Source organism: Pseudoliparis swirei, chromosome 4 (assembly GCF_029220125.1).
Source record: "Pseudoliparis swirei isolate HS2019 ecotype Mariana Trench chromosome 4, NWPU_hadal_v1, whole genome shotgun sequence".
NCBI lineage: Eukaryota > Metazoa > Chordata > Actinopteri > Perciformes > Liparidae > Pseudoliparis > Pseudoliparis swirei.
In genome coordinates, this window is record NC_079391.1 from 14,006,886 (window position 1) to 14,151,064 (window position 144,179).

General features: G+C 41.8%; 1 protein-coding gene and 2 long non-coding RNA genes across 7 annotated transcripts in view; 2 read left to right on the plus strand and 1 right to left on the minus strand.

Moving 5' to 3' along the window:
* The first annotated feature begins 2,437 nt into the window (after nucleotides 1-2,437).
* Nucleotides 2,438-7,790, plus strand: LOC130193199 (uncharacterized). Of its 5 annotated transcripts, none has more exons than XR_008831524.1 (6): nucleotides 2,438-2,529; nucleotides 2,800-2,955; nucleotides 4,720-4,838; nucleotides 6,144-7,164; nucleotides 7,328-7,671; nucleotides 7,757-7,790. It is a non-coding gene; the product is annotated as an uncharacterized LOC130193199 (long non-coding RNA). The 5 variants fall into 5 exon arrangements; XR_008831523.1 differs by having other exon boundaries at nucleotides 6,144-6,262; nucleotides 7,098-7,671; XR_008831525.1 differs by having other exon boundaries at nucleotides 6,144-7,361; nucleotides 7,615-7,671; nucleotides 7,757-7,786.
* A 7,395-nt stretch (nucleotides 7,791-15,185) lies between these two features.
* tjp1a (tight junction protein 1a) lies at nucleotides 15,186-107,863 on the plus strand. The gene is made up of 24 exons (XM_056412732.1): nucleotides 15,186-15,516; nucleotides 27,797-28,010; nucleotides 80,218-80,274; nucleotides 81,316-81,440; nucleotides 81,549-81,651; nucleotides 81,772-82,099; nucleotides 82,294-82,400; nucleotides 83,169-83,337; nucleotides 83,507-83,633; nucleotides 86,758-86,949; nucleotides 94,773-94,881; nucleotides 95,436-95,646; nucleotides 96,554-96,654; nucleotides 96,765-97,115; nucleotides 97,960-98,208; nucleotides 99,356-100,261; nucleotides 100,421-100,503; nucleotides 100,666-100,842; nucleotides 100,989-101,095; nucleotides 101,303-101,547; nucleotides 102,816-102,970; nucleotides 103,060-103,280; nucleotides 103,873-104,016; nucleotides 106,226-107,863. Exons 1-24 carry the CDS (start codon nucleotides 15,425-15,427, stop codon nucleotides 106,318-106,320), a joined length of 4,668 nt encoding a protein of 1,555 aa, XP_056268707.1. The 5' UTR covers nucleotides 15,186-15,424; the 3' UTR covers nucleotides 106,321-107,863.
* A 34,998-nt stretch (nucleotides 107,864-142,861) lies between these two features.
* The window catches only part of LOC130193224 (uncharacterized), a 2,370-nt gene continuing 1,052 nt past the window's right edge, over nucleotides 142,862-144,179 (minus strand). The window contains exon 3 of the long non-coding RNA XR_008831529.1: nucleotides 142,862-144,137. This is a non-coding gene — a long non-coding RNA (uncharacterized LOC130193224). The remainder of the gene's footprint in view (nucleotides 144,138-144,179) is intronic.

The following is a 144,179-nucleotide window of genomic DNA, read 5'->3' on the forward strand; positions in this document are numbered from 1 at the left end:
TTGGACATGTTAACCATTGCTATGACTATAAAGATGATGAACTAGACTCCTGGTGTAGTTTTGTCAGGCAATTGTGTGTGAAGTTTAAAGGCACAGCCAGCTAAGGCCATTAAGGGGAATCTGTGGATGACGAATTGAAGTGAACCGATTAAAACCATGTTATGTTTGAGGATAGCAAAGTTGGAATTAAAGATGAGCGAACATGCTCCACAGTGAGCACTTTAATAGAAATAGTATATTATGTGAGAGACACACACATAATCTATGCTCACTCACAATGTGGGCTGATGGAGTTCCATTTGCAAGTCAGTGTCATCAAGTAGCAGTACATTTTATTTATTACCAGAGATTAAAGAGAAAATTGTCTGCTGAGAACCGTGCGTCACTCAGTCTCCACGGTCCTTCTGGCTGAAGACCACATCACTGCTGTGGTGACCTCACCATCCTCAGTCCCCTTCAGACCACTGCTCTGTGTGTGTGTGTGTGTGTGTGTGTGTGTGTGTGTGTGTGTAGGTGGATATGGTATGTCCGGACTTTACACCTGAATACACACCAGCGATAGCCGGACTTATTGGTATTAGCCGGACCATGCCGAGGTCCGGCTAAAACAAAGAGCTTAAACGTCTTAAAACTGTCTAACTAACATATCCCTCTCTTTTTCGTGCAAAGTCCATTTTAACCACCTGACCTAGTTTTTGTGTATCCCAGTGTGTAGAACAGCGACATCATCGGCGTGAGGATGCTGGTGCAGTTTGATACACATTTCGATACACACGGTGACAATTTCGCGCCCTTCCTTGTGATTGGCTGTTTTTTCCCGCGTGGGAGTGACGTCGGGGGGGGCGTGCCAACGTCAAGGACCAGGTGCGTGGACCTTTAAACAGACAGGCAGAGAGCATGCACCGATGAAGGATGAAGGATTAAACACCACCAGGTAAGCTTTTATATGTGTAAATATAAAACGGAGCTAGCTCCAGGTGATTCGGTTAAGACTGCAGTAGATGAGAACGTGTCATTTATATGTGTAAGTATAAAACGGAGCTAGCTCCAGGTGATTCGGTGCAGACTGGAGTAGATGAGAACGTGTCATTTATATGTGTAAGTATAAAACGGAGCTAGCTCCAGGTGATTCGGTGCAGACTGCAGTAGATGAGAACGTGTCATTTATATGTCTAAGTATAAAACGGAGCTAGCTCCAGGTGGTGAAGACTGAAGGAGATCAGTGTGAGGTGAGCTATGCTAGCAGGCCCTCTGGTTAAGGACAGTCGATTCACGTGGTGGTTTAGCTCGTGTTATCTCGTGCTTTATCATTGTCACGGCCTGTGTCGAGCCACATGGCGTGTTAGCTTGCTGCCGTTAGCGACCGTGCTAACCGCTAGCTTGCGAACGTGCTAACGCTAGCTAGCGCTCGTTTGCTAACGTTAGCTTGCTAGTGAACATACTATGTGGCTTGATACAAGGTAAAAGGTTGACGTTAGCATGCCATTGTAGCTTACATCACACATCTCCTCACCAGTCTTGACTGAATCACCTGCAGCTTGCTCCCTGAGCTGCTAGCACTAAGCTAATGTTGATGGTATGTTTACTCTGGGCCTGCAGAGAGGATGATTAGCAGTCCATGTAGACAGGTTTGGAAGAAACAAACAAAGCAAGGGGCTTACCTTACTTCTACAGTTAATCTTAGATAGTCTAAAGATATTCTTAATATGTAAATCTGTGAAGCAGTGTCAAATAAAAATGTGAATGGAGCAGTTATTCATTTTCTTATTTTATCCAAGTTTATTACTAGTTTAAATGGCTATAGAATATGTTCTGATCATGCATGTTCTATAAATGAAGATAATAATCCTGACAACCATCTTCTTTGGTCATTTCAGCAAGAGAATATGCACCGACGAAGACGCCTAAATCCAAAGGCTGATGCCAACTTTTACATTGATACTGGAGGGGACAAAGTGGGACTTGACATCAAATACATCAATGCCTTCAAAGGTAAGTTGAATGTTCTAATTTTGTAACCATGATTAAAGTAGGAATAAACTTAACAAACGTTTTTTCTCTGTGTGGAATAGGTCGTGGCATCTTCACCTCTGCTCTATTTGAAAAGGGAGACTTTCTGTTGGAATATAGAGGTGAATTAATAAGCCAGCAAGAATGTGAACGGAGACAGAGACTTCATCACGACTGCCTGAAGGTGTTCATGTTCGAGTTCCATTTTAATGGAAAACTATGGTGGTGCGTATTGTGTCAATGCTTCGTCTAATCCAAATTCAATGACACTTTGCCTTTATTTTATATATTTACTGTTATGAAACTGATATACTTTTGTTTTTGTAGTTTTGATGCAGCAAAAGAGGATGGGTCACTTGGAAGACTTGTGAACGATAATAATGTCAACCCCAATGCCAAGATGAAGTACCTAAACATACAAGGAAGCCCCATCTGTGTTTGTTTGCAACACGAGACATCAGTCAAGGAGAGGAGGTCACCTATAATTATGGTGACTCGGATTGGCCGTGGAGATGCAAGGTAGTCAAAATGTTACTTTTAAAGTTCTTTCTAAAGGAAATGCTTATACCATATGATATGTCACATCCATGAATAATGCTTAATGATGTCCAAGTAGCTTTGATTTTACATTAATTTACAATTATCTTTGACAGTATTAAAACGGTTATTGACATTGTTGGTTGATGAGGTGAAAAAAGAAATGTTGCTACCTACAAATATCAAAGTTTCTGCTGTATTGATTATTCAGTTTTGACCTGATCCCGTTGGATTGATGTTTATTGTTAATAGCTTCAGAAATCTGAAGGAAAGTCTTCGGACGGGGAGCACGGTGAAGGTCCATCTACATCCGAGCCTTCTCAGAGTACTCAAAAGGTGTCAACAAGTAAGAGGCAAGAAAAGAGATCTCCAGGTGCATCAACTAGTCTGCTCAAAAGATATGAAAAGGTAAGTCATATTTGTAGTTTTATGTTTTAAGCTACATATTACGGGTGTAAATTCCTCTTTATGCGTCAACATCTTTCTACACATAATTTATTTTTTTCTCACTGTGGCTGTCTGATTCTTCATAATTAAAAAACAGATTAATTTAGTTAATTTATCTTTTTTTGTATTCAATATTGTAAATAAATTGCAGAGATATATCAAATGGAGGGTTACATTTCCAAACTTTGCGTATACGGCCGTTGGGCTTTTTAATCCGGCCCGCCGAGTATTATACTTATTATAAGTTATGGTAAAGACCGCTGTAACGCTTCTCCATTCCCGACTTGAGTTTCCCGAAGCAAGATGATGGCATCAGACCAGCATTTATGTTTCTCAATGCTTATTTATTGCTCAGCGCTCTTTGAGGCTGTGTGTGTCACTCTCCTGGAGCAGAACACGGCAGATACACACGGTATCCTCCGACTTTACGTAAAGACCGCTGTAACGCCTTCTGCTGCAGAAGAGCGCACACACAAAGCTTAAAGGAGCGCTGAGCAATAAATAAGCATAAAGAAACATAGATGCTGCTCTGTTGCCGTCATTGTGTTTCGGGAACGGAGAAGTGTTACAGCACTGTGCCATGCTTTCTGCCGACGTATCAGGCTGCGATTCCAGCTTGCTCTCTGCTCACTTCCACCCCTCCCCTCACAGGCAAGCTCGCCAAATGTCTTACGATTGCCGTAATGTACCGCATACCACTGAAACGCTCCGCTTCTTAGCATTCCGAATCCTTTGGAATTACGTCGGAAAGTGTTAACTTTAATTTGAATTTGGCATGTCACTTTCTGTCGCCGGAGACATGGTTTGTACGACAAGAGTTTTAGAGTTGTAAAATTAACTGACAGCTGCATCCAGAGTATTGCTCCTCGGCATAAGGAACATCAGACCCATGTGACTGCACCGCCCTATTAGGCGATTGGCCTGGACCTCCACAATATTTTCTGTTCTTCATGTGGCCCTCTGGGAAAAATAATTGCCCTGTCCTGGTGTAGACCCTTAAATTACTCTTGTTGTAATCTGGCACTATAGATACAATTTCAGGGGGGCCACCCTGTTATAATGGTATGGAAACACTGGTTTGTGTTTGTCGGTCCCTCCCCCCTGAAGTTGTAAGCCTAGGGGTCAGAAACACGGTGTAAGATTGTATCCATATTCGACTGCTCAACCTCAGCAGCCCTCACAAAAACGCTGCTAGTATTTAGCCTTGTTTAGAGTGTAATCAAGTAATGCAAATGTATTACGTCTGTTGCGTTCAGGGGCAGCGGTGAGGAACGGACATCCCGGGGTCACAGGTTTATTACAGGAGATCATAACGTTGACAATTTAGTTTCTGCGTGTTGTCATTCTTTCAAAAGAGAATCACGATTTATCTCAGAATACATTTTTCTTTACCTCACTTACTACTAATGGGTGTCAGTGTTTCCCTTAGGTTTACAGCTTCAGGGGGGGGGGACCAGACCGACCGACACAAACACTTGAAACATTTTGGTGTTCATTTATTTTCATGACCACAACAAAGGGTGCACATTTTGTCACTGCAGTGGATTTTTCGGGCCTTTTCAAAGAAGGATTCCAGAGCCTCTTGATAAGGGCCCGAGCACTGACTTAGTCGGAGCGGAGGACCTCTCACGTTCATGATTCCCTGAGATGATCATCTATTACAACACTTGATGGTACAGTTCCACATCCTATTTACTGTCTCTTTCTACCCCTTTTCTGCTCCAGATGATAACAGTGAGCTGATTGAGTCTGCTCAGAGGGACGAAACTGACCAGCTTGAGACCTCTGTGGATGGCCTGAATCCAACATTCACACAACTTGGTCTCCTCAACTGGGTTGAAGAGGTAAGCAAGTCTAAACTTAAGTTTCATTACATTATGTGTGAACAAAACATTAAATCCTCTTCATGTGTGCGTCTGTGTGTGTATGTGTGTGTAGTCTCATCATATGGTTTGGATGGACAGGGTTATATGAGGACACTAGACATTCAGAATCAACCTTCTATAACTATTGTGTGTGTGTGTGACCACCTCATATGGTATATAGGGACAATGATATATGAGGACACGAGACAGTCAGAATTGACATTCTATAACTATGTGAACTACTCTAAACACTATTCTGCCTTTCATTTATCTCTGGAGTCAGATGACATTGAACAAACTCTATGGAATATCTTAAACCTCCATGAAGTTTGATAAATATCTTTACCTCGGGATCTTTTAAAACCCTTTTACATCTGTAATTATGACGGTCCACCCAGTCTCTTTTGTTCTTTTTTTAATCAAATGTGTCATAAGATTAATTTAGTTGTATCTTTTTTTTAAATTCAATATTAGTAACAAATAGAGATGTGTCAGATGTACATTTCCAAGCTTTGCAAAGAGAACCAACAGTAGAATCGGGCCTGTTCCTGATTCTTTTGTCAACAGTAGGATGGTTCTCATTCAAAATCTGCCGTTTTAAATCAAAATATGTCATCAACGTGAATCGTGTAGATCAGAGCGCATTCACTGCTCCGCTACCTGTGACACTGCCAGCACGCATTGACTGCAAGGGGGTGGACTGCCCAGTGCCCACACACACACACACACAAGGCAGCGATCACTCACAGCGAGTGATTGGAGACATGGCATCAAGTGCAGAGGCGCATTTGCTGGCCGTCCGTGGCTTTTTGGAAGTACTATGTCTAAATTGCAGACAGTGAAGGAAAGCCAACTTTTTTTGATTACTATTATAGATCAATTTACCAGTATCAAAATGTGTGGTATTGTATAAAATTCTGGTATCGTGGTATCGGTTATCATGATATTTATGGCAGGTATCGTAGTTATAATGTTGGTATTGTGACAACCCTAGCAAGAGGCAGAAAAGACTGTCGGGAAAAGGCTCATGGCTAAGCAGAGCAAATGAGTCCTTTAAGGACTTGCTCAGGACAAAAAAAGGATGTTGGTTCATAAATGACTTTAACCAGATTGTACATTTTGAAAATGTATATTTTTTATTATTATTAGGGCCCGAACACTGACTTAGTCGGAGCGGAGGACCTCTCACGTTCATGATTCCCTGAGATTATCATCTATTACAACACTTGATGGTACAGTTCCACATCCTATTTACTGTCTCTTTCTACCCCTTTTCTGCTCCAGATGATAACAGTGAGCTGATTGAGTCTGCTCTGAGGGACGAAACTGACCAGCTTGAGACCTCTGTGGATGGCCTGAATCCAACATTCACACAACTTGGTCTCCTCAACAGGGTTGAAGAGGTAAGCAAGTCTAAACTTAAGTTTCATTACATTATGTGTGAACAAAACATTAAATCCTCTTCATGTGTGCGTCTGTGTGTGTATGTGTGTGTAGTCTCCTCATATGGTTTGGATGGACAGGGTTATATGAGGACAAGAGACAATCAGAATCGACATTCTATAACTACTGTGTGTGTGTGTGTGTGTAACCACCTCATATGGTATATAGGGACAATGATATATGAGGACACTAGACATTCAGAATCAACCTTCTATAACTACTGTGTGTGTGTATGTGACCACCTCATATGGTATATAGGGACAATGATATATGAGGACACTAGACATTCAGAATCAACCTTCTATAACTACTGTGGGTGTGTGTGTAACCACCTCATATGGTATATAGGGACAATGATATATGAGGACACGAGACAGTCAGAATCAACCTTCTATAACTATTGTGTGTGTGTATGTGACCACCTCATATGGTATATAGGGACAATGATATATGAGGACACTAGACATTCAGAATCAACCTTCTATAACTACTGTGGGTGTGTGTGTAACCACCTCATATGGTATATAGGGACAATGATATATGAGGACACTAGACAGTCAGAATTGACATTCTATAACTGTGAACTACTCTAAACACTATTCTGCCTTTCATTCATCTCTGGAGTCAGATGACATTAAACAAACTCTATGGAATATCTTAAACCTCCATGAAGTTTGATAAATATCTTTACCTCGGGATCTTTTTAAAACCCTTTACATCTGTAATTATAACGGTCCACCCAGTCTCTTTTGGTCTTTTTTTAATCAAATGTCATAAAATCTTTTTTTGGACCAGTGTCAAGCATCACCTGGTGTGCACAACAATATCCTCCTTGGACAAGTATGTTCAATGTTTGGGACCTGTATCCTCCAAGTGGCGTGTCTATGAATGCAGAGATAAGATATTTCGTGGATTGGTACAAAGTGCGTCTTGGGGTATTAGGTCGGTATATTTGCTGTGTTCAAATGTACAAACCATTCTATAATGAAACACTTATGACAAATAATCCTTAATTCACAGCATAGGATGCTATATCAACTATTTCCAAAATTGTGAAGTGTAAGTATATCATTGAAATTACTTAAGTGTTTTATTTTTGCCTTATTGGTACTGACAAGATCTCTTATGGTTTAATGCTAGAGGTTCTTTTCCAATACACCAGCTGTTACACTTAAAAGTGTAAACATGGGCAACAATTATCTCTATAAAAGGGGACATTTTTGCATGTTCATGTATTCCAGATCTCTGTATTGCTCTGACAGGAACAACTGTGGTATTTAAACTTGTACTATATATTCAAAATGTCTTCCAGTTTGTTCTGGCATCAATCCTCAGAAGAGTTACAAATGATAACCAACACCCATCACAGGTGAGTGGAACACAGAACAGAGCACATGTGGTTTGTTGTTGGTCTTTAGCTGTCTATCATTTTAAATCCTTTGTTTTCTTACCAGTTTCTGGAGTGCATGTCCGATGAGGAATGCACACGGACTCGGAAACACAAGATGACGACGATGATGATTATGATGATGATGATTCCGATGCAAGCATCCCCATTACGCCTCATCAGTTGAAACCAGGACGGATTCAAGTGAAACCAGTACTACCTGACGCTGGAGCATCTCATGGGTCAGACACAAGCATCCCAGTCGTCAAAAGATCGCCCAACTCTTCAAATCACTTCCAATGCTGCTGAAACCTCGAGTTACCAACGACTCAACACAGGAAAATTGTGAAGTTGAACTTAACAGACAACAAGTAACCACAAACGATTACTGTTATGTTTATGGTAAACCACAAAGCAACACTATCTGTCTCTCACTGTCTTTATGTCTCTCTATCGATCTCTCTCTGTCTCTCTCTCCTCACTGTCTATGTCTCTCCATGTCTCTCTCTTTGTCCCTTCACTGTTTATGTCTCTCTCTGTCTCTCTTTGTGTCTCTCTCCTCACTGTTTATGTCTCTGTGTCTGTCTTTATATCTCTGTCTCCTTATTGTCTACGTCCCTCTGTGTCTGTCTATGTCCCTCTGTCTCCTCATTATCTATGTCTTTCTGTGTCTTTCTCTCCTGACTGTCTACGTCTCGATGTGTCTGTCTCTTGTCTTTATATCTGTCTCTTTATTGTCTACGTCCCTCTGTGTCTGTCTTTATGTCTCCCTCTGTCTCCTCATTGTCTATGTCTGTCTCTATGTATCTCTCTCTCTCTGTCTCCTCCATGGATATGTCTCTCTGTCTGTGATGTCTCTCTCTGTATCCTTACTTTCTATGCGTGTCTGTCTGTGTCTTTATGTCTCTCTCTGTCTCCAAATTGTTTATGTCCCTCTGTGTCTGTCTTTATGTCTCTCTCTCTGTCTCCTCACTGTCTCTGTCTCTCTGTCTTTATGTATGTCTCTCTGTCTCTCTATCTTTATGTATGTCTCTCTGTCTCCTCACTGTCTCTCTGTCTTTATGTATGTCTCTGTCTCCTCACTGTCTCTGTCTCTCTATCTTTATGTATGTCTCTCTGTCTCTCTGTCTTTATGTATGTCTCTCTGTCTCTCTATCTTTATGTATGTCTCTCTCTCTGTCTCCTCACTGTCTCTGTCTCTCTGTCTTTATGTATGTCTCTCTCTCTCTGTCTCCTCACTGTCTCTGTCGCTCTGTCTTTATGTATGTCTCTCTCTCTCTGTCTCCTCACTGTCTCTGTCTCTCTATCTTTATGTATGTCTCTCTCTGTCTCCTCACTGTCTCTGTCTCTCTATCTTTATGTATGTCTCTCTCTCTCTGTCTCCTCACTGTCTCTGTCTTTATGTATGTCTCTCTCTGTCTCCTCACTGTCTCTGTCTCTATCTTTATGTATGTCTCTCTCTGTCTCCTCACTGTCTATGTCTCTATCTTTATGTATGTCTCTCTCTGTCTCCTCACTGTCTATGTCTCTCTATCTTTATGTATGTCTCTCTCTGTCTCCTCACTGTATCTGTCTCTATCTTTATGTATGTCTCTCTCTCTGTCTCCTCACTGTATCTGTCTCTATCTTTATGTATGTCTATCTCTCTCCTCACTGTATCTGTCTCTATCTTTATGTATGTCTCTCTCTCTGTCTCCTCACTGTATCTGTCTCTATCTTTATGTATGTCTCTCTTTCTGTCTCCTCACTGTCTCTGTCTCTGTCTTTATGTATGTCTCTCTCTCTGTCTCCTCACTGTCTCTCTCTCTGTCTTTATGTATGTCTCTCTCTCTGTCTCCTCACTGTCTCTGTCTCTCTGTCTTTATGTATGTCTCTCTGTCTCTCCTCACTGTCTCTGTCTCTATCTTTATGTATCTCTCTCTGTCTCTCCACTGGCTATGTCTCTCTATCTTTATGTATGTCTCTGTCTCTCCACTGGCTATGTCTCTATCTTTATGTATGTCTCTCTCTGTCTCCTCACTGTCTCTCTGTCTTTATGTATGTCTCTCTCTGTCTCCTCACTGTCTCTCTGTCTTTATGTATGTCTCTCTCTGTCTCCTCACTGTCTCTCTGTCTTTATGTATGTCTCTCTCTGTCTCCTCACTGTCTCTCTGTCTTTATGTATGTCTCTCTCTGTCTCCTCACTGTCTCTGTCTCTATCTTTATGTATGTCTCTCTCTGTCTCCTCACTGTCTATGTCTCTATCTTTATGTATGTCTCTCTCTGTCTCCTCACTGTCTATGTCTCTCTATCTTTATGTATGTCTCTCTCTGTCTCCTCACTGTCTCTGTCTCTATCTTTATGTATGTCTCTCTCTGTCTCCTCACTGTCTGTCTCTCTATCTTTATGTATGTCTCTCTCTGTCTCCTCACTGTCTCTGTCTCTATCTTTATGTATGTCTCTCTCTGTCTCCTCACTGTCTATGTCTCTATCTTTATGTATGTCTCTCTCTGTCTCCTCACTGTCTATGTCTCTCTATCTTTATGTATGTCTCTCTCTGTCTCCTCACTGTCTCTGTCTTTATGTATGTCTCTCTCTGTCTCCTCACTGTCTCTGTCTCTCTATCTTTATGTATGTCTCTCTGTCTCCTCACTGTCTATGTCTCTATCTTTATGTATGTCTCTCTCTGTCTCCTCACTGTATCTGTCTCTATCTTTATGTATGTCTCTCTGTCTCCTCACTGTCTATGTCTCTATCTTTATGTATGTCTCTCTCTCTGTCTCCTCACTGTCTATGTCTCTCTATCTTTATGTATGTCTCTCTCTGTCTCCTCACTGTCTCTCTATCTTTATGTATGTCTCTCTCTCTGTCTCCTCACTGTCTCTGTCTTTATGTATGTCTCTCTCTCTGTCTCCTCACTGTCTATGTCTCTATCTTTATGTATGTCTCTCTCTGTCTCCTCACTGTCTATGTCTCTCTATCTTTATGTATGTCTCTCTCTGTCTCGTCACTGTATCTGTCTCTATCTTTATGTATGTCTCTCTCTCTGTCTCCTCACTGTCTATGTCTCTCTATCTTTATGTATCTCTCTCTCTGTCTCCTCACTGTCTATGTCTCTATCTTTATGTATGTCTCTCTCTGTCTCCTCACTTTCTCTATCTTTATGTATGTCTATCTCTCTCCTCACTGTCTCTGTCTCTATCTTTATGTATGTCTCTCTCTCTGTCTCCTCACTGTCTCTGTCTCTCTGTCTTTATGTATGTCTCTCTCTGTCTCCTCACTGTCTCTGTCTCTCTATCTTTATGTATGTCTCTCTCTGTCTCCTCACTGTCTATGTCTCTCTATCTTTATGTATGTCTCTCTCTCTGTCTCCTCACTGTCTATGTCTCTCTATCTTTATGTATATCTCTCTCTGTCTCCTCACTGTCTATGTCTCTCTATCTTTATGTATATCTCTCTCTGTCTCCTCACTGTCTCTCTATCTTTATGTCTCTCACTGTATCTGTCTCTCTATCTTTATGTCTCTCTCTCTCTGTCTCCTCACTGTCTCTGTCTCTCTGTCTTTATGTATGTCTCTCTCTCTGTCTCCTCACTGTCTATGTCTCTCTTTCTGTATGTATGTCTCTCTCTGTCTCCTCACTGTCTCTCTATCTTTATGTCTCTCTCTCACTGTATCTGTCTCTCTATCTTTATGTCTCTCTCTCTCTGTCTCCTCACTGTCTGTCTCTCTGTCTTTATGTATGTCTCTCTCTGTCTCCTCTCTGTCTCTCTATCTTTATGTATCTCTCTGTCTCCTCACTGTCTCTGTCTCTCTATCTTTATGTGTGTCTCTGTGTCTGTCTCTCTTTCTTTGTGTCTATGTGTGTCTCTATCACTGTCTTTGTGTCTCACTCTTTCTCGCTCTGTCATTCTCTTCGGTTGTTTCTATCTTTAAAAAGTATTGTTTACATCCCACTATAGGCTTGTTCCTCGATTGTTTGTATCTTAAAAAAGTATTGTTTACTAACCACTAAAGTCTGGATACATCAATAAACTAAATGATAAAGCGCCCCAGCTCTTTGTTGTGTTTTTCATGTTTAATGAAAGCCAGAGATTGAAGCCAGGGTGTTCAGTCACTGGCTGGTTCTCTCTGCGTAGATGGAGAGATGTATCCATCTATTTATCCACGTACTGGCTCACTCTGGAGGGGGGCAACGTGCATGCCTCCAATTTGGTCATCTAATAAGATTTATTTTGATATTAAATTGACTGTTCCAGTAATACTGTGTCTTGTCAGGTTAGTGTGTATTATGTTAATGAGGAGGCGGGGTTATTGTCCCTTTAAAGACCCAACAGTGTTTTTTTAGTCCTTATAAACCACACTTTTGTCAAAAAAGAAATGTCTGCCTATACCACCATATAAGTAGGTGGCTGTGTATGAAGTTGTGTGCTGTGTATCTCAAATCTAAAGTCAGCTGAATTTTTTTCAGATTTTTAAAAGTGTTTGAACCTAACTGCCAAAGCTGTGGGACCTCGGGAAAGGGTAGTCCATCTAAACCATAGCCGGGCCTGTATAGCGAAAAAGACTGGCTATGTCATGTATACCTGTATAGGTGTGTGTGTGTGTGTGTGTGTGTGTCTACTTAATCCTCTCTCCAACTCCAAAAACTGTAAATAAACAGAGGAAAGTGGGATAGGCTGTGTTGACATTTTTTTGGTGGATTTTATGTTGTCATGGCTGCCAATATCAAGCAGCGCTGAGAACAGCAGTTTCATACTGACCTTCACCACCAGCTGCTCTCCAGCTTGCCCCATCCAACAGGAGTTACCTGCCTAGATGCACTGGTTGTCTGACTTTTCTCTTGTGGTGTTATTCATTCCTGATGGAGTTTACGTCTAGATCTACTTTCCCGGTGCATGGGCCATCTCAAGTGGACTTTGGTTTATACACTGCAGGTCTCCCTTCCGTCATTCTGTTTATTAGCCCGAACAAATATGTAAATACAGGGACAGTGATGTGCTGTCTCTCGTCATGTTTCAGTTTCATAAAAAAAAGTGGGATACTCTCCAGCTTCACTGCCAACTTGTTTAAAGGTTCATGGTTCTGCCCAAGGGGTTTATATAGAAGGAGTCTGTGAACAGTCTTAATGGTGACATCATCTCCGAATCACTCTGCAGTCCTAAAGAAAACACTATTTTCCTCTTTGACAGAGGACATGTATATGAACAACCCTGCACACAGGGAGCTACTTTAAACTAGATCTCGTGCACAGTGTTGTCCTGGAGGGCTCACAAAAGACTAATGTTTACTGGGCATTTCAATTGGACACTGAATCAATCGCTAAATCGATTAGCATCTTTGGAGACAAAGCCCCTAGAAGGAGAGTAAAGTAATCTGAACCTTGGATTGCTCCGGGTTGACTGTAAGAGATGAAAAAGAGAACACCACACATCTTCATAGAGATCTTAAAACAATAACAACAGTTTACTCATCTTTAAATCCATCATAGTGTTGTTCAGTCTTGTTATTGAAAGCTAGCGGATAGTTTATTTGTACTTATTGAGCATATTTAAAAAAATACCACATCAAATTAACCTGATGAATGAATTGGATTGGTTTCACAGTTAGCGTTGTCCTTTGGGAGCAGTTTCTTAATAAGCTTTGCGTGGCTCAGTTTCACTGAGATCATGTTGACTCGTCTACTCGTTCAGTCAAAGCTGCAGAGCAGGACGGTGTGGCTACTTAAGGAGATTGAGATTGAAGCAACAAGGTCGATGGACAACACTGTTGTTCTCATTCAAGATATACATCTCGACCTATTGTGCCAAATGCTTGATTCACAAAGAAACAAATGTTGGGCACACATGGAAAGTGGACGAGATCAGGCGGCAGCGACACGGGAAGGTGACAAAAGGCTTCAGTCAAGTCGGGACAGTTTCCGGAAGCCTTCAACGAATCTACAGGAAGTCACAGGAGTATTATACTTATAGTTTGCCGTTTGTGTTCTTTGTCTGCATTGTAAAGCACTCTGTAATTGAGGCTTGTGTTGATAAGTGCTATCTAAATAGCATGTATTATTATCATCAACCACCACACAAGATATGTTTATTGACAGAAAAACCTTCATGACACAACATGAGACTAATAACCTGCAATCTAATGTTAAATTACACCGAAGAGTAGGATTTGGGCCAAAACTCACTGTTTGTTGTCAGACAACAGCCCGTTGTTTCCCATCATGATCTGGGTCTTGCAGTCAGTGAAGGGCAATGAAAAGATATGCCTCCGACTTGTGAGGTAAGCAAGTCGGATACAAATCTAACCAGCATGCATTGTGCGGCGATGGTTAGTGATCAAATTGGCAAAGTACTGATTCACCTCGAACCACTTTCTAAATAAATATATAACAAATATTTTTGGGGTGTCCATTGTTTTTTTATTTTGATAAAAGAAACCTATTTGGATGAGTCAAATGTTTGACAACAAGTCAGACATTTTACAGTGTAAAAATACATTTTACAGTGTAAAAATACATTTTAAGTCACTTCTTGTGGAAAAATTATGTAACAGTTCATTAAAAATCGAGTTATAATACATCATATACTATCTATACACATTGTATATGGCAAGAATGAAGTAAAACAAATCATGGTCCAACACATTAATGAAATGAAAGAGTCCACACCAGTGACTGATCTGCACAGAAAGGTGCCTTTATGTTATTTTATTACCATATAATTAAAAACAGGAAAGGTGCCTGTGCGATATGTACAAATTACAAACTTAACAAATATACAGTATAAATACATAAAAATAAACTACTAAACATAGAAATTGATCCCTGAAGTATAAAACAGGATAAAGCGACGCTTATTGTGTAGTTTGTGTTGTCGCTGTCCTTCAGGTTTCAGGTTTCATGTTGTCCAATCTTTAATGTTGTCTAAACCCAGATTTGGTGTTGAATTGATTCTGTTTTCTTTAGTGTGAACATTTCACCTTTGCTCAGAACTCCAGTTTCATCACATACATGTTTTTTAACAAGCCAAACTCATGTATTAGGTATTAGTTGTGTCTCATGGACACGGACATGTTTCTGAGAAGAATAGCATGCAATGTCCTCCAATTTAACCAATTCTGAGAAATTACTCGACAGGAGTAGGTTCCCGCTCTTAAGCCATTACATCGATGCCTCTCGTCATCCTCCTCCTCCTCTCCTCTTCCTCCTCCTCTGTCACCCCCCCCCCCCCCCATCCCCCCATCCTCGTTGAACACAGGCGCTCTCTCAATCCGACCTCGCAGACCTGTGCGTGCCACCGCCGCCGCTGCAACACATCTCTGACTCTGTTTGTCTCTTTATTTTGATTCTGTTTTAGTCCACAGAGACAAACCGGGGTAACAACAACAACAACAACAACAAAAGGAGAAAAAAAGTGGCCGCTACGGGGCGAGCCACAACAATGACCCGGTCCTGACTCAAATCGAATGGATTAGCCAATCTATTCTGAGCTCTAATGAGATTAGAGACATGGGTCGCGGCGCCGTGGTACCTTTCGTTGAGCTCCTCGGGGGACATGTTCCCCGTCAACAGTCCTCCAGACGTGGAAATGGCGTGTTTGATACTGAAGATGCCACGGACAATAACAGACACTTGAATGCACGCTCACCTGTGCCGCTTTTGTGGCGCGCGGATTCCTAGAAGTAGAAGTAGTAGTGGAAGTAGCAGCAGTAGCGGTAGTAGTAGTAGTAGAAGTGGTAGTGTCAGTAAAGGAGGACAACATGAAGTACCAGAAATATATCACGGTGATGCAGATGGCCATGGGAGTGACAGCCTCCAACAAAGACTGCCTCCCCACTAAGAGACAAATGTGGTGAGTATGGAGGTGGCGCGCGTGTGGATGGTGCGTATGTGTTTGTTGTGTGAACTGAGTGGCATGGTGTCTTGAGAAAATCGCTTTTTTTTATTTTGTAATGAGCCGTGTAGTTTTTGTTTACACGAGAAACTACCCCTTCCCCCTCTGTGTGTTTCGTGTAAATTAAAGCTGAGCAGCTGTTGGCGGAAGTCGGCTGACTCCACGTCTCTTTGCGTCCAACGACAGTTTCATGTCGATGGGGATGTCCACGCGCAGCGGGCATCGCGTCGGGGAGGAGAGGCTCGTGCAGTAGCCGTGCATGGGGCCGCGTTCGTGCGCGTGCCGTCTCTGTGCGTCTCGCTCGGTGGACTCTTGTTTGTTGTGATCCGGGTGAGTTTCACATGCAGCAGTCGGCGCGCGGACGGAGAAGGTGTATTTACAACAGCAACATAAAACAACGCTGCGCGCTCCGAGGGGGTTTTAGTTGCGCCTGCTCCCTCTCCCGGTTTCTCTTCCTCGGGCCTTTCTAGCAAGCGTTCATTTGAAGCTTCTGAGTGTCAATTTTGGGATTTGTATTCTCCCAGCAGGTCTCTGTTCTCACAACTATTTCTGTGAGCTGATCAAGGGGGGGGAAATGCCGGCTGGTTTCTCCTCTCCTATCTCTTATTCAGTAGCTTCATGCCGCCTGCATTTACATCACCATGTGGAGGAGTGATACTGAAGTAGTTTGCCATCATTGGATGCTCATGTGTCTGTATTTTCCATGCATGGATGTTTACACCTAGGGCAATTCATATCAAAGTATGTTGTTATTTACCTCATTATAACATTTTCTCCCAGCTGTATCCCCCAAATGTCGATACTTCATGGACTGTTAGTCTTTTGTAAACATCTGTTTCCATCAATTTCTCTTTGTCACTGTTTAATTGGGCTGCAACCAAGGATTGTTTTTATTGTCAATTAATCTGTTGATTATGTTCAAGCTAATCAATAAGTATCTTTGTCTATAAAATGGTCCAAATACTTTAAAAAATAGTAATGTTATGATCAAAAACATTTCATGTATCAAAATATTTCCAGAATCCATGGTGCAGCTTCAAAATGTTTGATTTGTTTTGATATTCCAACGATTAGGGTTTGATTAGGTCTGATTATTCGATTTGTCAATAAAAAAAGATAGTTGGCGACTGCATTGATTTTCGATTTTTAAACAGAAATGTGAAACATTCTCTGGTTCTTGCTCTTCCAGTGGGATGATGTGCTGCTTTTCTTTGTTTAATATTTTGGATTTTGTTGTACTGTTGATCAAACAAATCAGGACATTTGACATTTTTCACCGGTTCATCGAGAAATAACTGTCACATTTATCTGTCAGGAAAATAATTGGTCCTTACGGCCACTACAACAATATAAGACGTTTTATAAAGGGTGTTGGTATAATTGCCTTGTAAATCTCTTGAAAGAGTAGCTGTATCTCAAAATGTCAATATTGTAATTCATTATTTGTAAGGCAGTTAACTAACCAGTCATGTTGTGCATGTTATAAATCGATTGTTAATCAGGGAGAAAAAGCTTGATATTAATGTCTGTAACCTTATTTGACCTTTGACAACATGATCACAAGTTATAGTGTCGGAGTTACAGGTAAGTGTCTTCGTTTTGCTCATTCTTATTAGGACCTCAGTAATTGAATCCACAAACACCGCACAGCAGAGTCGTGTTCAGTCTAATTATGAGAGATATATAACACTTATATACCATGATATGTATAATGTAAAAATATATAATTATTTTTTACCATGTCATACTGTTATACCTCCATGAAATTCTCCCATCAGTTGCCAGCAGTTGCCAGCAGTTGCCAGCAGATGCCACTACTCAAAAAGTGCCACTACTAGTTAAAAAGTGCCACTACTAGTTAAAAGTGCCACCCACTAGTCAAAAGTGCCAGCAGAGACGAGGTCGTGTCAGGTCTCAGTCTCTCTCTTCATGATCATATATATATATATAGTGTCTTTTGTAGACACTTACTACAAATATGATATAGTGCTGTACACTGCTGTGTACATTATTGTTTTGCTTCTACCGCTTCACTTCGTAATATATGGTCGAGGGGCGCCTGTGATTGGCGGAGCAGAGGGAGGCGGGGTTAACCTGTCGGAAAAACGGAGCAGGCGGGAACCGTTGTTGCTGTTGTCTGACTTTCGCTGCACTAATTAATATATATATATATATAACATCCATCCTCCATTTTGTGATCATGAAAGTGATTTCTTCCGCTGTCCCTTTTTAACCAGTAGTGGCACTTTTTGACGCTGGCAACTGCTGGCAACTGATGGCAAGTGCCGCAAGTGTCACTGAGTGCCAGTGCTAAACGTATAACAGTATGACATGGTAAAAAATAATTATATATTTTTATTATTAAAGAAAGGCGGGTTATATATTACGAAGTGAACGTAGTAGCAAAACAATATTCTATTTTAAGTAAGTCTAAAAAAATTATCTCTATGCAGTCTGGCACTTGCCACTTGCAGAAGTGAGTGTGAGGTGCCAGTGAGGTGCCAGTGAGGTGCCAGTGAGTTGCCAGTGAGGTGCCAGTGAGGTGCCAGTGAGTTGCCAGTGAGGCACCGAGCGGCACTTGCCACTGAGGTGCCACTGAGTGCCAGCGTCGCTAGGGGGATCTCGCCCCTACTGCTAATTATAGGCTCTGATTATTCACACAGTGGGCCCATTCAGGTTTTCTTTTTCTTCTTCAATCCACATAGATAACATTAAGCACAATGGCATAATCCATCCAGATTGGCATTACTTTACAGTGACAAGACAAACACTGGTTTATTGTAATGATCTGGTGACTGTGGAGTTCCATCTATACATAGGAACAAGCCTGTAGTAACACACCTGACTGAATCAGAAGTCACAGTGGAAACGGTGTTCTCCTCTTAGCTCGCGACTGCTGTCAAATGTGTTGCGAAGGAGACCGCGGTCACTTGGTTTTGACACTCCTCCCTTAAGAGAGGCGCGGTGGTTTGTCTGGGGCCATCACATCATGGTGGGGGAAGGGGCACGGCCATTAAAACAGGATTACTGTATCGCCTCCGACAGCCACTTTAACGGAGGGAAGCTGAGCCAGCGTGTGCCTGCAGGGTTTCTTGCATGTCATGTCTGTCTTTATTCAGGGTGAAGTCGGAGCCTAGAGTCAGTAGGCTTGCATGCACACAAGTAACTCAATTACTGACTGCCCAGATTGAGGTAATACCCAACAATGTAACAAGATTTAAAATGGGACGAACCAAGTTTACATGAACCGTTTGATCTTTAAATTTAAATAGAGATGTGTGGCCACCATTGAGCTAATGGGAGTAGGGTTACAGAAGGTACATGATGGAAGGACCTTGTTTATTTCAGCTCTATGTATATTTGCAGAATAAAAACATCAAAAGGAACCAGACTGAGCAGTTTATACCTTTTATACATATTAGGATAAAAGGACAGGGTTAGAAGAGAGGCTGTTGAACATGAGCTCTAGTACACTGAGTTCATGCTGCTTGTTAAATTTAATTGGCTGCGAAAGTCAGTATATTATCTGCAACTAGTGGTTCTTCCAGCCATTGAGTGTAGAGTCAGGTTGAAGGAGATGATGCATGCATTAATGCTGATGATTTAGGACGTACTCAGCTACACTCAGGTCATGTTTTTATAGCAATAAAAACACAAAGGGAGTAGGAGTAGCTGTTTCTTTAACCAAACAAGGAGACAGAATGGAGACATCACTTATTATAGATGAGGAGGCGGTTGCGTGCCAGATGGGATAATGATCTTCCAAAAGACTTGAACTCCTTGATTCAAAATCTACTCGCATCCATCCATCATGTTTAACGAACAGTTTATTGCCTCCACGATGCAATAAAAACTTCACTGCATGAGGATGCATTTGAAATGTAACATGTTGGAGTATTTAGCCTTTAATTAATGGAGATTGATGCATGCCCAATGACAATTAGTGGTTTACAGTTATAAACGTGATCGCCACCTATGCCATATTTATATGCTCAATAAAGCTACAATGTGTGAAGTGCGTATCCGGTGGAAAAGCAACAATCGTTGTTATCTCGTGTATTTAGGGAGCTCATTCCCAGAGTAGTTCTGTTCTAATGTAGGAGTGTAGCAGTAAGTGTTTATTCCCATTGGGTGTAGTCATGTCAGAAATCAGGTATATATGATGTGCGACCTGTGCACAGCCGGGGCCTGAGCATGAGTCACATGGTGGTTATTCTATAATTTAAACAAAGTTTTTCAGATTGGTGCAATCCGGACAACATAAACGTCACTACCTATATATGTCTTTGATAGGCAGGCGTCAAATAAATCAGTCAGGCTCTCGTAAAAACATGCACTGTGTGGCTAAAATGTCCGTTACCCGGTGTATTGGAGACGCAGTGAATACGACTGTGCTGGCTGCAACGATCAGCAGCTATTGTGGGTCTTTTATTTATTGTTAATCCGCCACAGATTACTTGGTTAACGTATTTTGCTGGAATAATGTAAATATAATTTTATTCTGAATATAATTTCAATAAAAAAACAGTTCAGATGAAGCACTTAGTAAATACAAATAGAATACTCTAAAGTATATGACTCCATCACACTGCATGAAGCACATTGTTATTATACAAAACACAGTGGTCTGTAATAACCACAACACTGAAATTAGTTTAAGATGATGCATACATAATAATTAGCCTGGTGATGTGTCTTTATACTGGTCGCAGCTCTTCAGCGTGGGTGTATCGTCCTGTATTGTGTGCCAGATGTCTGCTCTGCTCCCAGGGACAGTCCACAGTGGCAGCCCTGCCTGGTGTTCTGAGTCCACCTGCTTAATGATGCATTAAGTCAGCGTCCCTCCTTCCCCCAACACACACACACACATGCAGTAGCTCCTCTGCACTCCAATTTGCCTGTCCACACGTCCTCCCTCCCAGCTCTTCAGAGGAACACACACATGCAACGACTCTTGTCCGACCCCCTCCACCCTTCCAGTTCAACCAATGGAGGCCCTGATGCGTAATCTTACACAAACTGACAATGCAGCGCATTAGTTACCTCAGCAGGAGCCCAAGTCCAGGATGGGCCTGTCATGATAATCAGTATTTATCTAAAAAACATGCAAAAAAAGTATTTTTCTCTTTTATTCTTAGTATATCGTTGTCTCGCTCTCCCTGAAGTAAAAACAAAAAGCCCTTTTCTAGCAGATTCATGAAGTCTGATGTTAAAAAGAGTCCTGACTTCGTGAGAGTATTGCGAAGGTGCACGCGCACGTGTTTGTGTTAGTGTTTTTGTATTCAGTGTTTCTGTCCATTAGGAACTCGCATGTTCTTACTTTAGCAGAACGGTTGTAATCTCCTCTCAGATGGTTTATACCACTAAAGGGAACAGATTACACAGGGTTTATTGACTCGTGGCTCTCTCCCTTACCCCCACCCGCTCTCTGTGCATCCCGTGGGTTCATGTGTTTGTTGGTGTGAATGTTTGTATCTGAGTGTGCGAGTGTGTCGGTTTATTTGTTTAGTTTTTCGGTTTGGGCCTTTAGTGGTACGATTGGAGAAATGTTGCACAAAGTACTTTTCGACTGCTAGCATTTTATATGTTATTGCTTATTTCCTGCCATATTGTTCTTAATGCATCTTTTGCATCGTGCAAATAGTATCGTTATTTGTTCATACTATAAGAATATAGCATAGGAGCAAGTGGCTACCATATGCACCCTATCACCCAGTCCGACACTAAAGTTAAGTAATATCTAGTTAATCAGTAAGTTATCTACAAGAAAAAAAAGTCAGTATGTCGATATTCCTCAGATTCAATAGACAGACTCTTGTACATGACGTCACAAAATGTATTTTCTGAAACGTATCTTAACAATATGATTAAACATGAACATGGTAGCCAGCATGATTAACAGACTTAAAACAACCATAGAGAGTATGTTCAAAGAATGGGATACAAATATAAGTTTGACATAGACCAAAACTATTGTATGGAGTCCGACTGCAGCTCTGACACAGTGCCGGTCTGGATTAATGTCATGTTGAGCCTAACTAATGGCTCCTTAAAGAGCGTGTTGGTGGCAGTGATGTTGCAGAGGCCTATCAGAGACTCATCGTCTCAAGTCAGACGGCGAGCAGCAACGACTTTTAGAATCTGTGAGTCACACGTTTCTGGCCTCTGGTGTCTTTCGACTGTCACGATGGCTCACAGGGGACAGACGAGAAGGAATCCATCACTGCTGTCCCACAAATAGAGAAGGACACAGCAGAGGAATCCACTTTTGTCTGACAAAGACCTCAATCCATTCTCTTCAAATCGTTCCTTCTGCTTGGCTGATGTATACCTGTCTGGCTGTGCCCACAGTAATATGTTGATGTTACATAATCAACGTGGTACAAGTACATGGTACAGGTACGTAGTACTCCTATGTAAACATGTACCAGCAAGAGAGAGTCATTACTGTGCCGACACCTCTTCCTGTGTTTGTTTATGTTTCTTTCAGGACTTCCCAGTCCTGGCAATGGACAGTTATCTGAAAGTGAAATGTATAAAACATGCTACTTGTGTCTGGTGCATGTGGTAAAGGTAATTCCGTATCTCAGGCTACTCTAAATGTTTATCCCAACTTGACTTCACAGCAGATCTCTCCTGCTCACACATTGACTTTTAATTTGCCAAAATGTGGAGTTTGTGTTTCTATTGCTGTGCACACATGGGAGGAGCCTTGCTTTTTGAAACCAGCCTTGGACCTGCCTGTTACCCGCCTCTCCACAGGGGTCAGACAGCACTCGGACATGAGCGGCGTCCCGCCTCGTTTGATACATGTCGATACGCCTAATCTGGTCTGCCCATCTGTCAGCCTGTCTGGCCTACACTCAAAAAAATGATTCAAGCCCTTCTTAGAGGTGACACATTTAAATATTGTTTGATACATTTAAATAAATCAATTACAAAAAAAAATATATATATATTATGAATAATTGTAAATAATGTAATAAATATTTCATTTATTTATTATTTTTTTATTACACACAAAAAACGATTCAACCTTTCTTCGAGGTGGACACATTTAATATTGTTTGATACATTTTAAAAATAAAATAAAAAAAAATAGATATTTATATTTAATGGTGAAAAATAAAATATGAATATATTCATTTATTTTATTTTTTTTTATTTATTTAGTGTGGTGTCAATCAAAAAAAATGTGTTTCATTTCACTGCACCTCACCTTTGCTTTTTGCTGGTTAAAGAAAAATTGAGGTGACTGACATGAAGAGGCGGCTGTGGCTGTGTGTTGGTGCCAGTCGCCTGCACTCCAGAGTCCGAGCCAGAGGTCCTCAAAGTCAGGCGGTCCTGTGGTCTTGTTTGCATATTTTGTTATTGTAGTTTAGTTAGTTTATGTTTTACATTTACAAATTAATTAAATTTATAAATTATAGTATATTTTTATTATTTTTATTGAGATTTTGATATAAATGAAACTTACTTTACATTTTATTTTTTATTGCACTGATGTTTGAAATTTTGTGCATATTTATTATAATTATTGGATGGAACAATTTAAACAATTTCATCCAATGAGTCATTTCTTTGAGTGTACTCAGACTCTTGATCTCGCCAGAGATTTTCAGTGGTGTCCTCGCTGCCCAGGTGGTTTTCAAAGAGCTTACAGACGCCAACTAGTAAATAAAAGCAGAATGATGCATGTTCATGTTCATGTGCAAGGCCATCACTTCCAGCTGAACAGTCAGGCATTATGAAGCAGTCAGGACGACCTCTGAGCCATACGCTGACAGTGTCCCTCTGTCCTTTGTCCCTTTGCATCATGGTCTTTTTCTTTTTGTCTTTCGGCCCTTTTCTTCCCTCTCTGCCTCTCAGCCTTATGATCCTGAATGCTTTGTTCACCCGTCTCCTTTCCTTCCTTATTCTTTGTCTTCGTGTTCTGACTTTATTTTTCCCACCTGTGCAATACAGGCCCTGAAGTTAGTGAGTGATTAAAACACAAACAAATGATGTGCATACAGGCACCAAAAAAGCTTCTTTGGACAGGTCCGAGAGTATAAATAGAAAGAGGAAAAGTCAGTAAAGCTATTTTGGATGCACCGCTGTTGCTCGATGAACTGGAAGAGATGTGCAAAGACAAACCCCCGGATCAAGAGGCATGTCAAATGTTAAAGTGCTCCGTTTAACATTTTGGTCCGAGCCCAGTCAATTGTTATGAGACGTAATATAAAAGCTGTTCGCACTCTTCTCGAGTTAGAGCCACCTGGGCAGAGGAGGACAGGAACTCTGTGATGGGATCTCTGTGTGTGTGTAAGTGTGTGTGTGTGTGTGTGTTTGTGTGTGTGTGCCTGAAAGTATTGCTGCTAAGGTAAAAGTGTCAACGTAGCGATGAGACACCTGATTTTGTCCGTGTAATCCTCACTTTGCAGAACCCATTGTTCTGCAAAGTGCTCTCCGTCTGAAGATCTGTCATAACATATGACCTCTGAGTTAACAGGAGGATGTACCCTGGAAGCCCCTCAACGTCTAGCCCGACCCCTTTCATACCCGTAGGGGAGCCTTGTTCAACTGGTCTCTACGAGCTCACAAAACGTTAACTATAACTGGCCATTCTGTACATTTTAAATCTGTTCAAGTGTAATTTTATACATACAAGAATAGGAAATATAAACATTAAGGTTAATCCATGCATTTTCCAAAATTAATCCTATTTTGGGGTTAAATGAGGTACGTAACCATATTAGTGTATTACAATGAACGGTGTTCGGCTAGCCCTGAGTTTGAATAAATGGCCCGGGGAGCTACTGCTGTGGACAGGGGCAGCAGCAAAATATTATTTGAGTGAAAAAAATCAATATCCGTTTTTGGTGTGTACAGTTTTGCTGTCAAAGGCAAAACTAAACTTTCTGACTTTTTAATGATGTTCTGATGTTGATGCAGCAAGTGGGCAAACTCTGGCGAATAGAGCGCGGATATTATATATTATTATAATATATTTAATTATGCTTTTATATCTAACAATATTTAAACTGAAGAGCACTTGTCAGCTAATTTATTAATCAATTAATCAATGAATGAGACTAGGCTCTCACATTTACACGTTGCTGGAATGAGATAAATTGTGAAGCATTTGCAAATTACCTCTTAAATCCAGGCAGGAAGGAGATTCCCTATTTTGGGCTGAAGTCTCATGTGATATTCATACACTTCACCTCTCACTGTAGTCAATGTCTAATTTTCCTTCTTATATATATTTTTGTGCTGCAAGATGTTTACACTAAAAGGTCACTTTGGGGACACACTGGGCGTTCCAGTTTGTGAGTTTCTCCACATTTCTCCAGAGGCAGTGACAAGTGAAAGAAACTTCTGTCTGCACAACCAGACTGTGTCTAATCCATTGGCTAGCATGGCTCAAAATATTTTCCCTAAAATCCTGCAGCATCACTGATGATAAATCATTCATACGCCAGCAGCCAGTGAGCAAGTGTATTGTTTGTTTCCTGATGTTTAAACTTAAACTCAGTGTTTCTCTTTCTATTCATTCGTACACGGCTCAACTTATATTTATAGTCTGTGTTGTATCTAAATTTAAAAAAAGAGGTGAGAGAAGGACAAAGGGCAGGAAATCAAAAAGTGTCATCTGATCAAGACGTGTCGAGAATAGCTCTCCGGGCAGCTGCCAAAAGTAGATGCACTTGTTTACAGTGCAGCTTTGCTGCTTTCAGATTGATTGCATCAGTTACTCTTTGCTTTGATCTTAAAAGAGTGTTACACATTATTTAACATCTTGTTATTTGAAAGTGTTCTTTAAATTATATCACATTTTTACTCCGTGTCAGGAACTTCCATAGCAAAATATGCAGTGAAAAGGAAACCTTGATGTCTCCAATCCTTGAGCCAAATGTTCCATGGTTCCCTTTCTCTCCGTTGTCCTGTTTCGCTTTTTATGATTGTTATCTGTGAGAATAAGATTACGTTGTAAAGTGGCCTCCTTGAATCACTCAGTTATACAGTCCATGTCAGCACTCTTCATTCTTAGAAACAGAGTTAAAACCCACAGAGCTCCATAAGCTGCTGCTGGATGAGTGTTTGGAATCTCCTTTGAAAAGCAACACTGGGATTAAAGTGATTCAGTTTGTGTTTGTGCTGTTAGTAAATACACACGTGTGTGGATACTGTGCACAGGTCATATAGAGGACAGGGAATGAATGGCATTCATTACAAATTAGGGACCATTAAGTATTCTTGGACTGTAACTGAGAGTTTGAGAATTTGAAACAACATGAAACTAGTAAGGTGCACTTAGTTGAGTGCAGATCTCACAATCTGCAACAGCCGCTGTTGGATTTTAGGATGTTATGAACCGGGGACTGGTTATGAGTGAGGACTAAGCAGGCAGTCAATTGAATAAAACGGGAAATAAAAGGTGTTTTTTTCAAATTCGAGCCCTTGAGAAGAGCCACTCTGATGTTAATCATGCCTATTCTAGCAAACAATGTGTCAGTGGACCCAATTGCCTGTGCACCTTTGGCTTCAAAGCAGCATCCATTATGTTAATATCTGAGTGTGGTTTTATGGACTTAACCAGATGTCACCGGCTGCTGCCTGACGTAAACAGTAAGTTGATCTGCCATTGTTGATACTTTGCCATACTGCTGTTGCTTGTTCGGGGTGCTTAAACCTATTTTATTACTCGTCAAAATACATGATTTTATGATAATAAAAGAGAGAAAAGAGTTAAGTAGTTGACACTCGCAGATGTTTAGAAATTGTTCTTGAAAGGAAATTAAAAAGATAAATTGATTCGTAAAAATATGTTCCCTCTTCATTTCCTGTTGATTGACCAACGCATTTATTGACAGCTGCTTTCAGCTCCAGCTGGTTACATTAAGTTCATTATTTATTGATGATTATGCTAAATCAGCATCCAGTTTATGTCTGTGTAGCCTAACTCTGAAATAGAGAATACAACCAGAATGTTCCAGGAGCTGTAGCATTCTTAACCTTAATATAGCCGTAAACTGTAAGCTATGTACAGTAAAGATATAGGGAAGCAATGTATAATTGAGCAGAGAAGGAAGTTACCCTTCCCCTGTCTGTGTTCAAGTTACACCATGCGTTAGCTCCCACCATCCGGTTCACTCTCAGATTAGCACTGTTAGCTCTGTCAGCACTTTTACAATCGTTTGCACTATTAGCGCTGTTAGCACTTCTAGCTGTGAGCACTGCTAGATGGGAGCACTGCATAGGCCTACTGTCACCACTGCAGACTGTCAGCACTGTTAGCTGTGAGCTCTGCCAGCTGTGAGAACTACTAGCTATGAGTACTAGCGACTAGCTGTGAGTCGCCAGCTATCCGTTGCCATGTTATTGATAGCCGATGAGAGGCACTCAAAATATTTCCAATTGCAGATATTGCACATGTAGCCGAAGTCATGAAGTCAAACATTTTAAGAATTACTGAGCGTTTTTTTTCTCAGCAATTCACTTTAAGTTACCTTGGACATTCCCTCTATTTGCTGCTGTGCACGTAAGTAGCAAAGCAGCTTCATCGGGGCTTAATAATAGATGACTAGTGGATGCTTTATACCTAATCTTCTTCTGCAAACTACCCGCTGACATTCAACCCAATTATTCACACATGCTGGAATGCAACTACAGCCAAAAGGGGAGCATGTCCTTTAATAAAGAAATCAAGAGAAAAGTTATGTCACTTAGATCCTCCAGGCATCTTTATGTTGTCCCTCAGATATGCAGCAGTGCCTGCAAGCAGTGCAGGTTGTTCTTTTGAAAAAACATGATCATTCATTGTGAATCATGTGGTATTTAATGAATGTGGTCATGTCAAGTTGTTGAACCCACAAGCTATACAACATCAGGAACATTCAAGAGTTGAGGCCAGACAGACGTCTCAGATGTGTCTGTAATGAAATACTGTTTGTACTGCTTGATTGGAAGGAAACGGGTGCATTCAAGTGGCACACAGCCCATTTACATTAACTTAAATCTTCATGAACTAATTTGTTTGGCCAATTTTGTTATGTCATTGTTATGGTTTTCTCAACCAGCTACCTTGTCTAACATCCAGCAGATACAGAGCAACATTAACATTCAATTGAAGACCACATGGCATTTTAGCAATGTGTGACTTCAGACAGGGAAAATATGTCTGAGGCAGTCAACGGCACTACATTTGCGTGCCTGCATCATTTCTAATGTTGTTTCTTTGTCTGTTATGTTGCAGGGTAACCCCCCAAGATGAAGAAACATCGCCCTCAGATGATCCCGGGTATTCAAATGATTCTACAAGTACTACCGGTGGCGCTGGTGCTATGGAAATGCCTGCCACCTTCACCCTCTCGTTGCCCATGAGCCAGGGTAAACCTTCCCTGCGTCGCATCAAAGGCCGCATTCACCGCAGCAAGAGCCTGGACAGCATGGATCTGCTCGACTCCAACGTAAGACTCACTCTCAACACCTCACATACACACAGAGGAGGATCAGGATAACACGGTTGATTATTTTCTCGCTTATTCAATGAATCCATAAATTTCAGAAGCTGGAACCAGCAATATTTGCCATTTGGTCTTAAAATAGGACTCATGATTATTTGATTATCAGAAAATATCTCTTAATGGACACAGAGTGTGGTGAAGAAATACTTCTTTTTATTGGACCCCCTCATTAAAAGAAATAGCTACAACAGGACAGAGAGAAGTATTTCTTTATTTCTTTGCTACTGTTACGACAAATTTCCCCTTGGGGATTAATAAAGTACATATCTATCTATCTTTATTCCTCCAGCAATAATATTTGATTGTCCTGCATTAAAAGATAAGCTGTGATGTTGACAAAAGTACAGCTCCTGTGATTTCAAAGGGAGAATGAATGTCTAAGTAGTCGAAAAACACATTGTTATTCTCCTGATAGTTTAATTCAGATTTAACATTTACAAAAGCTACAGCACTAATACGTGCACACTTAAACATATACGCACCTACACACACACACACACACACACACACACACACACACACACAGTGTAACCTTTGGTTATGTAATATATCTTTGATATTCAGATGAGCACAATTTTAACACATTCCATATGTCTCTCTCTATGACTGCTTTATTCTCGTAAAAAGTATTAATCTGATAAATGATTGGGTAAGCTGCTTGGACCTAAAAACCCTTCCTAACTCTGGGATTGCCATTGAGCTGAGAACTGCGTTTGACCCACCACCGCCACCGGTCAACTTATGCGTCCTAGTGCGTGTGTGTGCTTGTGTTCGTACCTGTGTTCGTGGTATTTGTGTGTGTTTGTGTGTGCGCTTGTGCGTGTTTCTGAGTGATGTGGTTTTTGGGAAAGCAACCAATGGTTTATGATGTAAAAGCATGCCAACCTGCTGCTAATGCATGCTTGGTGAGGCTATTTTTTTGTGGCATGGGAACACAGAGTGGACATACAGATAAATCTGTCTCCTGCTCCGCACTACTATATTTCTCTCTCTTTCCATACTACTTTATTTATGTCTTGACCCTGTGCAGATGGGATGTTTTCTCATCTGCCCCCATCCTTGCTCTTCATATTGATGTTGCACCCGTAACATGAACTCTTCAATAACACTTTGTTATTCTGTTTCGTAACATTTATTATACAAATTCCCAGTTAAAGCAAGTATACACTGTTTTCTTCAGCTGGCTAACCACACCTGCCCTTCACACACACCTCTCTTAAAGAGACAGCGCTCTCTTCCTAAGGGACAACAAGGACTTTCCTCCCTTCACAGTTAGAACACACAACACATGAATTACCCTAAACGCAAATAACACATGGACACCATTGAATTACATCAGTAAGATATATGAATTAATATTTCACGGTGCTACACCCTTCCCCACTAAAATAATACAATGTTAGCAGAACATTCCTTTCTTTGTGTCACAGATGTCGTAGCGAGAGAGGACCCAAATGCCGACAACTTCTTCAAAACCAATATTTAATTCAACACACACCTAGACAGGACGACAAACACGAAACAAACGGTACGAAGCCACACTGGGAATGATACGAACAGGGTTTAAATACACAGGCAAGGTGGAGGTGATTGGACAACGGGGAACGAGACAAGATTCAAGATTCAAGATTCAAGATTCAAGATTCAAGATGTTTTATTTGTCACATACACACACAGGGTGTGCAGTGAAATGAAAGTGGCAATGCTCAGCAGGAATGTGCAAGGGCAACAAGTACACACTATTTACAAATAAAAAACAACACAATATTTACAGTAAGTGTGTGTGTGTGTGTGTGTGTGTGCCTAAGAGGGGCAGTTGTGTGGGTCTATGTGGGGGTCCTGGTGAGGTCGGAGTTCACAATCCTGATGGCCTGAGGAAAGAAACTCCGTCTCAGTCTCTCTGTTCTTGCAGCGTGACTACGGAGGCGCCTGCCTGACCGCAGCAGCTGAAACAGTCTGTTGTTGGGGTGGTGAGGATCCTTCATGATCCTGCCGGCTCTGGTTCTGCACCTCCTGGTGTACAAGTCCTGCAGGGTGGGAGTGTAGTTCCAATAGTGCGCTCAGCCGAACGCACTACTCTCTGCAGAGCCTTCCTGTCCTGAGCGGAGCAGTTGCCAAACCAGGCTGTGATGCTTCCTGTCAGGACGCTCTCTACAGCTCCAGAGTAGAAGGACTGAAGGATCCTCTGGGAAACTTTAAATTTCCTCAGCTGCCTGAGGTGGTAGAGGCGCTGCCTTGCCTTTCTCACCAGAGTGTCTGTGTTTGTTGACCATGTCAGATCCTCGGTGATGTGGACTCCCAGGTATTTATACCGCTCACCCTCTCCACAGTAGTCCCGTTAATCCCCAGTGGTGAGTACGTCCTCTGTTGTTGTACCCTCCTAAAGTCCACAATCAGCTCCTTAGTTTTGGTGACATTCATGATGAGGCTGTTGTCCTGGCACCAGAGTGACAGATCAGCAACTTCCTCCAGGTAGGCCTTCTCGTCGTTGTCGGAGATCAGGCCCACCACCACTGTGTCATCCGCAAACTTGATGATGGTGTTGAGCTGAACCTGGCCACACAGTCATGTGTGTACAGGGAGTACAGTAGGGGCTGAGGACGCAACCCTGGGGGATCCTGTGTTCAGGGTGAGGGATTTGGAGGTGTCTGCCCACCCTGACCACCTGTGGCCTGGCGGTCAGGAAGTCCAGGATCCAAGCACACAGGGGTGTTCAGTCCCAGCTCAATCAGCTTGCCGGCCAGTCTGGAGGGACTATGGTGTTGAAAGCTGAACTATAATCAATGAACAGCAGTCTCACATAGCCCCCTCTGGCTGTCCAGATGAGAGAGTGTGGTGTGCAGTACCTGGGAGACAGCATCATCCGTGGATCTGTTTGGGCGATAAGCAAACTGCAGCGGGTCCATGGAGGAAGGGAGGAAGGCGCACATGTAGTCCTTTATCAGCCTCTCAGCATTTCATGACCACCGAGGTGAGGGCCACTGGTCGGTAGTCATTCATACATGCTGGAGAAGCATTCTTGGGCACAGGGACAATAGTGGATCTCTTGAAGCAGGCGGGGACCACGGACTCAGCCAGGAGAGGTTGAATATTGTGGTGAACACTGGAGCTAGCTGGTTAGCACAGGTCTTCAGTACTCGCCCAGATATGCCATCTGGACCTGCAGCTTTCCTGGTGTTCACCCTCAACAGAGCCCTCCTCACACTGTGCTCGGTCACAGAGAGTGTGTGTTCATCCCCAGCGGTAGAACTCACCTCGGCTACGCTAACGGTGTTGTTGTTAGCCGGCGAGCTAGCGCTGTTGTTGCTAGCCTCAAACCGTGCATAAAATGAGTTCAGATCGTCCGCTAGGGATGCGTCGGCACTCACCATTGCGCGGGGTCTGCTCTGGTAGTTTGTGATAGTCCGTAGCCCCTGCCATAGGCGCCTGGTGTCGCGCTGCTCCATCTGTGATTCCACTCTGTCTCGGTACCTCCTTTTGGCGTCCTTCACCGCCCTCCTCAGTCCATAGACCGCTGCCTTGTACTCGTCCATGTTGCCGGATACAAGACCGGAGTTATAGGCAGCATCGGGCGTTCATAGCTTCACGGATGGATCTATCAACCCACGGTTTTTGGTTAGAAAAGACCCTAACTTTTACCGTGGGGACGATGGTGTCCGTTAGCGTTGCTATGAGGCTCATTGCTACTTCCGCAAACTCGCTGACGTCACTGGAACTGGATTGGATCATGTCCCAGTCGACGATACGTAGAGCGTCCTGTAGCTCAGCCTCTGATTGGTCAGACCACCGCTTCACGTCCCTCGTCACTACCGCTTCCCGCGCGATCCTTTGTTTATACTCCGGAAGCAGAAAAATGGCGGCATGGTCTGATTTGCCGAACGGAGGGAGAGAGACAGCCTTGTAGCCTCTCTTGAATGGCGTATAGCAGTGGTCCAACGTTCTTTCCCCTCTGGTAGCACACGTAATGTGCTGGTGAAAGTTCGGCATGACTTTTTTTAGGTTTGCCTTGTTAAAGTCCCCAGCCACCACCACAGCCGCGTCGGGATACTTGTTCTGATGCCGACATAACACATCATGTAGGTCCGATAGTGCTACGTCGGTGTCCGCTTGTGGTGGAATGTAGACAGCTGTGGTGATGACCGAGCTGAACTCCCGGGGAAGGTAGAATGGACGGCATGAGATCGTCAGATGTTCCAGGTTCGCGAGCAGGAGCGAGAAAGAGTCTTAATGTTCTTGGGGTCACACCACATGTTGTTTGTCATGAAGCAAACCCCTCCACCCTTAGATTTACCAGACTCTTCCGTTCTGTCTGCACGGAAAACAGAGAAGGACTCGGTTGGGCATATGACTCGATCCGGCATCAGCCAAGTTTCCGTCAGACAAAAGATGTTACAATCCCGCATGTCCCGTTGGAATCTGATCCTTGCCCTAAAATCATCCATCTTATTTTCCAGAGACTGGACGTTAGCAAGAAGGATGCTGGGCAAAGGTGGACGGTGGGCTTGAACTCTCAGTCTGTTCCGAATTCCGCTCCGTTTCCCTCGATGTTTTCGTCGTCTCCCCGTAGTAGCGGCTCCACTGTTGTTGTTGTGGTTCGCTCGTACAATCTCTGCCGGCCACGCTGGATCGATGGAAAAAGTGGACAAAAACCCTTGTTTTGCGCAAAAGTTTATGTCCAAAAGTGTGCTGCGGTCGTATGTTGTTAGTGCCGATGTGTTTGTGGCAAAGAAAATATTAAAAATAAACACAAAAACTAAAAGAGCGCACAATCTCCGCGGAGCTGCCGCAGGTGGACACAATGAGGGCGGGGCCAGCAATCACACAGAAGGAAACAATCAGGGCCAGGGCAGACAATCACAGGGAGACAGACGACACAAGGACTTCAAAATATGACACAAAACGAGACAGAAACTCCGGGTCATGACACGTTGGTGTCATAAAACAACCAGATAACACTTTTGAACCTCAAGAGATAAGTACTGCCTGGTATACAGTTTCACAATCATACATATGTCAATAGCTACACATCTGATGACTATCCCAGCATGAGTACAGGATAAATAGGCAACTATTTATGTTCCTGTGGTTGTATTGTTTTAATCCATAGGTACATATGGCAATATCTACCATTCCAACATACTTAATGTACATTAACATTATACATGCTTTAACGTGTAGTGCTATTACTTACAGAATACCTTTTGTGTCGCCTTGTTACATTGTAACACCACCTTTTTCTGCAAATAACCTTGTGTTTTTTCAGTTTTCAAAAATGGATTTTTGAATAATGACTTGTGACTTGCTGCAACTGTATTACTTAACAGATATCATTTAAACCAATATGAATACTCAAATTAGCATTAGCTGTGTTTTTGATGAACTCAAACTCTTTCTAAACTAGATTTCCCTAACTCATTATCGGTAAGGATACATCTTGGTTAGCGTATCCTTGTAGAAGGTCCGAGTCTCTCAGGTTCATAGTCGTCCTCTGAAGAAACTGTATCCACTTTATCGACTTGGTGTTCTGGTTCTGGTACTTCCTCAGAATCCGAGTGTTGACTCATCTCCTGCTCCTGAGGCACTGACTCCTCACTTTGACCTCTGTCCTGGGTAGTGTCCTCTTGTGGCTCGCTGGAAATCTGCTAACTCTGACACCCAGCGATATCCCACAGTATTTAGTTTTACTGACTTCTTCACATACGTCAACAGATTATTTGTGCTGTACACGGTAAAGTGAGGAGCATGGAAGAGATAATCGCGGAATTGCTCAGTTGCAGCCCATTTGAGAGCTAAGAATTCCAACTTCCCGAAATGGAGTCTGTAGTTCTTTTCTGTGGGAGTCAGCATTCGTGATCCATATCCTATTACTCTCAATGTTCCTTCTTGACGCTGATACAAAACGGCTCCAAGCCCTTCCTCAGATGGATCAACATGTAGCACCAATGGCTTCTTAAGATCAGGAATACTGGAGGATCTGAGAGTGTGTCAACCAGTCTGTCCAACACCTGCTGATGGTCTGCTGTCCATTCCACTGCTTAAGATGGAGGCAGCTGGGGAGAACGACAACCTTAACCCTTCTTTATCCGTTTCTTCTCAGTCTTCGGGTGGGACAGCAGCTCATAAGGCGGCTTGGCAATCCTGGAAAAATCTGTAATGAATGACCTGTAGTAACCCAAGAAGCTAACCAGGGATCTCACCTCTCTGACTGTTTTTGGATTGTTCTTTTTAGAGCTTGAACAGCCTCTAGTTCGGTCGGATTCATTTGGTATCCCTCCTCTGAAATGACACTTCCCACATAGCAAACTTCCTTTTTAAGTCACATTTCTTTGCTCTGAGTTTGATTCCACAGTCGTTTTGCCTTTGCAGCACCTTCCTCACATTCTCAACACGTAGGTCAAAGTTCTTGCTAAACACCAAGACGTCACCAAGGTAAGGTACACATACCTCATCTCTCAGGTCTCCGAGGCAACCCTCCATGTACGGCTGGAAAGCAGCAGGAGCCTTTGTCAGTCCAAAGGGGATATGCATATGTAATTCTCTTCATTGATGAAGACCTGATGGTAGGCGTTTACCTTGATCAAGTACTGTGAACCATGAGTTTCCTCCAAGACTTTGGATGGGCTGTCGATCAGGGAATGTCTTTTCATTTAGCTGTCTGTAATCAACACAGAGTCTGATAGTAGAGTCCTTTTTTCTCACAATCACAATCGGTGGTGAGTAGGAAGAAATTGACTTTTGGCTCCATCCTCTGCTGAGGAGATCTTGAATATATTTTTTTACTTCCTCATACAGGGGACGTGGGATGGAATTTTATGTCCTTGTCACTGGGATGTCATCCTTAAAAATGTTCATCTGTAGATCAGGAATACATCTAGTGTCACAATCATCTCTTGCAAAGACTTTATCTCTTCCCTCAGCATCCGTCTCATTTGTGTTGCTGCTCTGATGTCAGGTGAGAAAGGTTGACAGGTGACTTAGATGTGGCTTTTTCCTCAGCTCCCTTTACAGCATCTACATCATGGGCAAGTGTTCACCAATAGCGGCACTAATATTTCACTATCCTTGTTCGCTCGTAGGCTGAACTCCACTTCCATTCATCCTTCATATGGTATATTTGTCCCATGTGCAGCGGAAAGATCCAATATTGCCTTATCAAAGAGCTTTTGTACTGGTTGAATCTCAGCACCTGGTAAGTGTGTCTTTTTCCAGTCCATGTCAACACTAGAAACTTGAGATCCTGTATCCCATAACACTGTAGTCTGAACTCCACCAAGATTACACTAGACAAGACGTTTGCGTCCAACTAACTTTGCTGTTCTTTCTTGTTTTCTTGTCAGTGAAGCCTGACTCGTTAGCATAGCAACCTTGTCCAACTTAACATCAGCCACTTCTATTTTACATGTGCTGGCAGTGGTATCTTTTCTTTTTGGACAGCCAATGGCCCTTCAACTTCAGTGTTCTCCTTTTGAACCATGGCCACTCTCACTGGGGGAGCTGGGGGACCGGGCTCAGAAGAGGGAGTCTCTGGAGGACCGGGTACAGGAGAACGGAGCTCTGGGGGTCAGGCGCAGAGACACGGGGAACCGGAGCCGGACGGGACGGCGACGGGAAATGAGGAACCGGAAGCGGGAAAGGCGGAATCGGAAGCAAGAAAGGGGTAGTAGCCGGAGCCGGCTACGGGACAGCTGGAAGCGGGACAGGGTGAGCCGGGAGCGTGGAAGCTGGACGGCGATTGAGCACAGGGATCTAGAACCAGCAAGGGCGGCAACGGATCACGGGGGACTGGGGCCGGCCAGGGTAGCAACAAGTCACTGGGAACTGAATTGAATGAAGCCAGGTTGTAGAATTGTAGGGAGATCATTACAGGTATAATGATGCTTCTCACATTTAACTTCACGTGTTACTTTGCATTTATATACTGTATATTCTCTTTATCATATTGATGGCCAACCCAGCAATGGTATTTTTGCTTATAAATAGACCTGCGCTTTTCTAGTCTTCCGACCACTCAAAGTGCTTGAACACTACATGACATCATTCACCCATTCACACCCATTCATACTCTAATGGAAGAAGCTAAGGTTCCACCTGCGCATAAGTAACTAACATTCACACACATTAGATTTTGGGGTTGAGTGTCTTGACCAAGGATACATCGACATGGGCACAGTTGCTTGTACTAGTGAGCTAAGACAAATTCAATTTCACATCTCAAATAAATGTGTTGCTTAATATTTCATCATCAATCTGCTGAAATCTGAATATGTTTTGCCTTATGTGCATTCCCTTCTTTGTACGTATGCAAACATTTAGTGGAATCCACAAATGATGGTGTTGCGCATGCTGGCTCGCTGTAATGGTTTACTGGGACACTTGAACCGAGCTGTCGTTAGTGTTATTAGTAGCACTTTTCCTACTAATTACAACACAACACGCCCGCTGTGAAAAGGCTCATTTACTCCCAAACAGCCAAGACAACAACAGTTGTCATTATGGCCTGTGAGTCAACAGTCACCAACACTTTCGCCTCTTTGATTATGTAAGTTATACATAAAATCACAGCTGTTACAGAGCAATTTTTTGCTAGATTCAACTAATTGTTTTGCCAAAGGTCAAAATAGGATGTAACTTTGGCATTTCAAACATCTATCTCAAAGCCTCTTCAGGAAACCTTACTTCCACAGACACTGATGTAAAAACAGCAGAAGGCTTCAGGCATCACTGTCAACTGAGGTAGAGAAAGAATCAGTATCATAGTGATGCTTCACAGTTTTGTCTTTTATTATTATTGTTATTATGCAAAATTCCATTCTTACAAACCAACAATAAATCTCAGAGCATATACAACATTATGTATTATATACATTATTCAGCTGAGGTCAAAGTTTGTATATGACCGCCGAGCCTCCTTTCCCATTCAGAGAATCGAACATGCAGACTGTAAAAAGCCATACGTATCCATTTCATCTCACTTTATGCGACAGCATCAGATGCTCGGAGCATTTTACACAAATACATTGGCTTCTTTTCTCTTACACTGCTGTGGACCATCACCAAATGTGCATACGTCTGAAGCATAAATAATAGATGCAAGGAATTATCTACTTCATAATGCAGTGTTCTCTTTCTTTTACTTGAAGCTATTTTTGTGTGATGAAAAAAACACAATGCTGTGAAGGCTGTGAATAAGAGAATCTGAAATCTGTGGGTAAACTGGAAGAACTCACCTGGGATTATCACTATCATTCAATACACACTGATGGCTCCTCTATTGGTCTTCTAATGCAACCTAACTGCCAATGTGTCCTTCACTGTGGGGGATGGATTCCTTACATCAGTGTCATTGTATGTGTTTGTGTGTTTGTGTGCATGTGTGTGTGTGTGTGTGCACATGCATGTGTGGGTGTTGCTTTTAAGTGTGACCTGCTATTCTTAGTCCTTGAGCTGAAAGTACACACTGTTTTGGTGAGATCAATGAGCAGCTCTGGTTTGCACCGTGGCTTTAATTTTCCACTTAGTCTGTCCAAATATGGCAAAGGGAATAGACACAAAGGTATCATGGGAGGGTAAGGGTTAGTCAATGACCATCATGTCATACACCCGATCACATATGATTTAACTTATGGAATTGTGTACCATGAAAGGTATCATTGCTGTAAGTAAAATGTATTTGCTCTTCATACTGTTTAAAAAAAGAATTCCGTTGTGCAATTTACTGACAAGCCTCCTATATGTTTATGGTTTCAAACAGGATTTGAGGTGACTAGCCAACCCCACCCAATAAATGATACCACGGTTGACATGTAGCGAGCAGAAACATATCTCAGAAGGTGGGTTTTGTGATTCCAGTTGGCAAAAACGTCCCTCCATTTCCAAAGGTTGTGGTTGAGGTCTAATTTATTGATTGCATCCTTACCCTCCCCCCTCCAGATCTAACAAGGTGGGAGAGGGAGGTGTGTGTGGAGCAGCCCTCGGCAGCTTTGTATCTCTCCACACCGACATATCGATCTGTATTAATTAACCGATTGCCACTTTTGAGCGTCCCTGTGGACAATGGTAACACAATGTGCACTACTTTATTGTGGTGAAGTGTTATTTTTGTGTTATAAATAAAGTTCGAAAGAACATGTACACATTTTGACTAAAACCACTTTTACACTTTCTTTGCTGCTGCCCAGCTGTAACACCTCAGTAAAGTCTTTACTATTGAATGTTTCTCTTGGTACATGTTCACTGAACCAGTGACAATGCAACTTTAGGGCACTTGTTGATTATAAGTTAAGACTGACATGTAGAAGATAATGCCATTTTTAAGTTGAGTATCATTTTCTACACCCAGCTTCCGGACTGTTTGAGTGCAGTGCACTTCGTACCCTGTGTATGTGTTGAGGCAGACCACTGAGCTCTCTGCTGGGCTGATGGGTGCAGACTACAGATGGAAAACACTCAAACAGACTGACAGTAGAAAAGAGAGATCACAAAACAGAGTGATGAATGTGAGGGGGGGAGTGGAGGTTACGACATGGGTGGCTGTGAGAGATGAGAGAATGGTTTGACAGCAGGGTGCAGGATGTTCCGATTAGATGAATATATTTCCTCTGGATAGACAGGAGGCTGCGCAGACACCTTGTAACTCATTTTCATTATCCCTTGTTCTCAAGGCACAACAGGGCAAAATTGCATTGCACATACAAGTTGTTTATCTTATCTGAGTTGAAACAGGCCACTGGAAATTGTCTGTTTATCTATGTGTGCCTGTTCTGTGCCTGCACCTCAGTGTGTGTGTGCGTGTGTGTGTGTGTGTGTGTGTGTCAGTCTGTCTGTCTATATGGGACAGGATGTGGTGTTACAGCAGCAACAGTGGCTATTTCTGAACAAAATATGTAATCCTCGGTAGCGTAAAGTTGATACAATCATCATAATTAGTGTGGGAAATTAAAACCACAGAGCAGCCAAAAGCCACTGAATTTTCAAATTCAATTAGTCCACCTGCTTCTTTGGAGAATAACAAGGCTTACATCCATATAAAAGTATGTGCGTGTATATGTGTATGTGTATGTATATACAGTATATGTATGTGTGTGTATGTATGTATATATATATATATATATATGTATGTATGTTTATAGCCCCACTTGTCCTATATTTATGTTTGCAGCCCTACTTGTTTCCTTTAAAGTCACATTACATCATAAGAAAGTGAGTGTGTAAATGCTCCTTGTGTCGACGAGAGGCTAAACCACTTTCAACAGTTAGAGGTCTTGGCTGCAGGATATTACTGTTCTGCTCTAATGGACAAACTCACACTCAGGCAAACATACTCACATCCAGGTGCGTTGAGGCGATGGATATAACTTGCCAATATGATGCAATGAAGAGAAATCTGCACATGAAATCGGCAGGTAACATCTGACTGGGACCACAGCTCTGCTCTGTCTTAACCGTCCCCTAGGGGCAGCACTAATACATGTATTATTGAACCTGATACACAAATCTAAAGACAAGCATTTTGTGTGTGACATACTGGATATGTATGTTTTCAGTAGTGCTTCAATAGTCATGTCAGTTCCAGTGCTGAACGGAATGAAAATCGGCATTAAAGTAACACAAATAAGCAAATGTCCCTAATAATGATGTGTATAATGGTGAGTATGAGTGTGCGCGTGTGTGTGATCTATTGGGGTGTTACATATATCAGTATGATGCATCATAATATTATGCTACATTTTAAAGAAATGAAGTACTGGGGCATTTATATCATTTGTATGGGACAAAAAATGTTAAGGCCATTCCTATCAGTAAAAATGAATGCTGCTTTTGGATCCACTCTAAAATGTAATCGGTTCTTCCTGAGCTGTAGTTGTATGTGTCGCTCTTTGGCGGAGGTAATAATAATAATGATAATACTAAATTGAGATACTCTGCTTTATACCCAAAAAAACTACCACGGCCATGGTTTACATTGCTGTTTACACTGTGTACTTTTCACTTGTCACTTTATATTACTTTTCCAGCTTATCCTGATTGATCACTTGCACCGGTCCATGCCTTCCATCCGGAAAACAGCAGATGAAGCCACTCATTAATTGCATTCACCATAAACTAGCAGAAAATCTATAGGCTGTAACTTTCAGGTTCCCTCTAGCTTTGCTTTTGATGGCAGTGATTCATTAGCTGTGTAAAGACACGCAGCCCTCTGCATGGTGACATGCTGCCGATCCTGCACGTTAGCTCTGTAATGTCAGGCAGGATCAATGTTGGGTCTATAGATGAAGCAATGATCTATGGCCTGTAAGAGAGAGAGCCGTCTCTTACACAGGGTCATATGGAACAGTTCACATGACATTCAATTAATCAATCACGCTGGCTTTGTCGGCTGTGTATGTGCGTGCTGTGTGTGCAATCTCAGCTGCAGGGGTACCCAGCTGCATACATTCATATTAGTATGTCGGGTGGTCTGCTGTCCTCTGTGTGATATCGATGGTTCACGTCAGAGTCTGCAGGTCAGCATTTCTCGAACAGGGACAGAAAAGGAAGGCAGAGAGGAGGCATGGAGGAGTTACTAGAGGGCACGAGCAGATAGGATGAGAGAAGAAACAACAAGGGGAGATGGAAGGACGGAAAATGAAAAGAGAGCAGAAAGATAGAGGGACTCATTTACGTGAAAGTAGCAGTATTGTGTATTTTAGCTCACAGGCCACCAGCTCAGCCCACCCATTCGCTGCTCTATAGTATTGATTTAATGCCCTTCAGCTGGTTAAAGATGACCTATTCTTCTCGCCTTCATGCTCTTTGTTTACGTGTTTGTTTACAGTATAATGATACTCATTTTTGCTTAACATCACTTTGGTAGCTGTCAATACTGAATAAATATCATGAAGCAGCGTTTAATTAACAGAGCAGTAGAATTAATTTTATTAATAAAATCATCCCAGCTGACATGACAGTGGCATATACTGTCGCCATGTGTTACACTCCCGCGATGTACAGGACCAACTTTATGCTTCAGCTCACGATTTACGGTGCCGTATGAGCTTTAGTTTATTCACAGCGTGTAATTCTCTTATTAGACATTTCATAGACAGTTTTAGTCCTCGTGACTGACATTGTTTCCTAAGTGACTTTCAGTCGTGTTTTGATGTCATATTATGCTTCAACATCAATCCCTGTTTTGGTCCCGGCTCCATTTCTAGCGCAGGTCTCAGTGTTGAAATTCTTCCACTGAATAAATTATCACACTTATAAGCGATTTTTATTTATCTGGTTTGTGCATTTTGACGTAAAAACCTTGTTGTGTCAGTTGTGAACATTATTAGTGTGAATATTATAGTCTTTGGCGCATGCATAAGTTGTGATGGCGTGGCTAATTTATGACATCGGCATTAATTTACCACATGGCCTCGTCGTAACGAGATGGGGTGGATTCTCAGCAGCTCAGAATTTAGGCCCGCTCCTCTATTTCCATGGCAACACAAGTACTTTACACTGGGATTGGGAGGTTAGCCTGACTCTCACATATAGGTTAAGGTAGTGTGAATCCCCGGGGGTGCTAGTGCTCTGATCGCTCTTTTAATGAAGTATCGATACTAAAAATATGCTAAATCACATAGTTTTTAACGTACGGGTACTTTGTTAGCATCGCTACACCGTGCAGCGTGACAGCAGCAAATGTAACGGACTAACATTCAAGCTAACCTAACTTCCCAAACGCTGTGGACATCTGAACGCTGATTGGCCGAGACGCGACACGTCCCATCAAAGATGTTTTATTGCGAAGAGCACCACTTCACATTTTCTCCGCGTCTCACTGCAATCTCAACGGCAGCGGGCCAGGTGAAAAAAATAATAAATCGGAACGCGTCTCTGGTATTGTTCAGGGGGCCGGTCCAAATGTGGAGGCGGGCCGAATTCGGCCCGCGGGCCGTAGTTTGGGGACCACTAGTCTAATTTTATCGTAACTTTTCAGGAGTCTTTATTCTCTCTATTATTGCTTGTATTAGATCTTATCATCAGTTTTTAGCCATTTTGTTATAGTTATATGTTAGTAATAACCAATATGTTGTTGTTGTTTTAATTCAACACAATCAAGATTATCAATGAATTTAGTGTTTAGCTTTATTATCAATGAAGAGAAAATTAATCAGAACACACAGAGGAACCATTAAGTTCATTTAAAATGTCAACCATTATTATTCACAATATGAAATAAATTGTTTTCAAGTCAAAGTCTGCAATCGACAATTAATGAAGGAGTAAAACCAGGACAATTACAGTATATCATCATTAATTGATAACACTTAATTTACTGTATATACACAAAAGGATATCGGCACACATATCTCAGGATCCACATAATTCAAGTTATTTTAAGATATCCCTTGCCTTTTCCACTATGTTCTACTTCTCTTGATGAATGGGATTTATTTTGTATTGACCAAGTGCATTTTTCAACTGTTTTTAATATCTCCACTATTTTTTTCATCACTCCTCATCTAATGAAGCATTAAAGTTGCCATATTACTATCAAAAGTCTTCGTCTTCAGCAGCTCATCAAGCAGCATCCCAGACTCCACTTCAGAGATTTAGCTGTCAGTATGTTGAGGAAATCTTTTATTCTGTCTGTGGCCGTCATCTCAGGCGGATAAGTCTTGAAATACGATGACATGTTCAACAGAATATACCTCCCACTCATATCAGTGGAAGTACAGACTAAAGTGTCACCATCGGCCCTGTGCTTTATTGCTTGTGCGCCTTACCCTCTTTCAACCATCAAGGTGTACGGAAAGATATCTCTCTCTCTCTCTCAAATGGGGAAAGAAAAAGGAAAACTGAGAACCCAAGAGGAAATGGGTTAATCAGAGCGGACGGGTGCATGGAGATATGTGTGTCTTTCTTTCTGTCTGTCCCTGCATGTGTGTGTCTGTGTCCGTCTTTGTGTGTGCGTGCCTCAGGAGGACGACTTGCCCGGAGACAGGGGGGCTCTCAGGATGGATTTGTCAGAAGCCGGGGGGAACGCTGTGCACCATTAGGATCAAGGTTGCTATTTCAGGATGCTACCTGCTGAGGGATGTACTCTGCTCCCACTTCTGATGGCCCCTCCGCCCAAGTCCTTTAAGCAAGGCAGAGATGGCCTGTTCTGAGTACCTCGGATGGGACCTATAGTTAAGAGACTGACCAGTTATTTTAGTACACATATTTATGTTTATGATATCAGTAACCACATATTTTCATGTTTACAAATTCTCTCCATCTCTAAACTTTAACAGTGAACTCCAAGACGTCTGATTATAACACTGAGCCCAAACACTCCACTGGGATGTCTGTGTTCTTGGTGGGGCAAGAAATAAACCACAGGGAGTGAAGCAACATCCTATTGTGCTAATGCTTATAATGACATGACAGAAAACTGTGTGTGTGTGAGTGTGAGTGTGAGAGAGGGAGAGAGAGGGAGAAATATGAGGCAAATGAGTCAGCATTCTTTGCCGATTGACATTCACAGCCCAGAGACACAAAGTGACCTTTGGGGTTAAAGGTCTCATGGAGCTGCACATTTCCTGCAGATGTATATGTGTATTTAATGGAATTTGTTGAATCATTGCTTTAGTTTATTAAAGTTTTTACTTACAGGAGATATATGCATTTATCCTAAATGCTTACATTACATATATTGTTTTTAATGTATCATTAGATACAGATGAACTGCCCTCTTAAAAGTGGAGAAATATTGTTCTCACAACAAACAAACTCTGCCTTCCGTCCCTCTCGCACTGCCTTTCTCTTCATACTTTCATAACGCCCTCTGTTGCTGATTTATTGGAGTCGTGTCGTGTGACTCATTTTCGCATTTACAGATATGCAGGATTGTGTATGAATGCCAAATCTTTTTTTCCATGCACACACAGAACAGACTGCAAGCGGGCCGTGGAGAGATATTTGCTGAATTTGAAAAAAGGGTACTGGATTGGATTTGCTGACTGCATCCATAAACGTGTTTCTGTAAAAATGATATGGCTGTACTGTGATCTCACACAGCAATGCCAGTTTTAATATTGACAATTTTAAACCTATTTCAGAGGTTGAAAATCAATTCATCTGCTATTTGTATTCGCTCAGAGACCCCCCCCCCCCCCCCTCCAGCCCCATGTCCACTTTATTCATAATTTTTCAAAATGATGCAGTGTGTTGAATTAGGGGAAGTTACACTTTAATACAATACTTGGTAACACTTTAAGTCCCCTTATTTAGCATTTATAAGCAAGATGCAATACAATACAATTTTGCAATACAGCACGCTAAAGTGGAATATTGATTAGACTACAATGGGCTCATTTGGGTTCATTCCTTTTTATGAATCAAAAAAAGGAATTGGCTTTGGGAAACTCCAGTATCTATCTGCCAGCTCTATTTATTGTTTTTTGTCGTAGTTTTTTTAAATATCTATGTTTTGAAGGAGTACAATAACGATGTACTCTTTCTCTAACATGACTGTGCAGTGCACCTTTGTGGCCACTAGTAGTGCTTTTGCTCCCCTGAATGGATTAAAAGAGGCTGAAGCTCCTCTCCGTGGAACTGTCTGAGCACAGAGTGCTGAGAGCTTTCATCCTGCAGAGGGCAGAGTGGTACCACTAATCCCAACAACCACGGACCTCCTGGCTATGGTCTCCATTTTAACTATCTGAATGAGAATGGATGCTTTTGCTCTTCAACATAAGTGGATATATTTCAAATGTTACACACACACGTCTCTCACTCTTACACACTTTTCATGGACTTGACATATATTTTAATTAATTTTCAAGCATTGTGTGTACTGATGTTCAAGTGTGGCGAGAGACAAAAACGTTGGATTGTAAAGACGAGTCAGAGAGATAAATGCAGACTTTTTTCAAAAGCAGGTGGACATGTTGATGCACATGTGAACATGTGGTCTTCATTTCTGCAGCCGCTGAATTTAAGATAATCATCGACATTAATTCCATATGCGGGCTAAATAGATATATTTCTCACTTAAAGTAAAACCTGTGACAGATCGTCTTTAGATGCCTGTGCTACTGTGGCTCTTCCTGTGACTCAATGGGCGAAGCCGATGCTAGAAAATGTAATTAACTGAAATCGACATTCCAGAAAGGCTCACGAGGGATCTCACTGCCAAGCAGAGTGGCAATACTGTGTAGCAACAGAGAGATGGGCACACATTATTCCACACTTTGGTGTTATATTGACCAATATAACAAGTATCGTATCTCCTGGCTGATGCGAAGAAGGATATTTAAACTGTATATAAACTGTACATATTAGCACCTTTTCTTGTTATTGTACATATTCCCACCTTTCTGTACACACTACCACCTTCTGTATAGTGTTTTCTTTTATATTTTATATTTCTTATTTCTTATTATAGTGTTATTTCTAAACTGTTGACTCTGAGAGCCCTGCACAAGATTCCCATTGTGTCTGGACTGTTGGTCTGGGAACAAATGTCAAAAAACCCTTGAAACCTTGAAACCGTGAAACCTTGAAACCGATATTGAACAGCTGCGGTTGGCTTGATTTTGAATGTCGTGGTCGGAGCCAAAACATCAGCATGACCCCTTGAAATGAAAGTGTCGAGAGATGTTTGTGCAGGGAGCGGCAGAAGACCGCGTGAACAACAAGGACAAAATGTTCCGAAGTTTAGTTCTTGTTGATGAAACAGAAAAAGGAGATATGAACTCCCCCGCACGGCTGCTGGATTTTACGAGGTGGTGTCGAGTCTTAGGGAGAGATGTTTCACTCAGGATAAGAGAAGGGCGCCATGAGGAGAGCAGCGGGGGATGACTGATCAGTCAGGTGATAGGGATTTTGTCATCCATGGGTCAGCGCCTTTTCTTGAAGCCTAAAAAAAACTCCAAGACAAAAACAATCCTCTCCTCCTTTCTATTCCTTTTCATTCTATCCTATTCTAATGTATTATAGCCTCACTGAATCTAGCCCTCGTGGTGCCACCCGTATTAAGCTGGCAGTTCAGTGGGGTTGCAAAGGTTAAAGGTGGTCTTTTATGTCTCGCTTCGACCGATGACCCCCTTTAGAGGAGTCCTGCTCAGCATAGAGTTCTGGCTTGTTTTCAGTGGAAGCTCCCTCGGAGCCTCAGTGCTGCTGCCAGCAGATTAACTGTCCTCATATCATCCCTAGTTCTTTCCCCTGCTTGTTTTCTTTTAATAAGGCGAGCCGGCCTCCGTAGACTTGAAGCAGGCTGACAGACAGACAAGGAGCCGAGCAGGTGGGCAGCAAACACAGGTAGAGATGGCGTGGTGGGAGACACACTGGGCAGAGAGGGAGACGTGTCAAGGTGCTGGAACAGGTCGAAGGGAGAAGTCGCTGCACTACAAACTCCCACTCTTCGGTGCAGTCCGAGCGGACGCGACAGCTCTGTGACGTTGTCGCTTTTGATCGCCTCTTCTCTGCGTGAGGAGCTGCATCCTTGTCAGCCAGTCACACTCGTGCAAGTGGACACTCACACATGCACACTGAGAGTCAGAGCGGGAAACATCACCTGTTCTTTGACTTCCTCAACGCCAAATCACAAATGAACATTTTTAAGACCTGGAAGAAATCGGTAGACCTGGTTACAGCAGTTTCAAAATCAAATGTGCGACCTTAAACGTCGTCGCTCATGTGATTCTCAAGGGAGGCAGCTGGACGTATTGGTGACAGCAACTCAGTCATCATATCAGTTTATCCCGAATTGTGACCCATAAATAAAGCAGCGACCAATGGAGAGAATTGATTTCCAGACGCGTTGAGGAGTTTTGGAGATTTATGCTCTGAGTCGGACTCTGCGGCAGTACCGTATATATATATAAATATATATATATATATCACTCTTTCTGATATGTTTTGCCCTTCATCTTTTTTTTCCAGCCCATCACTCTGCCTCTTTCTGTAACACCCAGCACAGAGCATTCCCTCTTTCTTTTTTCCTTTTTGTTTTAGATCATAACATCTGCCAAATCTCTTTTTTTTCCTCCCTTTGATCTTGTGTTGTGCTCTGCTCACCTGGCCTGCAGCAGCTTTATTTTTCTCTCCGCTCTTGATCTCCCTGTCTCTCTTTCTCACACACCATTTAGTTGTCCGAGGGGAATGGACTCTAACAGACTCGCTTCTGACTTTCTGGAATTTGCTCATTTTGCTGATTTTCTGTTTGAGCGGCTTCGGCCAGAGATCAGTCGTCTTAGAGGAGAGCTTCCTACTTCAGGTAATGCATCTTGAATCGTGGTAACAGTACTGTACATCATTAGAAAGATTATATCACAGAGAAGACATTCCTAAATACTAGTTAAAAGTGAAAGTTTCTCATGAAACCCAAACTTTATTTTTTGTCTCGCGAGTTCATTGTATTGCTGGCATTCTAAAAAATTAAATTCCTCTGAGCGTTCCTGATCTGCAAGAAGAAGACAAGAGATCCCTGTAATCCAACCCTCTGTTTTACTTGCATAGTTAATCCAACGACAAAGGTACACATGGATAGGTTTGCTCCGGATTTGCACATTGTATGGCAGATGTTCTCCCTGTGTGTGTATGTGTGTATGTGTGTGTGTCTGTGTGTGTGTGTGTGTGTGTGTGCGCTTGTGTGCATGTGTGCCGGTCCATGCTGCAGTGGGTATGCAGGTGCTTCAAGCACCAGCAGCCATAACAGACCCACATTTATTAATGTTGTTCATTTCCTCTCGTCTGTTCACCTCCAGTCGCCTGGCTGCTCGGCGCTCCAGTCCAACATTCCACACACTCCACTGGAATTAAGGGAGAGGCCTGCGGCAAGGCAGGGAAGGAGCTAAGGAATGTCTGTGTTATCACAGGGAGAGAGGATGGAGGGAGGTAGGGACAGGAGGTCAGGCCAGAGGGCCCCGCGTTGTTCGGCTGACTTTAGTCAGAAGTGCAGGAGTTGTAGGGGTTCCCCTCAAAGCTTTGATCACTTCTCACAGTTCTGCCCAAAGGATCATATTACCACAGAGGTGCACGCCTCCGGCCCAATCTGAACACATAGGGATCTAATTTTAGAACCGCCGCTTTTTAAATCAATATCTCCACTCCTATCAGTGGCAGTGTCATGTAGATTATCTCACGGCCGTCACAGATGTCACAGCAGGTTGGCTCTGCCCTCAGTTCACAGTGTGAGCTGCTGAGGATCACCACACATTCACTCACTGGCATGCTGCTCGTGCATGCGGAGGGACACATACACGGGCAAAAGCGTCCCTCTGGTTCAAGCGTATTTGGAGTCCGACCGCGTGCAAGCATATGCACGCATGTGTGGTGAGTGAACAAGAGCGACAGTTTGATAATGTTTGACAAGCACGGAGATGATCAAATGCCAATTTTTGGAAGACGAGCGTTAATCGGGGTGGTTTTGTGTTGCTGGTTTGATTTATTACAGTATTTGTTAGTGCTTGATGTTAATATGTTTAATTCATGATGGGCAGGTCTAAATGTTTGGTGCTCTGCAGAAAGATGAAAGGAGATGTTTTTTCAAGGTAGATATTTATTTATAAGGATATTTCTTTTTGGTTGATCATTCTCTGCCCTGAACACGTCTTACAAGAGGGTGGTCAGTGTTCTGTAGCTCGATAGTCTGAATTGTCATTGCGTGTGCTGACTGATTTGCATCATTTTAAAATCATTGTTACATGGTGTGGTGGGACGTGGTGATGGCAATAATTTAAGTATGGAAAAGAAATTGTAGAATTGCAACCCATAAAAAGTCACATTATCAACTGTCAATAATCCAAATAAAAAAATGAACCTCATGGATTCATGTTGGACTTGTTGGTGCATATGTACGTTTATACCTATAATGTGTTTTCTTTCTCACAGGCAGTTCAGTCCTATACAAATGCACACAGTTCACTGATTTCATGTGAACTTTTAATGAAGGGATTTCACAGTGAAATCCATTTAATCTTGTCCATACATAATTTGTATATTTAATTATTTTCTTCAAAGTCAATTACCATACCGTGTGCTAAATGTGGCTGGATTTATGTGTGGGTGAAAAATAATGACGTTATAGCTAAGTCAGGCCTATACCTGTGTTTCTAACGAGTGGTTCAGATACATTCTGGTTAAACTGCGGAGTGCTAGTGTGTCATATGGTCTGACCTTCCCTCGGGACTGCTGCTCTTGCACATTACACACTGACTAACAGCATGACACATAACTAATCACAGTCTTGTAGCTGCAGTCTGCACAATGTTCCCTCTGATACACTCTGTAATTAAAGATATGTTACATTAGTTGTATACATGGCAAGCAACAACTCCAGATGCTTATTTAGGTGATATTTAATATGTGTCCAAAAAAACAAAGCGGTCTTAAAATATGCATTGAAAGGTCAAGATGTATGTTCATATATATATCGAAAGGTCAAGAAGTATGTTCACGCTGTTTATTTTTTAGAACACGTTTTATTTTATTTTTTTAATCTAGTTTTTCCATTTGGTTTAAAAGAATATTTATTCAGTAAAGATTCTGACAACAACAAAAATATGGATGAACTAAATTAAAAACAAATGCAGCACATAACTAACAGTAGTACTTACATGTGTATTGTCTAACTAAATATTGTTAGAACATGAAAATAAATAAATTACTATTTTTATATTCATCACCAATCTTTTGCATACATTTATCTTGACATTCCCAGCAGCTTCTTGATCGCTGCTGTGTGTGCACAGCTGCAGTTAACCAGCTTCTCACTATGGTTGTTAACATGCTGCATTACCTGCAATCATATCTGAATATGGCAATCTTCATCAACTTTGTCCTACGTGGTTGACTTTGGCTCGGCTCAACAGAGTATATAACCTATCGTATAAATGACTGCCTGGACTGCGTGTTGTCACCATGAGAAGAACAGTTAGTGCAGCGTTCTCTTTACTGTGTTTCCTGGTGTTGCCCCAGCAGTGTCACATGGACAGACCAGTGGCACCAGTTGAACTGAGGGGGCCCCAGTTGATACACGAGCTGTAGGCAAACACAGGCAGATAACATCTCAACACAGCCCTCTGTTCCCAGTTGGTGGTGTGGCAAAGGCTAGTGCAACATATCCACTCAGCATTTACATTTTCTTCTCTGTTGTGTCAATATTATTTCTGTTATTATGCAGTTCATATAAATGTAAAGACGAGGACGAGAGATATGCAGAGGACATATAACTGACATTACTGCTGTGTCTGAAGTAGCACGGTCTTTGCCTCAGCCAACTGAGGACATCCTGTTTGCATTCATGTGTGATGCCACCATGATATGGTAATAACATGGGTGTCATTAAACAACCAACTTCAGTTTGCTTATTATTATGCCTCTGTCCTCTTGTGGATAGATTCATATTATAAAACCTCTAAATATTCTACAATTGTGTGGATTGAACTATATATATGGTAACCTCTTTTTTACTTCTCTCCAAATGCGTGGATTTAAGTATAGGGATGGTAAGAATACCTCTGCTAGGTCCTAGACAGAAGATCAAAAAAATTGAATAGGTTGAAAGTAAGTAGTTTTGAAATAGTTATGAGAGCTACAGTAGACCTATGAATCTGCTGTACAGTATAGATCCATACGAACGTATTGCTTCTATATCGATATCTGGATATACCAATTAGCTGCAATATCATAAAAAACTGTTTTAAATGTCAAATATCAACATCAGTATCGCCCTCAAAAGTCCAGTATCGGTCAGGCTGTGATATTCAGAATTAATTTGTATCATCTTATCTTCTCCATGCGGTCAGTAGGTAATTGTATTGTCCAAGTGTAGGTCATGAGGGGGGTTAACCTTCATACAGTCTATGGGGGAAACTCATTTGACCTCATACCATTGTTAGCACTTTTGATAAAGCTCTCTGTATTTCTTAATTTTGTCATTTGGAAGATAAACTCTTTGAATGAACTTAATGGCTGCAACGCTTATACTATGGTTCCAGTTCCTCAATTATAAGTTACAGTAAACTGCATTTCTCTGGGAATCATGATGTTGATCAAACAAAACAACATTCAAAGAGGGACACTGTAATTGTGAGTTTACTTTAGTTTTATTCCTGAGATTTTGTAGTCCTTAATGGAAAAGAACATTGTCAAATTAATCAGGAACAAAAGAAATCGTAACATTTTGGTACATACATTTCTCAACATACCTTTATTGCACCCTTTGTGGCAGTTTACAGCAAGCACATTGTTTACAAATCATAACCTTATGACCTCGGACTTTCCTTCCTCCATGACCCCTCAGTCACCCTTGTGTCCCAACCAACTTTAGAAATAAACCTACATCATTGCATCTCTATGCCCGGCATGCCGCAACGGTCTGCATGCGCACACTCAGTGTCTCCTCACGAATGAGCTCACAAGAACGGTCTATAAACTGTAGAATAGGGCACTATAAATCCCTGCCCACCGCCCAGCTCAGGCCCCACAGTGCCCACACTGAGAGAGCTGGCTCAGACTGGCTTTTAGGTCCGCTCCCTTTCTGCTGAGTTCATCAGGCTGGTCCTTTGAGCTGGGAGCCGGCCCACAGCCGTGTGGCCCTTTCTTTCTTTTCAGGCAACAAATGTGCTAAAACAGCACTCCGTAATCACTTGGCATTAGGAGCTGTTGTATTGGGAATTAGTGGTTAGAATTGACCAGTGGGACATTATAAAAAATAAGTCTGACAAGAGAACACCAAAGCTGATGAGTCTGGATCCTGGCACTGGACGGCTCTAGGATTAGCCAGCTAACACACTGGCTGGGGCTTCTGCAGGGTGGGGTCCCATCGCATCTCATCACCACCCGGCTTGAAGCAGCCCCCGTGGCTGCTGTGTCTCCATCTGCCTCTCTGGCTGGCTCTGGTTCCCATCCTCCACCGCTTCTCCGTCCTCTGTTCTACCGAAAAACACGACTTCACCTCCTCTTGTTGCGTCATGTTTTCATGGGAAGAGCATATGATGTCATACACTCAGGACAGGGTGGGTTAAGTTAAGTGGAGGGGTCTAATTCAGTGGCGTTCAGAGAGGTGTTCATGCAGTGAAACACATCTACCACGTGCATTTATCTACATATTTTTAACACAAATTCAACTGCGTACGCTTTGTCTATCTACTGGAACTCACCCTGACTAGATAAGTTGACATAATACACAACAAACTGTTCAGTTCTTATTTTCGCAATCCACTTGTATCACATTTAACTGTGCAACAATCTAACTGAGAATAGAGAGAGAGCACAGGAGGTGTTTTCACTGACTGACCCTTCTCTGAGGTCATCGCAGATATTTTCTGCCAATAACAGTTTCCAGCAATACATTTACCTCATTATCGCTGACTCATCAAAGCACATTTACTGCACAGGAACAAACTACTGCTTTTGCTTTTGGAGTTGATATAATGGAATTGTACAGAACTACTGTAGCTTAGGTCTGACACTTCTCAGCCTGAGCTCTTCAACCTCCCTGTTTCTGTGAAAGCAGCTTCATTCTGTTGGCATTTAGCGGTAACAGGCCGTACCATGGACGCGGGGGGGGGGGGTTGTAACATCTTTGTGATACAATATACTGTAGATTAGCTCATTCCTTCTTTTTGTTGACTCTTCTACTCTCTGCCCTTCTCTTTGCCGGCCTCTTCCTTTCATATTTACCTTTCTTTCTTCTCCTTTTCCTTCACCTTGTGCTTCACTTTCCCTTTCCTCTTTCTCCTCCTTTTCATATCCTCTTATCGACCTGAACATTTTAAATAACTTCTCCTCTCCTTTCTACCTCCTGTAATCCCTTCATCTCTTCCTTTCATCTGCTCTGCTCTTTTTTCTCCTCGTGATTTGTTATCATCCACTGTTTTTCTCTGTTCTTTCCTTTCTTTTATCGTCTGTTTTGCTCCTCTGTCAAATATCTGCACCATTTTCATCTCACCGTGCTGTGGAAGATGTAGACTGCTGACCTACTGTTATTTGTTTTGCTATTGATTTTTAAATCTACACCTTTGGGTTTTTAGACCTGCATCTAAACACGTCAGTCTGCCAAATATCTAAATATGTTTAATACAGGTCTGAGATTATGCTGTATACCCTTCCGTTTAAATGTGATCTGCATATTTTCAGTTATCTTAACCATAATTCCACACTGTTTGACAAAGAAAAACATTCATCAGATCATGGAAAATGAGTGAGTCTTCTATCTCTCCTACGTTATACTCTGTCTCTTCTCCTGTGATTACAAGGACAACATCAGCACAAATTGCTACAAAACCTCCTGCTCCTTTTTGGATAGAGGGAGCTTTGATTTGTAATACTGTTTGTCTTTATCATCAAGAGATTGATGTGTCACAAACAGCATTATACTAATAATCTGAGTGTAGCTTAATCTTTATTTGATACTGTGCAGAACAAGGTTGTGTGGGCGAAGCTACTGAGTTTTGGGACAAAGGTTATTGTGTTTTTCCTTAACATGAAATGTAGGTATGCTTAATTTATTCTCACTGTTTTTTCCTTCAATACTGAACGACTTACAGGTGCGGTAAGGTGCAGTAAGGTAACTCAGCAGGTTGGAGAGGAAACAATTTAGCTTATTTGCTCAATATTTCCATGCACCCACCTGTCACTTAATGACACCTTGGTGTAATTGGGTGATACAAATCACATGTAAGTGCAGCCTGGGTGCAAGTTATTTAACACATGGCTGCAACAACTACAGATTTTCCACTTTTCTTTACAGCTAGAAATCCCTTATTTCTTTATTCCATGGCACTTTTTTGCAATGATAACTGTTGTCTGTCTGTTTTTTGTTACCAATCTAATAAAGTGGACCATTATGAAAAAAAGGGTATCATGTTTTATGTGAAAGTTTATAGAACAGTCTCTACTGGCACAGCACAGAACACTGTAATATTATCTTTAGAAACAAGTAGGAATGGGAAGGGCCAAAATGCTGCTTGAAGTTACATTTATATTCCCTGCTTTGCTATAACAACAATGAAAGGAACAGGTATAATTGTATTTTCTGGTAAAAGACACACACTAACACTAGATAAGGCTAAGTGCCGAGTGGATGGTACTATGGGATTTATTTTTAATTTACTGGCTCATTCTGCAGCAAACAATGGGGTCGTCACGTGGATGGAAAGCATGATGTAATGGCTAGTTTTTCCTCACCAGGTTTACACAGTAGATTGACTGTCAGTGCGTGCAGCTCTCACACTACGCACACAAATAGAGATTTAACGTTCAGTGTTCAGCTTAGTTCAAAGCAACCAATGCAGGAAAATACTTCCTGCATTTGTTGCTTTAATGAGAAATAATCCCAGCAGTAGGAAAATGTTGTATTTTAAGTAGACCTGGTAGGGTGCTCTCTGTAACTCTCTGTGGGCCATTCCTTGTTAAGCTACTTGAGATCCTGCTGAGAAGCAGAGTGGAGTCAACCAGGTTCACTGCAGTCTTTATTCTCTGGCTAAAAAGGGCTCCGCAATCCTGGTCTGTTGAGGAGAGAACAGACAGGAGAGAGGCAGAGAGAGAGGACAGGAGAGATGTGTTTGGTTGGTTGATCACAGGCTGCCTCTTGGGTTGAATGTCTTTCGAAGATTCACTATCAGTGACTGTAAACCCCCGATGGTAAAATGAGTACTCCAAGAGCTTTTATCTTCATCAAGAGGATTCGGTGGAATTAAGTGAGCTCCAAATAACAGCACTTCAGACTTTTCTTGTACTCATTTCTGTGGCTCCTGAATTAGGGAAGAACAAAATTGACGTTAGCATTGAGATCAACATCAATAACAGCAAGCGACTTGTAACTGGATCAAATATATTTAAAAAATAAATATATATTTTCATTAAACATTTAGCAAAGCACCAAACCTGTATCGTGTGATATGCTCAAAATTAATAGCAAGGATACAAAATAATTTCTGGCGAGGCCTTAGACTTAGAGAATTGCTGATGACAGGTTTCATCGTTCATTGTGCTGTAAGCACATGCGTTTACAGCAGCACTGTGCAGACACTGAGTCTTGTTTTTCTAAACCTTTATTTTAATCCATCAATATGTTGACCATGCAGTGGTTATTGCTTTCATGAAGAGACTGCTCCACAGCTCACCTGCACAGGGCTGCCATAAACTGATGTGCTTGCTGAACGATGCAAGAGGGTGTGATTGATCTGACTGACTATTGAAGAGAAGGACTTGAGAGGAAGATCAGTTTTCTAAAAGGATTGAGTTATGATTATGAAGATATATGTGTAGACGGTGTACGTCTTTTGAAAACCCCTTTCTGCAGCAGTCAGATAATATGTTTTTTTACAGCTGATATAAAGTTGATATGGGGGTTGAAATGCACGTTAAAGACTTTGGACAGCATGGTATTGTCAGAATTTTTATTTTGTATCCTCTCTTTAATTGTCGTGTATTTAATATTGTTTCATGTTGTTGAAAATATATGGTTATGGGTATTGATTTACTGCTGTAATCGATAATACAGAAGGAAATAATTTCCCTGATTTTCTGGATGAGTAATTTGAGCATTGAACCATGTCCGAGGCTTATCACATCCAGAAACGAGATTTGTTTTTTTTGTTTAAGTCTGCACGAAAGACTTAACGATATTTACCTGGAAGGTAGGGGGGGGATTTGAGAGATGCCTGCTAATCCTGTCATATGATACTAATCTGGTCAGAAACAGTTGGCCTCTGAAGCAGAGGCGTTACATATGTATACAGATCATTAGCGGGTTAAACCTTTACTGAGCAGATTACTTTTTAATAAGTGAGAGTTTGTCAAAATGTAATCCAGGTTAAAATTATATCTACAGCATAAATCTGAAGATATACAGTATATATATTTTATTGTTAACACTTCCATTTAAAATACCAATACCAAGAAGTATTTTGTCCTCGTAAACAGTATTGTGTGACTAGGCAAAGCCTGACACAGACCCTTCTTCTGTGGCATAGAGCAAAATCACTGTTTAGTCTGGTTTGTTTTTAAAGTGAAATCATCACAGTTTAGACATTGTTAATCAAATAATGGCACCAAGTCAAATTTATGTCTTGAATAAGAGCACATGTTTTTTTTCATGGGGTAAGACAAAAAATATCTAATAACGCAAAGAAAATCTAAACAATAACTGTAAATTGTTTACCAATGCTTGCCAACTTATAAAATAAAAAAGATGGCTTCTTAATGTAGCCATAGCTTACGTGGTCTACCAAATGTGACATGTATTGAAGGAGAACTTCATGTCTCCAGAAGGTTTGTATTAGTACGTCGAAACAAAGAGGCTTTGTTGGCCCTGCAGGGCAGCCCTGAGTCAACAGGGCAAAAGTGGGATCACACAGACTCTCACAGACTCCTAATTCAGGACAGATGAAAATAGAAAAACAACATCTGCCTCAGAACTTTCACCAACTCAAAACCAATGGTTTATATCAAACCTCCCATATTCATCTTTATTCGTCATTATGCCATTTTCTTTTTGCTTACGTAAAAGCCTCTATGCGCATCAACAGCCAGATTTACTTTTTTCGGGTGTGCACATTGTTCGGTTTCACTCACATTAGCCTTTTCACTGCAGGAGAAAATGGGTTGAGTGAACCTTGTGATGCTTTCTAACCAAATGTAGGCCTGCGTGTTCGCCTTTGTTACCTTCGCATTGAAAATGCCGGAAGGTTATGTTTTGATCGGCGTGTATTTATTTATTTGTATGCGTGTTATTCGCAAAACTCAAAAAGTATTGAACCGAATCGCATGCAATTTGGTGGGATGATTGTTTATTATCCGGGGACCAGTTGATTAGATTTTGGAATCGATCGGGTGAAAGGTCAAGGGCAAAGGTCATGAACAGGTCAAAATCTTTCGCAGAACTCAAAAAGTATTGAACTGAATCGCATGAAATTTGGTGGGATGATTGTTTATTATCCGGGGACCAGTTGATTAGATTTTGGGATCGATCGGGTCAAAGGTCAAGGTCAAAGGTCATGAACAGGTCAAATCTTCTTGAATCACATGGAATTTGGTGGGATGATTGGTTATTATCCGGGGACCATTTGATTAGATTTTGGGATCAATCGGGTCAAAGGTCAAGGTCAAGGTCATGGAAAGGTCAACATCTTTTTTTTACCATAGCACGATACATTTTTGTCCAATTGGCATGCAACTAATGCCAAAATGTTCATAATTCAATGCCCAATCTTGTGATATGCGAAGGTATGCGCTCTACCGAGTGCCCGTTCTAGTTTTCCATGTGCCTGCTCTTTCATGAGCACACCTGAGCTTTGAAGCTGCCTGTGTGTCCTACTCTGTGTGTCTGTGTGTGTGTGTGTGTGTGTGTGGAGAGGGAAAGAGAGAGCAGGGATGCAAGCATATAGGACAAAGATAGCTTTGATCACATTTGAGTGCCACTAATGTCTTGCTCTTCACTGCTAGAACATCTGAGGTACCATCACAGGTGTGGAAGAGAGCGAAAAGCCGGCAGCGGAGAAAAAGCTTCCGTTCATTCTTTTTCAGATGGGATTTGCTAAATTTTGGTTATTGTTTATTCTTAGTTGACACCCGAGTGATCATGTTAAACATGCTACTGTCCACACTGATCGATCATGACAGGCATTTAAGGAGCTTTCGAATGAGCGAGCGACTTGCATCAATACTAGTATGTATCATCCTTTGGGCATGTTAAACATTGTTGTCTGTTTATGCATGTTTTTGGAGATTTGGTGAATCCTTGTGGTGAAAACTGTATGTCTAAGTCTTTTTCAAACATATTTTTAGAAATGAGTATGTGTTTCCCTTGTTGAAGTAGGGCTGCAGGTTTTAGAGTGGTTCATCTATCTTGATGCTTTTTTCGTGTGACCTGGCATTTCTGGAGGTCATCGTCTGCAACCCTCAAGACCTGTCTGCTACTCCTGACTGCCGGTACTTTAGCCTTGTAGGATTATATCTGCTGGTAATTAACCCCCTACACTGCCCAAAAAGCCCTCCTCCACAGTTGAGCGAGAAAGGCAGAGGAAGTAATCATTAGAGGAGCTAGATTTGGGGAATGTGATTGCTCAGTTTGTTTGGAAAAGATAGGGTGTGTCTCTATGTTTATATGCTCACAATCACATGTACTGTAACGCTGGACACTGACAACGTTATGACTGGAATGTCACAATGTGGGGTTTCTCCTGTGACCCACTTTTAATATTGCGTACATATTGTTTGCTGAAAATAGAGATACTGTGAAACAATAGACACTGAGATTGTTGCATCCTGTGGGTGGGGTCAGGTTTAGGAAGTCATGGGAACTTGGCTTTTGTGGTTCCATGTTAGTTAAATATCAGTCACAAAACTTTCTCAACAATTTCTTTGTGGTAAGAAATATTTTTAAATAAAAAAATCTCTTTTCACTTTATTGTTTAATTTTTTTAATCAACAAAACAACCCTTATAATTAGCAAGAAGGGACATAGTGTGGGTCACTTATTGTGCAACCAACTTAAAACAAATATTCTGCTCACATCTTCGGCTGTTTTGTTATGAAGGCACTGATGATTTGCACTGAATTTGACTATTACAACCCAGTGTGTGTTCCCCCCTCTGTCAAACTTTAGATTTTAAAGCTACTATAGTAGTGCTTTTGTAACATTCCAACCAACACAACATTGACCATCATCACAGTGAGAGTGAGCATTCAGCATCAGCAGGGATAGAGGCGTCGCTTCTCCTTGTTGTATCCCGGACTGTTTATTCCATGGGATAACAGGGCGGGCACTTTTTTAGCGGCGGTAAAAATAGATCAGCAACTGAAAGGAAACACAATAATGAGTAATAATATAAACTCCCTTGTATTTTTACAAACAAATAATTGTTATTCAGGGAGACATTTTAGGATCAATGCACAGTGCCCCCGTTTTTCCAAAGATGTGCACCCCTCCGTGCACGTAATGGTTCGCTCCGCCCAGACACGACACGGCGGTTGCTCACAGAGCCGAGAGCAGGGAGAGCTGTACTTAGCCTGCCATTGCTGCACACCGTCCGAGTGATGCCCACTCTTCACAACTTTTCATCCAGAGGTTAGCAACAAAACGTCAAAGCAAGGTGGTCTTATTTCCCTCTTTTTCCACCCGAGTGTCTTCCATGCCTCGATACCTGACCGGACTACCGTTAGCGTTTCAGGCAGCGACGAAAAGATAATGGACTTTGGACTTTCCACAGGGCTTTTCGTGACATGGTCCTCGTCGTCCTGGATAAAATAAAAATAACAACGTAGCCCGGCGTGGCGGCAGCTGGGCGAACATTCAACTGGAAGGGAAGGGAAGGGAAATACCGCTCTCTCCCCGAGTGATTATCAAAACAAAGGCACCGACAACTTTTAACCCGTCACTTTTGAAGCGGAATAAGAGTTTAAAATGTCCTCCAAAGCTTCAAATAAGGTGGGTGACCTGGCTGGATGAAACTCAAGTGTTAGCTTCGTGTTTTGTTCCAACATTATTCTGCTAGCTCATGTAACGTTAGCTAACGTGTGGGATAAATTGACAAGCTAACATCGGCTAAAAAGTGGTTAACTGTGCTGAAGTTGGGACGTACGACTGTAGACTGTTGTTGGTAGTGGTATAGTATGCTTGATGGCCGAGCTGTGTGTGTGTGTGTGTGTGTGTGTTTGGCTGAAACCTGACGTTACACCTAGTACCATAACTTAGCCTACAACCTGCCATGCTGTTTCTACTGTACGATACTATTTTCATAATAATCTGATTTAAACTGTACTACTGATGATAAACCAACGCTGAAAAGTCACCCAGCTGTATTTACATCAAGTCTTGCCCAGCTACCTGTTGATATCTAAAGTCCCAGTTTTGATGGACTATTATTAAAAATTGGAATCCTCAGAATCCAAAAACTAATTCAGAAATTCTGCAAAATATCCCCTTTTGACATTCCAGAGATCTTAGACTATAAAAGTTTGCCTTTATGAAAGTCCATTTTAAAAATCTTTTGGTTTTAGGTTATGTTTTGTTTGTTTGTTTCGTAGATTGTGGTTTTTTTTATGACTTAAGTAAAATGATAGTAGTCTGGGAGAAAGAGACACATGTTACCCAAAAGTGTAATCTTTACATTCTTATTGTTTGAGTGCTTAACTTGTAACTTCACTTTACCCTTTCACTCACTTATCAAATCATAGTCCCCGAGGCCCATTGTTGACCATCTCTTGCATATCATGTATGCACGTTGTTGTCTATCTATCAGTCCAAACAAATATATAGATATGTCAAGCCTCATATATTTTCTATAAACAATGAAGTATTCCTGCTAACTTATTTGTCACGTCAGTCTTGAACACACAACCATACACAACTTTAGGCTTTCATTACAAAGGGACATCTACCACTACATTTCCATACTTAAACTTAAACATTATGATTATCATTTTACATATACCATGTGATTGCAATGTCTTTCACAAAATACCCAAATTACATCAAAAATTTTAATAATTAAATTTAGTAATCAAGATGTTTTGGTAAATATTATTAAAGTAGGTCCATCCTCAAATTAGATCTGAACATTTTTACAATGTATTCAATAGTTACTCTCTATTTGTTTCAGTTTGACGAGTGTGGAATGTGCTGTGTTTGTCTAATAGAGTTGGTGATATTCAGGTTTGGTCGGTTGTTCCAGTGGGGCGAGACCAGCTGTCAGCTAGTGACGTTATCCTCTACTGTATCTGATGGCCTTGGTCACACCTTGACATTAAAACAACCTACTACTATACTACGCTTGCAGTTGGTATTGAGCCAGGATTTTCTTTTGCTCATCAGTAATTCCAGTGTTCCTTAAATTTGGTAAGATTCTCAATCGTGATTACAAAAGGTAAGATTTTGGACATTTGAGCATTGTTTACTTGCAATTAAAAGTGAAACCATAATATAGGTGATTCAGTCACAGAGAGGCTGATTAAGGGAGAGTAACCTGCAGACATGCTGGTCGTCAATGATTAAAAGATCCAGTAGCTGAGTTTTGTAGTTTTATTTGCAGGAAACAAACAAACAAACGCGTGTGCTGGATAACACACGTTCAAAATACTTTCTCAACAGTATACTAAGGCAGCAAATGCAGATAAATAGCAGTCAGCTAAATATAAGACTCCCCCTCTCAATCCCTCTCCTTCCATTCACAAAACTAAACTACTGAACAGCTGATATCCCCATTGCTATCCCCAACACCATGTGATTTAAATTACTGTAACCAAAAAAGTTGTACAAAATGACATGTAGGCTATACCTGGTTCCTACACAATAACTGGATTAGAGGGATGTGAATGCATTTCTTTGGGGCAACATGAGTAGATGTGATCAAAGGCTGAACAGATCAAAAAAGTTCTTAGTTTAGTCATATTGTTCTCGAAAAGAATGTATTGCTTTATCTTTTGTATATAGCTCAGCATTTTCTAAGTATAGGAAAGTTATTTTAGAATTCAACATATATTTTAATAAAGTTTCTTTCATTATGTATCTAAAAAGCAGAAACAAGATGTGAGGATTTGTTAACTAATGCTAACTTATTGTTAGAAATGGGCAATATTGTCTGCTTGTTGAATCATAACGTCAAAATAAATGTTTTTGTTGTTTTACCAAATGTTTTTGTAAAAAAATTATTCCAAGAAAATGTATCAAGAGTACAACAAAAAAACATTTTAAAATATATATATATTTAGTTAACAATCCATAATTACAGCACCAATGAGGTTGTTGTGGATATTTTGTTACATAAACAAATCCTGAAATATTGAAAGAATGTCCTTTAGCTTGACTTTATCTTTCCGTCTTGTCCAAACCTAAAAGCCTAGCAGAGCTGCGTCTCCTCTCACACAAGACGCAGTGACTTCCTTTCAGGGTCACTGCACTGATGAACTGACGAGGCAGACAGTAGTCACATTAGGCATCCAAAGCTACTGACTGACACAGACTTAGCTAAACTGTGTGGTAACAGGTTCCTTCATGCAATAGCAGAAATAATCTGTGAAACAAGAATGATTTGCCTTCTACTTTGTTGGCATTCCATTCATCACTCTGACCAACTATGAACTCCCACTTGTTGAGTTGTGGCAAACTGACATTACAATGGTATTAGTCACTTATCGTATAACTCCACAGTTAATGATCAACTGTAATAAAATGTTGCTGTGCTGTTTTTCACAAATGGAGTATCGTCATGGTATGTTGACTTTATGTCACATAGGCCAGTATTGGCAAAAGCTGAAATATAGCAGTCTGTCTCACCTAATCTTGGTTAAGTTGAAAGTGTTTTTATGTCATGACAAGTCAATCCTACACAATAACAGTTAATGTTAATTGCTGTTTAGAGGAGGATGTGTTCCAATGAGGACGGAAAAGGAAAGATCTTTCTGCTTGGTGCTAGACTTCCTGCTCTGGCACCAAGGAGGGGGGAAAAGAAAATGTTATCGAAGCTGTGAGAAGAGAGACGGAGAAGACGATCAGTTTGGTGCACTTTGAGGGCAAAATGAAGAGGCTAGATCTCTGAAGAATGTTGCTCTTCTAAACAGTTGTGTGCTCTAGTAAATAATTTGGTGGGATAGAGATAACAAATAAAATGTCACACCCGTAAAGCATGGAAAAAGAGATGGGGTCCTTGTTTCGCGACGGGTCTGGTGGGTGGCCTACAGGTTCTCCCAGTCGACAGTTGCTTTGAGAGTAGGGAGGTTCGTTCTTTTAAAGTGCCATCGTATCCCTGGGATTCATCAAGCAGAATCAGAACCAATCGTGGTACTGTCCCACCACTCCCCATGAAATGTCATGATATAAATCTTATGGGCAGTGTGAAAAGTGTTATTAATATAAAATGTCACAGGGTGTCTGGGTTGCAATTTCTCACACTAAGTAACCCAGGTGGAGGCTATCTCTTTGTAAAAGATGAAAGGGCTGCCAGTTTATTATATAATCAACCAGGGGTCTGTTGCTTCAGATGGACTCATTTTAAGGCGGTTGTAACCTATTTGGATCCTCACAGAAGTGCGTCATTTACTTTGTCAAAAACAAATGTTAAAGCACAAGTCCATGGACTATGAGAGACTTTAACTTACACAACACATGCAGAGTAAGCTTCATATAAGTATGATTGTGCCCAGATTCAATGTTGACCAATTTTTAAGGAGAAAACGTTGAGCTGTTATGATCATAATGAACTACTTGTTACTGGAGTATCACCTTCTGTTAGTCTGGATACAAACATTGAGAGAAAGCAGCTGTTAGTGTGCTTTCAATGCCAGGAGACTGGAGTGAGGCAGTTATCAAGGACATCTGACCTGCTTATCCTTTCATCCCTGGAGGGAAATCCAGGGCAGATACACACCGCAGGGAGAAAGAGAAGGAAAATGTCTTCTGAGGGAGGAGGTGATGTGAGGAGGAGTTATTGGAAGGGTGAAATGGAGAAAGGAAGGAGTGGGAGGGAGAGAGAGATGCACCGGCTATAATCTGAATCACATGTTAGATCTTAAAAAGTCTGCCTCCTTCTCCTACAATCATGGCATTATAGCTCTTGTGATTGTTCTTATTATAAAGCACATTCATGAATTACATTGTTTTTCTTTAATTCAAATGTAACAGGTGTGTACATTGCATTGCCCGGTAGAGGTCAAGAGTTTTGTGGACATGACTATCGGTAGTCTTGCAAAACAATCCACGCACATTATCTGTCTCTTTGTGGTTTGGCGTTATTCAAGACATTCTATGCAATAGATGATTAACAGTTCTCTGCTTTACTGAGACATCAACCTGAACCGCTCCTACACTCCAGCGCTCTACTTGCTCGGCTGTCGGTGGTCTCTGGCTGGTACTTTCTGGAATAACATGGGTGTGGTTCAGAATTTTTTTTTTACATTTCTCCTCCGCTTTCCACCTAAATATTTTTTTGAGGAAAGAAAATCACCCAAGAAGTGGAGCATGTCGTGAACTTATTATCAAAGATAGATTGGGGGTTTGGAAGTTTGTTGAGGCAGAGGTTCATGTACTTTTCATGTGTTGGATAGTTTTCTAGTCTGTGTTTCGAGAGTTGAATCTATCAGTAAAAACTGAGCTTCCCAGATATAGTGTGGCTGAGTGAGGCTAGTCCAGCAGGATGTTGCAGTAGAACCAAATATACATGGGAACGGACTGGTGTGCCCAGGAAGTCCATAACACCATTTTCAGTTGTGTGAGTGGCTTTATTCTGATATTGACCTGACAAAGTCTAAATATTATCCCATGGATCTCATTCAAGAAGACCAGCCAGACACTAGCTTCGCATTAACCTTTTGCTCACAGTTTTGTTTTTAGATTCCAACGGTAATTGGACCTGTGCTTGTGCAGCACTTCGCTCGTCTTCCGACCGGTCAAACACCACATGGCATCTTTCACCCATTCACACCAATGCATACACTTATGGGAAGGGATAAGGTTCCACCTGCCCATCAGGACTAACTCACATTCACACACACGTGTACACCGTAGACACAGCTGCGGGAGCAATTTTGGGGTTAAGTGTCTCGCCAAGGACACATCAACATGGGCTGGCGGAGCCGGGGATTAAACGGCCGGTCCTCTGATTAAAAGACGACCCCGCTCACCACTGACCCAAAGTCGCCCTGGAATGGACTGCTGGAATAAAACGATCCACCACCTCTCGATGATACTGTTGATTGAGATGGGTGGATGGAAACTCTAAGCCTGTGTCGGTCCCTTTCCTTATCAAACAGCCAGCCTATCACAGCTAGGACACTCCAAGCCAGGCCTGCTTCCTTTCTGAAAAGGCAGGTCTCTGCAGGGATTTATCATTCCCACTGCAGGCAGAGGGGATTTGACACGGGGTGTTGTGTGTGTGGGACAGAGAGTGAGAGAGTGTGTGAGAGGGAAGGCAGGGAGGTGCAAGAAAGAGTGCATGTAGCAGCCGTGGCTCAGCTGGTTTAGGAAAGAGAGAAAGAGGCTAGAACAAATGCATCTCAAGGCTTGTTGCCCTACATGCCCACACACACACACACACACACACACACACACACACACACACACACACACTGCTGTGTGTTCATTTGCTTATCTTTTGCAATGTTGGTGAAAACAGCAAAGTTCTTTCCTGGGAAACGGTGTTCTCACTGTGGGATACATTGTCCACTGCTTCAAATGATACAAGGCGTACTAATCAGTATCTGTGTACATTTCCCACATATCAGACACGGTCAAGGGCATTTGCTTCTCCTCGGGACCTTTTTTGCAATTTAATTCGAGGACATTGTTTTTCCTGCTTAATATAAATATTGTCCATATGCACATCCGTCTACCTCTCACCCTTAGGGGTCTGTTAGTTTCCACATTTTTAAACAATTTTAAAAAATGAAAAATAAGTTGTCAAAGGACTCAGCTGGCTTTGACGCAGCATACACACACGAGACGCTTACTTGGAAAATAGAGATTTGGCGTGGGGCACTGAATGTACTGACCACAAATGAGAAGGGTATCGAGCCCACCTCACTTCATGGCACTGGGAGACTATTTGGCCAGGAGGAGAGCGAGCAGCAGCTCTGCAGACGGACCGACCCAGCTGCAGCCACTGTTCTTATTTTCTGTCGGCAGTGTGAAGTTAGCATGAAAACATGGTGGACATATCAAGCTAACGTTAGTTATCTAACTAGCCAGCTGCTAAATGAGAAAGCAACAACCTAATCTACACACACCTGTCACGGCGTAGGAAAGCATATTGCTATCACCAGATAATCATTAGCGCTGATTTGCCAGAGTTTGTAATGTCCTGGTTCCTTTCCAGAACGCAAAGGACAGAACAGGTTTGTGCTGTGATTGTGATGCTACACAGTGCTCAGCGTAAAGACGATAGCTCCTGCGTGGAGAGGCCAGGCTGATTAGAGGGATGTTGACATTATTTTATTTCACGATTGTTCCAAATGTATGTCTCTCTCAGATATGCAAATGTAAGTCTAATGTATTTTTTTGGAGACATTTTTCCAACATGAAATGCAGGTTTTTTTTAAATTTTGTAATATATATATATATATATATTAACACCCACATTGATAATACTTTTTAAATTCCAGAAGTATAATCAATAAATATGCTCTAGACCTTGCCTAAATATGGAATTGAAAATGCGCTCAACTATCCTTTTGTATCATGAAATATGATCACCTGGATGGATGACTACATACCAGACAACATTAAAAAAAGAATATATATATATATACTAGGGCTGTCAATCGATTAAAAAAAATTTACTTATTAATCGCACATTTTGAAATTCATTAATCGCGATTAATCGCAATTAAAAGTTAAAAGTTCATTCTTTTTAAAGACCAAACTTCACACAGAGCTGTGTTTTCAAAGAGGCTCTTACCTATAAAGTGCCAGCGAGGTATTTAATATCGTGGATGATAAATTGTTTCTTCAGTGAAACATCAGATTAGTAAAAAAAAAGAAGTATATTGAGACCCCATTGGTCCTGTCATCTTTACCACTGAACACAGCAGAACCAGTGGCCTTGGTGACTGACTGACATTTAATGTTATCTTCATTGTTTTTTTCAATGAAGATAACATTAAATCAATCAGAAATACACTCTATACATTGTTAATGTGGTAAATGACTATTCTAGGTGGAAACGTCTGGTTTCTAATGAAATATCTCCATAGGTGTATAGAGGCCCATTTCCATCAACTATCACTCCAGTGTTCTAATGGTACATTGTGTTTGCTAATCGCCTTAGAAGACTAATGTCTGATTAGAAAACCCTTGAAAACCCTTGTGCAATTATGTTAGCACAGCTGAAAACTGTTTTGTTGATGAGAGAAGCTATAAAACTGGCCTTCCTTTGAGCTAGTTGATTATCTGGAGCATCACATGTGTGGGTTCGATAAGACTCTCAAAATGGCCAGAAAAAAAGAAGTTTCCTGTGAAAGTCGCCAGTCTATTCTTGTTCTTAGAAATGAAGGCTATTCCATGCGAGAAATTGCAAAGAAACTGAAAATGTCCTACAGCGGTGTGTACTACTCCCTTCAGAGAACAGCACAAACGGGCTCTAACCAGAGCAGAAAGAGAAGTGGGAGGCCCCGGTGCACAACTCAGCAAGAAGACAAGTACATTAGAGTCTCTAGTTTGAGAAATAGACGCCTCACAGGTCCTCAACTGGCAGCTTCTTTAAATGGTACCCGCAAAACGCCAGTGTCAACGTCGACAGTGAAGATGCGACTCCGGGATGCTGGCCTTCTAGGCAGAATGGCAAAGAAAAGCCATATCTGAGACTGGCCAATAAAAGAAAAGATTGGTATGGGCAAAAGAACACAGGCATTGGACAGAGGAAGATTGGAAAAAGGTGTTATGGACAGATGAATCCAAGTTTGAGGTGTTTGGATCACACAGAAGAACATTTGTGAGACGCAGAACAGGTGAAAAGATGCTGGAAGAGTGCCTGACACCATCTGTCAAGCATGGTGGAGCTAATGTGATGGTCTGGGGCTGCTTTGGTACTGGTAAAGTGGGAGATTTGTACCAGGTAAAAGGGATTTTAAATAAGGAAGGCTATCACTCCATTTTGCAACGCCATGCCATACCCTGTGGGAAGCGCTTGATTGGAGCCAATTTCCTCCTCCAACAGGACAATGACCCAAAGCACACCTCCACATTGTGCAAGAACTATTGAGGGAAGAAGCAGGCAGCTGGTATGCTGTCTGTAATGGAGTGGCCAGCACAGTCACCAGATCTCAACCCCATTGAGCTGTTGTGGGAGCAGCTTGACCGTATGGTCCGCAAGAAGTGCCCATCAAGCCAATCCAACTTGTGGCAGGTGCTTCAGGAAGCGTGGGGTGAAATTTCAACAGATTACCTCAACAAATTAACAGCTAGAATGCCAAAGGTCTGCAATGCTGTAATTGCTGCAAAAGGAGCATTCTTTGACGAAAGCAAAGTTTGAAGACAAAAATTAATACTTCAAATAGAAATCATTATTTCTAACCTTGTCAATGTCTTGACTATATTTTCTATACATTTTGCAACTCATTTGATAAATAAAAGTGTGAGTTTTCATGGAAAACACGAAATTGTCTGGGTGATCACAAACTTTTGAACGGTAGTGTATATATATATATTTCTTTAACATTTTAATTTGTTATTATTGGCTAAAAGTGTTCACTTATGGAACAAGTCTCAATAATTGCAGTTTGCATGGAGTAGTCATTCCCACAGTTGGTGCTGCAGCATCTTGAGGTAATTTGCTTAGAGCTATTGGAAATGGGTCATAATTGATCTCTAATATATATTTATGTTGTTGTAAATACATGTCCTTTAAACAATTGTATTTATTCAAGTTTCTCACCAACACTACATTTTAGAGAGTACATGTGAATACATCATGATACGTTCAAATGTACCTCTGTCCAATACTGATCATCAGCATTATTATGTAACTGAACACTACTTTGTTCGTAGTTAGAAATGCTGCCATTTCCTGTCAATTTAAACCGTCTATGATTTAAATACAGATTGGTTGTTTGCAACGTAACATAATCAGAGATCGACAACAAGAAAAGCATACACGCTGATGCCCTGATCATATTTCACTGAATATCGGCAGACAATGATTGACAGTAGAACTTTATTTCACACTGTGATGGCTAACGTTAAACTGTAATTATCCACGGTTCACATGCGTGCCAAACCGTGAGGGAGGGTCTCACAACACTCCGCCTTGGTATCAGATACTGTAAAGGATGTGGATGTGTTCCCTCCTTCCCGTTGGCCTCCAGTTGCCAGCCTTCTGAAAATAGCGTAATGATTTTCACTCACTGTATGTAAACTCCTGAATAACACGGCGTCATTACAGATTTACTTTTGCACATTGTAATTAGTTAATTAGGTATATTTGAGTGTGTACACTTCCTCTCAAATAGGGGTGCTGTGCTTTTATTAGATGCCATGAGATGTAATTTGTGTATTATTTCTCTGTGCTTGTGCATCTGTTAAAGAATGCATGCACCCCCTCCTTATCTCTCATCTCTTTGGGGAATGGTAATTATGTTGCCAGTTAAGTGCTGGGAAAATGGCCGCTCCAACAGCAACTCATTAATTCACCATAGATTCTGCCCCACAACATGCCTATTGTAGCAGAGTCCTCCGAAGGCTTGGGAATGCCATTGAGTGGGCTTGGCCCCTTGTTTTATGGCACCATGTGACTATGAGTTGTGGTTCAGAGTTGCATAGTTTGAAAGATGTTGTGCAACTTGAAATTTGAAAGTAATAATGGTTTTATTTCTGTCAAATATTCCAACTGCCTCCTAAGTTTACAGTGACAATTCCACTGCTGCTCTAATCAGTAATACAGTAATCATGTGTTGTCATGGCAGTTGGACCCCTTGCTGAATCACACTCTGTTTAACGAGGGTGTGAGGGTGTGGGGGTGTGAGCTGCCATAGTGACAGGTGGAAAGCATCAATTACAAAACTCAAGAATACCAATGTTTTGGTTTCGCAATACATGCAACATAAAAGGGACTCATCTTTAACCCTTTCAACCCGGAGCTTCTTGTTGTATGATGAACAACTTGTGATGCCCACTTGGTGTATTGTTTTGCAATGAAAAGTTAGCCTTGTCTGCAAGTTTCTTGCTGATACCAGATACTATTGTCAATTAATTGCCAAGAAACGACACACATTAAGGATTTGTAGGCAACCGTGAGCGTTACAGCTTTAAGATAAATCCCAAACGTCGGAACATCAACGCCCTCGTGTTTGGGTTCATAACATCACCCGTAGGCGCGCACAGCTCGGTGAATTTCACCGAATACCTCTGGATAACTTCCGCTTCCAGCGATACTTGAGCAGCAGCAACCAGTTAGAGGCTTTCACAACGCAGCATTCTGGCCTTTCCTCCACCTCCGCACTCAACTCAACTTTTTTAACACTCAAACATCTCCGCGACTTATTGAGTGGCGTAATAATCACGCGACACAACGAATGTTATTATCGATTCGTGACAACTATTTTAATCATCGTTCTTTCTCGATTTTTGCAATGCGTTGTTGCAGCCCTAGTGTGGATGTATCGTTCTTTTTGTTGTTGATTTTCTCTAATGGTTAAATGTAACTGGTTATGTTATGAAAGCATGACCTAACTAGAACGGGCACTCGGTAGAGCGCATACCTTCGCATATCACAAGATTGGGCATTGAATTATGAACATTTTGGCATTAGTTGCATGCCAATTGGATACAAATTGACCGTGCTATGGTAAAAAGAAGATTTTGACCTTTTCATGACCTTGACCTTTGACCCGATTGATCCCAAAATCTAATCAAATGGTCCCCGGATAATAACCAATCATCCCACCGAATTTCATGCGATTCGGTTTAATACTTTTTGTGTTATGCGAGTAACACGCATACAAATAAATAAATAAATACACGGCGATCAAAACATAACCTTCCGCATTTTCAATGCGAAGGTAAATATGATCAACAAGACAGTGGGTTAATAGACCCTTCTTGTGAGATGTCAAGAGTCAATCTAATCAGTTAAAATGTATGTGATTCAATAAGTTAATTTAGGCCAGTAAGGGATTTAATGGGTTATTAATTTGTTGAATTCGGTTAATTGATTTTCATTTACACTGCGGTAATTTCTTTGAAACGTTATCAGCCGTATGACGGTAATTACTGTAATTGTCAGCCAGACCATGGATCCTCACCTTCAGTCACCGATACATTCCCTAATGCTTGTTTATTTTGGTTCTCTGATATTAAACTCTCCCAGTAACATTATACTATCACATTTAATTCCATTATTGTGTTGTTCCCTGGCCTTGCTTTCAATACCAGTGCGACAAAAGAAGGGAAAAGGATTCAAAGTAAAAACAGAGCAGCAGAGTGAGGGAAAGTGAGGGAAACTATTTGGAATGAGAAACCTGCAGTGAGAGAGCTGGTCCATGTCTCCTTATCGGCACATTCCTGTTGAATGTGTGTGATGGGAGGGGTCGGGTAGAAATACTGATAGTTGTGTGTGCGTTGATTGGCTAAATCTGAAAGTCCCAGTGCTGTATCTGGTTGTCTTTCTCAATGCTTTGGCTTACAATCTGTTTCCACAGAGACAACAACAAAAGTAGGGGAGCACGCATATGTGCACTTGTATATGTTTTGTATGCACATGTCTAGATACAGTCCACCTGAAACAATACAAAAATAAATTGTATGTACTCTTCAGTAGCCCACATGTACTGATACCAGTAATACATAAAAGTGTGGGAAGCCAATAAATGCTGAAAACGGTGGCTGTTGGATATATCAGACTCACATTTTTATTTTACTTTGGAATCGACAAAAACATAAAACATTAAAGTTATTGAAAAAAAATGATCATTATGAGTAGGAAAATAACCATTGTTGCACACAATGATCACATTTAAGTGGAGCCATATTAAGGCATTTAATTATTTTATTGAGTGTCAGATGCAGCCTTTGACTGTTTCCATCTACACACCCCAAAGGAGAAAAAAGAAAAGCGATCCTTTTAGCAAAACATCTTCCAGCTCAGATACGGTGGGCCCCTCAAATCCATATAACCAAGAGGCTATTTGAAACCTTTTTTTGAGAAATCCAAAAGCTTGAATTAAACCAACGGGAAGTATTTTGAAAAAGTTGAAAGTTAGAATCCCACCAGAAGTCACCACTCTGACCTCAACGCTGCCCGTCTCTCTAGGCAGAGAAGAGCTCGTGTGGTTGAGCTCGGATGACTTTGCCGCTGGGTAAGCTGCACATGAGATGTTAGCCTAGCTGTGTGTCTGGGTCAGTGGAGAGCAGAGAACACTGTGCTCACTGGACATAATCACAGCCTGCTCCTGGCCCATAGGCCCCAATGAAACGTTCACTTTATTCAAGTGGAAACCAATTACCTGAATGATATGCATACCCTTTCTATGATCAAGCATAGGAGTTGCAAAGGGACATTACATATTATATTACAAGTGTAACAGTATAATCAAGTGAAAATGTTGATTATGTCTTTCCTCTGTTAAAATTGCAACTCTATAAAGTCCCTCATGTCTGGTTTTCTGAACAGTGACCATAACACACAAAGTATGTTTAGCTAATTTTTCTTTGCTAAACTCGGTGTGCTGAGCAAACGGCTGCAGAACCCGTGCTATTTTAAATTTTTCTAAATCTGTATATCTCACTATGGAACTGATTTGGATCAGTAAACCCTTAAAGAGTTGATTCATATATTGATAAAAACCTATTTAATGCAAAGGTGTTTATTTGCCTACACAATCTTAATGGCATCTGATTGATAACATCTCATCCAATGTGACAAAGTATTTGCATCAAGTGAACCAGCCATCATCTCTTGCAGAGTTATATGCCAGAGGTTACTGTTGGGTGCTGCCTTACATGTGTGTGTGGAGATGAAACCGTAAACTGGGTCTGGAACCGTTGCACCAGTTCTCCACTGCACACACATGATGGGTAGCGATGTATGCCAGTACCGAGAGTCGTCAGTGGCAGAGTTTATTCACCACACTTTGATGTTATTAGAGGTTTGGTAAAACATAGACTGACATCTTTAGCTATGGTGGATGAGTAGAGTAAGATGGACGCCAGAACCCATGATGTAAGAAACCTATTTGGTGGCATCACACCGGTCTTAGTTCTACATCCTGCTATTGTCCATCCAGTTATCCATCCGTCCATCCATCTATCCATTTCACTTTGTCTGCTGTCACGAGACAGCAGCAGTAGACTTCAGAGCGAAGCATGGCTCAGATTAACGTTTTAATCCAACAGCCTGGTTTATAGGTTTTGTATTTTATTCCTACCCTCAATATTCTAGCAGTGACTTTGTGACATAGTTTTCAATCATCACTGACTGACTGACTGACTGACTGTGTGTGTCAGAGGGCTGTATGGCAGAGCTGCTGTTTGAGACTAATTAACTCAAGCATATTTGAGCATGTCAGCACAACAGTACATCATTGCTGACTGAGGCTCTGCATCACCAGCATCGTCATCTGCCTATTGGCTACTTGCCCTCATCTGCACACCCGTGTGTGTGTGTACACACACTTGCAGCCCTCTCTCCTCCCATCACAGAAATGATCTGCCCTAAAAATGGCTGCTGCACAATTCATCCGTTAAATGCTGAAAAAGACGATATTTAGTTTGATTTGTTAGTTCAAGTGCACGTCACAGGATAGTGCAGTAATCCTGAAAGGCAGAATATGAAAGCTTACATTAGAGGCTTTAATGCATTTGCATGTTTTTTTTCTGTTGAGTGCTTGCCCTCCAGAAAGAGCTTGTGTGTGTGTGCGTCTCTAATTATGTGTTGTTTGAGTGTACTGTTGCCCCACTCTTTCCTTTGGGTCCAGTAAGAAGGGAGATGCGGTTACCATGGATACAATTGCCCGAGTGACGGGGAGAGCTGCTGGTGTATTTTAAGTTGAACTTGTGCATGGGGGTGCCTGATATTCATGATGATAAAAGCCCCAGTGTGACCTCTGTGTATTTAGATAACAACACAGTGAGGTGAAGCTTTCTTTAGGTTGCAAGTCGTAAGATGCGGTGAGTATACAAGGAGGCATTTTCAATAGTCTGCTACTATGCAGAGATTTCTTCTCTGGAAGCTAGAGCTATTTCCTGCAAACAGGAAGTGAGTGTGTTCCTGTGGGTAATGTGGCTGCTTTTTCGTACATCCTGCCTCAGACTATCAGAGAAGAGCAGGCACACTGACCGAAAGCGTTGTCAGGGTTTTACCTCATACTTGTCGTCATCGAGACGTTTGCTGCTGCCAGCACCATCGCTCAGTATTTCTATCTTTACCTCCGAATAATCTGATGTGAGTAATGAATTGTTCTTTCTCGGTGGCAGAAACATCAGTCACTCATGCATTCTTTAATCTTTCTTCTTTATTTTTCCTGCATTTTCATCCTTTTTGTCAAAAACTGCTTCTTAAACTTTGTATTTGATACGCCCACTTTTTGAAATATTCCTTTGACTCAGATGAAAGGAAGTCGGATGGAGGGAGGTGGTGAGTAATGATGAATGGCCCGACGGACAACAGTTCCACTGGTAAAGCACCGATAAAGACAGATTGTATTATACTTATTCCAAACCTCCTCATCTCATGACATTAATCTTGAGAGGATGACTTTAATGTCACCTGGTGCTTTGTAGAGTTCCTTTTTAATTTAATAAAGTTTACTCTATTGGATGAGAGTAGAAAAGTAGTAGAGGTAGCAATGTGCTTGACTGCAGACTTCTCTGTGGTTTTATTCTGCGCCAACTTGGGTAGGTGACTCCGGTTTGTGTCACAGTGCCTCTATTCCCGAAAAGTCCAGCAATGCTCATCAGCTGACTCTTAATTTGGTTGCAGAATGGATGGTTTTACAGGGATCCTTCGGAGGTTTGGTAGCGTGTACTCTGTCACGTTTCTATGTACACGTGAGCAAGTTTGATTACTATGGAGACTGAGAGACATGTGTGAAGACCTGCATGCGTGGCCTGACCCTATTTATCAAAGCTTTCTGCAGCAGGTTATTATTGTCTGTTCATCGGTATGCCATTCCCCAAAGAACTGGATTATCCTCCGTCTTTGAAGAGCCTGAGTGAGCCGTTATCTTCTGTCCTGGACTCTGTGTTATAGTGGGCCTGGCAGGGCCAAGACAGACTGGCTCTCGCTAGAACAAAGAGGCCCTTTAGTGTGTGTGTGTGTGTGTGTGCCCGTGCCCTTTAGTGTGTGTTGCACAGACGAGTACACATGTTTGGTGGCTGCTCTTTGTTTCTCAGCCCTGGGCCTTGCTGGCCAAAGCACAAGCCTGACTAATATGGATGTATAAATACACGAGGCCGCCGTCAGTTTGTGCTACATCAAGCACACCATTGTTTCACACAGCTCCATGACTTCAGAGCTAAACCGCATCCTTTGTTCCCGTCGGTATTTTGATTATTGCTTTACTTCAGAAAACTAAGTTCACGTTAGTTTTGGCCTGACATGTTCTGCCATATTTGCTTTTGCATGATGTTACAGCTGTTCCACATCAAAAATGTCTCTTTCTGAATTGTTGATGACAGATGAGACCACATTGGCCAGTTTTTTGTCCCAAGCTCAATCGATACTGGATTTTTTTGGGGACCAATATTGGGGAGAAAAAGCACGATTGTCATGACGGTTCTCACAGGGGAGAAAAGTATGTCTACGTAGTTTATTTACTTTTCCAGCATTGCACCAGTGGGCAGCCAACACTCAGCAGACCTAAAACACCACCGAACCGTCCGCTACGTTTCAATCTGCTACGCCACTGAGTGTAACGTAGAGCTGGAAGGCTACCTCGCAACAAACAGATGTGATAAGCATGAGTGACGTAGCAGTTATCGGGGACAGGCTTGTATTGGTTATATTCATAAGGGGAAATGATGGGGTCATTGTTCACTGTTCGTTAACTTCTTAGTAATGTGATTTACAAGCAAAATAGCAATTTACCCTAAAGACTTGGCCACATGTCTTCTCTGCTGTGATGCCCACTCTGCCAGTCCTGAGTATTGAAGCGACGGGGACGGCCCACTAGTCCCCTCATGCCGGCCGAGCCCCGATGCTGAACTGAGTAGTTTGCTGTTTATGTTCCAAATGCAAATGTTAAATTGATTAGTGATTGTCATGTAATGTCTGTCCATAACATGGTGGCTTATGTAGGTAATTGTCATTCTTGTGTGCATATTTTTAGTTGAAACCATTAGTGATGTGGCTGTTGCAGTTCTTTAGCAGAGCTGTGATTTTTTTTCTTCTGAAAAAACCCCCATATTGGTCAATGTCAGCTGGCAAAAGAGCGGAATGATAAATTGGTTGGATTCAGTTTTCTTCTCATGTCTCAGTAAAACTAAGCTTAAGCTAACATCACTTGTGCCTGCTGTCTGCTCTGCGTCGACCTCTCAGTCAATCAGCCAGCCTGTTAATCACCACTTCACATCGCAGTGATTCATTACTGTAATAATCTTATCTGAGAGACTGAGCCTGAGTCCCAGTGGACTAAACAGTCTAAGCAGCCTAAGAGACAGACCAGTTACCAGTTTACATAAACACTGTGAGCCTATATCCTTCTTTTCTCTTTTTTCATAACAACTTTCTGGCAATCTGAAAATCAAGTTGCATGAGTTTAAGTGATTATTTGGACCACGACAACCCAGTCACATGTTATGAAGGCAAAACACACCAAACCCGTTTTTTATTTACCATGGCTTACTTTTGCCGTTTCATCACCACTCGTATCCATACAATTATTGTGCTTATGATTTAATAAGTAAGTACACATTTCATCATATATCTTAAAAATAAACATGGCCGTAGACTTTAAGAATGCCAAGTCAACTGAGAGGTCAACAAAGGATGATTCAACTTTCAAGCAACCGCCCTGTAATGTCTTTAGCCCTTACAATGCTACAATATGCAGTATATTCACCCAGAAAATACTCTTTTTCTGATAAAAGACTTTAACTTGTGCAATGTTGTTAATTTGTAATTCTGTTTCTTTTGTGACTCAAACCCCTGATCGATGACCTCTTACTGGAACAAGAATGTCGACGCCTTTATTGCTCATATACTCACTTACTGGAAATCCTCCCTTGGAAGGCCTATGGTCAGTGTGTCGGGGTGTCTTGAGGTGCGATTCCAGAGTGTTTTACATCTGGTTGAGCTAAATATGTTTACCACAAAGATTTCCAAGTTTGTCATTGCCATAGTTTGCTTTGACATAAGGATTTAGTTGAATGGTTGGCTTCATTTGTGTCCTTTCAGGTACGGTAAAGAGACAAGCGAGCAGAGCATACAAAGAAACATGTCATTGAAGATGTCGCCCTCAGTCAGATGTATGTGCGCTGTCCATTGGTATTGTATATGCAAGTTGTATAAGCAGCCCACAGCCTTGCTCTCATCCCCCTCCCTCTCCCTACCTATCAATACAAACCACAGTTCAAGGACAAGGCCACCTGACCGCCTGGTCACATGGAACCCAGCATGCTGTTTTTTCTCATTGCGTTGCCCCCCCACCCCCTCTGTCCGCCTGGACTGTTGGACGAATGAATGGATGAACGGATGGATGAATATATCACAAAACACTTTAGTGGAATGGATGTGTTTGAGAATGTCCGGGGGAGCCGTGGTTAAATGGGTCAGGTCCCTTCACACACGAGTGGCATAACTGTGGGAGTCTTCGGGGCAGACAACGGGGGGAGGAGGGAAAGAGAGGGGGAACACCCAAGCCCTTTTCGCCAATTATGGACGTAAATAACTTTCCACACAGAGCTGCAATAGAAATGAGGGTCAAAGGGTTAACTGTGTATTCAAAAGGTTGAGACCAAGTGAACATGCCCTTGCACATTCCTGCTGAGCATTGCCACTTTCATTTCACTGCACACCCTGTGTGTGTGTATGTGATAAAACATCTTGAATCTTGAATCTTGAAACAGTGATTGGAAGAGCACCAACACAGAATATGAGAGCTACAGTGAGTTCAGCATAAGTTCCTGCCTACAGGGTGTACACTTGGGTGTTGGATTCAGACTGAAAACAGACCTGCGGTAAACAGCAGGTTGGTTGTGTGTTGCATAGGCACCAGTGACACATTGATATATAATCCAACACTGCCCTACAGTTTGTGAAGCTCCCTGTTGGGATCTTTCTATCACACCTCTAATTATACACCTCGAATTATTTTATCTGTCATAAAGACAATCACAAAGTAAACAGGAGAAATCTGTCATACACGGCAATCTACCAAATACTGTGTGCTTACATGTCTGTGATTTATTTCACTTGTAGTTGTGAATTGTCTCTGGAGCCTCACTAGACAACGGCCTCTCCCCAAATACAGAGAATGTACTTAAGTCTTGAGCTGTTACGACCTGTACCACACATCCTTCTAGATATTGCCCCAAGAGTTTAGATGCTGTAACTTGTGTAAACCGTGCCTATTGGCAAATTACTCTTTAATTCGATGTGTAATAATCAAGTTTAGGACTGCAACTAAAGATTTTCTTTCCTTTTTTCAGTCTTTAACAACACTTAGGCTTATTAAGTATTTCAAAATGGAAGATTGATTCACGTCCGATGGAATAATCAACTCTTAGTTTTCATAAAGCAAAGAGGAAATCAGCATCTCCTTCTTTGTGTTCATTGGTGTCCTTTTCCCATCAAACCTGCAGTATTATGTTTCTGACCGTGTCCAAAAACACCAGCCACTCATCAGCTGACTCTCGGTCTGTGTCGTCATGACGTGCAGTCGGCAGCTTTGCATTCGACCTGTTGTGAACTTTGTCGTTCGGATACGGGTCGGTGATGACAGTTGGGATCGTGGTGGTGAGGGAGATGGTTTGCGGATCAGGTGATAATTAAACGTTGAGGGAGGGAAATTATCACAATTGCAGGGTGGACAAATGACACGGTGTGTTATTTAAAAAAAGCTGATAATAGAAGTTGTAGTAAATGAGCACCCTGCCACGTGTGGTGGTGCCACAGACAGCTGTGCCTTTACTCCCTGCAGGCGGGACAGCAGTGTTGCTTCATCAGCTGGAGGCCAGCGGAGGAAAACTGTAATTTAAAGCTGGGGACATTGAGCTCTGGGAGTAAAAACAAACAAACAGTGCTTTGAGACACAGCACTTAAGGAGTGTCTGTTGTATCTACTATTACTGACATTATCACATTGTTATAGTTTCATATGAGGTGTTTTCTATTGTTCTCCGTGCTTTAAACAAAAAAGCCCAGACTAAAAGATGAATCCTGCATCGAGAGAAACCTGAGAGATGTAACTAAATTAGAGAATGAATGAACGCAAAAGATGGATGCCAAGCATCAGTTTAATCGAGTGTGGCAGGTCGGAGGAGCAGCTAAATATCTCCTTTGCTCGAGCTGTCTCAGATGACCGAGTCTGGAACAATGTTCACATGTTCACTCACTCAGTCTCTGCTGGCCGTTTACTCATGCTGCTGTCATTCAGAATCTTTTCACATGTAGACTTTAAGGACTTAGTCGTGCAACTAAACAATAGTCTTACTTTGCTGGGAGCCAAAATAACAACAACAACCACAACAACAACAACCACAACTCTGACTACTGTAACTGAACAGGATATAGAAACACTCAGCATGCACATCGTTATGTTGACTTTTATCTAAAGCTCCACATAAACAATGTTTTCTTTGCAGTATTCTGAGGCATTGGCATTTTGAGTGTGATATAAGTATGTCTTGTGTAAACACTGGTTCAATGTGCCCTCAGTGAGTTCATACTTTTCTTTACCCGAGTAGAAGGATTCCACAAAAACAAAAAAACACGGCTAAATACATACATAATAATAAAGTCCTACAGAGCAGAGAATTATTGTCATCAGTTGTGATTGGTTGGTTTGTGATGCTGCCTGTTTTAATAATGTAAAACAAGGCCGGAGCAAGGGTACGGTAAAAAGAAAGAACGGTAAAAGCCTCATGATGTGTTTCAGAGCGGTAAAGTGTTTGAGTCTGTACCTAGCAGCTGGTATGTCTTGGACTGCATTTCAAATGCTCTCTACCCGTCATGTATGTAAAAGACGAGTTATTAAACCCTTCATTATAATGCAGTTCAATACATCACGACCACTAACTGCTGCCTAAAAAGGAGAGTTTTTCTTAAAACCTTGCAGACTTTAACCCTCCTGTTACCTTCAAATGTACTAACATCTTTTTCCCGTGCATTTAAAACCTCCAGAAAATTATTAGAATTAATATTGTTTCCCAAGTTTAAGTGTCAGGTACTTTTTGTTTGTTTGTTGACTGCCTAAATAGCCTTTTAAATAAATAAAAACAGCCTGGGGTGAAATTGACCCCAAAGAACACCGATGGGTAGAAGTTGTGTTCAGGACATTGAAAACATATCATGTGAATTTGAGGTTTTTCCAGATGTCCCCAATAAATTAGGAAAAGTCATGAAATATGAATAAAAAAACATGACTCCAATAATTGACCCCAAAGGTAACAGGAGGGTTAAAGTCTTCCTAAACGGAACATTAGAAACTTAACAAAGACAATATTTGTTCCATGATTATTGTAATTGACTGCATTTGGATATATGTATGTTCTTATACATTGGCCTCAATATATTAATCCTTTCCCTCTTGTTGCTTTGCAGAGTGCAGCGATGGAGGAGACGGTGATATGGGAACAGCACACAGTGACCCTTCACAGGGTGAGTTTCTTCCGGCTCTTTATTCCACTCTCCTCTTTTGTCTTTGTCCCTCTCTGCCTGTCTCTGGTATCCTAATCCTGCAGTATGTCTTGTGTGTTCTTCACTTTTTCCTCCCTGTCTTTCTCTGCCCATCCATCTTCTTCTCACTCTTTACTGAGAGAGCCAGCTGTGGCTGCAGGATGTGTGGTACTGAAACAATAGTCAAGGAACCCAGATGGCAGGAAACAAGGCGAAGGAAGACAGAAATCAGCATCCACATCCTTACTACTTAATTTCACTTCCTTCCTGTTGGCAACATTCTCTTCTCCTTGACACTACTCCAGGGAAGGAGAGGGATGATGGGATTAGTCCCCATGTTTTTTTCCCCTGTATTAATTCATGTGCGATTATGATAGATTGCACCGCTGCATATGACTTGTAACCCCGGTGGCACAAGCGGCATCATCAGGTTAAATATCAAACCTACACTCCCCAGAGATAACTGATACTTGTATATGCTCACTGGCTTGTATGCTGAGTTTCTGAATGTCCTTTGCTTTGAGAAAATGAAACATTCGTAGTTAGTTGATGCTGTTGTGCAAGTGGGGTTGTATAGAGCACCTGTCTAGACTGGCGTGCTTGTTGTAATCAAATTAGCAGTGGTTTTATTGAGGCTGAAGGAGCAGGCCAGTGTTGCCTGCAGGCTCTGCCTTGTGGTTTACCTGTGGTGTTGTTGTGGTTGTAAGATTACATCACATGTCTTGCTCCCTTGGTGCTGGCTTTTGTGTAGTCAAAAACACAAGTCCTCTAAACCTCCATGGAAACCGCTTGGAAGATTATCATAATAATTCACACAAAAGACAGCGTTGTTCTTGCCAACAGTGAATGTTCCAGTCTTTTAAAACGCATCACATTATTTTACTTAAATAGCATTTTCACTGATAATTAGTCTTCAGAGAGCCTATTAGCTTGTTTGTTGTTTACCACAAAGTCTGACATACGTTTTATGTGACTGCCAGTTATGCAGCATCAGTCAGTGTTTATGTATTTCTTTATGTGTAGGCGCCAGGATTTGGGTTTGGCATTGCCATCTCAGGTGGGCGAGACAACCCTCATTTCCAGAGTGGGGAGACGTCCATTGTGATATCTGATGTGCTGAAAGGAGGTCCTGCAGAAGGACTGTTACAGTAAGTCTTTGATTATTGTCATCAGTAGTGTAATTATATAATGTAAGCTCTAATTAAATAGTTCTCATGTTCTTTTTTATATTCTATCTTTTTTTTAAATTGTTTCAGAGAAAACGACCGAGTGGTGATGGTCAATGCCGTGTCGATGGACAACGTAGAGCATGCCTACGCAGTGCAGCAGCTCAGAAAGAGTGGCAAAAATGCAAAGATAGTAAGTTGGAGGCTGAATATATTTACCAATCCAAACCTTTAATGACCCGGTCGTCTTGAACTTAAACTTGAGGGAGACCATAATGATTGCCATTAACACTCAGAACTTGTCTATTCCAAGACTATTCGTCGTAAAAAAAAAGTGCAGATCCCCGTTTCTCGACCCGGGGACAGGGAGACGATGTCTGAGCATGAGGAAGAGGACAGTGATGAGGATGATGGCTATGAGCACCACAGTGGGCATGACAGCCAAAGTGCCAATGCAGGAGCAAGCGGCGGCACGGGCACCGGCAGGCGGCACGAGCGTGAGCGTAGCAGCAGCGGCAGGAGGGACCGCAGTGCCTCGCGGGAGAGGAGCGTCTCACCGCGCTCTGATCGCCGGTCACAAGCCTCCTCTGCTGCACCAAGGCCTGCCAAGGTCACCCTGGTCAAGTCTCGCAAAAATGAAGGTGAGCATCACAATGTCCAAGCACCTTAAGATGTTATATGCATAATGTGGATCAAACTAATTCTAGAGTTTTTAAGTGAATCAGAACTTTATTGTTGACTCGCCTCTGTGTATTTTATTTGCAGAGAGATGATTTGTGGCGATGACTTAAATTGATGCACCCTGTTAATGTGTCATTTGTATTCACTCTGAAAGTAGAATATGGACTGCGGTTGGCCAGCCACATCTTCGTTAAGGACATCTCTCCTGAGAGCCTTGCTGCCAGAGATGGAAACATCCAGGAGGGAGACGTTGTGCTGAAGGTGAGAGAAAAGAGAGAAGTGTTTGCATGAATAAGCTGATGGATAAGACGGGGATTTTAAAAGTGGATAAAACAGTTTGGGGGAAATGTACTGATAAAAGATTATTAGAATAAACATAAAAGACAAAAGATGTTAAGAATTGGCTTTAAATAATTTCATTAGCAGAAGAAATGAGGTGTGATGAAAGAGAACTGAGTATCAGCCAGGTTTACTGAAACTAGTCTGCTGTGGGAATCTTTGAGCTGCTGAGAAAGTGGAGGTCACAGTTCATTAGTATACAGGCTCACCCGCAGGAATACCACACATTCCATTATTCCTTTGAATTTTCATCCACTCAGTCTCAAAGGAGGGGAACATCCTCCTTCACAATACAGAAATGAATTAAAAATCCAATTTACTGTATCAAGTGTTCTGGAGTGAGGCGGAGACATTTTCAATTTGAGCATCAGGACAAAGACCAATACACATAAATACTTGAATGAAGATAATACAGTTTTGCTTTATACAATATAGAATTCAATACTGGAGACTCTTTGTGTGTCTGACGGCACTAAAAGCCTTGTACTCCGAATTATATACATGTTTTAACTTATTTGCAGTAAGTTATTTCTCCTTTACATCCTTATTGTGGATGGAAGTTAATGTGAGATAAATTCACGATTCTTTTTTCGTAATTTTTAACGGCACATTGTCTACAGGAAAATGTTTGAAGTGAAGATGGCTCGTCTCTTAAGTTCTCATGCTGGTCCTCTCCTCTTCCCCTGGCAGATCAATGGCACAGTCACAGAGAACCTATCACTAATAGATGCCAAGAAGCTGATCGAGAGGTCAAAGGGCAAGTTGAAGATGGTGGTGCAGAGAGATGACCGTGCGACGCTGCTCAACATTCCCGACCTTGATGACAGCATCCCATCAGCCAATAACTCGGACAGAGACGGTGAGACTACAGACGCGTAGCAGCCAGTGTTTGAGTGCACGAGCTGTGACAGTTTTTTCAAAAGACAGATCCGTCATTTCTTGAACCACTGAGAAAGAAGTTGAAATAAGTTCATCTAGATTTACATCGTTGATTAAATGCTAATACATATTTAATTTCAATTTCACAGACATTTCAGATATACATTCACTGACATCCGACCATTCCAATCGATCCCACGGGCGAGGGAGTCGATCACGTTCGCCTGAACCATCAGACCTTCCCCGTCACTCACCTCGGCAGATCAGCAACGGCAGGTAAGCGAAGGGCACATGCACACGCACATCTTACTGCAAATCTGGGGATGGGACACAGCTGTCACACATGCCACACTCTTACATCCATACTGCCACCACTCCAACTTCATACATCACGTTCACACGCGAAGGGTAAGTGGATGCGGAGTAAGTACCTTACACCACCGATGCGTAAATCAATCGATAAAGTCATCGCATGCATAAATCATGACATCACGCCATCACAGTACCAATAAAGCCTTACTCTAGGAGAGAACTGAAGAAGACTGGAGGAGTCCACCTCCTCCTGGTGGACCAAGGTCTGGATGCCAGATAGGTTTCACCAGTTTCTGTCTGGAGAATCACCTTCAAACTGTATACGGTTTTCTCCGCTTTACGTTGTCACTCATTTAAATCCTAACTCTAAGTTTATTTAATATTCAACACAAATGTAACTCTTATTGCCATCACTCATGCTTATGACCTCGACTTTAGCGCTTGCAATAAAATCATTATTTTATAATGCACCTTCGATTAATGCAATGCTATTTCATAGCAATTTTCTGCATACACATTATGTGCTTTTGTTTTTACCACATTTGAAAGCCCATAATGTCTCTTTGTCCTTCTCTTTTCCTACTGCCAGTTGGAGCTTCCAGGCAGTTATCCGTGTTGTAGTTTAGTGGTTGTATAGCCTCTTGTAGTTAGAGGAAGTCATTTAAGTGACTATAGTGACTGTCAGTGTGGATATTGGGCATTGTATGCTAATTAGGTAAGCACAACATACTGAGTCTAGTTGAATGAGACAAGATTACTAGCTCTCGGTGACTTGAGTCCAGTTGATAACAGAACTGAAGTGAAACAGGCACTTTTTGGAGCAGACCCATGCTAATTCGAGATGCATCGATACCGATATCGGATATTGGCCCGATACCGACTCAAATCGTTATATCGGTGACAATAGGCCTGATTTTATATCAGATACCCTTATTTTGATAAACAACATTTCAGTACAATATATCTGTATTTATTTTTTACATTTTATTTTTACAATTTTTGATAGTTCAATAGTTGAGCCTAATGTTGCCCTTCACATAAAAGAAAAATACCAGTCACTTCCACACAGAGAAGCATACGGCTTATTAATTAAACACTGGTATCGGATCGGTTGTTGGGATCTACTGATACCCAAAGCCCAGGTATCAGTATCCATATCGTTACTAAAAAATGGGATAGATGCATCTCTGATGCTCCGACTATCATTGGCTGCAATGAGATGAAACAGAGGCTATGTTGCTTGTTTCTAGTCTTAGTCAAGGGCTGTGTTTGACACTGTGAAGTAGGGGTGGGTATTGAAACAGGTGCCCAAATCCATGCAGCCTTTTAGCACTTGTTCTGAAATTAACTGTCAGTTTAGTAGAACCAGATCTCCATTTCATCATCTTTACGTGGGCCTTAAGTCACAGACACAGAAGCTTTCTGGACTCCAAACCATTAGAACAACTATGTTATAGAGAACAAGCTGTTTTTAACTAGATACAAAACTAAAGATATGTGCAATTTATTTCAATTTAATTATTCAAATTAATTGAGAATTAAATAGTGGCATCGCTTGTGTGACGTTGATGAGAAAAAGATCTGACTATGTGAGATAAGGGTGCCAAACCAGCTGGTTGTTTTTAACAAACTTTCTTTCTGAAAGGCAAAATGTCTCACTGGAACAGGTATACAAAACCCAAATGTAGCTGGTAAACCAATAGCCATATTGAGATATGTCGAGTATTCCTTGTTTTGCACAGACCCACCCATACAGCTGCTGTAGCTGCCGGTTGTTAGATCACGATGCTGCTAGTTTGGCTGTTCTAGCTTAGTTGCTTGTCACTCATATCAGAATAACCTCCAATGCTGCCATTTCATGAGATGGTACATCGTGTCGGACTGTGGAGTAACCTTCAGTGTTTCAATGCAGGATGAGGGCAGGTTCACTTTTGCACAGATTACTTTCAATGTAAGTGAATGCATCCTTCTGACAACAGACCCGTGAGTACTTGTTTTGAACCCTATCTCTATGTAAACCCGATACTTCTGTGGCTCTCTCCCTGATCTCTCTTTCATCTTTGTGGACCAAATTTGTCTCCAAATGATTGTGTCATACAGTATGTGTGTGTGTGCACCTTGTTGTATGAATGGTTATTCTGGTAAGAGGGGACATTAACGCGTGCACAGTGGCCCTTATGCCTTTTTGCAATCAAACCTGCCCCAATCAAAATTTTCCCGGTTACTGCCTAGTTGTGCAAATTTTTTGGTTTTTTTGGTATTTTGTTGCCCTTGGGGGCCTTGTTATGGCATTCTTTGCCTAAGCTGTACCCGTCATGACCTCTTTTGTCACTTTGTTTCCTCTTTTCCTTTTTCTTTTTCCCTTTTAAATTTGCCTGTAAATTAATTTGCAGTTTTATTGAATTAAAAGGCTACAAGTCGGTTGTTTTGGTGTTGGGTAATAAGGTTGGATTAAAACCTGGGAACTTCCTACAGATGACCTGATCACCAAATGTCAAGTTTCCCATGTGGAAAATTACAAAATTTTCAAATTTACAGAAAAAGTTGTAACTTACAAAAATTTTTATAAACAAATGCTTGGGTCAGGTTTTTTTCGGTTGTGCCCATTAAAAATTTTATCCTGATAGCAGCCTTTCTGGCTGCTTTATCTAATTTACAAAGCTTATTCTCCATCTTTACGTTTTCTCCTTTTCCATAGATCAATTTGTCCATTTTCCCTGTTTGATTTACCCTTTTACTTTTTCTGCGGACAGTGGACCCCTGCCCATGGTGGTTTTAAAGCAAATACCCCAGTCGATTTACTCTACCAGCGGACCACCCGGGAAACCGCCTCTACCAAAACCCCACAAGCGAAAACCAAGAAACCCTTCTCTGCAGAACAAAAAAAAGCCTGGGCGGGAGCCTGGCAAACGGCACCCAAACAACCCATGCAGGTTGCACGGGCTGACGACACCTTCAAAAGGCCTACGGGTTTGCCGGGAGCAGGGTTCCGAGATTTCCTGCACCTTGCTATGGTTCAAAGGGTCCTCATTACAAGCAGCTTAAACTGACACTCATTCCTTCAACCTGCCCTTTTAACTTAAACCAGGGCCTCCCGCCCCAAGTCCCTCCGGAACCGAGCCCAAACCCCAACCCCCCTCACTGGCCCCCGGCTTGCAACCATTCACCCCCTGCGGATGCCTCCCGGGCGCTTTGTTACAGCCCTGGCCGCCCTCAGAGCAGATCCCGAACAGACCCTTGGCCTCCCATCATCCGGCGGGTACCTACCTCCCTCAAGTAGGTAAAAACTTACTGTAATCACTAAGATAGTCTTCATTGGGCCTAGATTCCCGAAAATTTAAAACGAGACCCCTACAGGAGCAACTAAATTTACACCTTTGACCAGGAAGATTAGGGTTATTGAATGTTTTTGATTGCTTCACTTGTTTTGGATTGCTTTTTCCAATGGGGTCAGCACCCATGCATTGCAAATTTCCTGCCCCAAAAATTTTCAAGCCTCTCCGGAACTAACAGGCTCAACCAGACCTTCCCAACCACAACGGACAAGGTACTTAAAACGAGTATAAGCCCTCAGCACATTGCCAGCTCCTTGATCATCTCTTAGCTATCCAAAATCTTTCTCTGTAAACTCTTGATTAAGTTTTGGTTTATAGGTGATGTACTCCTCAGAAACTCATTGCTCTTCACAGCATGATGACTGTCTCACCATCCACAGAAATGACGAAATTAGGAAATGATCATTCCATTCCTCCGTTAGATACACTACAAGTATCAATCATAACAGTTGTGTTCCATTTTCGGGTTGTGCACATGTCAATCCTGACGACTGATAGGTTATAAGTACAGAAACCTAGCACCATGAACTAGTCTTGATCTTGCTCCATGGATCAACCCACAGTTGATGAAAGACAGTTCAGACTTTCATTTCTGCGTCAGGATTACGATCTTTCATGTACAAACTTCAAATATTCGGAACAATTATGAAGATTTAATATAAAGAATGAATCATCTAAAGCCTACCATCGTAGAAACGTAAGCTTTATAGAGTAACTAAATTACAGGATCGTCCACATCCTGTGTACTTGCTTTCAAAGGTCCATTTTCTAGGTCAATCCAATCAGTTTGTGAAGTATGCATACGCAAGTTGTCCTGGCACAGAGCTACTACTGAGGTCCTCAACCTATATTCCCGTTGCATAAACCTTACGATAGTGTGTCTGGATAGTCGCTAGAGGTTCGCTGTGCAGTGCTACTGTAGGTTTTTATAAAACTGTTCTTGCTATGTACTGTCGTTGTATCCTGCGTAGACTCAGACATTATTGAATAACTTTCGATCTAATCTGACATGGTCAATCATCGATAGCAACTTTTCCAGCATCCTCTAATTTATGCGTTTGCTATCATTGTCTGTAATGTTCGTTGTAACATCATTAATACTTCATGTTAAGACGGTAGACTTCAAGTCCCTACATGGTGTAATCAGGATATCAATGCTCAGCCCAGACCGATTCCCATAAGTGCATCGTTTAAGCAACGATGCGATCATAGCTTCACTAAAGTGGAGAGACATGACCAGAGAGAAAGGGCAATTACTATACTCAAGAATCAGAGTTATTCACGTATACAGACTCCATAAGCAATGAGCCGATCCAGCTCTCTTATCATTTGGATATGACTTGTCATACCATGGTCGCAGATGCTCTGAGTGATTAAGCTTGTGTGACTAACGGGTCATACAGAAGTACGTCATGCATATTGACATTACATGAGATATTCTGCTAAAGAGCACACATCGCTGCTAAGCATCTTAGCCAGTAAGCATGCAGAATGCTAGTCTTAAGTTCGGCAATGCTTTCCTTACAAAGATATGCACTGTGAGTAGATTCTCACGAACGGGGAACAGCTAGCATGTATAACTACCGGAATCTGAAAGCTCATATTCTACCATCAACCGAATCTGGTATATTGTAGGTCATGGAGTCAAGTGCCCATGACAGAGAGGTATTCTAGATGCTGAGATAGATGAGTTCAGGAGCCAAGCTGCATCTGTCGTCAATGCGTTAGCAGGCCAGCAAGCTATCCAGAACCCTCAGTAACGTTAGACGTACCGATTGCTCTACAGTAACTAAGGTTCTGTGCAATCCAGATTCCTTGTTCTATCTCTTGTATTGGTCAGTTGACCATGTGAAGAGTCGGATTCGCACGCGTCCTTATTGGCCTAACTGCCAGGCCAATTAAGTAGCGTGCTACACAAGTCTGAACCCTCGTGGCAGGTTAAATGATTCCCGTACGTGTATCTAGAGTCTACGACTAGCTTATTACCTCCATTATGACTTTCGATCATTGGTAGTCCTTAGTTGATTTCTTCACAGTAATTATAATTGCTCGATGTCTTGAATGGCGAATACGCATCAATCTGAATCAGTCTCTTATTGTAAGCACATCTTCTGTTGCGTCATTGCATTTTCCCTGACCTGTCGTTACTTCAGGAGTATCGAGCTCTACTGTAGACTTATTTAGATGAGAAGCTCACTATGTTTAGATATATAAGCTTAGTCAAATTAATGTAAAATTTAACTATTCAACTGATTCTCGTTCGAAATCACATTTCTCTTGTTCATAATTCTATTGTCCTAGATTTGATTCGGGATTGTTTGTCGAAAGCCTTTTCCCTGGACTGCTATTTGCTTTTGTCAGTCATCAATCCTGTATATTTCGTGACTTTCTTGTTCTTCTCGTTCCACTATTGGCATTTGGCACTTTAAGTATTTTAAGAATTCTCCAGAGTCTTCAGAAACAGAATATACAATTAAGGCTAAAACTGCACAACTATAACTCAAGCAAAATACTTCTGCAACTTTGCAAGTAATGCATATCATCTCTGAATCAACACTCCAATAGTTCTTTTTGAATTCTAGTCAGTCAATGTTTTAGCTTTGTATACTCTGATTACTTATTTATTATCAATTTCTTTCACTGAATTTATTTTCTTGAGATTATAAAATGAAGACATGATAGTCAAACCAGGTACTGTTGACCAATCTTCTCTGAGATCATACTTGAACCTTGAACATTTATACCGAGGTGTTCTTGACATCAAGTTAATCTGTTAACTTAGTTTGGTACAATAAATTCATTAAAAGTAAGATATTATGACATCATAGCTGTTTACAGGAGAGTTTTTAAAGCCCCTGACGTAAAAACAGACATGCACTCAAGATCACTTCTCCAAACTGATCTCGGTGATGACATTACATACTCCTGCAAAAGTTCCGTTACACAGTCCATATATATATAATGTTTTTGAAAAGATGAGATTAGCTGATCCTGTCTGATGAGTGCGTAACTTAAAGTATTTACCTAGTGCTATTTACAGTTAAGAAATCAGCTCTAACTGCTGCCTCGTAGAGTGTAACTTGCAACAAGTTGCTCTGTCATTCAGGCAGTAAGTTGACTGAAGTGATGGCATTCTGAGCTCATTTAGATATTCTAGAGATATCGGGTAAGTTGTCTACATTCTTATTTCTAAGCTCCTGGTGGACTTAGCAGTAAATTTTAGCTGCTATCAGTTTAATTGACTAGACTGCTCACTGGCTTGTGACTCTCGTATGCCTCTGAGCTCTTCGCGTTAACATTGTCAGTGCCCTCCCTCTGGCAGCCCTTGCGACGCATCTTGGATTACTCCTATTCATCTGATCACCATAAATTCCTTGGTTATCGTTCTCTCAGCTGCATATCACTCTGAACTTAGAGCAGCTGTCTTACCTTAGGATTATGCTGAGTGACATCGTTCAGCCATGGATGAGCATACTGGCTATCTTATGCGATCCGTCTAGACATGCCTACTTCACTCAGACGCAAACTTGGATCATACTTAGTATGCATTTAGTGAAAATGATTAGTCTGATTTGGTCAGTGGTTATGCGTGAAACTTAACTGAATCTAAACAAGGGAATGCTACATGCATAAAAGCAGCTATTAATCATAAGTTCATATGCCACATGTTGTGACAATGTCTCATGCAGATAAGCTTGGAATCACTTGAGCTTGAATTGTGAGAAGTAAACGAACGCCTGTTACATCAAAGCATCCACTTCGACATGACGAACATACAAACCTAATCAACTTGTATCAGATCGAGCTATTTAGGATAAGAATCTGCTGGCTTGCATAGGCAACACTATGTTACTTAGCCCTCATATTGATGATGAACATGTACTAATTTCACATGAGTTATCATGTCTACACTATTCTGAGTATATACTGATTCAGAGTGTAAACTTTGTCTGAAGTGAACAATTTGTACAGTTGATAGTGAACTGATACAGTTTACCAGCATTTAATTAACGAAAGTGCTGTAATGTAAAGTATCATATGCTATTTTCTTCAGCAGTATATTAAGCTAACTATTTCTAATTGAATAGAAATTTCTTAGTTCAGTATTGCTTCCAGTCAGTGTTATTTTCTAATTTGTCCATGAATTTACAGTTTGTTACATCTGTAAACATGTGATGCAAACTTAGCTTCTTTGTCCAGAGTCCTCGTAGTAAACTTCTGATCAGCGTTAATTACAGTTCTTCTTCCGCATCGCTATACCAATAAAGTGTTAGCCATGTTCATCTACTTCATTTGCTACTCTCAGTGTAACATAGTTAAGGTTTATCTTTTAACTAAATTAGAATACTTTTTAAAATGTTACTGTAAAGTAATACTCTTTTATCGTTATTTAGAAACGTTGAGTATATGCTCCCAGTCAGATGAACTGTTATCATTATTGATATGAACTTTTTAGTCTTTACTTGAAAAAGAAGATAAATCGTTTACATGTTTAGTTGACTGTAACTTTTTTGGTCTACTGACCTTTTGGATTATAATAACATAATAAATTTATCGATATACACAGTCCTTTTTAAGTTACACCTAAGTGCTTCTACTCTATTTACCATGCATGACAAATTTTTCTAAGCTATGTTGACAATGTTGAAGCTATTTTAAGTATTTTTAACTATTATTATACTGACGTTGTGGTATTTTTTTGTATATACTATATTGTATTTGGACATCTTTTTAAATGAAAATCGCTCTAGTCTGACTTTATTACAATTATAAGACTATTCATAGTTTATTAGTCATCACTCTGATGTATACACTGAGTATTCTCTTTAAATTCGTATCATTAATTGATCATGGTCAGTTTAATGACATGACATAAACTGTATGTGTTACAGTCGTTACACTCATTCTCAGCTTTTCGTTAGTCGAACAATTTGGTTTCAGAGTCGTTACTGCAACTAACTGTCATTGTTACTCCTGCTTGGCTCGTTGTACGACTTTCGATCTAATGAATTCGTGAAGCTTATCAATGTCAAGTGGACAGTACATCTATTCTATAATGATATATAGTATGTTCAATTGGTAAGTAGCAGTGTGATTGACTGAGTCTTTAAAGAGCATGTTTCCCTCACTTGCTGGTATCTCTTGTTAATGTTACAGTGTTATCATGTCTGACTTGTCATGTGAAACACTCTTGACATAATCATAACAATAGCTTTCGCATGTACATTTCATATATGTCCTTGTGACTCAATTTGACAGTTAACGTATTTGATGACTTAATCTAACTATAAAGAAAATTGAGCAAACTCTACAAACTAAAACACAAGTTCATAGAATCTTCAAACATAATCAATGTCATAAATAGACCAAGCAAGTAGACAGAGATGTATCTGTAACCACGAGTTAAGAAATCTGCAATAGTAAGCAATGACATCGTAATCTTTCGTAGCATTGTAGTCTTAACTTATCTTGTATCATTAGCGCGTAACTTCACCTGATACTAAGTACATATGTCCGACTCTACATGCGTCGACTGCTACTTCGTTGACTTTGTAACAGAGTGAGAACTATGACCATAGCTGAAAGTGAAAGTACTGGTATTCTAAGTCAACCTTCAAATTATACCTGTAAATACGTGCATTTATAAGTACCAACCGATTCTAGGCTGACCCTATGCAGTCTCAGTCACCGCTCCTCGCGATGCTTCCTGGTCAGCTCGCGAGCAGGCGCCAGGCGTGCTGATGGCACGGTCTGGCAGCTGAGTGTGCTGATAGTTTAGTGAACTTTCTTTTCAATATTCTATTAACGAATTATTAATAGCATGATCTCACGAATGCCAAACTCGAGTGAACTTCGTGATTACGATTCGCACGCAACCAACGTTCCATTGAGTTGGGTGCTTTGAGATAAGCTGCAGACCAGATCTCTTGCTAAGAAGACTGGGTCTCAGCTCCTGCGAAGCCTACCTGCTGGTCTGACTCGTGCGATTCTAGCTGACAGACCCTCAAGCTGTGCGTGCAACTCTCCACTCGGATTTCCAGCATACCTAACTTACTGGACATTATCAAATTGTACGCTTCTTGAGGATGCTCACACGTTTGACCATCGTTTGCAGTCCCTTTCTTTTCTCAGTAGTGATTGCGATCAATGCTGTTGTATAGTCAAGCGAGGCGGCTGAACGGATCTCAGTCGTCGCGGTTCTCTTTTGTGACGCCGGTCCTCTAGAATGCTCTCTGATCGTGACTTGCATGAACAATATGCAGTTGTCAGATTTCAATCAATTTCAGTATTCTAGCTCTGAGTCTAGTCCATGTTGCTCTAACCAGACTCTTACTTGATTTTCAAATGCGGGTTAAGTAGTTCAATCAGTTGAGCCCTGCAAATAATCCTAGCTAACCGTTGCTAGCATGCGCATTTAAGATGTCTGATTTTGTCCACTAGTAACCTTGTATACTGCATGGGGTCTGTTTTAAATGGTTCCCTGAGCAGTTTCGCATGGTCGACAACGGTGAGGCAGCATGTGGAGCTGTGCAGTTAATATGCCAAGAAAACTGAGATGTGTGGAGTTGCTTTCAATGCATTAGGAAATGATCACATAATGCAGAATAGACTTGATGAGTTTATTTAATCTCCCAAAAGTCGTCACCCATTTGTATGATTTTTCTACTACATTGCTTCCTATTGGCCCGTGACATCTCACATGCTAAAATACACCAAGTCAACATGGCATTCACGTGAAGCTTTGTCAATGCAAATTAAATGGATAGATTTTCTTGAAAAAATGCAAACAATAGCACCTATTCATGTGATATGAGATGAAATGGTCTCATCTTAAACCATCTCAGCAGTCAGCTAAAAAGTAAAACATCTATTTATGTGTTTATGTTAAAATTTCCTCCAAATACTTGGATATTGGATCAATGTCCGAGCTGAACCAAAAACGTATTGGTATGGAATCTGATTAAAATGGGTCATTTTATGGCTCACAATTCGGACTACAATAAACCACTACTGTGACGCTACTGTACAGAAACATAAAGGATATTATATATTATACCAACTTCATACTGCACAGACATAATAATCCTAACATTACAATTAATGTTTATTGTTTTAACATTGCTGCTTAAATCTTGACTCGTTGCATGGCTGTTTTTATCTGCTCTCCCTAAAATGTTTTTGGGTAGATCAGAACAGTGTTTTCAGGTCATAGATCCTATTACAAATTAGAAATGTTAGAAATTTAGCCCTGTGCTGTATTTGAGTCCTCACTATACTGCACCCTGGTGAGATGACTGCCCTCTTTTGAACCTTGTGTGTCTGGGCAGGAAACCATTGCTTATCTTTATGTGAATCATAAACCCCTCTTCACATCCTTGCTTAAATCCCTAAGGCTTACAATGACACTGTATTCTCATTAATCCCAAAATGACCCTCATGCTCTTGTATGCGCATATTTCATGTCAGTGTTTCTCACAGAACACATTTCTTGCATAATGTACACTGTTACATGCAGTTGCACGCACACATTTATGCACCACTGAATTAAATTTCCCTGAACCGACCCAAAATACCTAATGACTATTTGCATGAATTGGCTGTTACTATGCAGCTGTTTTCATAAACGTACACTTGTCCTCTCCCATACAGAGATTATTATTCTGTACAGCTCTATTTGTGGGAGTCGACACATGCACGCTTCAAAAATATCTAATTAGGGCACAGCCAGGTTTTATTGTTTTTCCCCCCTTGTGTTGGTGTGATGCAGTAACTCTGTACATTTGTCTTCTCTAGGGAGTGAACCCAGGGATGCAGGAACCAACCAGAAGAGCTCCGGCATCATTCGCCTGCACACCATCAAACAGATAATTGACCGGGTAAGAAGCAGGATATGCACACGTGTTTAGATATACAGACAAAAGGTTGAGGTATAACGTCTTTCGACAGATTTGTTATTGTAATGAGAAGATGGCTGAGATGGTATGTGCAGCTCACTGCTGCCCTCTGGTGGTCTGGTCTTATTAATGCTATTAAGTCCCCGAACTTCGACACAGTGGTTAGTTTTGCATGTTCAAATCAAGACTGGTGAGTTGTGTTCAAGTTCTGTTGCACACAATATGTAAACAAATCATTATGGTGTTGGCAGAATAGTATTTTTATTATTTTTTCATTGAAAGTATGCATCAATTCAATATTTAAACCTGTCTTTCAGACAATTGACACCTCATGTGAAGATTCTCAGATGATACCCATCTTATCTATACATATCTATATAAAATAAATTTAAAAACATAGGACAAAAAAGAATACATAACGAAACAACAACAACAACAATGTATAGTATTCTATCTGTGATACTCCTGAACTTGAATTGGGGGAAACACTCACTGTATGGAAATAAACAGAGTTGTGTTTTTCTCTGTGTCTGAAGGACAAGCATGCCGTGCTGGACATCACCCCGAATGCAGTGGACCGTCTGAACTACGCTCAGTGGTATCCCATCGTGGTGTTTCTCAACCCAGACACAAAGCAGGGTGTGAAGACGATGAGGACCCGCCTCTGCTCTGAGTCCAGGAAGAGTGCCAGGAAGCTTTTTGAACGAGCCCTCAAATTAAGGAAGAACAACCACCACCTCTTCACCAGTGAGTCTAGTGGGAAGGAGGGAGGGGTAGACGGGGGCTCCAAACAAAAGGAGGGGAATGGTAGATATTTTACAGGCAGCACAGACACATTTCAAAGGCAGTTGACAATCGAGTGTCGCAGTGTTGGAGGGTTTGGCTGTTCTGTCACACTCCTTACAAACACTTGCTCAGCACTGACCGTCACACAAGAGTCCCCACAGGCCCTTTTTCAGCCTGCACTAGTGTCTGACCATGGAGCATCTGTTGGGGATGAAGAAATTTGAGTCTTCATCTCGCCTCATATTCAGCCATTGCAGGACTCAAAGATTCTTCCCATAATCTTCAGTCCAAATAACTATTTCACATTAATCTGCATTTGTACCTCTACACCTTATCCACAGGGTTTCATTTGAAAGTTATTCTGAGAATCAAGCCTCATAATCATGATCAACTATCATTTATTATATAAAACTAAGAAACTGATAAAACAGGACTATTTTTATGTGAAGAATCTGGCACAGATGGGATGAGGCAATGCGGGAAGTTACCTCTAAGCTGGCTTGTCATGTCCTTGAGAGTGAAAGTTTGCATTTAAACCGTCTTTTCCGAGTGTGTTTGCGAATATTATTCAAAAACAATATACTTATGCTCTTTAATTGTCATTGTGATGGCTGTTATTCTCTCTTAGAATCTGATATATTAACTTGGTCTCAAGTCGGAAAGAGCACCTTCAACATTTCTCTGCTGTCCTTTGCAGACATAATCATGTCAAAGTTGCAGATCATTTCTGGGTTGGAGTGCATATCTCCAAGGACATTTTAATTAGTATTCTATTGTATTTAATTGCTAATTTGGGAAACATTGTTATTTCTTGTTTGATTGGAGAGATGTTTTTTCTTCCCTTCTGCACTTTCCTGTGTGTATTCAGCAACTATTAACTTGAACAACATGAACGATGGTTGGTTTGGAGCGCTGAAGGACACAATCCAGCAGCAGCAGAACCAGCTGGTGTGGGTTTCAGAGGGCAAGGTAAGACACGCACACCCCAAAACACACATACACACGCGCACACACACAGCCGTGTGGACTGGAAACGGTCTTTTCTCGCTCCCTCGCTCACTTTACCTCTCGTTTCCCAGGCTGATGGGGCAGCCGAGGATGACTTGGACATCCACGACGACCGGCTGTCGTACCTGTCGGCACCAGGCAGTGAGTATTCCATGTATAGCACCGACAGCCGCCACACCTCCGACTACGAGGACACGGACACGGAGGGCGGCGCCTACACCGACCAGGAGCTGGACGAAACGCTGAATGACGACGTGGGTCCACCCGCGGAGCCGGCCATCACCCGCTCCTCCGAGCCGGTTCGTGAGGACCCGCCTGTCATCCAGGAGCCCACTGGCTACGCTAGCTACCCTCACACAGTGCAGCCGGACCCCCTGAACCGCATCGACCCGGCTGGATTCAAGGCACCCGTTCCGCAGCAGGTAGCGTTTCTGAGAGCTGCACGTCTTCCCTGTTGTCTGGAGGACGTGGTTTGCGTTAGACGGGTTTTCTGGCGGCGCTATTGAAAGCACTTTTTTTTTTTTTCCGTTACTCTGTCTATCTACTGTTAACAAACAATATCAGTGCAAAAGTGAAAACTTCTGTCGTCAGGTATTTATCGCAATATATAAATATTATATAATATATATATTTATTATAATTATTTATTTTATCTATTTGCCTATAGCTGACTGTTGATTGATGTTTGTGAGCGTGTGTGTTTTTTATTTTTGAAAAGGAGAATAACTTGAAAAGTGTTACTGTTACTCTTGGACTCTATATTACCACAAGCCGTCTTATTGGTGTGACTGTTGCTGATGTCACTTGGAAAAGAAACGTGTTTGTCAAAGTGTCTGTACCAGTACTCATCTATGTGCACTTTGTTTTAGCTGCGATTGGGACTCTGACCATACGACACAAGAAAGTATTATGTGCATGTTGGAAATGCCAGTGTTAATCCAGTGTACCTGTGAAATGTACTTCAACACCCAATTGGCCATTGTGACACCCAAATCTAAATGTTTGTCGTCTCATGATGTGTCAATGAACATAAAAGGGGAAAGAAAAGAAACTACTGTATTGTAACCGTAGCATTAAAATCAAATTAGTATACTCCAACCAAGAAAACTTGTCCTGCTGCTAATTCCTAACTCCCACGTGACATTGGTTGATCTCCAGCTACTGTTTAATGTGGAGGAGGGTGATTGGCTCTTTTGATTCGCGTAGGCTGTAAGCTGCACCACAGTGTCAGCGCGTGTTATTAAACATTTCTGAACCACTTCACAGAAAGCAGAGGCCGCCGTCCCTAGCGTCCCCCAGCAGCCTGAGCCCTTGGCTGAGACAATGCCCCCTGCTGTCGACGTAACTGTAATAACTGTCAGGGGTCTGAGCCCTGACGAGGCTCCTGCAGCTCCTCGCAGCCAGCCCAGCCCCAACCCAGAGGCTGGCTCGCTTAGGAGGCCCACCCCTGAGCTAGCTCCTCAGAGCGTCACACCAGAACCTCTGCAATCTGGACTGGCCAGTTCAGAACCAAAGGTATCTATCTGCCCGTCACCGGAGCTCGGTCTGACCCGGCTGACCGCCTGTGCTGCTGCTGCCCGTCTACCTACCGCCTGCTGCCGCGCTTCTCTCTTTCTCCCCTTCCGTCCTGCATGTCTGCTGACCACAGTGCTGCCCAGAAGAGACACAGATGTGTGTGTTGGTGTTTTTGTGCGTGCGAGAGTGTGTATGTGTGTGCACGGTTGAGCAAATGCTGGTAAACGGCAGTGGGCTTGGAGGTGATGGCTGCGCTGATACGCCTCCATGTAAGGGAGCCGTGGGAATCCTGCGGCTCTCACTGACGCTTGTCCTCTTTGCATGGCTGCAACATGTTTGCCTCTGTTAACCACGCGCAGTACATCTCGTTCGCTGTATTTATCGGTGCAGATTGAATGGATTGTTTCCTTGTAAAAGTAGACATTAATTTTCCAACAATTTTCTATTTAATTTTTTTAAATGTAGCTATGGCCAAGTCACAAAGACCAACGAAACAAAAAAGTTCTGCTGATTCGGATGGATAATTAATGGCTACTTCTCGATGCTCAGGATTTGTTTTTGTACGAGTATGTGCTTGTTATGGTAAATATTGTTGTTTATGTTGCCTTAATTGCACCAAGACAGTGGGTGACATTTTTCCTTGTGAATGCAGCAGTGCACACATTATGTGCACTAAGTATTAGTCAAATAGTCAAGAGCCATTCTATAAGTAGTTTGTTACACTTCTATACCAAATGCACTTTCTCTCAAGTTAGACAAGGAAAATCCATCCCATTGTTTTGTTGTATTTATTTATTTTTACTTTGGTATTTTTTCTTGATTTATTTTCAATGTTCTTTTGGAGCTGCAGTGCATCGTGATGTTTTTAAACTGCATACGTATTTATCTGTGCTGCGATCTCTATTTAATCTAGTATACGATCTGATCAGTAACCCTCCCTCTCAGTTTCTCTATTTCAGGTCTTTCCCTACTTGTTTCTTCTTCTGCAATTAGTTTAACAGACGTTTTTTTAATATTCTAATTTTCGCATCTTTTAATGGATTTTGTATGTCCAGTTTTTCACATTACAAATTTTCTGTCTGTGCAATATGTTCGTGGATCCTGTGCAATCGTTAACCTCATTCTTTGTTGTGTATTCTTTCGGTAGATGTTTCAGAAGGATCCATACAGCGTAGACAACCCGGGGAGAAGCAATCACAGCATGAAGCCTGTGACTTACAACCCTCAGCAGGGATATCACCCTGACCAGCAGCCATACAGAGATTATGACCACCCACCCAGCCGGTATGATGTCAGCAGCAGTGGGGTGAGCAGCGGAGCTGGTTACCCAGAACCAAAGCACAGAAACTATGACTCTAACATGGCCTACGAGAACAGTGTGCCTCATTACGATCAGCAGCAGTGGAACCCCTACAGCCAACCACTCTCTACTGCCAACTCCCAGGGCTACGACCCCCGTTTGCCATACAGTGACGGCCCTGACTCCCAGTACACCCCTCCTCTCCGCTACGACGAGCCCCCACCTCAGCAGGGATTCGACGGGCGGCCTCGCTACGGCAAACCAACGGGTCCAGCTCCGGTCCGCTATGATGATCCTCCACCTTCTGTCCGCTATGATGATCCTCCACCTTCTGTCCGCTATGATGATCCTCCACCTTCTGTCCGCTATGATGATCCTCCAGCTCCTGCTTCAGAGGCGGACCTGCATTACAACCAGGATTCTCACCTGAGCACGTACCCTTCAGCTGGCCACTCCCCAGACCCGGCTGCCCAGCGGCCTGCGTATCACCAGGGACCAACGGCGCAACAAAAGAGCTCCAAGCCTCAGCAGTACGACCCTGTACCTGTGAACTCTGAAACCAGCCCCACACCGCCTCCCAAAGCAGAAGCCCTGTCACCGCCTCCTGCGGAGGCTCTCCCCGCCAGGAGCGAGCCACAGGAAGACCCCGCCCTGCGGCATCAGTCTGTCCTGACGAGAGTCAAGATGTTTGAGAACAAGCGCTCTGTGTCCGTGGACAGAGCCAGAGATGCAGGGGATCCACCTGTGAACAAGGTAAACGGTTTAGCTTCATGACCTCATGCAGTTATAGTTGTTATTCGTGTACTTGACTTGTACATTTGCTCTTCAACTTCTTGAGAAATAAGCACATTGGAAGTTTACATTCTTAATATTTTATCCGACTGATAATGTTAATTGTTTTTTCTATTACAGGCAGCGGATTTACCTTTGAAAGCAGGCGGAGTAATTCCGAAAGCAAATTCCCTGAGCAACCTGGACCAAGAGAAGACCTTCAGGTGAGCCCATGTTCATGCAAGTTTTCACTTGAACACAATTGCCCGATTTGCTCCAGCACCTTTATTTTGGCCATATGCCATCGCTAACTCCTCTTCTCTTGCTCCGATCTCCCCATCTCTGACATTTCTTTGACCCGTAACCTTTCTATCACACCAACCCAGAGCCCCGGGGCCTCAGCAGCCTCCGTCCCAGGTAGCTGATGACATTGTGCGCTCCAACCATTACGACCCTGATGAGGACGAGGACTACTACAGGAAACAGCTGTCTTACTTTGACAGGCTCCAGACCGGTCCTACCAAACCCCAGCCACAAGCACAAACGACTAACAACTACCCCAGGTGAGGCTTGTTCTTATGAAACTTCTGTTTCCTGTGAGTTGAAAAGACACATTAATCTAATCTACTTTTAACATCAGTTGTGTTTTTATAGATAATGCTATTTCTACTGTGAATCTTGAATTGATGGTTTTGGTCTTGTGATTAAGGATGGAGTCAGTGGAGAAACCCATTCCTGTGGAGAAAAAATATGAACCGGTTCCCCAGATGATGCCTTCTCTGCCACCAGCCATACTGCCCAAACCTGCACCTGAAGGTAATCAACCATCTTTAATCAAAGGAAAACAACTTTAATGTGGATTTTATTATGTAATACAAGATTGTAATCATGTGAAGACGCCTCTGTGCCACATGCTGTACAACTGAGGGACGTAAACTGCTGTGTTTGCAAACGAGTGTCATGACCTACACTCAGTGACACATACTGTCGAGCTCCTTGGCTGACCTCATGGCTCTTCCACAGCCAAACCTCCTGGCCGAGACGACACTGTCCAGACCAACTTCCTGCCTCAGAAGAATTTCCCTGAGAAGTCTCCAGTAAACGGGACGAGTGATCATCCTCCAAAAGCAGCTCTGCCAGCAACCAGCTACAACCGCTACGCACCCAAGCCCTACACCACGTCAGCCAAGCCTTTTGCACGCATGTTCGACAGTCCTAAATTCAACCACAACCTTCTGCCCAATGAAAAGCCTGATGCTGCTCCAAAGGTAAGCAGTTTTTTTGAGATCTCAATAACCTGTATATTTACAGTTTATTGTAGGTGGTAACAGGGATTTCTTTACTTTGACTTAACTTTGTCAAAACTCTTCTGTTACTGTAAAAAAAAAATCTTTAACTTATTTTCCATTTTTTCAAAGAGCAGATTGATCTGAAATAACTTATGTTGGGGTTATTAATACCCGACAACATGATAGTAATGGATAACGATAAAAACCAGGAAACGGAGTGTTTTTGGTCCACTCTCTTCCTCCTCCGATCGTTACTTGGTTTTGGTGATCCTGGTTGGTGAACATTTACACTGAATTCAATTAATCTTCAATTAATCAATTTAGTTATTTCACAAGCCCCCAATTTTCCAGAATTTGCTTTATTGTCTGTGCTACAATCTGTACACCCCCAAGACATCCTCAAAAAACCTCATCGGACCAGGAAAAACTCCCCAAATACCCCTTCAGGGGAAAAAAGGGAGAAACCTGGAGGGAGACAGGAGGAGGATCCCTCTCTAGGATGGAGAGATTAGAGAGATGTAATGTAAGAAATACAGATTACAGATTAAAACAATATTCAATAATATGACAGTATTCCACGAGAGTAGTGAGTAGATTCATTATTCCACGATGGAGATCCATCAGGAGGATCAGGGTGGGGCAGAGGGGGGGAGTCTCAACAACAGTGGCAGTCTCAACAGGAGGAGCAGGGTAGTCCCGTAGTAGGAGTCAGGAGGCATTCCACCATCATGCCGACTCGCAGCAGTGGCAGATATAGTCGCGTGAAGGGTCCGATGACCCCCCAGGACTTCCGGGAAAAAAGAGTTAAAAGGGAAAAGAGAGAGAGAGTAAAGAAAAAGAGAGAGAGAAAAAGAAAAATATGGTGGGAACCTAGAGCGTCCCGGCGGCCCCGCAGCCATAAAAGCATATCGGCATCTGAAGGGCAAACCTAGTTCAACCCTATAAACTCTGTCAAGAAGAGCTTAAATCTAAGTCTACTCTCTGTGAGGGTGTCTTACTCTGGGACTTAAAGAAGGTGGTTGGAGGGATAAACGAAGGCTTGATGAATCTGGAAAACCAGCTCCCCTTAGACTCTATTCGTCCTCTACTACAAGTAGTCCAGCAGCTAGTTTAAGACTCTAGTGATTGTGAATCTGCTCAGTTGTCTCTTAGAAGCCGTTTATTCTATCTTTTGATTGTCGTTTGTGGTTACATATGTAAGTTCATCTCCAAGCCGTGAGCCTCACTGTTGCTGTCTGTGTTTACAGGCCCAGAGCTTCAGCCCAGTGAGGCCTCCGATAGCCGCTCAGCCCCAGAACACAGACCCCGACAGTGGCCTGGACACGTTCACACGCACGATGGACCACCGCTCCAAACACCAGCACAACAACATCAACGCTGTGCCCAAGGCCATCCCTGTGAGGTAAGGATCTCGGCTTGACTACGGATTCAAAGTTAAAGTATTCTGTTGAACATGAGAGTGCGAAAGTAATGCGGTTTCCTCCCCTTCAGTCCTAGTGCCCTGGATGATGATGAGGATGAAGATGAGGGCCACACAGTGGTGGCAACAGCTCGAGGTATCTTCAACTCTAACGGTGGCGTCCTGAGCTCCATTGAGACAGGGGTCAGCATTATAATCCCCCAGGGTGCCATCCCTGAAAGCGTGGAGCAGGAGATCTACTTCAAGGTCTGCAGAGACAACAGCATCCTGCCGCCACTCGACAAGGAGAAAGGTAAGTCATCCAAGATGAGGGATGGAGAGGCCAGGGGCTTTTCTTGAGTCATATTTAAATTATTGGATACTTTAGTAAGACTGTTTTTTTTAAAGATTTGTTGTGCAGTTTCGAGATGTGTGTGTGTATATATATATATATATATATTAGGGCTGTGAAACGATTACAAATTTCAATCAAATTAATCACAGGTTTCTGTGGATTAATCATGATTAATCACATATTACCGATATTCTCGGTATATTTGTTGGGGGGGGGGGGGTACAAGTGACTTTTTTTCGTCCCGATGTGCACACGCCGGCATCGGAGCTCTGCGGCGCGCGAGACGGAGATCGGAGTCGTGTTAACACGACACGTAGAGACAGAATGACATGCTGCTGGTTAGAGACGACCAACAACAGACGGATTGGAAGCTCATTCTGCACATGCGTTAAATGCGTTAAAAAAAATTAACTAATTAATCCTGTAATTTAATCATAACGCGTTAACGCGTTATTTTTCACAGCACTAATATATATATTCTGGTTCAATGGATCCAGCATCTGCTCGTATGTGTTTGCTATTAATCTTCCTGAATTGTTTGTATTTCCAGGAGAGACTCTGCTCAGCCCTTTGGTGATGTGTGGACCTCACGGCCTCAAGTTTTTGAAGCCAGTGGAGCTGCGCTTACCTCACTGTGCGTCTATGACCCCTGATGGTTGGTCTTTTGCTCTAAAATCCTCCGACTCCTCGTCGGGTATGCTGTGCTCTCTGTTCTTCGGGGTCGTTCGGGTCTGGCTGTGTGACTATTTGGGGGTTGTGGGTCACTGTTTAACTAGAATTATTTGTAGATTTTCCCCCCTAGTTTTGGTTTTCTTCAGACAAAAAATAAAAGCGAAAAACTTAACGGAATCTGAAAATCTGATCCCATCGGTCACTCTCAACATGTCTGAAAATCAATCTAGGGGGAAATATCTTTTTTTTTCCACAATTTATTGCTTTGATTGATTCATTGTCATGATTTATGCTCGTTAACTCACCCACGCAATCTGGAAATCACTATCACTGGTTCTTTATTTGTTCAGATCAAAGTCCCGCCTCATTGTTTTTACATTCTGAAATTGCAATATTTCTCTCTCTTTTTCACCTTGATTCATTTTAACAAGTTTCTCTGTTTTCATTTAACATTCATTCATCAGACGCTTGGCTGTATAAGATTTTAATTTCACCAGGTAGAAGAATAATGCATGCTGCTCTGCACAAATATATTTTTCTCACAGCCACCCAAATCCTGACCTGAAGAACAGCTTTTATAGATCTCTCTGGAAATTGGGACTCTGTCATAACCAATAATGCCTGTCTTTATCTTGCAGAAGAACAAAAATTTAGCTTCTGTCTAGCCGAGTGTTTTTCTTATCCAAGATAGTTATCAGGTGACAATAAATATAATTATTCTCATAAATATGTCTTTCAGACTGGCATTAGCTTGTTTACTAAAATGAGAGAAATTGTCTCTTGTAAAAACAGGAAGTAATAATAATCAACCAGATAAACGATGCAGTCAGATAACTTCTGCCAGCACACGGTTACTGGCTGATGACACTTAATCATTTACTCCACCAGCTGATAAAAGAAGTTCCTGTTGAACCACAAGTGAAGTTCCATATTACTATTATATCCATATTGTGTATTTCGAACAGAAAGGAGAAGGAGGGAGAATGTAGCAGAAATCATGTTAATAGAAACTGAGAAAAAAGACAAGCTACTTTTAGTCGGCCATCATTTAGTCCATCGTGTATTTAAGCAAACAAACGTTTGAGGAATCAGCTCAATGAGACGTTGAGCTCCTGCGGCTGTAGCTCAGTGGGGTAAGGGGGTCGTCCTGCAACCCCAAGGTTGTCGGTTCGATCCCGGCTCTCCCCATTAGTTGCATGTCGAAGTGTCCTTGAGCAAGGCACTGAACCCCCAGTTGCTTCCCGGGCGCTTCACTGCAGCCCACTGCTCCTTAATAACTAAGGATGGGTTAAATGCAGAGAACTAATTTCCCCTTGGGGATTAATAAAGTATATATTCTATTCTAACGCTGTCCCTCTAAGACAGTGGTCACTTTGGCAGCGGTCAGGATTAGCTGCTCATCAATTGGCCTCATTTTAAGGATGAGACTTGGAGGGCTGAGTGAGATGTGAGCTCGCTCCCTTGTCCTGCTGACTTGTGGGAGGATTATCGGGCTGAGTCCTAATCCTCTTATTGTAAAGCAAGGCCGCTCTGTGGCCTCCTCCTGTCCCCTCTCTGGGTTTCTCCTTTGCTTCTCCTTTCTCCTGCTAGACGTCTCACTGCATCCGACCGCCTCTCTTCTGAGTACGCTGCGTTAGACTGTAAAGCTCCAGACGGCGCTCACAGCCACTGTGTCGTACACATCCCTTAGTGGACAACAGTGATGGTCAGACAGAGAATGCTTGAGCCGCAACGACCGATTCATAGATTGGTCGAAAATTCATCAAACTATTTTTGGCATTTGATTTTCCCTTCAGCTCTGACACATTATCTGACTTCAACTCCGCAAAGGGGCGTTTTCCTCCTTACTCTAGTTTATCACATTTAAAACTGTTTAGAGTTGGATTGTTGGTCGGTGGATCTCTGCCCAGCTGGCTGTGCATCCCTGGACCTTTCCTCTTGGCACGGACCTCCCTGCTTAGAAGTGCAATTACACTCGGGCCCTCTAGCGACTGAGGCTGTGGACATTCAATAAAAACAATTAATGCCTTTCATAGGCCACAAAACCATGTGATATTAAATAAGATGACAGACAATAGATGCGATCAAGCACTGCAGTAAGTGCTGTTGTGAAAGGAGATTCGAGTCTGTCATAGATTGTCGTGGTGTGAGGAGTGCTGGTGAAATGCATTACAGCTGGATACAAAAAGCAGCTGTTATCACTCACTGTGCCGCCATCCGTCTGTCCGCAGGTGACCCAAAAAGCTGGCAGAACAAGGCTCTCCCCGGAGACCCCAACTACCTGGTGGGAGCCAACTGTGTTTCTGTGCTCATTGACCACTTTTAAGGACGGAGCAGCACTGAATGTGGAACCACGGGGTGTAAACTGAAGAGGACGGACACACATAAACACACACACACACACATAATGGAATATGAAGAAGAGCCAGTCAGTGCCGTTTACTGCCCCCTTGGATGAAGGCGAGACACTGATGATGGTTGCAAGCTGTTCTTTAAACTCTTTCTCCGTTTTGATGTGACATGAACCCATGGATGCATGCACCACTGAGGATTGACACTATATACAAGGCGATGTTTAATGTAATTATTACATGAATATAGATGAGGCTTTTGAGGCAGCATAAATGCGTCAAAAATCTGTGTTGGTATATTTATGCTATATATGCATACAGTATATATAGTATAGAGAAGATTTACAAAAATTGTACTCGTGAAGTCAATTAACAGTCAACATCTTGTTATTTTCTCAGTTCAGGTGACTGATTACAAGACATGTATCTCCACGCTATTTGTCCACATTGAGGACATTTTATTGAAGGTTTGAGACAGAAGTGAGGTTAAAGTAAACCAGCGTGTGAAGAAGTTGGCAAACCGTGAGCGTGACATCAACCCAAGCAGCACACCGGTTCGAGACGTTCTCCCCGTATCCTTGCGTGAGATCTCGTAGCTTACTTTCTTCCAGAGACGCGTCTCCTTCCAGCCTGAGGGAGGTCTATGCATGTTCTTAACTCAGGTCCGGTAGCCTCCGCAGTTCCTTCCTCACTCTCTATCTCGTCTTCTCTCTGTGCACTCACACACAAATAAGCAGTGATGCCTTATCTGCAGATTATTCACTTTTCATTCAGTAAAACACAAAATAAGTTATGATAAATTATGGTATAATGTCATTTGTTTTGCCATTTTTTTTGTGAACCCTCTGTATAAATGAACATGGGTTTAGCACACAACAATTTATAAAGGATAACAAAGGTATGCTCTTCTTTTATCTGCTATGCATTACTAAAAAACGAAAAAGAAAACGGGAAAGAAGTGGCTGTAAATAAAGCTAGCATATTGCCTTGTTTCTTTTGTTTGTAAATGAACTTTTTGTATGTCTTTCTTTTTTGTACAAAACTTAGAGAAAACATGTTTAAAAAAAAGTGGAAGACAGTGAACGTGGTTATCTTTTTATTCCGGATATAACCTCGAGCCTTGGAACTTGTAACCTAACAACAACGCATCACATCTTTTCTACCGATATATTCACACAACGTTATGGTCACAAAAAAAGCTCTTTTAAGGCTCTTTTGAGGATCAGGAAAGTGCTTGGGCTAAAATACATTTAAAACATGTTCTTTTAAAAAGGGTGTGCTCTCCAAGTGTCCCTCACTGACGTGTGATACTGGATGCTGTATTGTGTGCCCTTAAATGTATTTTTGTACTAATAGACAATATATGATGTATGGCACACCAGTACCATTTTATTTTTAGATATAACACGGCTTTAATTGGATATTAGCTCTTCACTTGTGACTGACTTTTTTTTTTCTCCTGCAACACAATTTTAAGTATACCACTGTATTAATAAATAAAATCATTTTTAAAGTAAAGACTCAAGTAAAGGGAGGTTTGTTTCTTTTATGATTGTGCTTTCCTGCTTGTTTACCTCTGATGATCATTCACAACCTCTCTTTTTATTTCCGTTATCATTCATATGAATTCAAATGGCAGGTTTAATCCGACAGTTCGAAACTCAAAGATATTCAGTTTATTGTCACAAAAGACAAAGAAAAACGTCCCATGCTCATCTTTCCGGAGCTTTCAGTCAGTGAATGTTGACAACATTATTAATGTGTTTAAAGTGTTGCTAACTAATCAATGTTCTGTTTATTTCTGCTGTGGGCGCTACGTGACTATATCCTTCAATAACGGATATCACAGCATGGCTGAGGTTTCACAGCAGATGGTGCAGTGGAGCTCTGATTGTTATGCATTTCAATACATCACTTAGTTTTAGTCGCTACCACATTTGGTAAGTAGCCTATAGTAGTCCTTTAACATGTGAGTTGCCATAGGATGCATTCAGGCCCAGGTGGTGGATCCGGTGACTCTGGGAGTCTGGACTCTAAAGAGGAAAAGCTGTTCCACGTGTTTCACTCTTTTCTCTTATTCCCCTTGTGAAATACGTTGACCTCTTCACGTCTCTCCATGACCTTTAAGTTCAACTGAGAAAACAAACTGCTCTGATGAAACGCTCACCACACACACGTCCACAGGTAGACTTTGATTCCTTTTCATGGATCACAACCAGTGATGGAAGAAGCGCTTGGATCTTCTACCCAAAGAGTAAGAATACAAGAGTTTAAAAGTAAAACATCAATCTGCATTCAGAATCTTACTAAAGTCAAAGTACACAAGTATTAGCATAACAAAAATATTAAAAGTACCAAAAGTAAAAGTGTTCATTAACTAAGCAGAATGGCCTTAAATAAGATAAATCACTGGGTCGTGTTAACAATGCATAATATGTAAGCATTGTTCATGTGGCATCTGGTTAAGGTGGCGCTATACTTTATCTTGTATATCCATTACAGGTAGCTTCACCTTTAATAATACATAATTCTGTATAACATTGTGATTGTGTACTAATACTCTGAAAGTGCAACGTATGGGTAGAACTATAAAGTGACATACAAAGGGATATACTCAAGTACCTCAACATTTAACTTAACAGTGACAAACTGTCCTTAAACGTTCCACCACTGGGCTACACCTCACAGACGGTCATGGTGCACACGGCCCTCTCCAGGTGTGTCGCATGTGCTGCCGCGTGCACGAGGAAGGACGCGCGCACAGGGCCCGTGTGGAGTGGCAATGCGGTCGATGGGGCCCTGGTGGAGCTGATGATGATACTTGGTTGTCATTTTATTTTTTAAAGTAAAACACCCTTAACTTTAACCTGATACGCATCACCATATGATGAAACACGTTTTCATCCGCCACTCACATCCCAGCAGTAACAAAAGCACGCGCAGGTTGGCTGAGTGTGGTGTTGCCTTGATGGTCGCGAGCCCCGCACCCCTCCTCCACTCCCGGAGTAAAGAGACTCGGAGCAGCTCGCCGCCATGAAGACGCGCAGAGTGGCACATCTCCAATACGCAGCGTGCGTCTCCTGCCCTGGCTGCTAGAGCTGCTGTCGTCTGGGAAAAGCTCTGCTGGGGCCCCCACACGGAGGAAACTGCGGATTTTTAGACCAAAAAAACAAAACCGTGACAGATTCTGTGTGATAGCAAAAAAAATTGTGTTCATCTTCGTGGAGGGCACCTTTCTTTTCTCCATCCACGCGTCTTAACCACGTTCCTTCCGCCTCTTGCTTTCGAGTAGTTGGAGAGCCTGCAGAGGAGGAGAGCATGGCAGCGTGACAATGGTGCAAGGCTGGCTGACAGCGGGACGATGCGGGTTTGGTTTGGTTTGCGCCTCTTTTTTTTGCGTTTTGACTTTTGAGGAATGGGCTCTTGGCCGGAGCGGTCGCCGAGAACTCCAGAGATCTATTTTGTGTCGTGCGACCTGAACATCTTGCCAGTTTCTGTGAGTGTTTTGCTCCACATCTGGTTGCTCGGTCCAGCTCCGCTCACCTTTCTCCTCCCAGCCGTCGCTGCGCATCTCTAAGTGGAGCGACTCCTAATTGATGGAGATCCTCCACAGCGGACACTGACCTCCAGTTACAGACGGGTTCCCAGCGCACCGCGCGCGGACACACAACGACTCTGCTGTCCGTGGATGTGATTGTGGTCCTTTATCAACTGCCGTGTGTGTCGTACCCTTCAGTGACAATGCCGGTGAACGCGCTGCACCGCGGCGGCAGCAGCATCGGCGGCCCGGGCTCCCTGAGCCCCGTGTCGCTGTCCCGCAGCCTGTCCCGGCTCAGGGAGTACCGGACCCGGACCAGGATCATGCTGGCTCTGGGAGTCTCTCAGATGGTCCTCGGGAGTCTCATCCTGGCCGTCAGCTTCGCGGCTCTGGCTCTCACCACGTCACCCAGAGTCCGGCACTCGTGTCCCTTCTGGGCAGGTTTCTCTGTGAGTACACGACAATAACACAATACTGGTTGTATTTGGAGTCGTGGCTCAAGCACGATGCGAGTTTTCATCTCAATAATACATATGGTGTAGTATCCTGATGTGAGGATGGGAATATTATGTAGCCTACTTTTGTATTCATTAGCATCATAGTAGGCTATGGGAAAACAGGCTTTGTGTCACATGTCATTTCATTGATCTCATGGTCTATATAACTATCCAATGTTAGTATGGCCACTGACTAAGTAGGCTGGGAAATAAATATAGCTTGATTGTTTTTCTCTAATCTCAGAGAAGTGAAGGAATTGGTGTGCCATTGCCATGACAATTAAGAAATCAGGTTTTTGAATGAATGTTGGAGCCAATCTTAACCCTCCTGTTATGTTCGTTTCTTACATACAGCCGTGATGTTCCCGGGTCAATTTGACCCGGTTAATGTTGAATCATCCAACAGTGGTCAGAAACCAAAAAATTCTAAAAACTCTAGTTTGTACCTCATCACCAACAACATTACTAACAATTAAATCAGTTTTTAGTGGAATTGAGTTATTTACCCCTCCATAGATCAGAGTTCAATCAGGAGCACTCACTCGTTTTAATGAGAAATACATGTTCAAACTATTTTTTAGGTACATTGAAAAAATCTAAATCTAAATTGCATTAGTCTACCATAACATGTATTTTCTCCTAAATTTTATTTGCATTTTGTAAGTTTTTTTTTCATGGGGTGATGTAGATAAATACAGATGAGACACCTGTGCTGTTCAGGGTCATAATGACCCGCCCACTAAAATCAAGCCAAATGAGTCATAAAGGATTTGTATTGAAAGTAAACGTTAGTTATGTTTATTTTTAGTGTTAAGATGCATAAATTATATGATAAAAGATGACCAAAGGCCAGCACACAGTCATCCTCTTGGTGCAGTCGTATGTATCTGCAGAGTGTAATGTTGTAGGACTTCTCAGCAACCATTTTGTATGTTTGGCCCTCCCCTGATACGTGTGGGTGGAGTTTTCCCGCAGGGAAAAATAAAGGTTCCCGTCATAATAGTAACTGTATTTCTCGCACAGGTGTGGTCGTTAGAAAGTGTGTGTGTGTGTGTCTGAGATTGGGATGAGACAGGGTGTGTGTGTCTCTCCCAGTCAGACAGACAGTATATTAGAAGTACTATACGACATATTTATTAGTTGAGACATGAAAGAAACCCTCACATTAGTGTCCCATGTCCAATAAAGGTGTATTTAGGGGGAAAGTTAGAAGATGATAAACATTATTTGTTCTGTAATGTGTGCTTCTCATGTAGGGTGATGGGCACACAGCAGGATAGAGATGGTTTCCATAACAACCACCTGATTCTTTTGTTTGAAGTTTGAAATGTGTACAACTTTATATATGGGGTTGTGAACGGGGTGTGTGTGTGTGCTGATATGTGTGTTTGTCTGTGCACGTGTGTGTTGGTGTGTGTGTTGGTGTGAGTATGTGTGTTGAAACTTGGTGGGAGGGAGTAAGAAAGACTGTCCTACATTTACAAAGAAAGAAATAGTCTAAACGTGACTCTTTTGGTGACTTTTAGCCTTCACTTTCAAGCCGGGTCAAATTGACCCGGGAACATCATCTCTGTTATATAAACCTGCAGGGGGGGTTGCAAATACATGATATATTTTGTAAATTTTTTTTAATGTTGATTACACTAAATAAGGTAAGCAGAAGAAGTTTTATACAGAAAAAGTACTTAGAAGTATTTTTCCTAGACTTTCAAACTTTGAAACGGGTCAATTTGACCCGCAACATAACAGGAGGGTTAAGTAATTAGTTGTGAGCATGCAAATGCAGTAATACTCCCCCCCCCCCACACACACACACACACACACACACACACAGCGAGAGAGAGAATGTCAAGGAGGAGGATATTTGAAATACTAAACAGTTCTCCTTCTTCTTTGTACTGTGCGATGTGTTGTGTTTTGAGATGTGTTTTTCTTCGTGTGACATTTTCATGGTGGTTTCTGTTAATATTTATGAACGCTCACATCCCTGATTTCCTGCCCAGAGCATGGCTTCCCCATTAATTATAGAAGCAGGGGTGAGGGGAGGTCTGGGGCACAAGAGCCCATCTCTTTGTGTCTCTGTGTTTGTGTGTGTGTGTGTGTGTGTGTGTGTGTGTGTGTGTGTGTGTGCGTGCTTCTGTGTACATGTGTGCATCTTGCAGGGATGGAAGTGTCAATGGTAGATGATCTTGTATGCTAGAGAGAGAAGAGAGCGAAGACATGTGTGGGAGTGTATAGTTACAGGGGAATTGGTCAGTAACAGCTGGGGTCAAAGGTCAATGCACATTCTTCATCCGTGCTTCGGGCTGATTTGGGGTCTGTCAGCCTGTGGTGCTGCATCCTATTCCTTCTGTTGTGCTTGTGCACCAAACCCTGGTGATGTGACCACAAGCACTCAGACGGTGGAAGTCGCCCTCTAACCGCCGGGAAAACCGTTAGATAGGTTTAAAGTCTTCTGAAGTCAAATGTCTCATTACTTTGGTCTTTAATGCTAAAAGAAAAATAGAGCAGCTGTTTGTTTTAGGAGCTGATTTGATTAGAAAACTAAGAAAATCAACAGCATCTCAACTTGGTGTTATGGGATGTTTTTTGCAACTGTGCTTGGTAATTCAGTCTCACACGATGAGTGGATTCACCGGCCTTGTGTTGCTCTAAGACTCAGTCGAGCTATAGTCCTAGTTCTAGAGAAGGAAAGTGTTCTTTCTCTCTGTGTGTGAGTGGAGTGTGAAAGAAGGCGGTTGTTCTGAATATCTGTTACAAACGCTTTAGTGCCGTGTGTCCGTGTTCAAGTTGTTTATTTGAACCTCTGACATCCTGCAGACACGTGTCCCGTCAGGAGGAGGGAACCATCTTCTCCACCATGTGATTATCTTCGCCTGTAAATGGTTGAGCGTTGAACATTGACGCCTTTATGTTCCTCCCATAACCAGCAAGGTGACAGCAAAAAATCCACAACTTATCCAAGTGTGTGTTTGTGTGTGTGCTTGTGTGTGGGTGTGGTCACGGTGGGACGTCATTAAGGATCTCTGTGTGATGACTGGCAATGTGGGATTTCATCATGGTCACAGCGAGAGAAGGCGTAATCTTTACTTCCTACACAGAGCAATCACTGCAGAGCTCACACACACACACACACACACACACACACACACACACAGACTAATCTGCTCTTTCTCACCCCACACCGCTGCTCTAACTCTTTAGCAGCCGGCCGCAGCCAAATGTCCTTTTCTGGTGACAAAAGAATGACGCAGAGCTCAAAACGATTTACAGTGGCCTCCACTCCGCCTCCACAGTACCTGCCGGTCTACCTATTGGCTGGCAGTCACGCCGCCCTGCCGGGTTCGGCTAATGAATGAGGCGATGTGGCCGAGCGAGCCAAAAGGCCTCTGCGGCCGTCAGCAGCTGACATGCAGAACAAATGAGCGCTCACCTTGCTTCTCCATGAATTACAGCTCCGCAGTCCTCCGAGTGTACGAACACACATGCACCAACACACAAACCGCCTCTCTTTCCCCCTTTCCTAATTTCCTGTCACAGAGAATAAGAACATTGTCGACAAAATATGTGAATGTGTAAATCCATCAGAATGAGTTACTGCGGGCGTCATTTTCACATTCCCATTACATTTTGATTTGGCTTGCTATCTCGCTCAGCGTGACATTTCTTTTCTCTCGTCTCGAGAGGAGGATACTTCCCTGTGTGTGTGGAAGCAAGTTGAGTTTTTCTAAAAGTAACACTCCAAGATCCCAAATCTACAGCGCTCGCCGTAACAAAGATGGCTTAAGACAGCATTCTGGGTGTTTGCTGCGAGGCGAGTCTCTCTGCCGCATTTCCAGGACAAACCGCCAACAAATTCGTCCCTAATCTGCGTGTTTGTTTGAGTAGACGGCTCCAAAATGTTTGGGAGGGGGTTGTTGTGCTGTGGGCACGTATTGGGAGGCTCTCAGCTTTTTGTTGCTGGGTTTGTTGAAAGAGGACAATGGACCACATTGATGTAACGTTTTCAACAGCTTATTTTGTTACTGTTCTTGAGGGACGGCCATTAGTTTGTCAGGTCTTGACTTTGTTGCAGACAAAAATGTTTCAATAGTTAAGGAACGGATCACCGTGACACTTTGTACACAGGCTAACGATCCCCAGAGGAGGAATCCTACTGAATTGTTTAAAGATGTGTAAAATATCTGCTGGCACACAGTCCATTGTTCCCAGACGTGTTTATTTTTGGGTAGCTGAGAAAATACCTGCAAAACAAATCACAGTTTCCACAACCTGATATTATCAGCATGCTGACAGGATGGTGAACTATACAGTAAACCTGCTAAACATTGTGAGCATTAATAACTCCTCTTTCTGTTATCGAGCTGGACTCTAAATACTCTAAATAGATTTCAGAGACTTTGTCATCAAGCATGTGTGTTTGCTGCCGTTTTGCGATTGGAAAGCCAGGAAACTAAAGTGTAGTGCGACTAGGGCTCCTGTAGGAAAATGGAAAGCCCTTTGATGTGGACATATAGTCTAGTTGTTCTTGTTTGCATGTTGCACCCTTTTGTCTTGAGAGAAGGCAGCATTTACACGAAGAAGAAGAGGTGAAATATTTTGATTTGATTGTTTAGTTGCTGGTTTTTGCTTCTGCAGCAGGGAAGTGTGAATCATCGTTACTCATCTGGCTTTTTAGGCTTTGCTGGTATCCTGGCAACAGATCTTTAGATGCATTAAACGCACACGTGAACACACATATACTCACACTTCAGTGTTGGTTGGGAATGAATAAAGTAACTTAAAGTTGATGTAGGTTTTCAGACTCATGAAAGGGAAGAGAGAGAAGTGCTGTTTTACATTCAATCTTTGAATCAACTGCGTCTCTGCCTTCTGCCTTCAATGTGAATATTAATACTTTCACCACGGTGTCAAACCAGGGTGATGCTTTTAAAGACTGTGATTGTATGATGTCACAAAAGATTGATATGAGTCATCGTCTCTAACTCCTAACAATGTAACATAGTGCACAAATATCGGATGAATGTGTATAATAACCGTTCATTTTGTGAATAAGTGTGTTATTAAGCTTAGACTCACATTGCTTTATATTTGGAAACAGTAATTGGTGTCACTCCAGGAGCTTTGCCTTTCTTAAGAGGTTATGTTCTCTGAGTCATAATTTACCCTGTTCTCATAAAACCTATAGAGTCAGTGGGTTGATTCAGAGAGCTTGATGTGTGAGAGCACGCGGTCCACATTTGTCTTTTCATTAGAATGTCAAGTATCTCTAAATCTGGTCAAATAAACCAAAATGACTTTTGGGGGTGAATTGATCCTTTAAGCATTTGCAAGTTGTAGAAGAAAGTCAAAGGAAGTCTTCCTCCTCCAAACAAGAAATGCTCCGTTGTAATGTGATATGCAATTGCATCACAAGTTTCAAAGTATCTCATGGACACGTTATGATAAAAGCATTTTTGTATGATTCTGGGATTCTTCACGAAGCTCCGCCGGACTGTTTGTTGCTTTGATGCAGCCTTTTAATCCCAGCTGTCAATAGAGGCTCCTCAGTCACTTCACTCATCCTGTCAGTTTAAATGAAATGGAAGGTGCAGTCAGCACACATGCGCTCAGACCTGACCACTCACGGCCGGACCGGCCTCTCTTGTCTCATATTGATCAACTAATTAGATGGACTTCATCAATCATCACACTGCTGTTTACTGACATTTTTACTTGCTGCTTCTTTTTTTGTTGTAACATCTCTGCAGTGAACTCATTGGCGGTTAACGCGGGTGTGATGATGTCATGTGGTTTTAGCGCCCGGCCGTGCCGAGGTGTGGGGGCGAGCGGTTGTAATTCACTTTCCCGCTGCATCTTTTCCATAATAAGTAAGTAGGCACTCAGCCGGCTGCTACTCGTTACTCTGAGGACCCTCCTGTGCATCCTGCCCCCACTCCAGTGCTACCAGTAAGCACCATAGTGGTGGAGAGAACAGTTTGTCCTTGCTCCCACTTCAGCATACACACACACACACACACACACACATACATACATAAACACACACACACACACAGTGTTTGACAGAGGCTCTAATATTTCAAGTTGTCAACTTCACTTAATTCCCTGTTTCGCTGTTATAGCTGCAGAATCCTGCCTCCTCTCGTTCCTCTGCTTGTGCGTTGATCCTTTTGGGATGTTTCGTGATCCATGTTCAACACCGGGTACAGGATGACCTGAGCTTCTCCGGTGTGTGTGACGTGGTTAAATATGCAGGTCCCTCTGTTAAATGCCGTCCTCTCTTTTTTCCTCGCTACAAATGACTTAATGAAGCAAAGAAGCAGCTGATGTGAAAACCTGGCCGCGCACTGCGCCTGGTTGGCAGAGCAGTCATCGGTGAAATGCAAAGAAAGAAAGATGAATGTTGAGGTTGTATTTATGTGTGGAATATCTGCAGTGACACCGTGGGGGTCCTGACGCAGGAACCTTTGCAGCATGGTGTTGTTGCAGAGCGTCTTCCTCTTGGATTACTTTGTGTGAACAAAGACAGAGGAAAACATGTCACACTTATTTTCTTCATCGATTAATCTTCTGGTTGTTTCTGTGGTTTTACAGTTCATCTTGTTGAGCATTACATTTCATTTCATTTAGCTGACACTTTTATCCAAAGCAACTTACAATCGTGTTACATTCATACAACGTAGACACAGCTACAGGGAGAAAGTCAGGGTTAAGTGTCTTTCTCATGGACACATCGACTAGGCCGGGGATTGAACCGGCAACCCTCTGATTGAAAGACGGACCTGCAAACCAGTGACCCACAGTCACTGGCTCGCTCATGAGCAAGAACACAGGGTCTGACATCATCACAGATCTCGTGTTGTCTGAACAATCGTCGAAAAAACACAAAATATTCAATGAACAAGAATGTTAAGACTAAAACAGAGTAAAATCCTCACATGTCGACCCTCAATAGACCGATTAATGAATTGTTGCAGCTGGGCTCAGATTATTGTTCCCATGATAATGTTCCGAGTCTCAAAGTGGTGCTTCTCATCAGCGCTCTGTTTTTGTCTCAGTGGATGTATGGCACGGACCTCAAGTTGTCAATTGATCAAGAACCTTGTGATTGGTAACGTCCTCCTCCACTCAGACATGTGTTTGGTGTTTATTGTTTCTGCTCCTGGATGTTTGAGCTTCACTCTGGAGAGCGACGCTCTGACACCAGAAAGCTGCTTTCATGTTCATCTGCTGGAGAGAGAGTTCAACACATGCACGTACGGACATGATGGCGTTTTTCATAGTTCTTACACCGGAGTGATGAAGAAACATGAATCCTCCTCTGCACACACACTGAGAATGATGGAGCTTTCAGTGAAGTAGGAGGCAGCTTGTGTCCAGTAGTTAAATTTAGTTTAAATTTGGGTCGGCTGCAGCTCAGTGGGGGGAGCGGTCGTCCCGTAACCGCAAGGTAGCGGTTCAATCCCCGCTCTCCTCATTAGTTACATGTCAAAGTGTTCTTGAGCAAGACACTGAACCCCTACGTGCTCCCGGGCCCTTCACTGCAGCCCACTGCTCATTCATAACTCAGGAAGGGTCAAATGCAGGGAAGAATCTCCCCACAGGGATAAATAAAAGTCTACATTTCTTTTACTTCACATTCACAGTTATTGCTTTTAGATTATAATATGTTTATAATAAATATATAATATCATTATATAATATATAATAAAGGTTTAAAATCAGTCGATCTTTTCTGTGGAAAGTCGGACTACTTTAATATGTCTGAAAACATGTCTGGAGGGGGTCTTTTTAAATACACCACAATTACCCTCTGCACACTCACCCATTCGTATTCACACACACACATGCGCACACACACGTGCACATACACAAATGCACAGCAGCATCTATTATGCATCATTTTGATGTTTGAAGATTGAAGCTGGTTGATGTGTATAGATTGTCTGGATGTTTTCAGACTTGACCCTGAAAGTACATTTAGAGAGAGAGAGAGAGAGAGAGAGAGAGAGAGAGAGAGAGAGAGAGGCTATGTTTGGGGGAAATGTGTTGAATACATGGTATATATCTATGTCTTTGTGCATACATCACAGACCCCTCAGCTCTGGTTTGTGTGTTGTCTGTGTGTTGTCTGTGTGTTGTCTGACCCGCAGCCGGGACGTGTCCGACAGAATGCTCGATGCTGCACTTCTTTACAAACGGCCCGACCCGGCCGACAAGACTGTTGAATAGAAAAGGCCAACAGGGTTGAACTGAGCTCCCAGGAAGAGGAGGGAGACACCAGAGCGACGAGGGAAGCAGAAGACGGCCAGAGACAAACGTCTGTCGTGAGGTCTAGAGGTTTGTTGTAGCGAGGAAAACACTCGCACAGGTGCTGCAGCACCTGGAATCACAGTTCTTGTGCGTTTGTGTGTTCAGGAAAGAGAAGCTTTGTGATGCAGACGAGCCTTTTATTTGGACTGAATTGAGAGTTTTAGCTTCCAGTGAAGTGACAGACATCCTCTTCCTCTTCCTTTATGATGCAGTTATATTCAGAGCTTTTCAGTGGCGTGCCGCGACAGGCCATCATCAGCCAGATATCAGCGCTCACCGACAGACAAACGGACCTCTGTTGACGTGTTTGACTTCCATCCGCTACCTGCTCGAGCCGTGACTTCTTCCTGATGGAACAAAGCGGACTGGAGTCCCTCCCTGCTGCTTCCTACAGGCGATCAATGGCGAAGCCTGCTGACTGGAGCCTCCCTTTGTTCTATGATTAGCAGCTGTGTTGTGTTGGATGGTGTGTGTGTGTGTACACATGTGGGAGGGCGGGTCAGGGGGGGGGGGGTGTTGTGTGTATTTAATTGTATATATGGAGCTATAGTAGACATACCGCTTGGTTGTACACCCTCGACCGCTGAGCAACAAGGTGGTTGTGTGTATTGAGACAGACACACACACCTGTGTCGCAGAAAGCCACGTTTCATGTTTGTCATCTTACTCTCGGGTTGTACCTCTCACGATGTCGCCGCCCACTGAGCTGAACGCTGTTTTAAGAGGTTAATCAGGTGGTGAGAAAGATTAATCAGGAGCCTAAAGAACAATCTGAGGGGGCTTACATAAACACCGGTCGCAATCGGTTTGAGGATGAGTAAGAGTGAAAGGAACTTCCAAAAGGAATAAAGTCACACTGTTGTTTGTGAAAATGTAAATAAAATACGTTTTAAAAAGCAGCCCGACAACATGTGACTGTAAACGGGGATGATGAATGTTTTACTCATTTGTTATTTTCCTATTATTTATTGAATATGTCTGTTTTTAAGAAAGATGCATCTCCATGAAACGCATCACCATTTTTTTGCAGCCTTTGAGTGGCGCCGCAGTGAGACGGAGAGACGCTCACAGACAGCTGGAGATGGCAGAGATTATAGTTTATAGAATCATTAACTGTGATGGATGTTTTTGTGTGAGGTATTTCTGAACCCTAACTAATTTATCTTTGTTTAACTTTGGCAATGCAGGTGTTCACAAGTGTTCCAACTAAAATAGTAAGAGTAGAAACTTATTTCACTTACAATATGGAGGTAAAGCCTTGAGTGTATACATAATAAAGTACTTTATTGTATCTCTCTCCTCAGCGGAGCAACATCTTCAGTGAATGTTTACGTTCTGCTTTGTTCAGGCTTAACCTTGATTTATTCTTAGTTGCATTTTGTTTCATCAATACAACCGTTTCACTCCAAGCAAGCCTAAAACGTGCTTTTTGCAATACTAACACTTTTCCATTTAAATATCTGGTGTTTTCACTTTGTTTTATATGAATGCATAAATTGAAAAGGCCTATAAATGCACTTTGAGAGTAGACCTTCCCACCTTACCTTCAGCCTAAATTGTGGAAACCACTGAGGCCTTGAGGACATTATATTGAATTAGCTGGAAGCTGGTGAAACCAGCCGAAGGCTACGTCAAGATTTTGTCTATTTCGTCTGAAGTACAGTGACAATACCACATTATGAGGAAATTACCCCAATTTCCAGTTGAAAGGGGGTAACAAGGATGACATGTCTCGTTTGATTAAATCAGCCGTGAGGATACACACGCCGGGCCAGAGGTCAAAGCCTTACAGCAGTTAATGGCCAACGACGGGTCACTCGATCAGTAAAAGACACGTACACACTACACACAAACAATCCTTCAGCTTCTCGCAGTGATCAGATTTGTCACCTGTAATGCAGTCGCCGGTGTCTCCTGGTGGACCGCAGCGGCATCATCTTAAAGTCATTTCTCATTGATAATAGCCTGAATGACGCATCTCCTCATGGTGTCCTGCTCTGCGCGTCGATACCGATGGGACAGGCACCGGGGAGACGGGATAAATAGTTATTCCCTGGACAATTTCCACAGACTTTGTATGCATAGGCATGCCCTTCTATGTGTGTATCGGTGTGAGAGACATGCTAACGATGACTGAGAAGGAGAGAACACGGACCAGGGCTGGTCTCACACGTTTGCCTTTTAGAAGAGTCTCAGTGGGAGTTTTAGAAGTGCAACAAGACCCCAGAAGAGACAGGAGGGGATCTTATTCTCTCTCCACAGCTGAGGCTCCTCTGCAGTCTGTCTGTGCACACCTCGCTTGTCATTTGTCTTTCTAATCACTACTTAATCAACAGCGATTGTGTTACTGTTTTTTCAGATTTATAATAATGTCCATACCAATTCCCTTGTTCGGTGCTTTATTCGCTTGTTGCGTCTTCCTCTCTCTGTTATCTTTGCCGTGGTGCATTGGAAGGATATTGCATCGAGAAATCTGCTTATCCTCAATGTTTCTTGCCGAAGGAAACATTAGTGAAAGCTCATTCATCTTTAGACTGTCCTGGGGCTGGAGTTTTTTTTCTGTTTGGATTTGATGAAATATGCTTAATAATAGAGAATTTATGCAATAAGGGAGTGGAGGGGAAAGTAATAGGGACGTTGCTGCTGATTTTGATCCCGCGCTCCAGGGGATGATGGGGAAGCGGTGGGTAAAGTTTGCTCAGCATGAAGGAGCCCCCCCCCCCCCCGTGCCATCAGCTCCTCCCTCAGGTTGATATTTCAGCTCCTTCTTCCTCCTCCCCAGCTCAGTGTTTCTTGTGGCATCCCTACAGCTTGGTTAGCATTCCTCATCCCACATCCACCCTCACATAATCTGTACTCTTTTTGATGCGACTCGCTGCCCGTGTTGGTCCCTGGAGGTTGCCTCTCTGTGGGATCCGTGCATCTCTCGAATTGCACTTTCAGGTTTCAGGAGTTTGCACACGTCTCTTTGTGGTATGGTATGTGTATTTTTTGGGGGGGGGGGGGGGATTCCCCTTTGAGTTATTTGTCCTATTTCTTCCTTTTCTAGCTGCCATGTGTCATCTTTATATTTAGTAAAACACAAAAAGCCTCATCCGCAAAGCATCTGTGCTTTATTACCTCCTTATTTAGTGCAAACCTAAATATATGCTGTACAAGCTTTTTTTTGTGATCATCAATACTGAACAACTGTGCTTCGTAAAGGGCCGGAACCAGCTACATGGAAACTAATTCTGCGTGTTTCTCCTGAAAAGCTCTGCTGATCGACAGTCAGTCAGCTTCTGTTGTGATAATAGAGTTCTCCTCTTCCTGCTCCTCCACTGTGATGATTCACTGTTTCTCTCTGTCCCACATCATTGGAAACCCAGTATTTTTGGGTTTAAACTAGACATTTTAAAATGCCCTCTCGGGCTCGTAGCAATTGAGTGTTTCTTAAAAATTGTTATCACATTTTGTTCATTAAACGATTCATCAAGAATATAATCGGAAGATTAATGATGATTTAAAAGTAAATTATTCAAAATGACCTCATTATATGCCAGAGTGTGTTTGTTAATACATCTCTAAACATCAGTGATGTGATCATAATGTGAGAAATGTTATTTTAGAGGTGAGATAAACACATTAATTATATGTTGGATCTCTTCTGCATTCTATCTCTAATTGTGGAAATTGAAGCAGTAGTCTCATTCAATGTCGACTTTGATTAGGACCTCGTCATGGTTGGTTACTATGGCAGCCGGAGACAGCTTGTTACCAGTCGGCATCAGTTGAGGGAGGTGAGGGAGTGATGGGGGTGGGGGAGTCTCTCTCTCTCTCTCTCTCTCTCTGCCACTGCCTAATGAAACGAGCTCCAAGGGGAAGAAGAAACAAGTGTACGAAAGGGAACAAGCTGTAGCACATGAGGATGAGAGCATATTCATGGTTGAGATGACTGACAAGCTGTGAGAGGGAGGACAAGAACTATGAAAGCACCGGAACAATAAAGGCTTCAGAAGAGTGACTTCTCTGAGCAAAACGAGGAGGAAGAGGGAAAGGTTTTGGTGGAAGTCCATTACATCCCTCTCATTAGCTGGTACTGGAAAGACAAAAATAGTGTTTTGACATCTCTAGTTTAAATATGTGTTGACAGCAGTTGCCCCCTGTGTTATGACTCAGTGTTTCTCCCCGTTTCATTCTTCTCATGTTCGGCTACCACCATCGTCGTGAGGGAGGGACTTGTTAGTTGCCCCCAGCAACATGTTCAGATATTTTGTAGGAGTGAGGTACTGCATAGAAAACACGTTCCTGTATGCATTTCCTTGACATTGGATGATTCTTTGGCATGGCTCCCTAAGACTGAGGTTTCATCGAATTACATTTCCGTTTCATACCTTTTTATTTAACGAGGACGACAATCCTTCTCAATGTACGATGGCCCAGAGAGCTCGACACACACTGAGAAGAACACAACAGGATGGAAATGAAGGAAACATCTTCACCGATTTTACAAACAATGAGCAGCCTTTTCTTCATAAATGCTGTCAACTGAGAAAATAAACCAAATCTAGAAAGTTTCTGTCGAGCAGAAAACGAGACCTTGAATTTTAAGAAATGGATCCCTACTAAAGTTCTGTCATTTTGTGAATCTTTTCTGTGCCACTTATCTGTATTTTGATATGTTTTGTCATCTGGTGAAGATGCATGAAGAATATTCAAATAAGATGCACACATGGTATTTTGACATACAATCATAGAATTACAAGTGACGCTCAATGAGCAAACATGTCAGTCAAGTCTCAAAGATAATAAGTCTAGTTTTGTGCCTAAAACTCTGGCTGTATGGGCAAAGTGTACCTTGCATTATTTGATTTGTGCAATAGAGACTTTTGAGTAACATACATGATACACATAATATAGGAAGAATTATACACTGTGGTTTTGCATAATCGTCCAACATCAATGTTGTACCAGTCGAGGTTCCACCACATGAAAGGAGACCTGGCATCCTGTATCCGGGGGGATGATGCAGCCTGCGCTGTTGAACAGCTGGAGTTATAGAACAACAGAGAACCTGTGGGCTTCAAACGTGGCAGGGCAGCGGCCCTTTGAAACGTGACGGTTCAGGATGTGATCTAAATGTCACACTGTCAGAGAGATGCCGGGGATAAGAGCATGTTGCTGCTGCAGTACCCGGTACCGAAGCATTACAGTGCGTTAACTTATAAACAATTATAATATGATAAGGTGTAAATTTGCATGTTTCTTTGTTTGTTGCATTGTCATCTTTGCTCGTGAGTGTGGACAGGTCACTTCTGTCTGCACTGCAGTCCTTGTAGCTACAAACTCCCACCGCTCAGGCAGGAGCAGAGAGCCTCCGGGCTGACCAACCAGAACAAGTCACGAGTGCTGCAGCACGAGCTTCACCACTGAACACAGGTAATTGCGTTAGATGAGGCTGGAAGCACCTGAACCCTCCTGGTCTCTGCGGCGTTGCACCACCCTTCAATCAAAGAGCCACCGTTAGACTCGGATCTGGACCCCTTTGTGTCCAGGCTGGTGGATGAACATGTCTATGTTGTGGCTCTCCTGTTACATTTGGGTAAAATATACAACATTATAGATGTAGTTTTCATTATTTTATTTGATGCCACTCGAATATTATGGATAAATAGCATAATAGTACAAGTGCACCCTTTAAAAAGATAAATTAAGAATATAGAAAAATACTTAAATATCCTAAAATAATAAAACATCAATTAAATAAAACCACAAAATCAAAACAATAAATAAAACTTTCTGATTACTTTAAATAAATGTGCAGTGTGTTTGCAATGTCCAGGTCTGATAATGGTTGGCAAAACCCTTTATTCTGGCATCATGTTGGTTAAAATGTTAGTGACTTTCTTATGTTAAACAAAAAACATGTAAACACAACGAGCAATATTGAGTTCAGCATAACTGATGGCCGCGTCCATGTATGGTATGATAAGTGGATAGTGTTAAAATGATCATGGTCACATCCAAACATCGTAAGACAAGTCGATGATCGAAAAAATTTGTGGTCATGTCCATAGTCACCGCCTTTCGAAACCCCTAATTATTCTTGCTGTTACGTGTGTGTAGCCGTTTCACAAGAGACACCAGAGACAAACTGCACCGCTCCTTTTGACTAAGATGAATGGATTGTAATTGTGTTAATATTGGATTTTATTGAGCTGTTACTGCCAGTGACGGTGGCTTGGCAGACACTTTATTTCAGATATGGTTGCTTGTAATTAGGGTCTGAAAAATATGACACCAAAGGGTTATTAGGAGCTTAGACTTTGTATATCTCACCTTCCACTAGTTCCAGAACACAGAGGAAATGAGCTCAAGCATTTTTAATTAGGCCACTGTCTGCGGAGCCCTGCAGTGCTTCCTCCAATCGGACGCATTGCTCAACAAAACTTGCAGCAGGACCAATTCTGGATCTCTGCTGTGGAGCAACCCCCAGAGCTCGGCTCAGTCCCAGCGGTCCCAACATACCCGGATCTTCGCTTATTGTCACTGCATTATGTTTGATACATGTTGGCCTCTCTGTGACTCGCAGGATTGTGTGTTGACAGTTGGGTAATGTTTGTGCCAGTCATGAACAACTCCTCCTTTTTCCTCTTTCTATCGCTCCAGCAATAAGACTGTTAAACGGCGTGATTTAGTAATAGAGGAAAGAAAAGATGGAATGTAACACTGATGGACTTGCTGGGCTGGCCCAGCAGCCTTCACCCAAATGATTCATTTTATATATATATATATATTAGACAAATCTCACATCTGGAAAAACAGATGATTTCATTTGATATTTAACAGGAGTGTGTAAAACGTGTTGACAGGACTCCCATTGTTAGCAGTGTCTGACTTTCACACCCCCTGCTGTGTCACTTTCCAAGTTCAGCTGATGTTTGCAGCCACAGTGTTTTTTAAATTCCCAGTAACTCTCCGTTTCCCTTGAGCCACATTTTTTTATTTGCTCTCCACTAAACATTGAGGCGTTTTTTCTTTCCACCCAGCCTCAGTCTGACGAGTGCAAATGAAGAGCAGCAGACCTCCAACACGCCGCTCAATGCATCGATTCTCTTCATGGGGCATTGACTCGTGCTTCATCCAGGGCTGTGCGGGGGGGTTCCGAAGAACTACCCCTCCTGTATTAATTGAGTTTAGGACTTAAAAGGCACTCCCACATGATTTAAGTCGGTGTTGTCTGTATTGGAGGAGAGTGAGATATCAAGGTGAAGAACATTTGAGTCGTGCATACTCAAAATGACTCTGGGGTTTAATGTGATTAACAGTGGATTTTCCTTCACAGGCGAGTAGAGGCGGAACAGTCTGAAGAACAAGGGAGATTGATTTAAGCTTTTTTTTAAGGGTCTGCAAAGTGAGAAAAAAGACTGATTCCACTCTCTGGGAGTCATCTAACTCTCTGCCAGAGAGGGAAATAGCATACTTCCCAAAATGGCAAACTATTCCTTTAAGGCTGTATACATTTGAATTGCTTGCCTTATCTAAATTTCACAGATGGTTCGAGAGTTTTCTGCAGATGGGCGGCTGCACTGACATCAGACAAGGTCACACCCACTCCTGTGGTGGAGGTGTTGTTCACTATTTGGATTACAGGGATAATCCCTTTATTATTTGACAATATGTTACCTGAGTCTGCTCTGACCTCAACAGTGAAGTGATTGTGTGTTCTGGTCTGTTTGCACAGTGCAGTTTGTGTGCGTGCTTGTGTTTATACGCAGTTTTCCACACAGAGATTATGGTTTCGCTTTTTCTCCATATGTAAGTTATTGCCGAAACCAAGACATGGTTATATGATCTTTTCCTGTAATTTGATCAATAGACACAATTAGTTACCACAGCCTCCCAAAAGGCCAATATTGTTGTGTGGTAATGGAAATGCACTGCCACATGAGCAATGCTCTCTCCCAAAGTAATCCACATTGATTTGTGGGGCCACTTTGATAAATTGAGGGTTTTTAGGTTTGGTCCATTGCACTGTGCTCGGTTCCCTCTGCGTTATGCGATGGGCGTTTGAATCTATACCCATCAGTCTACAGCACAGAGCTCCTACAGGGCCCTGGGAAGAAGTAGAACATGTTGTATTTAGCAACAGATGCTCCAATACAACTGTAGTATTTGCTTGATTATTTGCTGATACCAAGAACTAAGTTCTTCACACTACCATTAAAGCTAGAACAATAACTTTGAAAACATTTTCATTTTCATCTGATGTTACGCACAAACAAGACAACCAACACGATGCTGATGCAGTTTTCATTTTACTTTTTGTGTTGTGTTTTCACAACACACCGTTTGCAGTATGGATGTGGATGTTAAAATTATGTTTTATAAAGAATAGCTTAAGTCCACCTCCACCTTAAAGGTTAATAAAAAGCCCCTGCCCCAGAGCTGGGGCTAATTCATCATCAATCATCTGCTGATTGGCAAGCAAGACTGAGACCCAGGTCTTAAGCTGAGTCTTTAGTCAACGACAAACACAAGCGTTTATACAACGACAAACACACAGCTGCCACAGCTAACACACACTACACACAACATTACGGGGCGAGACGGCTGAGTACGCCATGCAGACACAGCTGAAAAGCTCGCAGCTAAACGAGATGATGACTTGCTGACAGCCTGTTTGACTGTTGACGACCTGTTTTATGCGCGCGAGAGGTTTCATTGCCATCGATGTTGTGAGGGCAGGGCTCAGCTGTAAAAGAACAAGAAGGTAGTTTTGTACACAGAGGCACCTTGTATCTTTGGTTTCCCTTTTTTTTTTTCTAAAGATTTTTTTTTATTCTAAAACTTTGGAGAGGACCTTTGAGGATTGATGATGCTTGACTGTTTACGTCACATGCTAATGAGTAAATATTAATGTTGTGTTAAAAACGTAATATTATATTTGTTCTTCACACTACCATTAAAGCTAGAACAATAACTTTGAAAACATTTTCATTTTCATCTGATGTTACGCACAAATGAAGCGTACAACACGATGCTGATGCAGACATTTTATCATTCTACTTTGTGTTTTCCTGATACAGAGCACCGTTTGCAGTATGGATGTTATTTAAATGTTTTAAATAAAATAGATAGAGCGCTCCGTTTAAAAGGTTAATCCACCTTAAAAGCCCCAGAGCTGGGGCTAATTATCTTCATTGAAATCATCAGCTGGCTGTTGAGCAAGACTGAGGAACTAAGCTTGGGTCTCCTCCCAGGTCTTAAGTGGCTTTATTCATTTATTCATGACACACTCACACACAGTCAATGACCATATGTTACACACACTCGCTAACATTACCGGGCGGAGACCCTAGTCGCCAGGGCTGAAAGCTAAGGGCTAAACGAGATGATGACTTGCTGACAGCCTGTTTGACTACTTATGACCTGTTTTAATTATGGGGTTATCGCATTTATGAGAGTATTAGGTTATCCCGAGGCCGTGAGTAGGAGGCACAGGAACACTAGGCCTTTCACACACACCTGGAAACTTTTTGCATCCCTGTTTTTTTGACTTTTAAAAATTTTTTGTAAACTTGCACTTTGGAAAATTTTCTTTTTATCACTGACTGAGAGTGCTACTTATTTGTCACATGCTAATGAGTAGTGTATGGATAAAATCCATATTAATATTTATGAACGTGTGGGGCTCATTTGTGCATTCATTTAGCAACATGCCACTCATAATTCAGAGCAGCAGGAGTACAAACATTTTCTCTCTTCATTAGCAGCGAGGTGTAGATGATATTAAAATACTCTTGAATGCAGAGTATGTGTGCAAGTCAGGTGGCATTTATCTTATGCATTCAGTTATGCTTTTGATTTATTTGAACAACTTGGGTAACAGAAAACTACAGAAGAAAATGATTGCTGAAAGTCAGGTGACATTTATCTTATCCAAAAAATTATTAAAGACGGCAAACAACAAACAGAAGAGTGACAGAGAAAGCAGAAATGCACGCATGACGCCCAACAACACTAATCTGGCGAAACCAAAATCCAAACTGAAGGCAAAACGGAAATGAGGAGCAGAGAGAGAGAGAGAGAGAGAGAGAGAGAGAGAAAACACAAATCAGAGACTGAATCAAAAAGTCAGCATAATCAATTTAATTTCAATAACAATCAATAATCAGAGAGATCATTCTACGCCATATATACCCAGTAATTTAATATATATTACACTGAATATTTAATTACTCAATGATTTGTTACTCAAATTTATGAAGCATACCTAAAAATATTAAAAAAGTTAAACTTGATAATTAAAAACATTGCATTACTTACATTAAAGGATTTACTCAAAAGCATTCAATTGCCCTAAAGATAATTCTCATTTATTCAGGGGATGAATTGCTTTGTAAAGCTGAGAGCTTGGCATAAAGGAGAGAAAGAGATGGCATTCTATTGGGAATATATTATGTGATTTTATTCAACTTTCATCTTGCTTGTAGAATGAATTCATCAGTGGAATAATCGATTAGATACTATTCTCGTTAACATCAGAGTCAGAAGTCAGAAAACATTCACGGACGCAACAGAAGTTAAACTGAGATTTATTTACTAGATGCTCTCTGGTCTTTATCAGAACCTCTGTCTGTGTATAACAACAATCCATCCTTGTCTGGGGTAGTTTCTGTTTCCTATGTGCTCTTTGTGCGACTCAGCGCGTGAGTTGCTGTGACAAGTACAGTGTAAGGGAGACTGCAGCCCCTGAAACATCTCTCACCTCACTTCAGCAGCTGTTTTGTGTATTTTGTATATTTCCATGTGTTGAATATAAACATCTTTTTTTCCTTGAGAATATGTCGTGGGTCAAGGTGTTTTTGTGTGAGTTGTGTGTGTGTGTTTGTGTGTGTGTGTGTGTGTGTGTGTGTGTGTTGTGTGTGTGTGTGTGTGTGTGTAGTGTAGTGTGTTTGTGTGGCATTTTATGGTGTAACTTTCAGTGTGTGTGTGTAGCAATACAAGAAATGTGTAAAAAAAGAAATGCAATAAATTAATAATAAAAAAACTAACAAATTTTTTTTTTATCAAAAAGCTAATTTTTTATTTGACGAAAAACTTAATATATCCCATGAATAAATGCTTCTATTTTACATGCACATATCCTTTATGTATGTTTATTAAACTATTCTTATATATGCTTTTACTAAACGTATATATGTACACATTGGAAAACTTATTTTTCAGATAAATGTGGAAAAGCATTAAGCAACTTTTAAAGATGAATTAAGGCTAAACTCTGCTTCTGAAATGTAAAAAAATATAATATATAAATGGAGATTCAGGTGCTCATTTATAGATTGTGAGTGATGGAGCTGTACATAGGTTTATTTGATGTCATACACTTCAGCTGGACAGGTTATATATGAGCCTTTATATGACTTTTGGTTCCGTAATTAACATTTATCTTAGATGCTGTATTAAATCAATATCTAAAATATGAAATCAGGAAAGTCTCTCCTGGCTCACAGAGCCTATGTTGTGCCTTTTTAAATCATTCTTTTTCACGTATTGTGTGATCTTCCAAACTGGGTTGTGGGCTCGTGAACACTCTGCTGCCTCTCTCAGGCCACAGTGTGATGTAAATAATGGGCAAACACCATAGGCAGGTGACGATGTACAAATAAAGCATTTACTGGCAGAAATGAATGGGGCAGGTCCAGATATAGCAACCATGGGAGCTGTGTTTCGCTTAATAAACCAAAAATGCAAGGTTTAATACTAATACAAATAAAGCTTTACTGTTTGTTTATATAGTGTTTACAAAATATGTTGAAGTTTTTAATGATGGCTAAACAGTTCTGATGTTGCCATTACATGCCCAGAATGTGGTCATGCCTCAGGATTATGTACTCAGCAGGTGATTGTGTGCAAAGTGTAGCAAATTCAGTAGGTAGCCTCAGAATGGATTTAAGCAAACCAACCCAACAGTGTTTCCACATGTGTGGTGTCCAAACTCCAAAGTAGTGACTAAAGTGTCAAGTCTCAAAATTAAACCAAACCCGGACCATGTAACCTTCCAAAAGCCACCCAGTCATGGTAGACTCATCAGACCACTGAATGGAGCACTAATTCCTCACAGAGGCCTTCAGTGTGATGTGTGTTCTTCGCGAGTGAAAGTTCTTCATTAAAAGCTTGCCTCTGGACTGGAAAGTGTCGTCTTGCTGCCTGTCTCAACCTCATCTGTCTCGTTGCCCTTTAGTGCTGTTAAAGAAAGTGTCACTTTGGGGAAATAGCAGTTAAGTGTTTGATGACACAGAATTAGTTTGTTGGGGTAGAGAGACCTCATTTTTTCCACCAGCACTGGAAAAAGATAAAAAATTGTTTGGAGACAACAGTTTTAAAGTTAAGAGAGTATAAGAAATCTGTTTTGAAGAGGAGTGAAGCCTGAAAAACTTCAAAAAGCCGTGAGTGAAGAGTCGAAGCGATGCCATCACCCTGTGGAGACCTGTGAAGCTAGACAGTCAAAAAAAGAGGTGAGCTCCAGCAAGGGATGGAGCCCATCACCAGTGACACCCAGCTCCAATGCCGCTGAGCTCTTTCAACCCCTGGGCTCCATAAACACCAGCCTCAACTCAAGCTGGAACTGCGTCCATCCTGTATCTCTCCACTGCTGAGACTGCCAACTGGCCTTTCTGAATCGGCCAGTACGATAACTGCCAAGACTTGAGACTGTACTCACTGCACACATTGGTCTGGTACCAGAGCATCCTCGCTCGACTCATGCAAACACAGCTGTGGTCCAGACCCAACCTCAATTTGAGGACGCTGGGGGCCATCACACAAGCACCAGCCCCACCCACTCTTTGGAACACAACGCTCGTAGACATCCACAGACCCTCACTGGGTTTCCCAGGACCAGTGCACACACTCTTTCTCCCACAGGCTCCTTTCACCAACAACAGGGCCCTTCACCTCCACTAGTGCTTTACCTCCTCTCCACTGCCATGTCTCCCGTCAATACTCATCTCTCCACTGGTCTTTCATTATTCCAGGAAATCCGTATCGTACTTTCAGTTCATACTTTACATTTTTCCATCTTATCTTATTCAAATATACATCAAATTATTTTCAATATATTATGCACTGCTTTAACTGTGTATGTTATTTACTTTTATATATTATTTTTTTGTATTGTTTTATCCTATTTATAATATTTTTTTCATATAAGAAATTTCCTTATGTTGTATTATATTATGATTGTTGAATATTAATGCAAAAAATTTAAATAAAACAGGTAAATCAAAAATAAATATAAATGAAAATACAAATCAATTTTGTCAGGGGTGTGATTAATCAAATGAAATGAAAATCTCAACAGGAAAGGACAAAATAAGAAAGATGAGGAGGAGGCACACCTTAAATTGTACCACAAATGATAGAAATGTGATTTTGTTACAGGATCTCGGGTAGTAGAGAGAAAAGTTTTGTTGCCAGCGCTGTCAGTCCAGAGGGCGCCACGCGTCTTGTATCTAAGGTTGAGGAGAGTGTAGTTGAGTTTTGGTAATGTTTTTTGATTTGAGTGTTCCTACTGAAACACCCTTCCTGTTGATATGCAGGCATGCTTGGAAATGTTATTATCTGTACTTATCAACACTGAGCAATTGTGGATTCCCCAAAAATGGGGTAGTGCATTGTGTTTGCCGCCATTCAACTGGCATACAATTTCCACAATGGTAAAAAATAAATACCATATGTGTCATTAAATTCAACATCCTCTCAAATGCCAATTTCCTCAAAAAAGTCAAGACATTCCTCTGTGCAGCATGTTGAAGAGCATGAGGTCCAAAGCCTCTGTCATTGTTGTTGTAAAACTGCAGGAAGCTGTGTTGAAATTCCAGAAGAAGTGTAGGTAATGTGAGGCGTAAAATTTGTAGAGTTTCTGGTTGAATGCATAATACATGCCACAATTAGTATGTTTAGGCAGACTATTTATTATGTGTAAAAAAAAAGCTAGTTTCCTAGTGGTCAGTTATGAAAATTCAGTCAGTGGTATTCAGTATATTTATATATAAAGCTGTAGTGCTATCTTGCATTGAGTGAAAGTAAAATATCAAATGCTTTTTGCTATTTGTTCATATTATAATAAAGTGTCTTGTTGCAATATGTTTTAAGAAAAGATAAGCAAGAAAACTAGTTGTAAAAGTCATTTAATAGTTTCAGGGTACAAAAGCAAATTCTTTTTTTAAAGTTTAAAGTTAGGTTTGGGAACCACGATTCTGAGTTAACTTACACACACACACACACACACACACACACACACACACACCACACACACACACTCACACACACACACAACACACACACACACACACACACACACACGCAGCACACACACACACACACACACACACACACCTGTGAACACACACACACACACACACACACACACACACATCTGTACAATGGATGGCTGCACACTCCTGATTCTGCTGCAGTCCACACTGCCTTAGCCTTTAGAGGTGGACAGCGCCTGCTGCCACCTGATGACGTCCTGATCCGAGTTTGCTGAGGGCCACTCACGACTGCAACCCTGCCACAGTGTCACATTCAACGCTCACTGGGAGTGATCACATCAAAGCACTGCACTTCTGCTTCTGCCTCACACACCTTAGTACCACACCATGCTGGCATGCTAATCATAGTGGGTCATCAAAGGAGCCAACACACACACCACTAACACACACACATTCACACACATACAAGTCAACTGTCTCATTCTGACACAGAAAAAACAGATAATTGGTTCTGCATAAACTGTCACAACAACTCAAAGTCTGAGTGAACACACAAACTCAAGGAACAGGTAGATACTGAATAGCATAAACAAGCCGGCCAATAGTTCAGGAATAAAAACAGGTTACACCAGCCGGTACCCAAAGTGAAGTACCAACAGAAAAACCTGTGCGGCTGATGTCAAGTTCTGAGACGATGTCATCTGGCACCCAGCGTGTGAAATAGTAAACTTACTGCGTCGATATAAGTCAAGTGATGGCATCAAACTGAACCTTTCGTCAAACAATTCAAAGTGTTCTTTTTCAAATGTGTTCATTGATTTCTTGTCCTGACTTTCCATATTGAGACAACAATGTTGAAACGTTCTATATTTCATTCAGCATAATTCAGCAGTAGAACGTGACAAATTTAGTTCGTGAAAGGAGAATTGGCAGTTGTTGTGACAATTTGTATTCATTATTTGCAGATGTGCGGAAGTGATTTCTCTCTGAGAATTCATCTGGCATGTATTTGTAGCCTCTGTTGTGTGACGTCCAGGTCCATTGCTGTTGTGTCTGCCTTTGACTGATCTACTCTGTGCTATGTGAGCCGGACCTTGTAGTTCTATGTGATACTCTCTTAGATTCTTCTCCCATGTATTCAAGATCAATGATATCACATTGTCCTCTCCATGTCCCAACCTTATCTCATAACTACCTTCACATAGACACATAAAGAATGTTTGATATCGTGAAGAGCAATAACACCACACAACAAAGAACGAAGCAGGTGATAGACAGAAGTATAAGTTGAAAAATAAACTTGAAGACAGCTGTATTGATTGAAATAGAACGTGAGGACAGATAACAAATGAAGACAGCTTTGATGATTTTGATGGGAAATGAATGGTGATGATGATACTGATAATGATGTTTATTGGATGAATGTGACTTTATGGGTGATATTGGTTGATAGATCCTTATGAATGAAGATGGAATATAATCATGTATATTAGAATACTGTTCTATGTGCAAATGGCGTATTGTCCACATCTTATAGAAATGGGCCATGTATTTTAGAAATCCATTGAATGCAACATTTCGCACTCCGGTTGTAAAGTTATTGCATACCACAGAATTGGCCAAGGTTGGCAAGCATCACTTGGTATAGTTGGCTGCCATGCCTCCAATATTTTATTGTCGGCTCCATGCACAGCATTATGGCCATTATAGCTCAGGTTCATCACATCCACCTTGGTACCGTTGTTCATCCCTGACTGCACCAGAGACTCAGGGAGAGGAGTTCAGGTTTGGGGGGAGATTCCACGCCAACACTGTGAGGAGGAAGCCAGAGAGGGCAGAGGGAGGATGGAGAGACAGGTGCGTGCAGGAGCTGAGAGAGGGAGGAAGAGGATGAGCCAGAGGTGTGGATACTGTTTCGGAAACGCATGTTAAGGAATAAAACTGTTGCTGTTGTTGACGTGATAAGGGTTAGGGGAATGGGTAGGGGAATAAAAGGGGAGGCGTTCGGGGAGGGTTGAGTGGAGAAGCGCCGCCAGCGGTCAAACAAAGTCAGGGCTGCTGTTGTTGGGACGAGGATCAAACATCCCAAATTCCGTCCCAGAGCAGAGGCTCCAGTTTCGACTCATGCCAGACTCACGTCACTCCAGTGCAGTGGGCATGGATCGGCATGGGAGATACACTCCCACATACACCTATGGGCTCCAGTGGGGGCCTGGGGCTCATCGACACAGTCAGGTACACCAGCTTTGGGTCAATGGGGGCCCACCTCCTGGGGGCTATACACCTTCAGTGAGGCTCTTGACCAGGGCTCAATATTACGATCGCCCTTCTGATTTCCCACAGGCCATGGACATAAAAAACTCAATACGTCGATCGTGGCTATAGATGAATCGCCTTTCGGTTCATTTATTAAAAAAATTTGCCCGATTTATGAAATTCTACAGCCGCCTGAATGTTCTATTTATTAAACAAAAGCATCTCTTGATGTTGATGCATTTCTTCACAGAGATGTTCGTCTCTCCACTCAACAGCTTCACTCACTGCACTATTGTCGCACGCAACAGAGAGGAAAAGAAAAAATGCCTACCAAATCGACAAGTTTCCAAAAATTTATTGCACAATCCTGCAGACATTGTCGGTTCATGTAACAAATTCCTCTTATCAACATTCCAAATTTTCTGAGTTTTTGGCTTTTGTAGTCGCATCAATGGGCCTGCTTATTGATTGGTAATCCAATTCTGATTGTGCAGCGCCATCTTCAGTCATAGGTTGTGCCGCTTCCGGGTCCTAGACCGAGAAGGCTCTCAACTAGAGGCTCTGACTGCAGCTCTGTGCAAACATCGCCCATCCGGCTCCCAGACAGGCCTCCAGGGCAGCCAACAAGTCGATGATTGCCTGAATGGCATATGTTTCCCTCTGGTCTCACACACTATTGAATTAGATTCTTGAATTCTCTGTTAGATAGATAAGGATCCAAATCTCAACAAGGGCACCCTGGCGCCAATAAAGAGGAACTTATGATCTTAAGAGACCAGCTCTCCCTCCAAATGGCATGGATGGCTGTTTGCTGGCACAATGAAAAGAAGAGGAACGCTTATAGATTAAGAGAATAGACTCTGGAGCAGTTGTGTATATATGGACAAAATGGATATATATTTGAAAATAACATTTCTGATTTTGTGCGGATGGGCAGATTGTGTTAAAGGGCTATGAAGGTTTACTAGTATACACAACACACCACACATAGCCAGCAGAGTTATCCCATTATGCTGTCATAGCTTGCTTAGTTGGGGGTTTACTTACACACACCATTGCCACACAAGCACATAGGAGTTTAGATTCATACAGCATTTAACAAGGAAAGGACTTCTATTTATCACCAATGTGATCTTAACACAACTAGACACAAATACACTCACACAAGAACATGTATGTCATTTCTCTCTGGACACTTATTTTCAATTTTCTTAGCAACATCCATTCACTAGGATTGTAGCTCCATTGTTGTTTCTAAATGATTGAAACTCCTAATAAATTGTTTCCAATCTTAACAACAAGACATCCTAAAGAGCTATTAGATGAGACCAGAAGCAACAACACATTATTTCCAGGTATTGTTTCTGACAAGCCATGAAGAGTGGAAGGAGGTAGAGCAAACATTGAGGACAAACTTAGAGAGTGCACCCAGAGTTTAGAAAACTAGAGTGGATTCCGAGCCACAGTCAAGGATTTAGCGGGTGACATATAAGAAGGGAACAGGAGAACATCGCAATGAGATGCTCACAGGGACAAGGTGATCCTCACCCGATTGCAAAGACTAGAGGAGGAATCGACTGGAACGGCATTGTGTGTTTGTTTGTGATAAAGGCTAATAAAAAGTTTTTAAGTGACTAGGGGACTACAGCAAAATAACACATGTTTTTTCCTCATAAAAGAAATAATTAATTCCTTTAAAAAACATTAAAGTTTCATCGACTAATAAACTGAGCACAATTCACATATTAATAATAATTTCTTTCTTAAGAAAGAAAACTATTAATAACCAGTGTCTTCTATCTGACAAGACACATCTGAAGCAGGCAAAAGACTGCAGAAAAACTCTCAGACAGCAGAGAACTCACAACACATATTTGCATGCTGGAATTGACAGACTTACCACACAAGCTCTATGCACACACTTTCTGCAATTTTGCTTCCGGCACATGCTTGAATGACTGTGCCAGAACTGTGATGAAGGCTGAAACACCTTGCCAGCCACATTACATCAAGAAAACTACACTTGGAGGCTGCAGAGGAGGAGCCTGCAAGAGAAGAGCAGAGGTCTGAATGAGCTGCTCTGCCAAGGTCAGAGTGGTGAGGCTGATTTAAAGAAGAGGTTTTGGTGGTAAGCAGAGCAGGGGAAGTGAGCAAGGTCTGGATAGGGTAGTGTCCCTTGTGTCATGAATAGGTCGATGATCTAATGCAGTGAGTGTGGAGGTGTGCTGACTTTTGGAGCCTCAGAGAAGATGAACTAGTGACAGTCCCATACCTCTCATGAGTTGGGTGTGTTGTGTTATCACGGATCATGTGTGCAGTTTGCAGTCGATTCAGTGATGTGACTGCTCAATCCATCTGGTGGCTGATCATGAGAGTAATGGGATCCTGGCAGTCTGCAGTTCCCAGTAATCATTTTGATTGGACTGACTTAGGTTGAATCGCCATAGATCTTGTTCTGGATTTAGCCAGAATTTATATGAATAAGTCACTCCGGTAACAGCTTCTTTGATAGCAGTTTCAGGACTCGCATATCTTCTTTTCTAATCGGTGGCATGGCGGCACACACACCTCCTCTGTCGGTTGGTTATTATGAAAGTCTTCACTTTGGATATTTTCGAGGAATAAGTTGCTTATTCACCCACTTGGAAATATATTTTCCAGCGGAAAACAACACAAAATGAGATGTGAAAATTATTAGAAAACACTATAGAATAACAAGGAATTTGTTAGAGGTTTTTATATTACATTTGTGCTATTTGGGGCTTTTCTCTCTGCACATCTGGAAAACTACAATAATGTACTACGTACACAAGGTGGACTTTAACCAGGTTAGGACTACAGGAATTCAATATTGAATGCTTATAACTGGCTCTTTTAGTCTTGTTCCATTAATCAACAAACCTCTCCTGTCACGGTGCTATTAGAGTGGACCCAAAAGCACGACTCAGACAGGCGTAACAAAGATGAATGTCTTTAGTTGAAAACAGGCTAGGTCAAAACCGGGAGATCAGTCCAAGAAGCAAACAAGTCCAAAAAGGAGCGGGGCAGAGAATCAGAGGTCAGAACAGGCAGGTCAGGAATATACACTAATAACGCTGGAGAACTTGGCACGAAAACACAAGACAATCTGGCAGAGGATACGTCCAAGTGAGGGGACCTAAGTAGACAGGGACTAATGAGGGAATGGGCAACAGGTGAGACGGGCATGAAGACCAGGTGAAGGTAATGAGGGATTGACGAGGGAGTGATCAGAGGCAGGTGAGAGAACAGGTGAAGGGAGTTGGACTGACGAGATGGAAAGCAGGATCTGGAATGATATGATAGTTAGTGAAACAGGATGAAAACAACTAATAAAAAAAGGAAGGTGTGGAGCTAAACTGTTACATCTCTAAAGGTGGTGAGTTAGGAGACACAATGAGAACAATAGTTCAACTCACTGTTTGTGTCTCCTCCTTGCAGTAATCCAATTAATGCTGGATTTCTATATGCTGTAGCCGTTGGTCTGAACAGTGTATGAAATAACAATAACACAGAGAGCATAACTTTATTGTTTATGCAAGATCAGTAAGTACTTTATAACATTAGAAAAAGGGAATGAATGAAGACAAAATAATCAGTTTTAGTCCAACAAGTCAGCAACTTGGAGATGTCAGCCCTAATGACTGCACAGCCAATCGGTGAACTTATAATTGTTTAAGTGTTAACTCCAGAGAAAATGTTGATTTTAAAGAGAGAAAACATTTTTTTACAGAACGAATGGCGAAGAACCTTTTTATCATGAAGAAACACATTTTTTTAAAGCATAAATTTCCACCAAATCTGGAGTCTCCTCCTTGTCAGTAGGGCCCAGGGCATATTCAAGGAGAGGTGTCCAGGAAGGAGCCTTCGCACATGTCTCAACCACCTGGACTGACTCAAAGTTCAGGAGAAGCTCTTTTCTCTAAACTAGGACCAAACACAAACGCAGCTCATTCTTTCGGTCAGGACTCCAACTCGTTGGTTGAGGACAGACATTGAAGAGGACAGTGAGCGCTTTGCTCTACAGCTCAGCTCTCTCCTCACCGCCACTTACCAACGGTGGTCATTCTCATAATATTTTATCACTCCGATTACCTCAACCTAATTTAAGAGGGGACTTCGAGGTGCTAATCCCCATCCCAGTCATGACACACTTGATGATGAACTACTGCGCTGCACTGCACATCAGAAGTAACGGTCCGAGGGACATCGCCTGCAAATATTTTATATTCTGTAATGTCACCAAAGTCTTCAGACTCTTTCATTTAAACAGAAGGTTATACATCTTATAAAACACTATTCATTAACCGAAATATAACTCTGGCAGGGACAGAAATAAATAGCTGGAATGTGGGATGGAAAACGTCACTCATTCACACACATTTAGTATGATTTAGATTTTTTAAAGAGTTTCCGAAAAATATTTGTTTCAAGTGTCCACATTAGTTTTTCTTCTTCCATCGTAATGCATCGTATGTTTACTGGGTTGTGACTGGAATGTGCACCGCTTCATCACTTACTGGTCTTCTTCCACCATAGAGCATCCTAATAGTTTCATATTAGTCCAGAAGAGCAGCAGTTTTATATGCTCACTCTATCGAATCGCCTGTCATTTTTAAGCTGTTACTCTCCATCTGTGTCACTTAAGCTGATAGGCTCAATGATGTGAACATCCTGCTCTGCCGACTAACTTCTATCAAAGATTAAATGCCTTTAAATGTTATCCAACTCTGATATTAAAGTGTGTTGTTCCAGAATAAATTTCACAGTGTTCACTTCTTTTTTTTCTTCTGAGATATTAATTATTTACACAAAACCCAATGATAGGAAATATTAAGATTTTCCTTAAACTATATCAGCTCTCAGCAAACCTTATTTCTTTTTTTCAGGACTTCAATTTCCATCTCATCTTGAATGCAACTGTTGTTACATTTAGATAGCATTTCACCTCAGGTATGACTCATTTGAACTGTACAGATTGTATTTAACAAAAGGATACCAGGAAATATGCGAACACATTGAAAGAGGCTTCAGCATTTTTTCTGTATTTTAGTTGGTGTGTACTTCCCAGGTTTCAGTGACTTATGCTGCTAAGTATTTCATGTTAATCCTGTTCTGGGAGCAGCCAAGAGGAAAAGCCTCCAGTGACTGACAACCAGCAGAATTATCATAGAGTTCCTGCTCTCCCATTGTCTCTCCCCTCAAACCAGAGACACAGGTACACACAGGTACACACAGGTACACACAAGTACACACACAGGCCTTCACACCGGATGCATGGGCGCACTGGGGAGGGGAGAAATGTCAGAGTAAGACATAAAGAGAAAGAGCCAGCCCACATTTTAAATTCAGTCTCTGCAGCAGTGGTAGTCATTCAACCATCAGTGTATGTGTGTGTGTGTGTGTGTGAGTGTGTGTGTGTGTGTGTGTGTGTGTGTGTGTGCGTGTGCTGATGATTAGATAGCACCCTTGATTTATACAGCAAAAAGACAACATGGCTGAAGGAACAGTGCGCTTCAATTTTAAATCTGGTTCTCGCCCTCACAAAGGAGCGCTCATCATCTGCTCCATGCTTCTACATCGATGTGATAAGAGTCATGAGTCATGACGTTATAAACTGAGTACGATGTGGTGGACAAGACAACATCTCTTAGGGGCTTTACACACTGTTTCACTTAAGATTTTTCTTTGGAATTCCTAAAAGGAATAATATTAATTTGAGCTACCTAAAGTTGCATAATTATGGAAAGACTGAAATAGCTGGATAAGTAACCAGAAACTGCGATATGATCGGAGCCCAGTTCAACCTTGGTTCTCTCCACTGCCAGGAACAGTGGAGAGAGAGCGAGAGCGAGAGAGAGAGAGGCTTGTAATGGTGACACAACATCTCTGAACTTTTTGTCGCAGTGTATGGAGAGGGTGAATATTAGCTTCAGTAACACAGGAGGGACACAGGCCTATGTATGTTTGTATGTATGTATGTTTGTATGTATGTTTGTTTGTATGTTTGTATGTATGTTTGTATGTATGTTTGTTTGTATGTATGTATGTTCGTATGTATGTTTGTTTATATGTATGTTTGTATGTATGTATGTTTGTATGTTTATATGTATGTGTGTATGTATGTATGTTTATATGTATGTATGTTTATATGTATGTTTGTATGTATGTTGTATGTATGTATATATGTTTGTATGTATGTATGTTTGTATGTATGTATGTATGCATATATGTTTGTATGTATGTATGTATGTATGTTTGTATGTACAGTATGTATGGCATTTCTACTCGGTGGCTGTTGATTTGCCTATTATGCTATTTTCTTTCTGTACATTTTCTAAATGCAAAAGGGAAACTGTAACACTGCTTTTTACTTTGGAGGATACGTGTTTGAACAAAAGAAAGAAACAAATAGACCTAGCTTTTAATGACAATAAAAACAAGAACAAGAAACAGTAGACACACTAGCCAAAATAGACACACATTGTGAGTATAAAAAAAAGAAAAGGAAAAGCACCAGCCATGACCTTCAGGTTTATAATTATATTATTTGTGTGTGTGTATTTCCTCCGGGGACACATTGTAGGCTAAAGACCAGTTTGACAGAAATCATGTCCCCAACTTGGAAACTGCTGATCTTTGGGTCAGTGGTTAAGGTTTGGGTAAGGATTAGGCCCAGGCAAGCAGCAGTTAGGGTAAGTCTCCAGGAAAATCATGTAAGTCTGTGTAATGTCCCCAAAAGTGTCCAAAGTAAATGTGTGCGTGTTTGCTCAGATGAAATATAAACGTCACATCCGCCAGGTCCTGTGGGCATCAAGGTGAGAGAAGAAGTGGAAGATTGACGAGAGAGTGGAACCAGATGAAGAAGGAAATAGAAGTGAAAAGCCTGAAGTGTGAGTGTGCAGAAATATACTGTGATTGTGTGGGCGCCGAGTGGGAGCAAGAAATACAGAGAACGAGAAAATGGGATGGAAAAGATGGCAAAACTGAGGAGAGCTAGATGGGGGGAATGGGTAGAGCATGTTGGTGTTAAATGGAGGGTGAAGAAGGGTGAAAGGCAAAGAGAGAGACCATTGAGGAATAGAGCGCAAAGTACCCTTTGTTCATACACATTCCATTGATACACAAATTCACACCTACAGAAGCAGGCACAGTAAAAATGCAACACCACACCCAGAGTGAAGCGTGCTGAGAAAACTAATAGGTTTAAAACAAATCTAAATTGAATTAAATCAGGCATCTCGTTTAAAAAAGACATCTGCTGTTTAGTGTGACGAAATTATAAAAGACAAAATCAAACAACAGCTCAATAGCAACAATAATGGAGTAATACGTATCAGAGGGAAGCAACGACATCACAACGAGTCCAGATAGCCTGGATTGTTTCATTCCAGCCAACGCATCAAGCTGAAGGGTAACTGGTTCCAGGTAGATGGAGCACAACATCTAAAAGGAAATCAGTGCTCATGGAAAAACCTGCAGCACCAATAAGTCCTGAGAGACAGTCATCGCCATGGTGATAACACAAGAAGTTCTCCAATGTAAACGACAAAATACACACAGTTTGTCCATCTAGATGGACCCGTTTGAGTGTTTTTCTGATCAGCAGGACAGCATCATTGGTCTGTGGCAAATCACAGTTTCAAAATGCATCATTTTGATCATGTGATTGTGGTCACGGTCAAAAGAAACCCACATTGACTGTGAATTGGAAACAGAAAACAAACAGCTGTCCCCCGTGTTGATAAATTTCTGTCCACCTCCTCCCTATGTGGGCTTTGTCACTCTATCACCGCCGGACTTCCTCCTTTGCTGCCTTCTGCATCGCTGCGGCCGCTAGAGGGCTTTTTCAATTAAAGTAAACAGATGTCTTTTGCATGTAAATTTTCTTGGAATTTCATGATTTTACACAAATGGGAATTACTCGAAGTACAATGCTCCTACAGTATACCTTTATTATTGTGTTATATCTATGGATAAAATATTGTTACAATAAACATTTGGCCAAATGCTTGTAAGAATAGACGGCAGCACACTGTGATAGATGGATAGAAATATCTCATAGAAAACAGGTATAATGTAAAGCTGCTGTCACAATAGGACATTTTTTCTGGACATTTTTCCTCAATGCCTTTCCCGAGTCCCAACTCTGAACTGAAATTCCATCTTTCGACTGAGATGAAAAGCAAAATAAACTGAAGTTGGAGACATGCATTCCTCTCAGGGTTTTAATTAACTGAATTGTTATCATATTTGTGTTTTAATGTATGTGTGTGTTTGTGATGATTTCTTTGTGTGACTGCATTGTCATGTTGTGTATAAATGTAGATTGATTTCAAGTCGATCTTCTAATAGAACTATTGACTTTCTAATTTAATAAAAGCTTCCTGTAACAAACAAATCATATGGGAGGTGAGTCCTAATCTAATTTTCTTGTTCAAACTGTGGCTCAAGGAGCCCATTAGTCTGAGCTGTGATGTGTATCACAAACAAATGACAGATGTCAGTAAGTGACTCAGGATATCCATGAAGTCAACATTGGTACCAAACAACGTACTTTAGCAGCCTGTGTGATTATGTTTAGCCCCCGACAGCAGAGCTTAATGAGACGTTCGTGCACAGTTTCCTGTATGGCGAATCAAGTTGTGTGAGGTGAGAATCACAGTTGTAAGAAGCTGGAGACGCTTTAGAAAAGCTAACCAACCGTGAAAAGATGCAACATGGCACTCGGGCACGTTACAGTCCTAGAAGCGCTAGAAGACGGTCATGTTGCTCATTTGTTCCCAGCTGAAGCCGAGTTCACACGACGCGCTCGAGCCCAGATCTCTTCACACTCCAACAATTGTTTCTCCGACAAAAGCCCCCGATCGGAGGCAAATCCATTTTGCTCGGCGCTCGCAAATCGACAACTGTACAAAGAGCAGAGAGCATATTTGGCCCACTGATGCATC

Bases quoted from the DNA above. Each gene is read 5' to 3' on its own strand.
- tjp1a (XM_056412732.1), top strand. From the start codon at position 15,425: ATGAAGTACCAGAAATATATCACGGTGATGCAGATGGCCATGGGAGTG. The intron at 81,441-81,548 runs GTAAGTCTTTGA...AAATTGTTTCAG, and splicing joins CCTGCAGAAGGACTGTTACA to AGAAAACGACCGAGTGGTGA. The intron at 83,338-83,506 runs GTGAGACTACAG...TCAATTTCACAG, and splicing joins CAATAACTCGGACAGAGACG to ACATTTCAGATATACATTCA.